This window comes from Ciconia boyciana, chromosome 3, assembly GCF_034638445.1.
Source record: "Ciconia boyciana chromosome 3, ASM3463844v1, whole genome shotgun sequence".
Lineage (NCBI taxonomy): Eukaryota > Metazoa > Chordata > Aves > Ciconiiformes > Ciconiidae > Ciconia > Ciconia boyciana.
Genome location: NC_132936.1, coordinates 65,090,254 through 65,210,825, shown reverse-complemented (window position 1 = coordinate 65,210,825; position 120,572 = coordinate 65,090,254). Strand labels below are relative to the sequence as shown.

The following is a 120,572-nucleotide window of genomic DNA, read 5'->3' as shown; positions in this document are numbered from 1 at the left end:
CCAGAGAGGGGTGATTAGTATGAAAATGATGGCATAGAATTTATCTCCGGGTGGTAGGAGAGGTGGAGATAATAGTACAACTCCTCTTTATCCCCGTTTGTATGAATTCTAATACTCCATTTTAGTTATAACTTCTTATGACACCCAGGTCCCCTTCCTAATCTAGTACAATCAGTAATACAATATAGTAATCTATATTTAGAACCCTGTAGGGTATAGGATTCAACTCTTCTCTCTAAAGTGTATTACCATAAAAACGTCTGACATGAAATTCATCTGCTGTTGTGATACTCACTTCCTTGTGTGTTTAGGTCTACGTGGCCCTGCAGAGACACCCAAGGTAGCTTTTAGGAAGTGGTGCTGCTCATAGCAAAATTCCATTGTCATGGATGGAGCTGTTGCATGATGCTGAGTAAAACTCTTCCTGAGACCCGAACTAGTGCAGGATATAGTAAAGTGATCCACTGGTTTTAGTGGCAGATCCAATTTAAGCCCTTTCTTCTGTATTCTGTGGCTCATTTTCTGTCTGTCTGTCCCTAAATAGCTGTTTGAGACTGTACTGTACACAACATCACTGAAAGATCAAGAGGTGTAGGAGTGGGAACACCATAAGCCTGCCTCGTTGCTAAAACCAGTGTATTTGTAACTATGCCCACATTAGCTCAGAGAGGATTGGACTGTGTTGGACACTGGAGAGACCCTGCCTTCCTCACCTTTAGGGAAAAGGACTGTCTGTCACCTAAATAATTGTTTGTCACATGCATATTGTATTGCTTCTTTTCTTAATGAATAGTTATATTTCCCAGATTCTCCACCTGAGCTTTAAAACCACAGTTAAATCTTTGGCCAGGACAAAAAAATTTGCCATACTATTAATTTTTCTTTTGCTGTTAAGTTCAGTGGTTCATTTCAACATGCTAGTCTGCATTATTTGTTTGAGCCATTAAACATCAGCATCCATACAGACAGTGCCTGTGCAGAGTAGGAAAATGTATTGACCTAGCTGTTCTTGAAAATAACACTGCTAAATCTGATGTGGAAAATTGTGAGTGGTTTTCCAATGCTGACTATGTAAACCTTCTCCTGGAGAAACCATCACAACTCCATCCATATATAGGACAGATCTCTAAGGGGCTTCAGTCTAGAATCCATTCTGCAATTCAGCTTGCATCCAGGGGACACATGAAAACACTTTTTGTTATGATTCTGAAGGGTGTCTTTTTTTTATTTTAAGAAAGTGAATTTAAAATATTGGCTAAATAACACTGAAACCAAATCTATTTCCAGCTCCTATATTCAGTTCAATTGTAGCATTTGCTCTGCACAAACTATGTGGTGTTGTTACTGAAGACTTGGAGGTACAAATAAATTCTGGCTTTAGAAACGTATCAAAGTCAAGAAGAAGAGTCCCTGTAGTGGCAGAAGTCCATCAGCGATGACAGGTACTTCTCACTTAGAAATATTTATCGGTGTAGAATGTCAGTATTTCCCGTATTTTCAATTAAACTTTACAAGCCTCTATCATTTTGCACGTATATATAACATTGTCCGCAACTGAGAAATGAAAAAACGGAGATTAAAACTGACCAATGACACTAAGGAGAACTAGGTATTGGAACTGAAACAACAGTAAAAGACAACTCCCTCTTCTTTAAATACTTAAACAGAGAAACATTTTCCCTGGGGTTTGAAAATCGTTCTATTATATGCTTAGGAGAAAGATAAGGAAAGACTTTCCTTGCTGGTAACTCCATTTAAATTCCTACAGCAAGGCTAAGGGTAAATTTAGAGAAAAGTTCTCAGAAACAGTGCACTAGGAAAGTGATTATTTTGTTGGTAGGAAGGAGAGGCAGTGGGAGGATGGATGCAGCAGGACTTTTGCTGCCTTGTCAAACCAGAATGTCTTCTGCAAACTAAGGAGATGTTTTCAATCAACTGGCTCTACCAAAGAACTTTGGACACTTCATTCTTTTTTTTTTTTTTTTATTAGTTGTCATTCTTTGACATGATGAATACTTACAGCAGTATGTTAAAAAAGATACAGTTAAGTCTCTTGGCATCACTGCATAGCAGTCACAGCATTTTCACACAATCTAGTGCTTCCTTTCAGAATGATGCATATGGCATATATACGCACATATGGGGGCTGATTCTTGGTCCCAGTGAAGTTGGTGGGACCAGTGTTTGGCCCATAGAGTTGTATAAGATATGTGAATATGTATATATAAAATGCTTTACAATAAACGTGACATATACAATCTTGAATTCAAAGATAAGCAGAATATATTTTACATCCAAGTCAAACTTATGCTCTGCACTTAAAGTTTATGTACCTAAAATATTGGATGGATTATAGAAACAAATAAAAGAATAATAGTTTGCACCAATCAAAGTAATTTGCATACATATTCATGGCATGAAGCTTGCCTTGGGTTTTTGTTTTGTTTGTGTTTTGGGGTGGCTTTTTTTGGATTTGCAGGATCTTAATTCAAATTTAAGTATTGATTTTTGTGGGCCATGAGCAGGGGATGGTGGCATCAGGAGGGGAATGGGAGTACTTTATGGACAACTCAGCTGAGTGACTTAAAATATAAGGCTCTAAATTATGGCTGGTACCCTGACTGATATCTCAAAATGTAACTACTTGTGTGTTTCTCCTTTCCGAGGAGAGTCCACTTGGAAGGGCTAGTATGCATTCTGTCTCTGTTTTGTTGGAAACTTTTAATAGAAATTTCAACCACAGATTGGAAAAACTGGTGAGACAGCTATGCAGTGTAAAAACGGGCTTATCTCATTTACTATGGTAGCAGCCTTCTCACTGATCATTTGGAGAGACTTTGATTTTCTTCATGAAAACCAAGTTAATACAAAAATAATTGACCCGTGTTGTAGATTAGCTTAGATAGAACTGCAGATCATGTGGGTTTTTTTTCCCCCATAGACTCAATCTCAGCTACTCCTCTCTCTGTTTCTGTATTTCAAAGATACGCATTTTCCATAGTTCTTTTTTCCCCTTTTGGCTGGTGGCTGGAACATTGACCCTTAATAACCCAAAGGTAGGTAAAAATCTTTACTTAATGAAAATGCATATGTATGCATTACTTTAACCAGCCTAAAACTTTTATTACCACTGTCTTTTATTATTATTGTTGTTGTTATTTATACAGAATTTGCCTCTGATGGTATGAAATCTGCATTTAAAGAAACTAGGTTTTAATCAAATGAATTGTATTTGTGGGGCATAAAAGCATTTTAAGCTCCTGCTTTTAGCAGTTTTCTGCTGCTTTCCTTATATGAAAAACCTAACTCAGTTTTAAAACTTCAGAATCTTTTAGCTGCACTGGCCCAATAAGAAAGAAAAATAATTTACAAGGGCTTTCTGTAAAGTGGCTAATAGGGCTAACAAGACAAAAGTCTGCATAGATGTTTTTCTATTCTGTGCATCTAGCATTCTGTTGGCAGCCTGGGGAGAAATCCCAGTACAGCAATATCCTCCAAACTAGATAATACCAAATATATATCACAACTACATATACTGAGCACTGGTGCTGTTGGATTGGCTGTATCGGGTACAGTTTGGCTGCTTCTGTGGGAAATCAAATGGTAGCATTTTGCATTACAGACCCCAGTGAATCTGGCTGCCAGGCATCTGCTGCCAGAGCCTAACTCTTCAGCGCACTTTTGTCTAGAGCACCTGAGGCAAACTGGCCCAGACCCAATCTTGTGTAACGGGTTTGGCTCACGAGTACAGAAGCATTTCTGGAGCCACTCTGAACCTATTTCAAGCATTGTTTCATTAGACAAGGTGACTGAAATCTAGCAAGTACATTCAGTGCACCAAAAAACCCCACAACCTCTTCATTTTAAGAGCAGCTTTTCAAAGTTGGGAAGTTTTAACTTGGTAAGAGCAGACTTCTAATGGACCCTGGAGGCTCCAGTTACGGAAAAGCTCTTGGTTTTATTGTAGCTATAACAGAACTTGATTTGTACCTAAGCTTTCCTGTTGGACCTATTTTCTGGAAGCTCCTCAGAAACAGCTCAACAATGTATCTGTCAAGAGCTTTTTATGCTGCTAGACACCAGGTTTGTTTAAGTAAACTTCAGAACATTTTAAAAATATTCTTTGAACTAGATGGAAAATGGCTTCCATTTCTTAGTAAAAAGACAAAACAAGGGAAATTACATCCTTTTGTATGTACTTAAGTGCTTCTAAGCAGCACATTACACTGCTTGCGTAATGTCCTAATAATTGTCCTAAATCCATCAGGAGAAGCAAAGATCCACCTAAAAAGCTGCAAAGTGGTGATGCTCCCACCCCCACCATCAGGTGGTTAAAAAGAGATTTATGTCCTGTAGTTTGAAATAATTTTATTCTACTACAACTCTCTCTCTTTGCTTGTTATGGTACTTCTAATATGTGAGTCCCATTTAGAAGAGGGAGGAAGAAGAATGTTTTCTACTGCTTATAGCTTACAAAACAGCAGAGGAGAAGAAAAACATCATTCTTGGGATGCTTTGTGTTCTCATAGTGATTTCCACCTTCCTACTTCACTGGGTTTCAGTCTCTTTCTCTGAAGATAGGTGTCCAATGAATTAGTAGAGTAAAATATCCTTTACTAAAACTTACACTTTGTATTTTCCTTTAAACATATTAGTCGCCTTATGAGCGTGAACACTTTGTCTTGACTTGATCAGTCGATATTCCCTGTAATTGAGAAAAATTGTATTATATCTCTCCTTCCACTTTTATGAGCAAATATTATCTTTCTCAAACACCAACTTAAGCAGCTTGCTCTTTGTTGGCCTGTCCAAGCTATTCTTGTCCAAGCATGATTATATGGCCATATCTGATAGTTCTTTTGGAAAACAGCTATACAGATTTGATGTACTGGGGGTTTACAACAACACTATACTTGACCTGAATGCAATTCATTTTTCTGGTGGCAGAGGAGAAGGGGACAATCACTTTGGTGCAATGCAGTAGTGTCCGAGAATACAATCTCATTGAAATGATGGAAGCTGAAGTAAAGTTTTATAAAGACTATTTGAACTGAGGTTGTTTATGGCATAGATAAGGCCATGTATCTTTCACAAACACGAGACCATATAAAATTCCTCAGCTACTATGATAGTTAAGAGGATTTTTCTTAACAGTCTGACTACAACGCATTTTTTTTTTCCTTCATTGAGTGAGACTGATCTAAAAGTCAGTTGAAGCATTTTTTTTTTTAATGAAAAGAAAAATACAAATGCATTTCGATGCTGGCTATCTAAGGAGGGAATGTGGGGAAAAAAAATCAGCTACACTGCAACATCACTCGAGAAAACAATTGGACTCCAGAACTATTAGAATGTCGTGCCTTGTAGATCACTAAGCTATTTAATAAAAATTCACACTCTTGAATAAATGGTAGTCAGGTTGAACTGTCAAATGATGTGGTGTTGCTGTGGGTTTTGGTTTTTTTTGAACTTAAACTTCAGGCTCTGTGAAGCATTTGCCTAGACCGAATGTGCAAGGTGCCATGGATTAACAACACGGACCCATATGGAATGTGTTTGAAGTTTTCAAGAAGTTATCCTGCCAGACTTCATTCCTTAATGACCTTTGATACACCTTGGATAGTGGAAAGGCAGTTCAGAATCGTATCTTGTGATCATATGAATTTGGCAGCTATCAGAAGATGAAGGATGCTAAAAGTTAAGGCTTTTATCCACAAACAATGGTGTATATTAATAAACTCTATACCATATTTACAAATGCTTTCTCTTGTATTAAAACTAACAGTATTCTGTTCACAGTGCCAATGTTTTTACAGGTAGCAATCCCACAGTACTCCAGTATTTTGGCATGGGAATCAGTAGCGCTTTGTATTTACAGAAAATGTACACATATGAATATAAACATGTTACTTGAAACAGTACTCAAAAGATAGATCTGTTCATGTTTCAAAGGTTTAGACTGTACAACACCTTCCCTTTCATCTGCGAGGGAATACTGTTCCTTGCAATGAGAAGATGCCCGTCTTTTATCCAAAGTGGCATAAAAATGATTACCAAAATGAGCCTTGTTACACTGGAGTTGTGTGTACGGAGAGTAACTTCAGTCCAAGGTTTATAGATCTGTTGTTTAGTGCACAGAATACAAAAGTTAAAAAGGTTTTTGTTTTAATTACTAAAATAACCAGACTCTCTCTGCCCTCTGTGAGTGCTGTCTTACTCAGCCAGTGTCCTCTGGATGCTGAAGATGCTGGTGGTTTGATGTGCAGCCCAGCTGCCAGCCTGGAAAGCATATGGCGCTCTGGACCTATATACATATGTCACAGTATGACTCGTGGTAAATGAATATATAACGAAGAGTGCCTCTATCTCCCCTGTTCTCTCAGTAATCTTCCCTGCTTCACGGCAGCTGTAAGCAGCCCGGCTTCAGTACTGCTGACCGGGACTCCGCATTCAGGCAGTTCATGATCAGAAGTGATGAATGGCATCAGGCATGCGCAGAACGAAGAGGGGGCAGAGGAACGTGAAGGAGATCCAGAAAGGAACCCAGCAGAACCGTGGGCTTGTTCATGAGGACCCTTACAGCTTCTGCTTTGCCATTTCTTCCCTTTCCACGGTCTTGACAACAGGCTCCTAGCTCCCCGGGATTTTGTTTGCTGCTGTGATCAAGACAGAGATAGCAGTGCTATAAGGAAAAGTGCAAAGCTGCCACTAAGGAGTTTCTTCTTCATTTAAAGTCTGTTCTTGGCTGCCAGTCACTTGACCTGAGTGGTCATTGCTCCTACTACTGCTGTGTTGCTTGTGGAGCAAACTCCTCCACTTGGCCTTGTTCCTCCTGAGATGGTTTAGCATATTTTCAGATAGGGGGGTATCGCCTGTAAACTGGGCCCACCTCTCAAAGAGTGGCTCTACGATGTACGTCATGAACCCTGGGGAAACACATAAAGGACAGCAGGTGAGGAACAAATTCATTCCATGAGTGCATTACCCCCCAGAGTGCCTCAAGAGAATGCAGCAATACACGCGGCAAAACCCCTGATGAGAAATAACAATAACGCCTCAAGCAGCCATCAGCTCCTTTTGAAGCGCACATGACAAGATGCAGCTCTGTCTCTGTGTGTAACAGTAAAATCTGTGAGAGACGGCATCCTTCTCTGAGGAGATTTCAGACTAGAAAGTAACCTGTGTGTAATTACATGTGTTGGCTGCCATTTTTCTCTGCAGATATTAGAATGACCTCTTTTTTTCCCTATGCAATGACTCCTTTGTCTTTCTATTGAATATTTGGCTTGGATAGGTTTCTTTTTGAACATTTTTATTTAGAATGTGAATTGTGACTCTTATGGTGCCTACAGTTCTCACTGTTAAAACAACTAGACTGGGAGGGGAAGAAAAGTTTCTCTTTGAGCTTGTGCCATGCTGAGATAAACACGGAGAGAAGAGAATGAAACTAACACTTACCGATCTGTATGCTTGGTATTGTATCCTTCTGCTGATTACAAAGGGGGCTTATTTCCAGTTCAAATTTTTGTTCCAGGTCACCTGCAAAAAAAAGAAGATAAAATAATTTGCCACCACTTATATCTCTTCTCCATAGCTGTGTCAGACTCTTACAGTGACTGCAGCTGTGTGGGTTTGAGCAGCTGGAATATTGCATCAATGACGACCATGTTAAATGTCCAAATACCTTAATTTTTTGGACTTTGTTTTAGGTATCAGAGAAAGCAAGTATGCGTACAAAGCAAAATGTCTCTAAGGAAAGGTGACTTTTGAATGAACATTAAATCTGAGCACTACCATGTTCTGAGGACCTTAATTTTTAAAATAGATTCTCTCACATGAAAGATTTTTAGGACATTCTAGTTAATTTACTCAGTGTTCAAATGTCTTTATACGAGAAAAACGCAGAATACATATCTTAGAATAAATGCATCTCCATTAGTACTGTCGTGTGAGTTGCTACTGTGTGCTTGTGGAAATTGCTGTTAAAGGGCAGCGTGATGGAGCCTGGCTGTGTCTGTGCTAACAAACTAATAAGGGCCAGAGCATGGGCTCGGGCAACATGTATTCATGTGTCAAGAGCTATAGAATTCAAGTTACAAATGTGGAAAAAGGATGAAATTAAAAATTTCTCTTATAATTGTGGTGTAGCTGGGTATCAGGGCTATGCCTGTGCTGCTGTGCTGAACTTCCATCACTAATTCCCTGGGTGGTCCAGGAAGTCCCCAGAGTCATCTGCACAGGACTGACTCCAGACAGCAGACAGACCTGAAACGAAGTGGTTGACCAAACTCCTAGCCACCTTCATAGCATGGTATTTGACTAATTGGAACAGGAGGTCTCCGGGTATGAATCTGGGACTGCCCTGAAGACTCCTACAAGGCAGTTCCTGCTGTGACTGGCCCTGGGGTCTGTTTCAGTCTGTTGAAGAACAGCCTGGGTGGGGATCTGCTCACTCCAGATGCCACCTGAGACTGCTCCTGCTGCAGAATTGACCAAATTCAGCATTGAGAAGATGCTTATAAACAGTCAGTAGAAACTGTTCCTGCAGATGCAGAAATGGCCACACAAGACAGTCTTCTGTACATAGGTAAGAGATTTTTTAAATGTAGTTGAAGGTAATCAATAGCAATGGTCATGCATATGCTGGAGTGGTCACAGAGGGCCACAGGCCGGCTGGATGTAAGAATTCAGCAGAAAAACAGCTCAGGGAGTCTTATTTGCCCGTTGCCATCCAGAGAGCAACTACCTGTCCTGCTGGAGAGACTGCGTTTCCCCATGCAATCAGTACACCATGCAAAGATTGCTGTAAATGAGCTAAGTTGTTTTTTTGGTGTGTGTTTTTTTTTTTTTTTTTTTTTAAACAAACACTCTGTCTGTGAGTGCAACACGTTCATCCTTTGCGATTTTTAGTCTTCTCTGAGACACTGCCAGGGTACAGTCTTGGTTACTGCATGAGGTACAGACCTTTTCCTGTCTACAGTATGGGAGGGAAGGGAGACCAGCTGTGTGCAAGCTAAGCTGCACACTTGCCCTCAGGCAATGATACTTTGTCCATTTGATTTACTAATAAGGATGCAGTGAGGGGTGGTTACAAGAAACGTTCCCATAAATAAGACTGACCTGCTAGATCAGACAAAACATTGTATTCAACCCAAAAAGAGTCATTTTGCTTTAAATCCACTGCTGTTTAAAAGTTCTTTTCTCCCTGCTAATAGACTGTTTTGACTTAAATGCTATTGTGCCACTTGGGCTCTATAGCCCCATCTAAAATAAGGTGTGCATTTTTAAGCCTTGCCTTTCTTCTCTCTGCAGCATACAATGACTTCTTAAATGTAAGTGAAGGGAGTATTTTCAGTTTTAATTAGATATTTACAAAATACCAGGGAAATGTTTTTACCTTCACAAACAATCAAAAGGAACAATTCAGCAAAACTGAGACGAAATAACAGTTTGTCATGTTTCCAAATGTGTGATTTGTCTGTCCTCTTCTTCCCCGCTACCTCCTCCAAAAATCTTTGACCAAAAAAAAGAGCACCTAACTCCAGTAATGTCCCCTCTGCAGGTACTGTGGGTCAAAATGGTTGACTTGTCTGGCTTGAAGCGTATCAACCCCTTCTTATCTTTGACAAGTCATTTAATGAACAAAAATAAGATTTTTCCTTTGCATGGTAAGAACTTAAATGCTGGTCAATTCTCATATGTTTCAACTTGCTATAAAAGTAACTGCATGAATTAACTGCTGAGAACTTTCATGCTGAGGAAAACCTTCCAAGCAACTTCAAAACCTCACCAGAGAAACTGATCATTAATGTTACTTAAGCATTAGCCATTTTCTTGAAACTTGTTTCTTGCCAGTTCCAGTTTTACAGAAACAAATCAAGTTGCATTATTTACCCTGTGTTCCTATTTGACTTCTAAAATGCCCATTTGAGAATAAGTTAAAGCTTTTTTATAGGAAAGGTTCATGTTAGGAGCTGCTGTAGGCATCAGGTGCTCCCTGAAACGTACCTGAGTTGTATATTTTAGTTGCTAATAGATGTAGTGTAGATGCACCAGATGACTGGGAGATCAAGATCTGAGTCTATTAAAATGGCATTACAAAAGTTTGGTACAAAAATGTTCAAACTTACTATGCGTTCCAGAAGGAAGACTAAACAAGGTACAAATTGTGGTATTATCTGCCTCATCTGTAGTTAAAAATCAAAACATGAGAGAGATGGTTTTCAAATGCTAAACAAAAAATAGCTTCAAGCCCCGGCCTTGTGTGTAAGGGGGTAGAGAGGTCTACAGTAACATTTTAAAGTGATAATGGTATCTAAATACACGCTATTTAATATTGGTTTTTGTATCACTTACCAGAATTATACAGCTACCAGTGACAGTCAGACCACAGTTTCTGTATATTCTCCCACATGAAATGCTCTTTTTCTCCCTGTTACACTTCTAACTGGTCTCATATGCTCCAGTGTCCCCTTTCAGAGGTATATTTTAGATGTTATACTAATAAATCTTGAGTCCTGGGGAAAAAGCTTACATTTGTAAGAGCTGAGAGTGCTGTCTTTCTCAGCATGGTCCCTCAATACACTACAGGTGAGGTATCGCACAACTGGGGCCCTGTCCTCATGAGCTGGATATTGATTATGCCTTGACTATACATCTGACTAAATAAACCTGCATCTGACCAGTTGCTGATGTTGCTTCAAAGCATCAAAGTCAAAGACATTTCACCAGCTTAAACTGACATTGGCTGAAAATTAACTTGCTGACCTATTTGTCCTTGTTTGGGACTAAGTGTAGCAGGTACCAGCTCGGATGTGGCTTAATTTTGTAGTGCAGAATTTTAAATGAATTGAGAACTTCATCGTGTGCTCTTCCAGTGTTTGTACCACTTGCCTTCGGCTCTCGGGGTGCTCCGAACAAAGAATTTAGCAGTGATTAAACTCTGCTGCACCCTGTGTTGTAGCACAGCATGACCTTGCCTATGCAGATAGAGCCAAATGGTGTAATTACTGTGTTTCAAAAAACCCCTGCCTGACTGCACTCTCTGCAGGGGTCTGAAAACATTTGCAAGAGGTCCTAGCCGAGCTTTGGCTTGCCTGCTTTGGCCCTTTCAACAGCGTGCTGGGAAGCGCGTTTGAACCCTTTCTCTGCATTTGTAGGCAGAAGAATGTGTCATATTCGGGAAACAGCGAGGGCAAGGCTCCCATCGGAGTTGTAGGGGGAGGGTGAAAAGCGAGATAAAACACAGTGGACAGCGGTAGGATTTTGGTGCCGTGTAGCCCTGGCGCCGTTCCAGCTCAGAAGAGCTAATGGTGACTGGAGGGTTCTCAGAGAAGAATCCAGCCATGGGCTCTCCAGCTGAATTTCAAGCGCTGAGGCACGGCAGAGCCCTCCCTCCTGCCTGACGCTGCTACAGGAGCAGTGAGAGCAAAGAAATACTTGCTGCTCTCTATCCCTTCCCATTTTTCAAATGAGGCAGAGTATCTCTTCAACAGCTCCTTCTTGAGGGAGATCTCAAGGCAAACTGGGTAGGCTGAATGCTCCCTCTGTCTCGCCACACAAAAACCCTGGAAGGCCAAGGTGAAAGGGGACCGCCGCGCAAAGGGGCTGACCTTGCCGGTAAAACTCTTCACAGACCCGTTCGCTCCACTGTTTGCTCAGATCCCAGAGCCGGCAAGGGTTGCAAATGTCAGCGCACTTGAGTGCAATCTGAAAGCAAAGAAGAAAAGTAGCAGTGAGAAAAGAAATTATTGCCTAGCAGTGCTTCAGCAGCGAATCTGCAGCCATGAGACTCCCGGGCCTCACCAGCGATGCTGGGAAGGGTTAAGATCACCTTTTAGAGACTCAGCCTCACCCACATATGCCTTTTGAGGAAAGAGCATTTATTTAAGCTGCAAACAAACCTTTCATTCAGCCCTCCGCTTTACCATAGTGAGAACAAGAGGAGGGCCAAATTCCAAGGCTGCAAAGTCTTTTGGATATTCCTTGCAAGGAATAAGCCAACAAAAGCCTCAGGCTGGCTCCTGCTGACTGCCTGGCTCAGCATCCATGGCTGATGACAAGGCAGGGAAGAGCCAAGCTGGTGTAAGACTATTCGGGCATCATTTCTGTGCGGTCTCAGTGAGTGACTTTGCATCTCACTTCAATTACACTTCGTCTTAATGTCTGCATATTTTTTTTTACAAAGCTAAGCACAGGGCGCTCTGCACTGCCCCTGGCTTGGTTTCACTTAGTTAACTAGTACTTTTAAGTGCTTTGCAGGGGAATGAGTACAGGAGGGCAAGAGGTTTTTTAAATCAAGTAACAGCTTCAGAAAAGTAAACCATGTAATAGTCTGTCTGCCTTACTGCCTTGGAACAAGATGTCATGTGCCTCATTTCTTCACAGATTGAGCACAGTCAGTTAGCCTGACAGAGGTCAGAAATCATTCTGGCACCCGGGAGGAAAACAGAAATATTTCCTGTATGAATTCAGACCTGTGAACTGGAGGAGGGAAGTCTCCAAGTCACTTTTCTCCCTGGATTAAATTGATTAGCCTTAATGTTACTGCCTATTACAAGGACCTTTCAAACATTCTGTAACTTATCCTGATCAATCAAGATTTCTTGACTTTTTTTTCTTTTCTTCTTCCACAGCTAATCTACCAGATAAATCTCACCGTGTCTGTGCCCTAGTGCCTGTCTTCAAGAAGGCACATAAGAAACATTTTTCCATAGTTGAGCTCTGTAATCCCTGTGCCTTGCACAACTCGCTTGCCTAATCTGTCCAGAAATACGATAAGCCCGTCACCCTGCCCTGCATGGTCCATGCAGGAATCTGACAGAAGACTGTATTTGATGGCGAGCAGATTACTACATTTCCCACGCTGGTGGAGGGGGAAGAATTAACAGATCCGCACTTCTTTCCTTGCAACTGTCACCTTTCCTGTAACCTCAACAAAGTGATAACACTAGATGTTTGTTTTATTGATGATAACGATTACTTAAACTCCTTTATGTATTTAAGAGTGACATTGATGTCATTTCTCCAGAGAAGCATGTATGTGCAGCTACTTTAATCACAATAATGCTTTAATAGGTAGAGGTTTATTCTGAAGAGCCTGTTAATGACTGCAGCTTAGCTGGCAGAACCAGCCTATTTGATTTTTAAGTAAAACATGGGTTCTTCATTAGCTGGGCAGATCCACTAGAGAAGCACCTGCTGCCATGGCAACAGCTGTCTCTGCAGAGGCAGTTTCTGAACATCCATCGCAGGAACGGGACTTGGGCACCTGATGTCAGCCTGCCTTGGAAAGAACACCGACAAGGGGGCTCTCCTGCACAGCGCTAGGAAAGAACACCGGGGAAGCGACGTTTGCCAGAAGAGAAAATATAATCGAAGCATTACCTGGCAACAGACGCAGTGGTCTGGAAAGAAAATAATTAATAGCTTATCTCAATTTCTCAGCATTTGACACTCTCCTGGATCTGCTGCATTCACAGCTTTTTAACTGAAGGAAATTACATAAGGAAATACTGGAGGCACCTTATGCTTGCCTGACATACCAGGTGGCTGAAGCGAAGTGTTTGTGGTGATAGGTAAGGAGACGCTGATGCCCAGACACACTATTGTATGCTATTCTAATATATACTAGGAAATACTGTGACTTGAAAAATGAATAAAATACAATAGTGGAAAAATAATTTTTGAAGTTACCTGAAGCATAAAATGTCTGTCTTGTGCATCCTCCAGCCTCAAATCCTGATTGTCAAGGTGAGATTTCAGACGGATCAAAAACTCATTCTGCCTGTTGATGTCTGTTGCCAAGATCAGGGAGCCCAACTGCTGCTCGATGTCCTGTCTGCAATAAGGAAAATAAGCCCCTTCACTCATGGAACCATTGAATACTAATAGCTCAAAACAACCTGCTATGGATCATAGCTAGCATAAAGCTTCCTCTTTCTTTATGGATCCAGTCTGATCTGTTTGGTCAGTCTCTGCTGGGGTTTGCAAGGTACAACTGTTCTAGCTGCCTAAATGGGTTCAGGAGGAACAGATAATGTAGAAGGAAAAGGCTTGTTGGCATAGGTGGTTCCTAGCACTTTTCAGAAGATTTCAGAAAGTTAAAAAAAAAAAAATCAAAACAACAGCATGATGCATCTGGAAAAATGCTCACATCTTACTTGAGCTGCTCAGAGCTGGGTGCTGAATACAGCAACTTTAAAGTTGCAGCTGACGTGGTAAAGGACTGAAGTCCTTTGAAGTAGGACTGAAGTTGTTGGTCTGATGCAGAGGATTTCTGGAGGGATATGGAGCTTATTGCTCCCAGGTAACTTGTTTACATTTTTGGTAAGGTCACCTGTGATTAAAACTTAGTATTGCAGGCTGTTCATTGGCTCAATCTCCATTCCTTGGTGGGAGTAACACTGCACAAAACCAGCAAGTAAGAAGTTAGCATCAACTTGGCCAAGGTGCTCACGTTGCTGTTTTTTTATTTTGCTTCTTCCAAAAAGACAGTGCAGACTGAACCACACCTCCTCAGTCTGGTGTGGAAGTCCTGAGCAGTCTTGATGCTACTCGACCAACTCCTTCATTTTTCTCTCTATTTCACACTTTTTAATCACTAAATCTTTCCAGATTTTGTTGGTGCTATGTAAAATGAAAAATGCCAACAATGGATCTGAAAAGGTCCACTCCTGCTGGAACTCCCAATGTTCCCAGCACTGACAGCAGCCATTCCTGTGCTGCAGAAGTGGCAAAGCCTTAGAAAATACTTCTGCTGTATAACTTTGTCTCATGATTTCATACTGGCACCAAGAGAGGGTGGGAAGTTCAGCCTACTCTGAAGCCTGGGCCTCTTTGCCAGTCTCCTTTTAAGAAGAGTGATGGAAGCCATGGACTAGTTTCAGTGATGCATTTCCTCCAGCGGACACTTACGTCACCTCCTTGGGCAGATGGGCGAGGAGCCGTGACTCTCGAAGCATGCCTATCGTAGATCGCCAGTGATGATTTTCTAGCACTGAAACATTCTAGGGAGGAATAAAAGGAATAAATTCAAGGATTAGGCAGGTATCCAGGGTACAGATACAGATTTGCCATATCACATGATGCCTAGAGCTGGTTGGAAGTGCTGTAATATGAGCCTAAAATGTGTGCTTTTTAGCCACCTTTTGGATTTGAGGAATTGGTCTGGATTTCTAGAGTTAAGGACCTTGTGCTTCTATGTTTCCTAGCTAAGGTCAGCCCTAGAGTCCTGTTGTTCTACAGTTTTTGAGTCCTGCTGTGAACAGAGGAGCTAATCGCATCTGAGTGGGAGGTAGCTTGCATTCTAACAGATTTATTAACAAATGAATTAAAGCATGAGTGCAAAATCATATTTTTACCTCCCACTGATCCCAGGTTGACTTCTCAGCTTTGCAGTTTGAATGCAGAGCAGACAAGAAAAAGAAAACTAAACTGCCAAATTTCTCTTGGAGTCAGGGAACTGGAAGCTGCTTGCAGCCGCTCAGTGAAAGCAAGAGGAGTACCAGTATCACTGAGCACCTGCAGGCTTCAGCAACTTAGTCTGCAACAAATTTTGAGTCCTTTTCGTTTGTTTGCTTCCAACCAAGTGGAACCAAAGTTAGGTCAGAAAAAATTCCTAGGGAGCAGAAACCCAGCTTTCTAGGTTGTCTGTAAATTACAATAAATTTGGTATCTTGTGTCTTTAGTTTGATGACTTTATATTACTATCTTAACACACAATGCATTTGCTAATCATCACTCGTTGGTGTGGTTTAACCCCAGCCAGCAGCTAAGCCCCACACAGCCGCTCGCTCGCTCACTCCCCCCTGGTGGGATGGGGGACAGAATCAGAAGAGTAAAAGTGAGAAAACTCATGGGTTGAGATAAAGACAGTTTAATAGGGAAAGCAAAAGCCACTGATGCAAGCAAACCAAAGCAAGGAATTCATTCACTCCTTCCCATGGGCAGGCAGGTGTTCAGCCATCTCCAGGAAAGCAGGGCTCCACCACATGCAATGGTTACTCGGGAAGACAAACACCATCAATCCTAATGTCCCCCCCTTCCTTCTTCTTCCCCCAGCTTTATATACTGAGCATGACGCCATATGGTATGGAATAGCCCTTTGGTCAGCTGGCGTCAGCTGTCCCAGCTGTGCCCCCCTCCCAGCTTCTTGTGCCCCCCCAGCCTACTCGCTGGTGGGGTGGGGTGAGGAGCAGAAAAGGCATCGACTCCGTGCAAGCACTGCTCAGCAATAACTAAAACATCCCTGTGTTATCAACGCTGTTTCCAGCACAAATCCAAAACATAGCCCCATGCTAGCTACTATGAAGAAAATTAACTCTACCCCAGCCAAAACCAGCACACTTGTTTAGTTCACAGAGTACTTTCTACCACTGAATGCCTCAGAAATGTCACTTGTTCAGAAGTGACAAGTGACACAATTCTCTAACACAATTCTTCTAATTCACAAAAGCATCTGCTTGCTGCAGAGCAGCCCAGCGGAGCACCCCTCCAGTGAACAGCACAGACCTCAGTTATCCACAACAGCACGCACAGTGTGAACGAAAGGACTGCCACTTAGCAATAGGGACGCTCTCGGGGGAGTTATGGCATCTGACCCCTGCTTGGGCAGTTTACAGCTTTTGCAGTAGATGGGCACTGGATTAAAAAAACCCCAAACGCAACTGAACCTTGTGGGCAGGTAGCGGAGCAAGGACTCCACCCCATCACTGCCAACTGGGAAACTAGGGTCAGAACCCCCCTCTCCGGCCCCTGTTAACCTCTGGCTCCCTTCTGCACAGCCCCACAGCCCTGAGGTGCAGCTGCATTAGTGCTGCCTTTCCTGTCGGATGCGATGCACAGCTTCCACTTCTCCAAGAGGGACTGAAGAGGATTTTCTCCTTAAGACTTCCCCATTCTCCTTTGTAATCCTGTCGTATCTAATGACTGTTAAAACACTAAACATTGCCAGCAACCAAGATCCAATTTGCATTTTGATCATCTTGTCAGTATCTTTCTTGAAATTTCATGCTCAAAATTAGTGCAAAGGTGAGAGTGCAAATCGGATTGATTTCCTATTACAATATTTTCTGCAGTACGGTCTGTTGCTTTTCAATTCACACAACCACCGATACGTTGCTTTGGTATTTCTTTAGGGTTTTTTGTTTGTTTGTTTTTGTTTCCCTAATAGAAATCATGGATACTGGGGGAAAAAAACAAAAAAACCCCAACCCCCTTTTCCTCAGAAGAGCTGACAGACTCAGAAATCAGAATCAGCTATGCAGCATCTAAATTACTTTTGACAACAATTCTTTTCATTAGCCAACTTAAACATCCCCCTTTTCTTTTTGCCTAAATACATCAGGATGGACTTTTGCAACCCTACACTCTGACCAAGAAAAATAAGGGAATGTAGTAGGACATAAATCTTTTTGCTTCTTCCGCCTCCCCAGTCTCGGAGCTGAATCCTGGTCCCAACAATCACCCCAAGTCCACAGGCTGCCATCTTCCTACCCTAAGGTAAATTAGAGAAACCTGCCTGACCGTCACCTTCGGCTTTTGGGAAGGCTTACATTTAAGACAGTGCCTGCATGCACAGTTTCTGCAGCCCTGATCTGACTGCACCCTTGAAACATCCCAGCTGGGGAGATCCCCCCTCAGAGCACCCTGTGCCCCCCCGTCCCTTCCGGCACGGCAGCGTTACTTGCTGGGAGGAGCGGCTTCAGCAGCACCCACCTCAACTGGGGAATTACACTCCACAGATGCAGTTGCTCTTTGGCCAGGCTGAAGGCCAGCCAGAACAGGGCTGAGTGTGCAGGTATCCAAGAACTTTCTTGCATCTAGCTAATAGTTACTCAAAGGAAAAAGCAAGCTCAGGTATCCACCCCAGAGTATTTCCACTTCTGTAAGTTTCTGCTCTTTGCCTGATGCTGTAAGGAGAACTTAAACCAAAGCTGCTGCACCATCCAGTTTCCCACACATAAAGCACATGGAGGAGGAAAACGGAAAGGTCAAGTTAACAAGCGACAACTGAGCATGAAGTCAGATGACTCCCTTGTTAAATGCAAGCAGCCAGAACCCCTGAAGCTGCTTCCAACAATTAGCTGAGTCAGCTATTCCACCTAGGAACACCCTACTGCCTTATTAAGACTAATTGCCATCAGCTATCTGATTGCCGAGGCTGGTGGGGAGATAACCCATGCAGGGAAAAGGCTACGCACTGCCTTGCAGAGTGGGGTTCTCAGCTCTGATTTCCAGAGAGCTTGCTTTCTCTGACTTTTTATTTTTTAAAAACTGAGTAGCACAGGTTTGTTTTAAAGGCTGCACGCTAGGAAGCCTCTGTCACGTCTACTGCCTAAAACTAGTGGATTGCTGTAACACAGACTTCAGGACTTTGAGGAAAAAAAACCCTGTTTCTTTCACCTAGACTATCACAAAATCTCCAATCCGTGACTCTCCCTGAGCCATTCAAACCACCACACTTGACATATGCATTTGGAAAAGAATAATTACTTTAAGAGAGGAAGACTTGCTATTAACTAGGTGCAGAGAAAACTTCAATTTTAATTCAGAGTGGAAGGGGATCTAAATTTCTTTCAGTCTGGTCATTCATTCTTAGTCATTGAGCAATTGGTTTAACTACACAATGTTAACTACCTGAAAATGATACTTTAATTAGAAATGGTGCTTTTAAGGAAGACTGCAAAGTAGAACTGTTATAACTGATGCTCAAAACATATCTTCCTATTTCTAGTTTATATACAGCTATATTAAAGTTGTAAAGTGTTCTTTCACAGATTTCTGAAACCTGTTTTGTACTACAGATGTTGTACGTGATCATTGCAGACTTCTAAACTATTACCCTTCATTTAAGAGCCAGACAAAGATAGATCTCAACTCTCTGTTACTGAAGTTATAAAATAACATTTTATTTATATCATCAGTGCTATTTGTTTTCTTAGGAAATTCATAAATAATTTTCAGTAAAATACAGTTTCTTTTTTTAAAAAAAAGGCAGTATGACTTTTTCTGCTGTTAGGTTTGATCTGGAGTTTCGGTTAAATACAAGGCAGGATTGTGTCAGGCTGAGCAACCTTGAATTGTATGCTGCTTTCAGTCAAAAGAAGCAGAAATAATGTTGGATAAGCCAAATCTGTCAAGCAGAATTTGAGTTATTTGTGACTTTTAAGGCTACACAGACCTAAGACAATGATTATTAAGCAAGAATAAAACTTTTATTTTTCATTTTAGTGGCCAATGAGAGTTGTCTGCGAAGTCTGCATCACATAACAGGGACTGCTGTTGTGCTCCTCACAGGAGGCTAAGTGACCTCCAGGTCCCTACTGTCACCTTTTACACTCTCATCTGTCTTTATAATGCTGGAGACTTGAATGAGGCACTTTTATTTTTGTGGAAAATTATGGTGCCTCACATGCAATAGACTCTTGTGGAAATTACCCTATCAATTATAAAAAAAAAGTCTTGCATCATAAAATATAGATTTAATTTGAAAATGAATATTGAAAGTTCTGAACTCCTTGGTGATGACACCTATCTTCCTGAAACATGATTCTGCTCATATATGCCCTTCAGAAGCTGTCAAACACTTTGCATCTGTGTCAAATACTGACCGACCTCATTTTGCAAAACCTTATTTTCCAGATGATTCAAATGTAAAGTTCTAATTTAAATCTACAAACAATCAAGAGCAAAGGGACACTATAAACAGATAACCGTAAGTCTCAGTTACTACTGGCTCAGTGACAGATGACTGCCAACTATGTTAAAACTTACTTACTTTTGTTTGATTATTTTTCCGATTAGTCCCAGCAGTTCTGTGGCTCTGCTATTTAAAAACCAAAAACCCTAGAACTTTTTTGTTTTCGTTTCAAGCACATGTTAAAATACTAATCTTGAGAAGAATATAGTTTATTGTTTTAAAGCCTATTCACTGAATCAGAATTTTTGACTAAAAATGTTTTCAGCAAAACTTTTTCTCCAGCATTGTTATTTTTATTGGCATTCATGTACTGTATACTACTAAAATCTTCAGAAACAATCTGGGATCAATTTCAGATAAAGTAATAGAAGTGAAACTTGCCAGTGAACATCCCTACACAGGATACTTAAAAATCACATTTGCTGTTGAAAGATTGCATTTGCTGTATTGTCACTGCCTTTTCTAACCAACATTTGAAAGTATATTCAAGCCCAGTTAGCTGAGCAGAAACCATCTCTCCAAGAAAGTAATTTTTTATTTTAGCTACATTTCTTCAGATTAGCCTGAATTTTCAACCTAATTATATATTACCATTTCCCACTATTAATTTGAGAAGGAGTTGTTTATGCCTTTTCATAGGGCCAGGGTTTTTGTGGAATGGCTCTACCCACTTCTCTTCAAAGGATCCTTAACATAACCTTCCCAAAGTCCCCTGGCTTGGTCCCCTGGCTCTTCTCCCTCCCCACTCAGCTGGCCTGACATTTAGAAAAGACTGGAGCAAAATGTACCACACATGTATGGGTATGACAACTCTTGATTTGCTAGGTATGTGTAGAAAGGTACATAGCTATCAGTGAGTCTTCTTCAGTTAGATTAATTTTTAACTTGGGATCTGTTTCTGTTTCCGATACCTTACTACAAAGGCTGAAGTTGACTCTTCCGAAGGCTACAAAACAACACCATCTCCATTTATTACCTGTGAATTACGGTTAGTGGAACCAAAATGATTTACAGCATTGCTCTGGTGTGTGTATGTAAGTATAATGTAAAGAGTAGAGATGTGCATATATAATCATGTATACATGCATGCAAAGTTTATACACGCAGGACAGTTGTAGATAAAATCCAGAGCTACAGTGATTGCCATGGGCCAAAACTACAAATATATTCAAAAAGGACCGCAAAAATCAGGGCAGGATAGGTTCACTGATAGTTATTGAACAAGAGGGTCTGTGTTTTTGTTTCAGGAAGTCTTCTCCTGCTGCTTGCCAGAGCTGGGAGGATGTATACCAGGTGAAGGACAACTCTGTACTTATCCCAGGCTTATGTTTCTCTCTGAGATCTTTTGCTGGCTCCTCTTAGAAACAGGAAACTGGTCTAGACAGCCTGTGGTGTGACCTACGGTGGCTGTTTTAACTTCTTTCTTTATATCTCTAGGCGTGTTTGGGTAAATATCTACAACTTTTCCCTTGGTTTCCTCTATCTTCTGGTTGCCTTTTTTTTTTAAATTGCAGTATTCATTAAGTGTTTAATTTTACTAGAGCCACATGAAGGAAAAGCTTCTTTTAACGCAACGCCGATTTAGAACATGCCTGCTGTTTGCTTGCTCACTAAAGGAAGATGAAGTACAAATTGTCTCTCTGTGATTTTAAATCTTGTACCCACAGTTCCTTACCCCAGATGATCTATAGCAGAAGTAACCCAGGCAACTGCTTTGGCTTAAACGTCCTCAACAAAAATCTGACATTTCCACCTTTTCTCTCATGTGTATCAGCTTTGCTGTAAGGAGAGACACCCAGTGAGGAGCTTAACTGAAATTGTCCAGACTCGAAAGTGCAGGTTGATTCGATCAACATCCCCTCACTGCCAGATTTCGGCACGAAAGTTCACTGCAAATTGCTCAGACCCCCCCTTGACACCATTTTACATATTGGCAACTTGAGGAGCAGTTTTACCTGGTACAGGCTGGCAAGGTGGTGTTTAGTTTTGATCAGAAAGGGCTGGTTGACCCCTGGATGATCCACGTCATGAGCCGCAGCAGCTAGCAGTCCGAGCATGATGTCCAACGGGGTGAGGAAGTTGGCAAGCTGAATCACACATGTTAATCGCAGCAAGAACACGAACAGTAAACACTTCTTTTTTTCTTTTGGCAAATAAAGGGATCAGCTAACATCATGGCATTGCTCAGTTTTGTAGGACAGTACACAAATGTCAAATATAAAATAAATTTTGTGAACAACATTTTTACGGTGACTGTTGAATAAACATCTATAAAGATATCAGACTATATACTCATATTTTATTACAGTTTGTACTTCTTATCTCTTTATCAAGTGCTTGAGCTTAGTCTAAAAGATTCAGTTTTAAAAAGTAAATAAGTATACTAGCAGGTGGGCATACGTTAGCATGCACGATAAGGGCTCTGCCTCACACAGTATTTAATAATACCAACAATACATCAGGCTTCATTTTTCTAGCACAGCACCGTGCTGTAAAATGCAGAGTTTACAAACTTCTGAAATTTCAAACTTGCCTGTTAGATAACTCAGTTCAAATATAGGTATTTTATTAGAGAACATAATTTACCTTTCTAACTTCAGACATCCAAATTTGAAAACCTGCCCAGACTTTTTTCTACTATACAGCTTATCATTCAGAAGCAAATTTTGTTATCATTGGGAAAAAAAAATTGAAGTCTTAGCATATTCTGTTTCTGAGCGTGAGGTAGTTATTACTGGCCCGATGAGTCTGTACAGAGTACAGGTCTATGAGCTGAAAGAAGCATTCTGTGACGAGAAATGAAGAGCAGTATGGTACAGCTCCTGGATACTGGCTGTCCTCTGCACTTTTTGACAGCAGGGACTTGCAGATCTTGCAGGAGATGGAAATACAGGAAAGCCGGGGCCTGCTCCTGTCCTCGCTTAGCATTACTATATTCTGGTCTAACAATTTGCTAATTCTAGCAGAACTTCCTTGCATTTAAGTCAAGCCAGGAAAGATTAGCTATATTCTTACACCGTGGCTCAGCATTACAGTATGACAGTGCCTTCCAGTAACAGGTAAAGCAACGTCACATCATCACGTTGTGAGGGCTTGCTGCAGCAGTCAAAAGCCGCTGTTCACTCGCGCAGAGGACACCCTTGCAACAGACCCCGTCAAAAGGAACGTTTTCCCCTTTTCTGGTGTTGCACTGCCAAATTTGGTATTTTGAAATATCGATGTGAGGGGCTTATGGCCTGAAGGGACTGAGGCAGGGGCATGCGCTGCCTTCTGCTGGCTTTGCTGGGAGGACCGCAGCCACTCGCAGATGGCTGGTACCCACGGCCACGGCCAGACTTGCCGGAACTTGTATGACAGCACTTTGATATGTCGCCCGCTTGATGACAAGCGACTCCAGCAGCTTGTTTAAAGCGTCTGTAGTCTGTAGCTGACTCTGCCACTGCCTCGTTCCTGACTCCAAGTACGCAATCATTTTCCGCTATCTAAAAATATTTTTCTGGGTTTTTTCCCAATCCTGGGAAAAAAAATAATTGAGACTTATGTGAAAGCAACATCAGCGTGAAAGGTTGCCATTACCTTGGGCTCCCTCAGATAGCAGTGCATAGCTTGTGTGACATCAGCAGCATGGACAGCATTGTGGTACGGGTTTTGGCTATGGTAATCTTCTTGAACCATAACTGGGAACCAAAACAGAAAAGAAAGATTCTTTTGTCTCTGAATGCCACGGCCACAAGTGGGAACTGGATTTAAAATACAATTTGAGGTTTTACAGTCAGCTGCCTACGGAGTTTCTTCAAATATCTGTAGCTTGCTTAGACTCGTGCTCTTATTGGGATACCTTTAGAGAAAAAATGCATGAAAGGATTTGTGAGGCCCAAGGGGATATACTGGGTCTAGTTCATAAATCAACTCTTTCTTGCCTTAGTGAAGGCTCCCATTCAGGAGTAAAATAAATAAGGAAGAGAGGCAAATTTATCCACAACGGAGTGTAATTATTTACGCTGCTGTCGTAGGGGAGTAATGTCACTAAGGCAGTACCACCTATTTTACAGCTGCAGGGGCTGAGGCCCTGATACCCTGGCATCATTTATTATTTGAGTGACTAGCAATGGTCAAAGGCATTCCTCCATCCTCCAGACAGAGAATCAAAAGATAAAGCATTGGGGTATTCGGAGCAAAATCTTCTGTGATAATTTTAGTCACGTCTATGCGTCTGCTTTAAAACACCAGTCCCTCTTGTTTTAGTGTGCAGTGCTGGAACTGGTCCAGCTGGAAGACTGGGTGACAACCTTTTAACTCTCAGCTTTCACTCACACAGAGAATCATCGAGGTGTGTGCTTCACACTCATCTGCTCCTTGCAGCATTGCCTGCACCATTAGGTGGTCTCGGGGCAACACCATGTGAACAGTGGAAGCTGCACGTGATCTTGCCCAAAGCACTCTCCTAGACACTATCAAAGTAATCAAACGGAAAGGTAGCGGGCAAATTTCCCATGGCACTTGTCTCCAGCATGGGGAACACCAAAGAAAGTCCTGGCCTTCAGTTTGTTTCCAGCTCCACAAGGATTCGACGTTACAGTGGGGAATCCTTTAAACCCTGAATACGGCTAGCTCTAATTATCTGAGCGTCCACTTCACGGCCGCCCACAGGGGTCAGAAACGGCAGTGAGATTTTGTCTGTCTCCACACTGGAGGAATGCTTTCCAGAAGCGACAATTATGCAGTCTTAAAGAAGAGACCTTGCCTTTGAAACTCTGTCTGACAGCCTAACAAACCGGCATTCAGCTGCATTCAAAACATGATGCAAAAAGTAATTGATTTTGGCCAATTTCTTCTTTTGGTTCGCTGACAGCATGGGGCTAATATTTCTGTTGGCAGTAACAGCAGCAGGGGCTTTCATCAACACTATTCAGTGCAGACAGCTTGATATAATTTGTTAAATTTTGCACATAAGCTTTTAACTGCCCTGGGTCTCAGCGGTCTATTAGTCACTAAAATAATGACACTGCACCACAATTGTACTGTGCATGGGTAAGTTCTGCAATGTCTGTCTGTCTGTCTGTGTGGGCCTACTCAGCCGGCCACATCTCTGCATGGCATACTTTTTTTTAAATCACCAGTGCAGTTGTGGTACTGGGATGCTTCAGCCCAAGGCAGAGCCTTTTGAAGTCCCTCCATTGACTTAACAGGTACTGAAGCAAGTACCTGAGTGCCTGTAAATTGTATGCTAATATATATCACAGAAATGTTTTACTGAAATATTTGCAACAACATCATGATTTTACATAGATACGCAGACCAAGCCAGTGCTGTCTTTGATGCCCTACTTAAGCTGTAAACTGCATTTGAAGATGGCTTTGAGGTGAGCACTTACCTAAAAACCTGTGTAATGTAACCATATCTAACTGGAAATGGTGAATAAGTCCATGCAGATTGAAGAGGTGACAAAGCAGTGTTACGAGACTGTTTCCTAAAAGGAGAAAGGAACAACGCTTAGATTCCCTTAACATGTAGTTACGAACCAAGCAAGACTAAAAATCTTGGTAATTTCCTAACTATTTGTCAGCTCCTACCACCTTAGCTCCTATCAGATGAGCTTAGATGACACTCATATACTCAAAAGTAGCTTATATAAATTACTCCTATATATAATCAAGATTTGATGGTATGGCTGTACCAGTGGAGTGCTATTCTTGTGTCTAGATGCCATAAAGTCATGTTTGCTGTTTCCACATGACACAGAAGGCGAATTGACATGGTTTTAACTGGATATCTTTTGACAGGCTTGTTTGAGAACCACATCATCTTCATAATCCAGGTCTACCTCCAGAAAAAACAGAAAGGAGAACGGCTTTTCTGCCACATCAGTTTGCTATACTGTGCTAATTAATTAATTACTGAGAAATCAGCAGTTTGTAATTACATTTTTTATTTTACACATGGCTGTACAAACATGTAATTAACCCACGTACCTAGCTCAGCTACAATTGCATCTCATAATGATGATGCAGACAGGGAAAAATCAGTTACAGCATTTATAGTCTCAAGTTCCACTGTAATGTTACGCTGGTCTTACTGTGAATCCAATACTGGGAATGCTGGCAAAATTGAGCCTAACTAGTATTATACGATCAACTATACATACACACAATATTTTAAAAAGTTTGCACTGCATAATTCAGCAGCAATGTTTCCAGAAAAGTTGGAAAAAAACCCCCAAACCAACCAACCCATACAATGTATAAACAATGTTTGAAGGGAGTCTTTTCTTATGTAATGTAACTCAGGAAAAAAAATAAATAAATGTATGAAGAGGACATGGAAACTTCTTTGGCCTTGACTACTGAGCAGGAGCACAGAAAGGTAATTTAGAAGAATTATGTTTTTGCTTCCCTTGCCATTTGCAGTCCTTTCCACTGTTCACTGCCAGTCACTCAGCTGAATTACCCTCTAAACCAACTTTTTTCTACACCTTCTGCCCCAGCCAAACCTAATTAGATTGAGGGTGAGGAATGAGGGATCTCATTCCTATGAGCAATACAGAAAGGAGAAAGGTGTGATCATGACCCTCTTCAGCAGTTACCTGATCAAGAGGTATTGCCTAGACATTGGGGGGGGGGGGGTGGTGGTGGAGTTGCAGGCATATATTTAGACAAAACATTGCACAGATTTTTACTGTCATAATGAATTTCCTAATTTTGGTGCTGAACAGAAGCAAGGGTATCTTCAGTTAAAGGTATTTCATGTTGATACAAATGGACTGATTATGGACTTATTGACCAATGTATCTAATAGGTATATTTAAAGTACTTTTGGAATTTCCCAGGTAAAAGAAACTGAAACACCTCCTTGAAAAGGTGACCATAACAAATGTAGGAGATTAGAGTAATACAAAAACACACTTTAAACATTATCCTATAGTTGTGAACGCTCTGGGAAAAGCCTGAAAATGTGCAAGGATATGATTTTAGGAGAAGTTAACTGTGTCCAATTTCTCTTCAGTAATCTAAACTGGAAAAGTTTAGCAATTAATTAATTAGGGCTTTTTAGAATAGTCATATATGACAGATACTAAAATAAAACCTTTTAAAAAATTACTTACCATTTGTCAAGCGGTCAAACAAGAAAATGTCAAAATCCCACATTCCCACTTTGGATAGCATATGCTAGAAAAAACAAATATGAAAAGGCAAATGACTGGTATGTTAAACTGTAAAGCACATTCAAATTATTATTCCACATTAATCAATCACAGGATTGGTTGCTGCAGCTTTAAAGTTTTGTGCGGGAAAGTTACAGAGATGTTTTTGAAATATCAGACATCAGGAACCAAATTTAGCTATACTGCACAAAATATCACTTGCACATTTAACTGAGGAGGTTTTGAACTTGACAGTAAATATACCTTCTAAATGGAGCTCAAAACATGGAATAATATAAAACAAAATATTATGAAAATATTCCCTTTTACTGCACAACTTTTTTATTGTTCTTTCATGCCCCAAAATCAATTCAGCACAAATCCTCTTAGGTTTTTATTACAGTAAAAGACAATCTTAGCTCTCATGGTGAATATGAATTACATTTTGCTAAACAAACCAATACACAGGAATAGCTTTTATAAACTTAGATACAGTGCTTCTGTGAAGCCCACTCAGCCACGCAGAAGAGTCCATCATTACCACCATATACAGTGTTTTTACAGCTACATCGGTTCAGTCAAGAGACTGAGTCTGGACTAACTGTATGACCTACAATGGCATATGTGTGAATGAAATGTGCATTCACTCCCTATACTCAAACCACTTCTGGATTCTTAATTACTTCCTAACACCTGGCACATAACCTTCTCTTGCAGAGAATAAAAATTGCCTAGGCACATAACCCCAATGCCATCAGTTCTGCAAGTTTTGTTAGAAAATATCATTCAAAGTAAGTATAAGAGCTGCAAAATAAGATAATTATATTTTGATTATTGTGAAGTTCTTTGCAGTGAATGTTCCCTGTTTCCTAGCCTTTGCCATTCCGAGAAGCTATTGTGGGTTGCCTAATAGCTGCTCCATACCAGCTGAGAGAGAGCTGTCTTTTTTCAAGCGGATGAACGAAACCCTGTGTCGAGGCTGCACTTACTTAAATCAGTAACTCAGCTAGGCATCCTTCGTCCTTTAATAAATCCAGACTATAATTTCAGTTGACAGAATCTGAAAGTGCTGAATAGATTTAGACATTTTCTTGTTGCTTTGAGACTAAGCCTTTAAAGCTGTAACCATAAAAGAGGAACGGACAGTCTGTTTGCTGTGAGGCAGGCAAGTAACGTGGGTCATTCAAGAAAGATCTGCCATACATTTGTTTATCTGAACACTGAAACAAAACTGACACTCTCTGGAATATTATTTAACGAAATGGAGATCTGGAGACCTGTCTTACCCTTGCTTGCCCAAGGTAGTCCTCATCCAGTAGGTACAGAGAGGCTTGTGGTACAATTCCACGCAGTAACCGGGATGCATGGAAATACCTCTGGAAACTTAACAGTCTTTTCACTTTTTTCTTGGTGCCGATTTCCCCTGAGAGTGTAGTATCTGTGAAAAGCAATCAGTACAGGAACTATGAAACCCAAGATGAAGGATGACATTCTCAATTATTTAATAAGAGAAACAGCAAAAGCTTTAAAATAGTGATACAAAAATCATAAAGTTCATGCTTCTTGCCAATCCACATGAAGGAGCAGTATTCAAATCCCTATACTTCAGTGTAATATATTTGTTTATTTCAGAAAGGAAATACGTTCCAGTAAAAAGAGTACTAACGCAGGACTTGGAAGATCTGAGTTCAGTACGCTGCCTGCCACAGACTTTAACGTGACCCAGGCTAAGTCGCGGGGGGGGTGATATATCACCTAACTGTAGATGTCCAGAGGGAGCCTAAATGACTATAGGGAGTTGGGTATGGGAAAGCTGCTCTTACTCTTCTGTGCCTCTGTGCCCTACCTACACAAAGGAAAAGAGCATTACCTTGCTACCTCACAGGAGTGTCACCGGAATATATTAAAACTGCATAGCACTAGCATACAGGGTGATCTTGGATATAAAAGCAAAAAAGTGACACCAAAAGAGACCTCAGAATACAGTCGGAATGTATGGCCCACTTTTGGAAAATGAGAGAAAAGAGAAAAAGAAGTAAGAATAGGTTAATAATCCTATTGTATTGTCTGCTGTCCTTCCTAGATATTAAAGCAAATTATAAATGAAGAAAATATTTTAGTTCTACAATTAGGAAAGCAAGTACATTCAGGCAATACACGCATTTCTGGTTACACAACAGAATATGTTTTCACTCAGTACCGGGATAATTCCAATTCCCTAATGCTGTATTCGATTTTCATATAGGGCTAAATGTGACACAAAAACCAAGGCAGTTTTATACAGTGATTAAATCAGTAATTCGAGTAATTAAATTACCTTATTGTTAGGAAGAACAATACGCAGGCTTCCTAAAACTGATAATGACTTAGGTAATTTCATCTGAACTTTTAACAGAACCTCACGTACAGTTGTGGTCTTTTCATTTTGCAGTCTGGTATAAGTTTTGGAAAAAGGCAGGACAGAAACTGAACAGTTGTTTGCAGGTAGTAAGATTCAACACAGTTTTATTTGTAAGAGGAACCTTGTAAGAAACTGAAGATTAAGCACTCTGTTTAGAGAACAGTAATGATTGCTTGAGATAAGAAGCTGTATAGCAATTCACTAGATTTCAGGTTTAAATAAGGCTCAGGAAAAATATCCGTGGACTGAAGATGACTCTCTCTACTCTGCTATTTCCTTTTATGCAAAAATGCTGAGCGTTTGTTCTGCTGTGAAATTAAAATATGACTTTGTATGCTGTTTTTATGGGTATTATTATTCTGAGAGGTTTTTCAGAGAAGTCGTGAAGGTTTTTTTGGATCATAGATGGTTCGGTATTTCATTTCTCCAACAGCAGATGTGCGAGCAAATTTCTTCCTTAAGTAATCCAACAGGTATTGAGCAACACAAAGTAACAACAAAAAAATTTACATACTTACATAGTGAGTATCAATAATTAATATATTTTCTTAGACCTGTAAGTCTCACACTTCCTGTGGGCAGCCCAAAGACCCCACCGAGTTTTAATAATATAAAAGCACAAAATAATTTTATTGCAACTTGACAAACCATGTGTTTTCAATGCAAACAGTAACAATGTCACTACTGTACCAGCCTGAAGGTTAGATTTTCATTTATGATGTGCCAGCATCTGCCTTAATTCTCTCGCACATTTTAAAAGCTGGAACAACTTCATGGCCCGTTGAAGGAGTGACTAATGTAGGTGCTAACAGTTACCCAGTGACAGCACATGTGGAGGAAATGGTAGACTTGTTTTTGCATTTCTTTTCATTTATATAGTGCTGCTAAGAAGTAGCTGGCATTCAGTTTAATTACTGGATAACAAAACAACAAAACACTCTTAAAATTAATTCAGTTTTTAAACTTTTGTCAGCTGTTTCTCAACTTCCCAACTTTCCTCATTCCATCTTTGCCTCCAAACTGTCACTGCTTTCAGGTAACAAGTTTAAATTTTAAAGTATGGAAAACTTCCCTTTTGTACATTAAAAATGAGTAGTTGCTCCAACTCATTTTTATCTAAGTTAGTATCTGCTTTTTCAGTTAAAGACAGATGACTTAAATTACCACCTATGTTCCCCTAAACTGTCTTTAAAACTCACATGTAGAGTTGCTGTGGATGATCTGAAGGTGAAGGTTTGGCCTGAGTCCCAACAAGCAGCCGTACGTTGGATTATGAAGAAGTGGTTATTTTATCCTTTGGATTACCAGATTATTTCAGTAGCACAAATAATACTTACCAAACCCCCCAAAACACCAGGTTGAAAGAAATAATTTCTTATTGTGAAACACATTTTCTGAATTTAACCATCAGACTTGTTGCCACTGCTTTGTCACATTGCTCCATATGGTTGTCATGGGTCTCAACTGAAATTTAATCATCAGGAGACAGCACCTCTGAAGCATGACTTGCTGCTTCACATGAGCACTGTATTACAATATATTATGCAAAAAAGATTACCCACAATACTCTGTTGCCCTGTATCTTCATTCATAAGGGAAGGAGTTCATAATACTGATAAAGAACAGTAGGAAGCATATTTTCAAAATTGGGCTCTTGACGGAACAGCCCAAATCCCACACTGCAGTCTATCCACATGCAAACTCTAGATGTTGACTTAAAGGATATCATGTTAAAATCACATCCTTTGGGTCATTTCAGTAATAATTGATTTGTCTATGAATCACAGGACTTGTCAGATGATTGCTATGACTCTTAACGGGTTACTCTGCCATCCGCAATAATGTACCTTATTATGATGGTGTCTTGCATAAAATTGGACTAAGACTCTGCCCCTCTCTGAGCACAACACACCTCAAACTACTATAATCTCATCAGCATTTTCTCTTTCCCCTCCCAAGATTAGTGTCAAACAAAAAAGCACGGCCATATGAAGTTGAGAGAAAAAGGACAATTAAAAGAGAAGCAGCTGAGAGTGAATGCTCAAATTCTGTCCTCAGCTCAGCAGTCACACCTGAATCTCCCAGCAGTAAAGAGCCATTCCTCGCATATGGGATCCATCAGCTAACACAAAATCAAGATGCAGTTTTAGGCTGAAATTAAAGGTTTATGTGAATGACTTCTAGTAATATGCTGAACATACCACTTCTTTATTGAAAACTGTAAATTTCAATTTAAATTGTAAGTACAAAATTTCGATGATGACCCCTGATGTAAGACGTATAATGACTTTGAAACATAAAGAGTTATTGATAGCTATTTCTAATTAGGTTAAATTGAATTACAAGTAAACGAATCAAAAATATCGTTGCAGATATCACTGAACTTCAAACATTGAACTATGGGTTCTAAAACCTATGCTGTATTATCTAGTTAAAGACCACAAGCTGCAGGGCTCATATGGGAAGGATTTAGTAATTATGTGCAATTTTGAAATGAACGTGAAAGACGAACAAGAATGTCTTTTGTTTATACCCATAAAACTTCCCTTGAGAACTGTGTTTATCTTTAATCATTGTGGCAACTTCTGAATGTTTTGTTTACCTAAAAAGGTATCATCTGTATCTCTTAAAAGATGCACATTCTCATATCCTGTGCACATATCTCCTAGCACACTGGCTGGAGAATCCCTTCTTTGTATACTGAACAAAGCTATTGTATGAGTTACATACACATTTACAGAAGTGTCCACATAAGCATTCCTCACAAAGCTTAACTTCTGCCTTCAAAAACACAGGTGGCCTGAGCTCACAGCGTATCTCCTGACGTGTTTCAGCAGGCAGCAAAACTGGTTGCATTTTTCCTTGGGTCATTTGATACCTGCAGCACATATACACACCACTGGACCACGGACGATGTCTGGATACTGCACGTGGCCCTCAAGAGGTTAATAAGCTACAGGAATCAATGGTTGCCTTCTCTCTCCTAACAAAGTTCCTCCAGTTACACAGATCCGCTCGCCTTAACATGATCTATGGCTCACTACACCCCAACCTCTGTTATTTCAGGGAAAGAGGTTTCCTGCACTAGGGACTGCTACCAGTTTTCTTTCAGATTTCTTTCACATTGCTGCGCTAGCGTGTGCCCACAGGCAGCGTGAATATAAAAATGATAGAGGTTATGTTAACAATGGTTGAGTTAACATCCAGAAACGATCACATAAATCAAATTTGGACAAGGATGTACTTAACTCTGCACCAGACATTCATTACATTGTTATTGTTCTTTCAAAGTAAACAAACTTGGTTATGCATTCAAATAAGGCCTCTGAGTTTTCCTCCACAGTATCGCCTTTTTTTATTTTATTGCACCTCAGCGTACAATAAAAACAGGTCACCCAGCAGCATGAGTGGCTAACAACAGGTTTATTAATTTTCAAAAGCCAACTGATTCAGAAGCAGAAAATGGTTTTCCTCTTTCTTTCCAAAAGGATGCAGAATAAATCAGGTCCTCAAGCACCTGCCTTTGACTCATGTGGTTTACAATACCCTTTCCCCTCTTCTGAGGATGCAAAGACATTCTGTACTCAGCCACTGCTCTACAACTGTATACAAAGAGTCAGGCAGGATGGGTAGAAAAGTGCTGGAGTATCTGGAAGACAAGGTGAGAGGATCAGACCTGCAATTTACTGTCCAGTCAGTTTGCAAACAGCGAGGACTCTGGGAAACAATTTGTCTTTGGGTAAACATATTTTTTCAGTTAGGAAGAGCTGTGAGAAAGAGAGGGGGACTCTGAACACATCAGAGAAAAGGAGAAAATTAGAAGAAGTAGAACAAAAGATCTTTGAAATTTTCCGCTTTGAGTCAGGATTCCATTCTTCAACCACCTGCACAAGTGCACAAAATCAATGCAGAGCCCTGTTTACAGAAGAGGTGCTTGTGTGCTTCTTTGGCTAATGTAGTTAGTGAAATAAATGTGAGAGGTTCTGGGACTCCAACTTTCTAGGCCACCTTGTTACGGGGTTTCCTCCTCTTTGAACATTACACTTAAGGTGGAGGTGGCTTGTAACAGCTCAGTTTCCAAATCATAAAGTTCCTGCAAAATTGTTAGCATCTTGAAGAACACTAGTCATGCAGTTTCGCCCCCATCCCAAAATATATTCCTTTTGATACTGTTTGAAAGAGACTACAGAACTTAAGAATTACGCAGATTATCCCACCTATATACCAAATTATCCCGCTACACCAAATTCTGGAGAAACTAGGGTTTCAAAGACCAGTTAGGTACCAGAATATTAGCCTTAATAACAGGAAGAGGAATAGATTAAATCCAAATTTAAGATGAATTTAGATGTGCTTCTCTTCACAATTTGAAGCCTTTATTGGGGTCATCAATCATCTTTATGCAAACAAACATCTTGGCATCTTTTATTAAGCCTCCTACAAGTTCTTAGGAAACAGCATGTTGTGTTCCATTTCGCCACAAAGTCGTTATCATTTCAGTATGAACCTTCACTTTTCCACTTCAATCTTCGTACAGTAGCACAGTCAGGACCTTTTTTTTCCTAAAACTGCACATGTTCTATAGCTGATTATAGCTTCTCCAACAGGAAATGGTACATCCCCTCCCCCTTCACTCCCCTTGAGAAAAAGCAACATAACCTGTAATAACAGCAAACTCAACTTTCATTTATCATCTTAATGATCCCTTCTCCTTGTTCCTTCTTTTCCTCTGGTCATTTGGAAAGTATCCTCAGTGTTATCTTCAGTACACCCTTTCCCTTTTCTAATCAGGGAAAAGAAGGTGGGGTGCCAGAATGGGTCACGAATCATTTGGAAACTTAAAGGGACATTCTCAGTTGAACTGACTCCCAAATCTGTATTAAAAAAATAAGTTACAAACCTGTATAATCAGGTCAGTGTTCACTAAGACTTTGTGTGTGAAGCACATCTAGTTGTTTGTTTGCTCTGCTTGCTCTCATGAGTTCTCCTGAAGCATTCATAACCCAAACTACTGCGTTTTGTTAGCATACAAGGCACATGCATCAGTTTTACATTCTGGCTTTCACTTTCTACAAATGTAGCGTAAAAGCTAAACAAGGAGCATGAATGGCAAGAAGTAGAATATACTTTTCAACCTACCTTGTTATTAAATTTTGCAGACAACAACTCTTAAAAACACCCTTCCCCAAAAAAAACCACCCCAAAACAACACCCTGAACCAAAAAAATCTTGCTGTTATTCGATGAAAAGAAGAAAGGAGGGAACGAGACTGACTTCCAATGACAGAAAGAATTTCTGAATATAGTGAAGTGTTACTAGAAAACAGAACAATCTTTGTGCTGAAACATTATTAAGAGAATCCCAATTCCTTTTCCTTGAATAGGAAACTGAAAGCAAGGCCATAGGCCAGTTCTGGAAATGCTCTTCCCATTCAAACCAGACACAAGCTAACCAGATTAAGAAGCCCATATGCCTTCAGGATGTTGATGAGTATCTTTTGGATGTGCTTATCCATGAAGAACTAAGGGAGGTATTATGTAGAAATGATGCAGACCTCATAAGATCTCTCCCTTTCTAATTTAATAACCATCTGGAACTTTGGACTCATCTCCATGGGCTGTGTTGGGATCTGAGTAATCCAATCAGCCCTTGAAACTTCCTCACAAGACTTCTAGTGTCCTAATTTAACCTGGGTCAGAAATATCTAAAAAGGCATCTCTCACTCCCACTTCTTTTTCTAGCCAAAGGCAACAAAACAAGACAGTTAACCAAACTCTCTTTAACCTCACTCATTTGGGTTCAGGTTACTTGATGGTTCAGTTTTGGGTTGGTGGCTGTGGTTAAGTTTTATTTTCCCTGGAGATGGGCCCTACCTGAAAGCCCTGGAGTTGTTCAAAATCCAAACCCAAAACTGAATGTAAATTTTGCAAATGGACCCTTCCGAAGACAGGCAGAAACCACAGATTCAAACATCCACAGACTTGGGTTCTTTGAGATGGAGACTTTTTCATGAGTTCGTATCTTACCTTACTAACCCTGATAGCACTTTTCATTTCTGTAGTACCTGATTCATCACATGCCTGCAAAGCATCACTTCATTTGCAAACAAACTGAAAACCAGAGGATTTTGCTTGACTCAAATCAGACAGCAAATCAAGGACAGTGACTGAATATTACCTAATATCACTGTTTATCACTATCTGGTACTAGAAGTACATCATCTATACTAACTTAATCTGCTAAATTAAGCTTCAAGCAGGTGGGGTTCTTTTGGACTCAACTTCTGCCTGCATGACAATACCAAGATCGTAGGTAATACGCAGATATACCTTTGGAGTGTCTACAGACGTGTTTTGACCTTTTAGATGTTCTCAGACCCCACTCTATGTTCCTGTTGCACAGGGTGTAAGGAAACAGAAATCTCTTTGGGTAACACTGTTTTGGTACAGAGACTCCACTTTGCATACTACATCCTTTCCCTTCCCTTGTTCTCCTAGATCAATATATAGAGAAGTGAATTCTATCAGAACACTGCGGATGGCTTACTGAAAACAAGGGGGTGGAAGATAATGAAAGCAATGGTATGACTGATACTGTGACAAAAATAAAGTGTCCCTAATGGAGAATTTTTCAGGAAAAGTTAAAAATGCAAGCAAAAACAATTTTAATTATATTCCTCCATGATAGACGTATTTAAATATAGTAAATTAGAGGCTAATAATTTTGTCATTAGGAAGCAAAAAATTCAATCCAGCGAAAAGCTTAGCATAAACAAGATGGGCAATGGAGAACCACTGTTTAAGTCTTAAGAATGTCCTTGTCTTCTGACTTAAAGCTTGACAAGCAAATCTGTAAATAAAAAGTTACTCATTTCAGATGTAAACTATGTTATTTTGTTACTCTACTTAATTTCATGTGGCGATAGAACAAAGCATTTAATATAACTGGAGCAGGGTGAGGTCCTCTTGGTTATTGCTGCATGCCTACCTACAATTCTAGATTTGTCACAAGGAATTCCCTCAAACTTCTGGTTAATGCAATAAAGAAATGTACCATCAGTCACCAGCACAGTCCATCATGGGATAATGAAATCCATTTCAATCAATGCATATTTGTCAGCGGAGGGATCTGGTTCAATGACTCACTGAACAACTTTGTCAATCAGAGAACTAAATTATTGCTGCCTTACCCTACGGTCCTTTATTTCTCAAATCCAAACTATGCTTCGCTTAAAGGAAAATTGGATCAAGTTAATTTTCACTGCTGAAGTGTTTCAAATTCTAAATTATTATACTGCACATATTCAGTTTAACTCCTTTTCTGCCCTGTGAACACAAAAAGGTTAATTTAATTTACAGAAATGCAGAAGTGCCAAGAAACTGCCGCCATTATTTCAACCTGCATTAGGTTCAGTTACAAGCTAAAGCTACCGAGTTCAGAGTCAAACTTTCCTAAAATTTGTGAGGTTTGGTTTGGAATCAATCTTACATCATTTATGCATTATATTCAGCTGCTTGATGGCACCTAGGAATTGCCTATTCCATCCCATTACTCCGTCTGGAAAATAAGTTTCTAATGCTGATTTTTTTTTTTCTTCCACTGCTCCCATTTTAAGGAATGCCTTATTTGCATGAAGAGAAAACCCTCTCCCCATTTTCCTATAAACCTATAGGGCTGTGCAAAACTTGTATCTTTTAATTTAGGAGTTTGTAAAGTCTGAATATTTGTTCATAAGCACCCTAGTGAATGTGAAGCCTCAAGTCTGCCATGTCCAGCTTATTTTTTTCCGGGGTATATCTACAGCCATCAGGAGCAGGTGGTCCCCTTGCCTTTTTACGGCAGGATGGAAAAACGGATGGTCGGCTTGCCTCCTGTGGGTCTTCACACCGGGCTGGCTAACAAGTATTGGCTGCCGCAGCTTCCCCGGGGAGAGGAGCTGCTACGTAGCTTCCCCTCAAGCTTCTGGCTCCATGCCGTCAACACAAACGAGTATCTGGTTGGTCATGCAGGTCTCCACAAGTTGCAGGCACTGACTCAAGAGGCTGAGGCAAACATATGCAGAACCAAGGAGTTATTGGTGACACAGGTATATTTTACATTCAATTTTGTATTCCAGAGTCATCTTAAGAGTCCCCAAACCCACCAGTGCAACTACACCTCAAGGAAAGCTTGCAACTAGGCAGAGAAAAGGCAGGAAGATGCTAAAGCCTTCCATCTCCTCCAGACAGGATCCTGCAAAATCCTCACGGCCCTGACAGCCTGGCACTGACAAGGTGAAATAACACTCACTAAGTTTCTATATATTGCAGAGAGGCACCAGAAGAATGTGTAGATGGCATCACAGACGTTAGCTCAAACAGCAAGAAGCCAACATTAATCCAGTTGGCTTTCATTAGGGCTACAGAAGATCCCATTTTCAGAGCGCAGGAAGTTTTCCTATCCAAAAAGACTTAACGGTGTCTTAAATTACACAGCAACTTTACTGCAGGACTCCAGAAAAAACAAAAGATATGGTCTACTCAGTGTTAACCCTTAATAGCCATAGGAGGGAAAAATCCACTAGTTCGACTGAATCTGCAAGTATGTTAACGAAGTTACATATACGTAAACTTTAGTCTGACATTAAATAGCAATGCCCTGATTTTTTTTTTAAATGTCAATTTTCAAAATGAATGCCAACTCTGTTCAAGAATGAGCTTCAGTGTTTTCCCTTACTTTAAAACAAGGGTGGTACTGTTATTTGGAATAGTATTTCAGATGGTAGAGGGAACTATTACTATTTAAGCTCAGTTTGTCTGAATTAGTGAGAAGCTGGACTAACGTTTATGATGCATTTCTTCATAACTTCTGAGGATATTTACCACAAAGTTTTCTCTTCCTATCTCCCTCCCTGACCCTCCCCGTAACAGCTTTCATCATACGGTTGCTGCCTGTCAATTATTGCCCCCAAACAAATGCAACCCAGTGCCAAAATTCTACTGCAAGTATTAGTTAGGCAGGTTTCAAAAAAGTTTGCAGTAGTGACATTTATGCTCTTTTATGTGTCTTTTTGATAGGACGTGCAGCACCATGGGGTTTGATGCCTATATGGTATGCACAGAAGAAATGGATTTGACAGATAGATGTAGATGAACAAATAACATAAAAGTCTGTTCACTTCCTGGCAAAACACGCATCTGCGTGCTCTGACACTGAGCATCTTCATTTACCTGTAGGTCTCCAAGTGAGCCAGGCCCAGTGCACTTGCCATCTACAAAATTAGTAGTCAAGTGCCTAGAAATCTCACTGAATTTTGCTCTGAAAAATTAAGTCAACACCACTCCCTAGGCAGAAAGCAATAAATACATAAAAAACTGAAAACAATGTGAAATCCAAGTTCAGGATCACTGCTTTTCCTTACACAGAGATCATGCTCAGCCATAGTGACTTCTTTCAGATTAAGGAAAAGCAGTAAAAAGAAAGACTAAGTCAGAAGTCCTTGGGGACAGAGAGCACAGGAACATAAAAACCCCAGGTTCTCCACTCCCATGGGACCAGAGGTGCATGCAGAGAGAGGCATCGCTTTTAAGTTCAGCAGTTACAGGAGAGGGGTTATACGGAGTGCCCTGCTCCTCGTATGATCAAAGGCTGAGTATTCACCGGTACATCTCTCGCCATGGATCTCTCCATAGACAGCCCACGGACAGCACCAGCACTTCCCAGAAGCTGGCAGGATCTGAAGGATGGCAGGATTCATCTACAGGGGATAAAAGTGAAAGCCCTCTCGCCAGAAAAAAGAGCTGAAAAGTTTTTGGTTTCTTTAACTGGGGCGAGGAAAGAACATATGATGAGAATGTTAAATAATGTGTATGTATTCCAAATAAAAATGAAATAATTAATTTAGTCACACTCAAATGTGGATATATATTCACTTCTACTTCATGAATGAAGTGTTTCATTTTCTCTCAGTCTTTATAAGGGCATCAACAGTAATATTTCCAGCTAGCCTAAAACAGGTTTTTCTTCACATTTTTCATTGGCAAGCCAGGACTAAATCATCCTCAGAGCTCTGCTCAACCAGTACATTATTCCCTTTTCCTGGGAAAACTGCTGGATGTATCTTACCCCTTATGTCTTTCTACCTCAGCCATAGCTAGCACTCCGACGGACTTAAGACCTAGAAAATACCTTTTATCAGCAAGACTGAAAGCAAGCGCTTTGCCAGGCGGCAGTAACTTTGCCAGCTGGGCGAATGCAGCCGATCAGAGCCCAAGTCCTCCCCTTCCTATCAGCCCCTCTTTTCTCCTCACCTTTTGCAGCTGGGCTTCTTCCCCAGTTCCTTGCCACCTACCTCCCTTCCCGGGAGGCACTCGGGAAAAGCAGTTACAAAAAGGAGACTTAAAACTTTGGTTTAATAATTGCTTTTTAATGAAAAGCATAATCGCTAGAAGCTTAAAAGTGTCATCACTAATCCAACTGTCGGAGTTTCAGTCTGTTTTGATGAAGCCAGTGAATAACTTTTGCTTCAAAGGTTACATGGAGTGCTCTGCGCAGTACACAAGGACACATCGAGATCTGCCTGTGTCTGAACACTGGAGTTAACACAGCATCCAGACTGAATGCTACAGGGCCCAAGATGAAGAGTTCTCTGTTTTTTTATTTTATTTTATTTTTTACACCCTGGCTAATGGGTCTGCATCAGTATAGAGAATCCATCAAGTGAAAAAACCCCCAGGATCTTGATTTTTTTTTTTCCTTTTAGATTTGCCCTCCTTTATTTACAACAGTGGCAAAATAACTTCAATCAAAATGAGGTTAACATTATTTTTAACAGATGTTCACTGCTGGCCTGACCCAAAATCCATTGACGTCAATGAGAAGACTCCATGGGGCTTTGGATTGGGTTCTAATTGTTGGAAAAATTAATGTTATTGTAAACCACTGGTCAGTGCTGTCACATGCTCCCCTTCTGTGCCAATTCTATATGACCGGATAACAGTATCACATAAATCTGTTCCAACTGTTGGCTAAGAGGCTAAAGGACACAGAGGTTTATCTTTTTAATTCTGAAGCACCCCCTGCCCCCCTCCCCCAGCAAACCCCATGGCACTACTATATTTACTTGAGAGACTCAGCATTATGGACAGTATTCATACAATCAAAACATTTCACAAACACTGGGTGGGAATAATAGAATTATTAATGCTGACTGTATGAAGACAGCTGAACTATAGATATGTATGAAATGAGATACTTTGGTTCGTATACTTTCAATACAGATTTTTTTTTTTAAATACAGACCTGAAGGAAGGGTTGTACTTACTGTTAAGAAGACGGAAGTCTATAAATGGGTAGGAGCCACGGCGCTCGGAGAGAACCCCTGTCTGACCTCTCACCCGTGCATCTCCTGCAAAACACAAAATCCCCAGAGACATTAGAAGGGGCAGCTGCCTTTCTCTGCTGTTAACATCTAGATCTATTTTCTATTCAAAGTGATGACGTTATGCTCCTCCAGTGGGAAAACTAAGGGCCAAAAAATCATCTCCCATGACATCTCTGGGTAATTGGGTAAAGCAGTACAGCTGATCCTCTTATCAGAACAAAGGCACAAACCCCTCCATGTTTACTCTGTGGAACAGCTTCTCGCCCAGTAAGACTCTCACTGCTTCAGAAGTAGTGTAGAGGTCCAGTTTTTTGCCCAGACAAGACCAGTTGGATTCTGACTGTCATGGCACCACACACAAAGGTCTCAACCTTGGACTAGGCTTGCAGTCCAACTGACCTCCAAAGCTGTGGGACTGGTCTCAAAATCATGAGCTGATTAAAAAAAACCCAAACAAAATATGAAGACTTTAAGGGGTTTTCTTTGTTTGTTTTTGTTTTACTTGCTGCTCTTTGAGCATTCCGGAAAATGTCAGCCTTCTCCTCAAACACTGAAGCTGCTTTATTTAAGCAAAACCTGATGTTCTCAGATAAGCATTACTCCAGAGCTTTAGAATGTAAATTTAAATATCATAAGGTAACAACACAATACTAAGAATTAGTATCGCCGTGTAATTCACATTGATTAATACCTGACTTACCACGTAACATTGATGAAACTGGCAAAACTCATTTAAGAATAAAAATGCTACTTGGGATGAATAAGAATTACAAAACCTCACTCTAAGTAGGTAGGAAGCAGTGGGAAGCAGATGTCATTTTTACATTTCCATAGCTTTAAATACCTTGAACTGTAATTTAATAATTTCTTTATAGGCAAACAACAAGACCAAAATATTAAAAAATCTAAATAAGATGAAGTTTGGAGATTTTAGAGCTTCAGGTTAGAGTATTCTAGTTCTTCACAATACCAATTCCTCCTCTACAGAAACACAAGCCATAGTGCTGAAAGCATACCCACTGCGCTTCCTCAGACAGCTCACACTGTAGGCCTCTCAACGTTTGCAATAAAATTATGAATTACTAGTTAGTTTGAATTGTGCTTCCTCTGGGATACAAATATATAGCTTCTGACTAATCTAAACAAAAATAATTTAAGAATTTGGCTGCTAGTGCTAGCTTCTACTGCTTATATTTAAAAACAAGAAAACATCTTGCAGCGTAAAAGAAGGACCTGGTTAGATGCTGTTATTTTTTTCTATCTAATGTTCACTTAAAATGTGCTTACAATTACGTTTAATGGAAGAAAGCCAAGTAGAACTATTAAGTTAAATATTCGAGGTGGAGAAAAACTTCCGTGCCCTCTAGGGGTCCTTAGAGGTACGAAAGACACAGGAGTGTGCACTCAAATTAAGAATATTTCAAACACAGTCACTTTTGATTATAAATACAAATCTATTTTCTCTCATCCTTTCTTTTGCTTTGCTTTTTTGTTTCCGGAGACAGAACACGTGCTCCCTGTACTCAGCTCCCGCTTGCCAACTGCTGGCTCTAAGGAACCAGCCCAAAACAACTCAAGCTGTTGTTGACCCCACTTACCCCTCCTGATAGCTGGGGCAGGAGGCACAAATCTCTGCCTGCTCTCCAGCTGTTGCACTTCAAAGGTGTAATAATAGTGGGGGTATACCTTCATCAGCAGTTTAAAATCACGTGTAAGTTGTCACAACGGTATATAAATGATATATATAATAAGTATATAAACCTATTCCCCTGCGATCCTTCTGTTAAAGGGCAGAAGGGTGGAGCAAATAGCTAAAGAGTTTGTAAAACACCAAAGCAAAATTAATCAGCACCCATGAGTCAGAGCTCATAAGGCAGCACCTTGACTTAAAAGCACTGCTCTCCACCACAGGTAGACCCATCAGTTTGGCTGGGTCGTGTAGAAAGAGTAAGAATGGCAAGCATATGGTACACATTATATAAACCCAAAAAAATCAGACAGGCTTGAGCCTGTCACTAATAAAAGCATCAGCAAATTAAGAACGGGTGTAAATTCAGAGCACGCCTTGATTGAGGCTTTTGTTTCTCTGTACGCACCAATGAATTAACAGGAAACTGCAAATAATCCCCTGCATTAACACACTGATAAACATGTCACTTGTGACTAAATCAACACATACTTTGGAAAAAAAGAGAGAAATTCAAACTCCCAAAATCTGAAAAAAACCCCGACATATGACACTGTAAACCCAGAAAGACTGATTGCTTTCTGGACATGAAAGACTAAATCTATCAGATTAAGAGAGGTACCATAGTACTAGAAAATAACAAAATCCTGCACAGTTACATATGGAGAAATTGCCTAACTCAGATCTTAACATTATAACCCTGAATTTTCATGAGGAGAATGCTAAAGGCAGGTAGACAACTGAAACACAGAAGAAAACACAACATGGGCTTACCAGAAGTAGACCATACAAGATAATACCTGATACTAAATTACTTCAAATAAAGGTAAAAAGATAACAAAGTGCACTGAAAGGAAACTTTTGCTTGGGAACAATTACTGCATGATCTTTAGAAGATTCATATTGGGAGCAGTCTTAAAATTTGTTATTGATGATCCTGGCATAGAATTAGGAGAGCACTAGCGAGATGTGACAATAACACAAAGCTGGGAGATACCAGGTAGATACAGCTACAGCTATTGTAAATAAACTTCACTGCTACTGTCACCTTCTCCACCCCAGCGGCTCTATGGCCCAGCTACCTGCAACTTCCACTTTCATTTTACTCATAGACCAGCCTCCTCTCATGGTGCTGCTGATTTCTCCTACAGAACTAAAGACTAGCCAACTCAGACATGTATGTACACTATTCAGGCAAGTTAACTCCAGTAAAGAGAGGGAAAGCAAGGGAGGTATCGATGCCATTAGTCAAAACACCTGTTGTAAGTTCATCTGAAATACCATCTCTGAGAAAGCTGAATTCCTCCTGGACAAGTTGCAGAGAAGGACCTCTGGGAAGATAATCAGGGTACTAAAGAGCCATTTCATAAAAGGAAAATCACCCTGGCGTAATGCCCAACGTGGGTTAGCAGCAGAGAGGGAAAAGAACCGTTTAGGTGATAAGAAGAATACCATTCTCAAGGAGATGAAAACAACCGAAGCAGTTGATGGCACTGAAAGAGTACCTGAAATAGTTAAGGACTACGCATGATGATTGACAAACTTACTACCAGTTCTATGTTCTTCAAACTAAAAAAATGTGAGTGAGTTTTATTTAACCAGCAAACCCAAGGACCTGAAGTCGTGGAAAAGTACTGATGATTTGGATTGGCTATTTGTGTCATTTTACATTTTTTACAGATAATAAAAGTTTGGGCTGTCGCTGGCACTACAGGAACCTATATGCAGAATAAATCTGCATCCCCACTGACTTCGTAAAAGCCACTAAAATCCTTATATTCGAAGATTATTAACTTCACCCTCAGGGAAGGCAAGTTTCTGATGAGTCAAAGATGTTATCAAGTAGCTCTACCTCATGAATCTGTTATTTCAAAGTATTTTGCCAGGTGCCATCTAGTCTCTTTCCACATCATTAGTGAAATATTAGTTAGGAAGTGGTGGTGGGCTAAATCAACCACACCTGCCTTCCTCTATTTTTTCTTGGCTCACTTATTTGGAAAACATTTATATTCTTCCCTATTACTTTTAATTACCTCTAAGTACACTAAAGAGATACTAAAAATAGGGATTGCACCAGATGTACACCATACCACATGATTTTTAATTTCTGAGAGACAAGGGCCGCTAATGGCAACACACCAGACTCTTTTTTGCTTTGACAGAGGACTTTGAGGGCGACTTTCCTAAGTCCACCAGACCTTTACATCTCTTTGCTCTCCACCTTAAAATCAAGCTAAACAATTGTTCTGACAATTTATGCAATTAGCAGTTTTAGATAAATAATCCTTTTTGGAGCAAAAGGAAGGATTCTGTGGAAACAGGGCAGGAAATTTTGACAGCTCATTGTGTTCCCAAGTGAAACAAACAGGGTGAAGGGAAACGGCAAGGGTACAGGTTTTCCTCGGCTGCATCGGGCTGAAGATGTGAGGCTGGAACATTTGCAGCCGCAAACACAAAGGGCTGCACCCTCGCCGGAGCCAAGTTGCCACAAGAGCTTCCAGCAGGGACATCTCCCAAGGGCCACCACGCTCTTGAATTTTACTTTGTCCTCATTAAAACAGACAAGAAAACAAACCAAACGAACCAAAGCAACCTAGATTAGGTAACAGGAGCCCGTGTGGTGCATGCTGTGACTGACATGCACGACAGCTTATAGTCACGGGAAAATTGCATGTGGGGCAAGAACCATGGTACTACTGCGGCCACAGCACCAGCGTGATTTCAAGATGGGCAGAAGGGTTAAGAAAAAAATGAGGCAGCTCTTAGCTGCCGGTCACATCTGGAGGAAAGAGCCATCTGCACCGAGGAAAACAACTTCTCCAAGACTTGCCTGAAATGACGTGGGATTCAATTTCACTGAGCAAGCACAACAAATTAGGAGAGAAAACAGGGCCATAGCTGTGACAAAACAACAGAGCAGCTTCATGCAGCAGATGTTGGGACCAGCCACCAAATTATTGATTTTATTTAGTACGCAGCTCCGTGTGGTAAGTCAGGAATACCACAGCAAATTCACAAGAGGTTACAAGTATTTATTCTAGTCAAGCTTTTCTACAATTTTCATCCAAATATTTCTCAAGCTGACTGTTTTAGGATACATACTGCAGTGGATGAGTATTTTCCATGGAAAACTGAGTGGCAGTAGTAAGGCCTCTTGTGGACTCCATGGAGCCCCTGGCTCCTTCACTATTTCAGTTATGAAAAGGCTTGGGATTGCTGAGATGAAGGACGATGAGTTGTTGATGTTTTAAGCACCATTCTAGTTTTGGTGGAAAGCCTTCTAAAAGAGGGAGGTGTTGCTGTGTAGAAGTAGCAAACTCAGATGGAAAGTTAGCTTAAAAACATGTAGCAGACTTACTGGAATTATTTTTGATTTGAAGACATCTAATGCTTGCTCATGGTGATTTGTGCTTGTTTGGATTATTTTCATTCTGTTGTATTAGTGTTATAAAGGTTGCTGTAAATTCTTGTCTGCAGAAAGCAGTTTATGCAGATTTCCTCGTGTGTAGAAGATCTTCAGTGAACAAGAACACTTCCTCTGAACAGAAATGGCGAAACTGATGTTAGAGGTACCAGAGACAGGACGACTCTCCAGCAGGAGAAACTGGGGCAGCCACCTCACTTCATCCATTCGTAAGCACTGAATTTTTAAGCACGTAAATATTCCAAAACATGAGGTTTTCTGTGCCATACAATGCACGGTTCTACTATTTCTGGTAATAGTCCTAATGAGCTCATAAGTAGTGATTTCATCCAATACGTTCTGCAGTTTCATTTCAGAATGCTCTGCAAAGCAAGGTAACTGTTGGTACTCCCTTTTTACAAAAAGGGGATAAAATGATGGTGTAGAAACCATCATTTGGTTTTGTAGATGTTTTTTACACAGAAAATCACTTAATTCCCCTGCAGTGGTCCTACCCGTGAACGAATTATTTTTATTTATTTTTTTTACCAGTCAGTTACTTGAATTTCAGCTATTCAAAATTCTATCTCCAGACCAGCAACAGTTGCAGATGAAACATTTCACTCATCCTCTGTTTTCTTATAAAACTGTATTTTGGAGTGAATGGTGGTTCTTATGCTCAACATGAAATAGTGGCACTGCCTGACTGTACCTGCCAACTGTAATTTCTGCCCTCCTTTACTGACCAAAATCCATACAACTGCTGTATCTTAATCTCTTAAACAATATTATCACCACTGCTTGTGCCAAGCAGTAAAATGCAAGAAACAGAAGCTGACAATCTGTTCGTGAAACCCTCCTCAATGCTAAAAGTCTCCAGGTAAGTTTGCTTTTGCACTGATGCATAGCCGATCTGGATATACAGCCAGAGGAAGACCCTAGGATCCACAGCCATGCCTTCAACAGCTGGTCCATTCTGACAAATAAACATCTAGAGTAAAGGTAGAGGAATATATTACAGACACTTTTGAAATCCTCCCGTAAACCGTACCAGATCACATCAGTAACTTTGGAGAAAAGATTTTGAACTGAAATATCTTGAGGCAAAACTATTACAACATGCAGAGTTTGGGAAAAGTGCTTGCAGACAACTGAAATCCAAAAGGACGAGAAAACTGCCATAGAGAACCAGGCAACAGCAGTCATCAGAAATTCAGATACTGAAGCAGTACCCATATTACCCTCTTCATAGACCTGTTTGTTCTTGCATGAGCAAACGCAGAGCCTGCAAAACTAAGTAGCTACCTCCAACTGAAAAAATGGTCAGAGTCAATTAGGATAGACAATCCTTCATGTTCTAAAGAAGGTAGTTTTCCAAAATGTCAATACATTATATTGCACTGGAAATGCTTTCAATTGTTTCTGAATTTCATAATGGGCTACGAATTATTGCCTTAAGGTCAGATATATTTAACGTACTCGGAGATGCAAGTGGAGAGGTGTAGGTGCCTCCGCCCAGTGACTAATACTTCAAGAGACTGAATTGCCTTTCGGAGTTGCATGTTTTTGACTTTGACTGCAGATCGAGCCTAAGACACCTCTGTTCCTAAATTAGGCACCACGGTATGCACAGCATACTGGGGGAAGAATCCGAGACCTTGCCCGTGAGGATCATACTCAGACAGCTGAGACCACACCAAACCTCTTATCTGTAAGTATGCTTTTCACTGTGATTATCCCTCTGTTACTATTTATTTTATAATCAGTATAATAGATACATACACCTGCAATTCACACCAATGTGGGCACACCCTCAAACACGTACTGTGTATGCTCGTACAGTGTAGTATTATCCCACAGTGCAGTTAAAAATCAGCACTTGTTATACAGTAGTAATTGGAGTACTGTTCCCTATAAAAAGTAATAACTAGCTCTTTGATACTACTGTGTGATAATTACTCAACTATCAGTATTTTCTAGCCAAAAGTACAAAAGTTTATATGAAAGTTTACATGGAGTGCTAAACCACAGGACACAAAGACAAAAAGGGAGCATAAGAACAGGGGAAATTACACAGACTGCTTATTCACATACAAACTTTTCATTTTGGAGACATGAGAAATTCAGATATAGGAGTTTGCTGGCACAAATTTTGCAAAATTCAGCCAATGGCTTTCACATGCAGAAGAACAGGTAGACAAATGTTGGCATCTAGCAGCAAAGAATAGAGTTATTGAACTAAAAGCAGAAGACAGGTCTTGGAAAAAAGAATCCAACGAGAAAGCACAGAGACTTGTATAAATACAGCATTATAAGGGCAGAAGACAGAAGTCGTCTATCACCACCTCCATACCTGAAAGGAACAATTTAGACAACAATCTTTGGAAATATTTTGCTTGAACTATATTGTAACGAGCTAGCCATCTAATACCTAGGGGGCTGAACTCACTAGTAAAAGATGAAAATGAAAGCCTGGGAGAATAGGCAGCTAGGAGGAGACATGATTCTGCTTTTTTTTTGAGTGATCCATTTATAATTCCCATTCTTGCCTGCATTTTACAGTACTCACAAGCAGTAGCATATGACTGATGGCATCTTGAGAGTCTCACTGCTGCTGTGGTCCTGAACAGCAGCACTTTGGCTGACCTGAGGCTTAATGCTGCTGCTCAGCAGGGTTCAGGCTAGTAAAATAGGTCCCAGGGCACTTTGCTGGATCAGGAAACCAGACTTGCAGTGCACGGGATCCTCTTAGTAAATGGATATTACCATTTCTAGTGCTGGTGCTAAGAACCACCTGTCTGTATTTTGAAGTTTTTATATTGCATTATTGTTGGGGCTTTAGTCTTTTCTGTCTCCAAATATTGATCACTGACCTTCCAGGGAAAGTGGATATTAATATAGATAGGGCACTGAACTGTCTTGATAATTCTTGTCTTCCTAAATGGTTAGACAGCTTGTAAATTACTCTGCATTAAAGGATGGGAGCTATGTTAGCAGAATCAGCAGAATTGCTATCATTGCTATTGCTCTAGAGCCCTGCTGGGAAGTGGTAAAACTTACTGGTTTTCTCACGTATGAAATCGAATCTAAAATAACACCTTAAAAACTAAAGGATACATCCTGAAATGTTAAGAGCTGTAATAAAAGTAATAACAACAGCTACAGCATGTTCTTAGCAACAGGTAGTAGGTTGCATTACCATGGCAACTCTGAAGATAATATCTTACTGTCATGCTACTCCCATCCCTCTCCCCAATAAATTACAGCATAAATAAAACCACATTATTAGTTATTTAAATTGTACTTTTTGGATTCTAGTCTTCTGCTAGACTCCCAACTATTAAAATAAACATGTATTTAATAACAAACTTCTAAGACTTGTACACTTCCAATTCCATATACACAAATTTCCAAAATAGGTTAAGTAGTTTAATATAATGACTTTCATTTTGTGTAAAAGAAAAAGCACAAAGAATCTGTGTTTTGTCCAAGACCAATGCCAAAAAGAGGTGTACAGTTCAGATCTCTATGCATAGTGCATTAGGTCAAGCTACTTCTATTGCCAGCGCCCAAAAGATAGGATTTTCTTCACTCGTAGTTACACCCAGACCGTCAGTTACCCAAACTATAAATTATATTTTCTTAACTGTAATTACTTTCTAGATATAGCTGCTCTTTCAGAAACCCCTTTGCATTTGCCTATGGATTGCAACTTCAAACTGAATTCTCTCAAACATCCACGTCTTATTCTATTACACGGATTTCTGATTTGACCGTTATCAATGCTTTAAATGCTTAAACTGTGAGAACGCAACTGGACTCCCTGAATCTGCCAGTGAGGGTTTTGCAGTTGAAGAACAGATTATTTTTCTGCAGAAGTTGAGGTAATTGTTGAGCATTTATTCAACCAAGTTTGCTTTACTGTTCTGCCTTCTCCTTTCTCACCTACCTATAATATTGTTAAGTGATCTTTTTAATTAACTAATTTTAATTCATTAATTTTAATTAATTATTTTTTTATTCTACAATTTCCTCAAGAACCATTGTTTGCAAGTATATGCATTTTACGGGTTGCATTTACGAGTTACCTGAGCTACAAGGCATCATTCTCATTTTCTGTTCAGGCACTATTATGCAGACAAGCTGAAGCTGCTCAATACTACAATCCACAAGTATCTAGCATAGCCAATGATTAAAATTTAAGATATTGTATATAATTAATTTATGTAAAATAACAACTGATATAATGACATAAATATTAATAGAAAAATGCTGATAAATCCTAAGTGGAATAGAACAAATGGAACTTGCTTTGCTCAATAATTTGAGATCAACATTTTTATTTCTGAGAGAGGACTCTTGGAATTAAAATGTGGGATGGCAGTCATAAGCCCTGAGCTCATTTCCTGTATTCCTACGGAACAAATCGTTTCCTTTCCATGCCTCAGTTTTCCATTTCTGTGTTTTGTTTGTCCTGTGTAGACAGTGAGTTCTCTAATGCAGGGCCTCAGTGGTTCAACAGCATGTTCTACCTGCAGTCCTGGTCATGGTTTCTACATTGCCATAATACAAACACTACTGATCTCTGCTTTTTGTACTAGCAACACTTAAGTTAGACAACATGCAAAGAAAATTAATGTGGGGGGTTTTACTCATGCCATCAACACAAAATTTGCTTTCAACTCTTAACAGGACACTTAAGAAAATTTCCCTCTATTTCCACAGGTTTGCCCACGAAATTTCTACACCCTCCCTTTCCAACAAAACTACAGAAGGTAAGTGTTCAAAGCTGTAAGTAGTAATACAGCAATTGCCATTATAGCAACACATCGCCTACTTCTGAAATGCTTAACATCAGCCAAAACCTGAAGTCTGTCAACAGTTTTTATGCAATGGCAGTTTTGCCTGTGGAGGAGCCGAGGAGGAAAAGTGCAAGACCTTTGGGATATACTCCCTTTTCATTCCGTGCTAGAACTGCATGGCTGCAGTTCGCCTCGCACAAGAGGAGATTCAGTCTCTGCTGATTCAGCCTGTCTCCCTGGGTCTAACACTTCTGCCTAAAGATTGTACGGTGCTTACACGACCCTTTAAGGTACATCAGTACAGAGTAAGCTTTAGAGGTAGGTCTCAGTCTTGTGCATTAACCACAGGATAATCCTTCCCCATCAGTCTCTGCATGTTCTTCACCTCCTCTTTTCCAACTCCCCTCTGCACTATACATATACATATATATACGTATATATTCCTAACTCAGGTGTGACCCTTCTTCTTCCTCCCCTTCTCTTTGACTCACTGGTAATTCAGCCTCTCCTTTACTCACTGCCTTCTCCTGAGGCTGGAGTACTCGCGGCTTTGTACCAGCAAGCCCAGCAGTATCAGCCACTTACTCCTCCCAACGGGGCTCCCCCAGGAGTCTTCATGGCTGGAAGAGAGCAATGAAAGGGGGAAGGAGGAGAAGGAAGCGCTGAGCCTTGGCTCGGCAGCACAAGAAGCTGCCTGTAATATCTGGCAGGAGAAAACTTTACTCACCACCTGCAGCTTTGCTCTGATTAAGAGCTTTATCTACACACGAGACTGCAGGAACAAATGTTTGAGATTAATGACTTGACTTTTGTTTGTACATCGTATATTGCAAGAAATTCTTTTTTGTATTCAAAAGCAATATCTGTGGCCAGTAGCTGGGAACCTTCTTTCTTATTGGTTTTGAATCTGGTTTAGTTTCTCTGTGGAACATACAAATACCTCCATAACTCGGTGAATTATTGAACAATAAGGCAAGAGAACTTTGTCCAAAATAAGCACAGGTAACCTTAGTATTATTTGCTTATTCAAGATGAGTATTTCCTGAGCTAGCCCACATTTTATCATGTAATATTTCTTCATCAGAAAATATTGTGATAAAAACCCCTTTTTCTTATAAGAATGTTTTTCTGTTTAGGAAAAAATAAAAATGACATATGTAGATAATATAAATATTTGGAGTGGAACTTTTTTCATTTTGATGCTAGACACAGGAATAAAGCTGTATAAAGTGGAAGCTGAGCTTGACTGTTCTACCGCTTGGAAAATGTTTTTCTCCTCCTGTTTTTTTACACTGTATTTTACAAACAATTGATTGGATCTTAAAAAAAAAAAAAAGAAAAAAAAAGACAAACCACCAAATCCAGAACCCCAACCTGGCTAGAATTTAGCAAGTATGCCACCTCTTGCAGCTAAACAGATCACTGATCTGGACTGTCTTTGCTAAGTACTATGCATCTAAAATTTAAAATTTTAGAAAAGGGTGGCATAATAGAAAGGTCTGGATCAGCCTCACATTACTCAAACACTAGCCTACTCTCTGTGTCCCGTTCTCTGTTATGGTTCAGTTGCATTAAATATTTACTGTCTAAAGTACAATTAAATAGCAGTTTACCTTCTTTATTTGTTGCACATTCTTAAGAGCGGTGAGCATGAGCTGGCTCAAAGAAAAATTAATTAGCTACATATTTCTGTAATTACAAAGCCGTTGATAAACACATCTAATTAGGTGCTTGCCATTGGCAAAGTCTGGTATTTCCCCAGAACCTGGTTTCGTGTTTCCCCTCTGCTGAGATGGCTGAGCACCGACGGGGATGCCAAGCAGCGGCAGGAGCAGCTGGCACTCAGGCTTCTTCCCCAGCAGATGTGCTGGCAACCATGGCTTTGCTGCGCCCATCAAACGTGCAAGCTGCTGCCAGGTAGCCTCTGCCCGACTTCTTCTGGTGAATATGGGTTTCTATCCCAGCTCCTTATTCCAGAAACTGCAAAACCTTAGTATCTGAAAGGAAGGGAGACTAGCAGGATCTGCAGAGAGGGTTAAACATAGCTCACTGCAACCAGAGCCCCTTTCAATGATCCTCTACATCACCACCTTCTTCCCTCATCCCATAATTATGTACACCTAGTCTTGATTTCACTTTGACGCTGAAGTTACGAATGGCAATGTCACATAAGGGACCTGCACCAAACGCTACCCTTTGGGAGGAAAGGCCAGGTGTACCTGAAGGGAGGGGAACCCTGTCTTGCCCTGGAAACAGAAATGGATCGTGCTTGGCCCCTCACTGAGGAGGATGGACAGAGCAGGGGAGGGAAAGTATTTTTCTCCTTCCTCCTCCTCTGTATGTCCTTCCACAAGAAGTGGGGAAAAAAAAAGGTTTTCAGACAGCGAACTACTCGCTGCTCAACCTTTGCATCAATACGTGTTTGTTTAATAATCTGCCAAAACCACCATGAATGGACAGAAACATGAACCAACATTGTAAAAATCGTACTACTAATTAATCTGCTAACTGGCCTAACCCAGAAGTCTACATTCATGAACCACTACGCTGGAGCTACACCTAGAGGCCAGGTCTGCAATTTGGGCCCACCGCTGGCGTAAACTCTGCCAAAGCTTTACCTCTACTATGTCAGTGCCAGGAACGCTACCGGCAGGCACCCCGCGCCCAAGCGAGCCAGCTTCCTGGGGACGCTGCTGGTCCACAGCGTGCCGGCATCACACCCGTTCCGGAGGCCAAGAGACCCCCTAAGAACTTCCTATTTAATGTCTTCCAATGACTTCATCATTTAAGAAGTGTCACTAGTAAATGTATTTAATTGTGCTATCTCCATTACATTTTATTTGAAGTTAACTAAAACCACTGTGTCTTTTCTCACTATTTTTTCAATACAGAAAAACAACAAAACCAAACCGGCAACAAAAATATTATTAAAATTTCAAACAATCTTACATGAGACATGCCAATTTATCTCACTGTCAGAGTACACTGCAACACTGCCTTTCTCCACAACTAGGGCTGAAAACAGAAGCTGAAGCTTTTGTCTCCTGTGTTTTAACATGTTCTTAGGGAATTCAAATAATTGCTAAAGTCTTTCAGAAAGAGGAGGAAACTGCAATCTAAAACTTCTAATACAACAAACAAACAGACTTTTTTGGGTGGAGGCAGAAAGTACTGGAGATGTTTTTATAAATCCCAAAGGAACAATAAACTGTACAAACAATAATTTAATTCTGTTTTGTCTCAAAATTTATCTTTAAATTACAGCTTAGCTACCCAAGAGTTCTGTCTTAAATATTCACTGAACAGATCCTTTTCTAAGCAATCCAGCTCCTCAGGCTCCTCCTCAAATAGTATTTTAAAGGAGAAAGAGCAAGACTGCTTCAGTCTTTGCTTTTCACAGACCCCTGTAAATTCCAATAGAGAATAACTCTGGCAGAGACTTTTTTGGCATGTGCATGCGAAGGCATATAAAAAGTATTTCTCGACTCATTTCTCTCTTGTGCAATTCATACTAAGCAGAGATTTTTTTTCTTTTTGGATTTTTTTTTTCCCTGGGAATTGCAAGACAGAAAAAGCAGTAAGATTATTGTCTTTTTCTTCAAAACAGATCAGCTGGAATAAACATTGAGTATATCTTAAAAGTAACATCCAGAAAAAAGTTGTGTTTTTCCTAGACTCTACCTTAACAGTATATTCAGTAGCTAGTGGTTACCAAAGAAAAATCAGGAGCTATATGAAAAATATCTTAACTAAAAATATCTTAACTAAAAATACCTTAACTAGTTAGACTCTACTTACAAATGATATCTAATACAAAGTTTCTGCAAATTAGCTTTTGAATTTATTACAGAAAAGCAATTCAGAAACTTTGCTAGAAAACTCACGAGAACATTCTCTCTCCAAATATTTGGCTAGGTCTCACGGAACCAGTGAAACACCTAAACACTTGAAAATTTTAGAGTTAGAAAGTTAGATTTTAATTTCATTCTACGCTGGAAAAAAGGTCCACAAAGATTTGTACAAATCAGCTCATCATTATCTGAAGATTATTACTGAAGAATGTCATAAAAACTCTGTCTATAGTTGTAAAACTGACTAATGTTCGGGACCAGGCTCTAATACCAGATGTATATCACTGGGAAAAACATTGCACTCTGTTTGTTCCCACACAAGTGTAGCAAGGAAATGTACACAGTATTCATGGGTATTCAAACACAGATCCTATGTCAACTACATGGAGAAAACCACTGATTAAAATTCTACCAGCAGACAGAAGCGTGCCTAAAATCCTAATGAAGGACTTACATTCCAGTTCACCTGAAAGTAAGCTTCCTGTTTTATTCCTCCCCAAAACCTAATGGCTGAGTAATTCTCTCTCCTTGAATGCAACAGGATCCATCGCAGCACGAAGGGATTGTTAGAGAGAAAAATAAATCACTTCTTCCAGCGCCATCTTATTTGTGTGGAAATCCTTCTTATTTGTGTGGCAAGTATACTGCAGCTGTGAGCTCATGCTTCCGGTTTGTTGTTTCACTCTGAGATGTTCCTGTTCTCTCTGTTTTTGTGAAATAAAGCTCAACAAATGTTTTTTTCCTAGATCTAGGAAGAACAGTTTTTCCTAGATCTCAGGTATCAAGTACTGGTGCATTCAGTCCTTGTGCTGGCTCCTGCAGTTGCTCTGAGATCTGCTGGCCCATCTCCAGGTGTCTCAGCAGCCGTGGACGCAGATGGCTGCTGGGCAGAAAGATCTCATGTGTGCAAGGGCCGGTGGAAGTGGCTACAAGTGGTTACTCCCCCACAAGGGAGTTGAACAGCCTGTCCTGCTTTTTTCACCTGAAAAGACAAATGTCATTTACCTGAACTGACTTTCCATTTGTATATAAAAGGGGAAAAGATTTCAACTCTATGGAAACTGTAATGGGGTACTAGAGGTGATCCAGTTGCCTTCCCATTGCTTGATCCTCTCTGGGACCTCATTTTCCTATCTCAGTAACTGGCATCAGCACTGGGGCTCCTGGAAAAGTAAATGTGTGGTCTGGCATGGTGTTGGGAGTAACAAGAAGAAAGGGACAGGTTGCCCTGAGCCTTCCACGGAAGGAGCAGCCCAGCCAGTGGTCCCCCAGGCCCCTGAGACAGGGGCGGCAGTCACTGTTCCCAAATCTTTCTCAGAAACTGAGCGGCTGCATCTGCATTCGGATGCTGCGGAGTCTGCAGATGCTGCAGGAACCACTGGGGTCAGTGAAACTGAGTTCGAAATCACAACTTGAAAAAATCACATGTATTCAAGACCTTGATCCAGCAGCCACAGAACTCCATCTCCTGAAAACAAGCAGTGACACCCTGCATTCCTAGGGCAGTCATGTCAGGCTGCATGGACAATTCAGCAGAGACCAATACACTTTTCAAAAAATAGATCCAAAACTCACTTACTATCAATATTTTTTCCCAGTCAGGTAAAAATCTGGAGTAGAGCAGACAGAAATTGCAAGAAATGGAGGTTAATATTTCCTTGCTAAAATGGAACAGATGTAACTCTTAGTAAGAAGTAACCCTTGTATCCATCCTCAACATACTAACACATACATAGGAAGAATACAGTATTATACACTAGTATCTGTTGGAATTCAGGAGATTCTGGCTACAGAATGTGTGTCCTTCAGATATGGATTTCCCCCCCCCCCCTTTTTTTAGACCAGATTGGTCTAATCTGATGAGATACGTGATGGAGAAACTGAACTATGTTTTAGCAAATTGTGGGTTTTGGCAGGGTAGGAAATTATTGCTTTGAGAAATACCTTGTCTAGCAGTTGTAAAAGGTAGGACATCAGATCTTCTTTCTCTATAAAATGAGCTTCTCAGAGAAAAGCATAAGGTAGCTAAACCAGTACAGAGGCTGTTATTTGAATTGCTTCCACAAGAAAAATGTACTGGAAGAAGAAGCACCTTTGCCAACAACCTCTGTAGCACTACTTACCATCATCAGAAAATGTGCATGATTATAAAGAGAAATTGTAGCCATAGAGTCCAAATGTTTTCTTTACACTACATTTAGGAGAGGGCTGAAGGAGCGGGGGGAGACCAAAGGGAACTCTTCTACATCCTTCCCCACTGTTTCATTCAAACTTCTTTCCTTGACTTTTTTGTCCAAGATTTTACATGCTAAGTCTCACCATATTTTCTGTTGAAATCAGATTTTAGCTCTCATGAAATCCTAAGTCATCTAACCAATAGTGGAGCACATAGAGTTATGAGAACTTTTCTATAAATGTTAACTTCACATACAGTAAAAATAAACATACTGAAAAACCCCTCCTACACCACAGGGTATCTTCAAATATCTTCAGAAGATTTCATATCCTACTCCTTGCAGGGCAATATATTTCCTGACCAAAACAGGCTTACACATTTAATAGATTCTGAGAAGAAATTCTTTAACAATCTTAATTCTCTAATCTTAACAAAAGTAATAAATAGGACAGGTGGTAGAAATATATTTATTTTACTGAAAGCTATTCTGCACATCCAAGAAAACTTCATCTCTACCCATTCTTCAAAGGCTTTTATTATTTTATACAGTATAATAAACTTTCAATAAGACTTTGTGTTTTTCTGTCACATTAGTATGAATTCTTACCCTACTTAATGAATTTGAGAGTTTTTTCCCCTCCCAGTGTAATTTTTTCAAAATAGTAGGCACTTAACATTTCAGATTTATCATAATTAATTTTATACCCAAAGACTGCCAACGATAGTGTTTGCTGTTCTATTGCTTTTAAGAGGAAAAGTGGGTTTGTATAAACAGCCCTACATCATCTGCCTGGCAAGCTATCCACTCCATCTGTGAGGGGCCCTTTAGTTTGGAAGTTCCTGGCTAATTGCTGTAGACAGATGTTCTCCTGCTGTAGCTGTAGACACCACGGAGGCTCCTGCCATGTTAATTAACCAGCTTAAATATGTTCCTTTCCCTAATTCAAAAGCCTAAAACCCCATATACACAGCAGAAACACAAGGTCCCACCTTACCTCCAAAGCCATGTTTTCCTAAACGCAGTGTTTCTAAGTATCCCCTCTAGCTGCTCAGTGACATTTTCTTTGTCAGGAGACCCCCAGAACGTTTACCTGTTATTATTTTGCATTGTATAGTTCATAGTAGAGCTTTTCTATTATTATCTGAAATTTGTCCCCCTACCATGAATCCATACTGCTCTGGGTATACATACCTAACATGTTACTAGTGGGGTATACTAGTTACAATATGGGGGGAGCGAGAACTAGCCAATCCGCATGAATGAAATATGTATAGCTGACAAGCAGTCTGTTGTTTTCTTTAATGGTATTACAAATACCCTTGCCTTCTCCCAGGAGCAAGGAGTTTCTCCTCCTTAAGAGCACAGATTAAACAAGTCTTGTAATGAGTTTGCTAACTTTTTCGTATGCTACCTTGTGTAGCTATCAGTCATCTCAATCGATCAAGGGCTAGACTTGTAACCTGCCTACTGCCTTTTCCCCCTAACACAGACTGCTCAGGAAATATCTCCCCCAATATTTGGGGGAGAGGGGACTGTGCACAGCAGCAGTCCTCACGATCTCAGATAGCTCCTTCGGAGCTGCATATAAATGCAGCTAATATATATGCATGCCTTATACTGGCACAATAATACATCTGTCTGTCTTTGCTTCATATAAAAAAGGGCTTTTCATCCCTTCAACAGTTATTGAAATAAATTTATTGGCTGATCTTTTCCACCATAATTTACTAAGCTTCTACTCTTTTATTCTCTTTGTCTTCAGGACATAAATCCACTCCACTCATAAACATAAACCTGGCCAATGCTTTTATAAACCTGTTGAATATCACCAACTCTAGTAGGAAGTTCATTGATGAAAACTGCCTTTATTTCTCTGATATAAGAGGGAATCATCACCCAGGTTACTTTTCCAGTCTCTTTAATGAGGCCTCCTCTTCTTTTACCTCTCCTTTATGTTTTTGCCTTAAAATGTACTATAGCAAGGAAGGCCCTGTCAGCTCCCACCTTTGTTAACCATTCAGTTGTACATCCCACCCACCTGATCCTTTCCTCTTTTCTCTTTTTTCCCTTCTTTCCCTAACATGCAGAAATTCAGCCTAGCTTGGTGACAAAGATGTTTAACCTCTCCTCACCCAAGCAGCGGTCTCCTTTTCAGATAGTTTTGGGCAACTACTCTGAGAGACCAGCATCGTACTATACTTGCCAGAGACTACTCTTCACTAAAGTAGCCTGGAACAGTGCCTGAAACACTTTTATGTCCTCCCACACGAGTCGGAAGACTCTAACTCTCTCTTAAATTTTCTTGAATTCAAGAAGAGGTTGCCCGCTAAGGCCCTCTCTATCCTCAGAGGTTCCTAAGACCTGGCTGGGTCTGAGCTCACAGCTGAGCCTGCTTGGAGCAGCAGGTTGGACTGGAGACCTGCAAAAGGCCCTTCCATCTGTGTGGTCCTGGGGATTTGAACTCCATGTTGTGACTCGGGGCTTGTTTGTGAGTAGAGGATGGCAGAGCTGCAGGCGGCTCTGTGCGATTCTTTACCGCTGCAGCTGTTCCCGCTTCTGGAAAGGAAAACATGTCTTGCTTTAAACATTTAACAGGATCTTCCTTCTCCACTCTGGGGGATTTTTAAGTTATTACTTTCTCTCATGAATCTGTATATCCACCATATTCTCTGAGTCCTGCTCACAACGTTTATCCACATTCTCCAGGTCACTGACCCCACTAATCATTCTTTCTACGTCACATCTAATCCCACCAAATCTCATTTCCGCTGAAGATTTTGAGAGAGTTCATTTCCGAGATTAACCTATCAAGACTATCTCTGGTAGCAATGTCAATTTATTTTTCATCTTTGCTTTGGCAGGAAGCAGAACAACATCTTGAACCCTACAAACCTTGCCTGCTCTAAGTTAATGTTCTCCTCTCTGAATTTCTTTCGGGGAAGCTGCTTTTCAAACCGTCCCCTCCTCCGGTCGTCATTCCACACACACAGGCAGCACAGGCAGGTCAGCAGGATGCAGACAGCCCGGGCGCAGTGCAGGCCAGGGTCCAGGCTGCCATTTGCAACCCGTCGTAGGTTTTGTCCACATCAAAAAATTCAACACCCCTCTTCTCCCCTCCCACACCGTTCATTTTTTTGTTTGTTGATGCTTCCTTGTATGTTCTGGGTTCAGACAGCACTGAAAAATGCCACTTTAACATTGATCCAGCTGCATCAGGAATGGAATAGGCCAGGAATCCTGTGCTTAAGTGTTAACCTCTGTGCAGAGCCGTTGAACCGTTAGGCAGCAAGTTCCTGACGAGAATATGGTTGTTATTAAAACCCTATCTTCTCATCTACAAGGCCTTACTTGAAGTTCTGTAATTGCTAGTTTTGGGGATGCATTTCACACCACAATTTAGCCTCACGTGCTCTGAGCCAATGAACTATTTTTTGGCCCTGTGAGGCCTTAGGCCTTCAACAAAGTGCAGGTGGGTGAGTGGTGGTGGTCCTAGTCTCAACCCCTGGCGCTCTCTAATTGTTCAGATTTTATTTATGTTTTGATTTTGTAGTAGCTTTCTCACAGCCTCTTCCACGCACTCATTAAACTGCTGAGGCACATGCAAAATCGTGCTATATAGGATGCATATATCTTGTTTCCCAGATACTTCTCACCTACAGGTGTCTAAAGAGCAACTAGTCACCAGTGGGACAAAGTCTTGAGCAACAGTTTCCCTAGCCAACACAGCTACTGAAATTCACTATATATGTTTGCAGAAATAGTTCAAATCTTGTGAGAAAAGTTCCTTCTCCTACTCCCTCATCTCAGTTGCATGACACCGAATCAGTACTTTGTAACTGGAGCTATTCAGCTAGGCAGATGTACCCCAGTAATTTACAAGACTTTGAAAAATAAAACATTCTCAGGTTCCACTGGGGCATTTGGCATCTTTCAGACAACATGCCATCGTAAGACATTACACCATGCTTTGATCTGTGAAGTCTCCCATGCATTAAGTGATTTTTAGAATGCAATTGCTTCATGCAGAGCACATGATTTTTTTTTTTGAACTCCCACAGTTAAAAATACATACTTTAAAACCCTGAAACAGACAATAAGTGTGATGTATCCTGTAGCAAGACCAGTAAAGATGAGTGTACTAGTCTCATCATAGGCTAGAAGTCAAAGACAATTCAAGGTAGCAGCTGGAGAGAACGGTACTGAACTAACATGTATTTTACTCAGCTTGGCCAAGTCATCTCTACTCTTCTCTATATTGTCAGAAAGTTCCTGGCCCTGAACTGCCTCCAGTGTTTTACTGCTGCAAATATTTGTGTGTCAGCCATGATGAAAACTGACTTGTCTAAAAAAAAAAGAAAAAGCAGTCCCGTACAAATTTGGTTCTCTCGGCCACATCAGTTTCCCCGTTATCACTTGGCATCGGCACAACGATGAGAACCGGTGAAGTGAATATCGCCACTAGAAACATTTACATGGCAATTCTGCCCAGGAGTAAAACCCAAGTACTCTGTCCTTGGTTTTTTTTTGAACCACAGGATAGATAGCACACATTAATTATTCTAACGAAAAATTATCAATGCACGGCAATGATCCAGGACTTCTCCAAAGGCTATACTGGCAAAGCAACAAGTGGCAGAGTTGGCCATGAATTAAATCAGACTGGTGTAGCATTTGAGCACAATCCCCCAATGGGAAGAAAAGCAGAGCACAAAGAAAAATGAAATATAAATATATAGACACATTTTAAAGATTTTGAAGATGGGACGTCTCCCACAGCAGTGAATTGATGAGCTAGTTAAAATGATTTCAGTGCAAATTTTTTATCACGGGAAACAAAGGTTTAAACACTGCAAATATTTCAGGAACATGCCCCTTTCCCAACATTTTCTTTTACAGTGCAATTCTGAGATGAAAGACTTTGACAAAAAGATTGAAGTCAGGAAAATAAACTGTCCTCTCACTCTTGTTTACACTTTTATTCACTGGGAAAACAGATGTTTGGGGATAAACTGAAAGAAAACACATATGCCCTGACCCTGTTATGTCTTCAAGAAACACTGAAGATTTTTTATGTGACTAGTGATTAAGATCACAAAATACGCAGTTTTTTCAACTAGTATTGTTAGGGGTTGCCTTCCTGCACAAAGCCTTCTACGAATGGTCAGATGGATCCTGGGCAGTCCAAAATACAGGAAGAACACCAGCCTTTTCCAGTTAATGCAAGCAAGGCATGAATGTAATCTAGGCTCAGTTCATTCTCATGTAGCTGTTAAATATAAAATCCATTTCACAGATGGGAAACCGATGCTGGAAAGTGAAACTGACTTCTGAGAATCCAAGTTTTTTAAACCATCAAGTCCAAACTCCTTCATATCAAACATCACTCATCCTTTACCCAACTATTAATTAAAAGGTTTAGTTTAAGCTAAGCTGTTTCAGTCTCCAAGAGACTCCTGCACTTCAGGACGAAGGTGGAGAACAGGGTGGCACCTCAGGTTTTCAGTACCCGTCATCCCTACAACAGGCAGATAAGTGATGTGCCCAGATGATTGCAATGGACGAACAAATGAAAACCATCATGATCCCCAAATGTGACTTGTTTTAAAGTAAATTAATGTTGAAATTGAAAAAGGTCCTGTATTTATACTCAGGTCACTAAACGATCCTACAACACAGCTCTGAGTTTCCATGACACAAAATGTCAGTATAACATACAGCGCAAGGTACAGGGCTGGACCCAAGTTTTGGGATTCTCCTAATGCAGCCCAATGGAGGGATGGCTCCTGGTTCTGGGCTCCGGTCCACAAATGGGGAGAGTAAGTGCCATGTCCTAGTGCCACTTTCTTTTTCCACTTGGATGCAATAAAAGGTGAGTCTAATTGCAGGTGCAATTGAAGCCTCCCATCTATCAGGTCAATGCACACTGCCCTACAGTAATTTTTCACAATCTGTAAGGCAGAGCCAGGAGACAAGTGGCATTAACTAAAAACCACTCATAACTAAGGGAAGTGCTCATACAGAGAACTGAAAAATCAGATGAAAATTAATAGGATAGCCAGAAGCAAGCAGCATTATGTCCTTGAAGCAAGGGAGCATTCAAATAGAATCTATTCCATCTTCATAAGCTATGGATAATTATCTCTCACTAGAGTTTTGAACCTCAAATTACTAAATTTCATTAAACCTTCTCAGACCTCAGTATAAATACCACTGTAGAAAGAGGATGTCTTTCCTCTATGGGAGGTATTAGTCCTGAGGAGGTCACATTGCTAAGTAGAAAAGAAATCACTTTGAAAAAGAACTTGCACGTTCACTGAGGCAAGACAACAGGCAGCAGTCAGTATATACAGCATGGATCCTAAATGGCTGCAACGTACCCAGTAACAGGTTACTGAACAACTGAGCAAAATGAAAATGGTAACATACACACACACCCAAAATATGTAGCAGGCTTACAAATGCTGCAGTACAGATGGCTGCTCTAAAAGATGTAAATGCAAACAAAACACCCCACTGCCTAGAACATGATGTTCTTGAGCGTGTCACGGCTAGTGTGACATCTTTAAAAATATCTCATTTGTTAGGTATGAAAGATGATATGTAATTACTTCTTCACAGCTCTACAGTAGGTCCAACATCCTTCCTCCTTTGTGTGAAAAATCTATTACAGTCGACTCTAAGCCTCCATAATTGTTCTCCATTAGAAATTATTTACATGATATTACAGCTGTCACTGAATGTCAAGGTAATTTCCCTGTTTTCTTTCTTTGAATCCTTTCAGAAATTCTAGTTTAAAAGAGTACCTACTGTAAACATTCTAACAGAGGAGACTGCTAAAGAGGAAAAAAAAAAACCTAAAGGACATGAGACAGTAACTTTGAAATATCTTGTCATTACAGAATTGACATTAATCAGTTCTAGCTATGAAGACTTTGTATTTCTTTTTGGACCCAAGGAAACATCGTGAGGAGTGAAGAACTCAATTTTCTTATCTGACAATGGCACCAGGACAGGGTGGAACAATCTGTCACTCCACTTGGAAAGTGGTGTTTTTAACGTGATGTTTTTAATTCATGAAGCTTCAGTGCTTCTCAAAAACCCCAAAGTTTATTTTCATAAAAGGCACTTCTGAGGATTACATGCCAAAACGGGCTTTAAGTTCTACAGGCCTGAAAACTGCCAGAAAGAGAATAGGCCATGAGTTGCCTCCAATTTCCAGCTGCAAGCCTGGAGAAGAAGCCGGCACTAGAAATGTAGGCTGCCTCCCACACCAGCCCCGCTGCCGGAGGAGCGAGGCATGCTGGCCCATGACACGGTAAGCTGGCAGAGCAGCATGGAGCTAAAATGTCCTGGCTGTACACACACCTGTGAGACACCGGACCCAAAAAACATGTAGCATAAGCATCCTCCCATCAAAGGAGCTGTTCTAGATTACATGGGATAAACCTGAACTTGGTGGGTACAAAAACCCAGGCTGCAGGTACAGCTTCTCGGTGGGTGCGACTGATGCAGTTGATTATGGTGGTGTTTGCACCAGATTTGTTAAGAGTGTCTTCTCAAACCCTAGAGACCCAAGTTATGTCCTGCATTTCTTACTGACAAGTGTCGTCAAAGACAGCACTGCTTTCTAATCAGGAAGATTAAGATTCTGAAATAAATACATACGACAATGCTTTTATATAATGCCATTTAGATATGGAAGCTGAACAGTTTGGAAAATCATAAAAGGCAAGAAGAGTATATTGGCTGACATAATTGGACCACTGCTTTTAAAATTGTTCCTAAAGCAGATTTAGACCTTGGCTGATTTTTTTAGTATGGGTGGCTCTTTAATTTACACTTACTAAAGATTATTCAGGAACTACTTATGAAAGCATAAGTGAACTTAAAAAGCAGTAAGATCCATTGGAAATCTGCCCTGGCAGATTTGGTTTCATTTTGAATAATCCATCTTTCTTCCAAACACAAGTCCCATTGATTATCACTATGGTGGAAATCTGCTTTCCTTTAAAAAGTAATTAAGAATAAGTTGATTTGCGTTCACTTCTCTGTAGCCAAGTCTCCATGTCATAAAACAACCACTACCATTTATACTATCGGGTGAACTACTCAGGGAGAGTAGTAGGGATTTTTGAGGGCTCCGCTGGCCCGGAGGATGACGCTCTCTGTTATTCCTGAGGATCACACTGCAGATCAGGACAGAATCATGCAGAGGGAGCTAAAAGGGAGCAGCTGCAGCCACCACTGCCCATGCTGTGACTGAACGGAGCAATTCACTCCTAACGGCTCCATGCTGTCCATAACGACCTATTGAGAGTAGCACATCCTCCTTGGAAAAAAGATAAAAAAATCTGTCAAGTAGTAATTTCTCAAATAAAATTAAAGAAACAGTTCCTGGAGGCTTCAGACTACATAAAACATAGTTTGTACCTAACAGCCAAAGTAAGTGGGGAAAATACTATGATACTATTCTGCGCTGAGGAAGGAGACCAAGAGAAAAGCAGAAGGCTAGAACTGTTTCAAGATGTATTTCATTACAGATTAAAACAAAACAACAGCCCCCCCAACCACAAAAATTAAAAACTATAAACCTCCAACATGGTAGAGATGTTTCCTTAATGCACATGGAAGGAGAATACCATTTATCCAGAATCAGGAAACCGTCCAAAATCATGGTCAACAGTTACGCACGTTAAGTATTTAGGAGAGACATCAAAATCATGCTTTAATTGCTAATGATTACTTCATGAGAAGTTAAGTGATAGACAGACGTAACTCAGGTGAGAGGAAATTTCCTTTTGTTCTTTCTTTTCCTTTTTTCTATTCTTACTTTTTAACATCACACCAAAGGAAGGACAGTTGCACAAGTCAAGAGATAAGAGCATTGGCCAAACAGCAAATCTCCAGATCCTGTGAACTTTACCAAAAATTATTTCAGCACAAATTCTTAAAAAAAACTTCATAAGCTTTTAGGCAGAAGTGAGGCAAGCCACTTAAGGTCCACCCAGGCAAAGTAGCTGTGTAGTGAATTGGGTCCCACTGAGTGTTGGGTCCTGCTGCACCAACTTCTCCTCCAGGACTCAGGCAGGAGAAGGAAGAAGGAGGGGGAAGGACTGTTCCCTTTCCCTGTGACTGAAATGAGAAGGGATTGGGGTAAGCAGCAAGAGCTGGTTTTGCTTGCCCTCTGCCTGGTTCATCTAAGCTTTCGGAGCTGCTGGACGCTGGCAGCAGAGCAGGCAGGCTGAGGGCCAGGCCTGCCATGCATGTTGTGTCTGTGGGTGTGAGAGTGTTCCTGGCTGCTCTTTCTCTGGCACCATAAGAAATAAAGGCAGCTTTGGGAAAGGAGTGGACTTAGAAGCTAAGATGTAGGTTTCTCTTGCAGGTCTGATCTACGCCTCATACTGCCACAGAGGTGAGAGCCCCCAGGGACCCATCCCAGCCTTCCAATAAAATCTCCAGGGAGGTCAATTTGGGGAACAGAGCAACTCCCACTCACAGCCCCTACATCCCTCTGAGCTCTCCCAGCTGGTCTCTCCACGTACCCATCTGCTTCTCGCAGAGCTTCCACCCCTCTGCATGGCCTGGCAAGTCCCACCAACCTTCCTTAGCCTTCCCTATCCTGAATTTCTTTTACTGGCACCAAAATACTGAGCTCCGCTGCCATCAAACGTAAGGATACACGTTCCTGTGTCTTTGTTCCTGGAGTGGCCAAATCCAGTTTTGCTTTCTCCATTGAGAAACCTTGAGCTGGCTCTAGATCAGACCATCACAAACTAACCTCACTGGAATGTAGCAGAACCTAAAGGCTGAGAGAAACTTATTTCCCTACTTCAAATACTTAAATGTAAGCATTCGCGCGTGAGCTACATGTCTCAGCTCCCGTTACAGTCAAAGCCCTAAGTCAGTGGAGCCTAGAGAAGCATTCACTTGACTCAATTTCCACTGGCTACAGCAGGAACTTATGTACAGCACTTGGTATGTACAGCACTTGCATACATAACTTCAGTACCTTGAAGCATCTTAACTTGGAGCTGAACCACCGACCCCTAGTGACCAAGAACAAAATTCTCTAGAAGGACAACTCCAGGACAAGCTGTATAGAAAGGAGATAACTATGTTAAATGCTGGGGGTAATTTAGAATAATGTGTAAAATTCTATTAGATTCACCTTATTTTTTGTGGTAGGCATGCAATGAAATATTTTCAAATGTTATCTGATACAAAACTAATTGGATTCAAAGGTTATTAGTTCAACAGTACCAAGGGAAAAAAAGACATCTAAAGAGGTTTTCAGCAGAAACCTATTTCTGGATATTACTCAAGAACACTTTAGCTTTCACTATGCTTTCTCATTGTAAATTCATACTTTCCTAGTATTAACTCAGGAAAACCATAACATACTAAAAACATTTGCTTTTCATAGCAAGCTATGTTTAAACTTGACTAATTAAACTAAACCTCTAGCAACCAACTACTAACAGTACACAACTATGCTTTGTGAAGTCAAAACTCAGAAACCAGTCATGACCACAGTATTTATATAATAATTGTGGTCAAATTCATTAAGCTACATAGTATGGTGCCCATATCTGAATATTTACTAACTTATAGCTTACCGCAGTTCATTAACTACCATCTCATACATTCTTGAGTAGCAGTATGTGAGATGCTTTCAGGCTGTAGAAACCCATTGCAAGAAAGGAAAACATCCTTTGTCAGCTTGCCTAAATCTATAAATCTTTGCTATCTGAAACTAGTGAATACTAATTTAAAGGCTCCTGTTGTCTTTCCAAATTCAGTCCCACAATATAAATGTAAAAATCACCATGCTTGTGAAGTATCTAATACTCCTACTTCACTGCACCTGCACAGCCGCTATATGCAACAACAGAAAATGAGGATTTTCAACAATAAGGGAGTAAAAAAAGGATCTTTGAAACGTGTGTGTGGGGAAAGTGCAATTTGAGTCAATATAGCACTTTATAGCTAACCGAGGAATACTATGATTGCCTAAATGATGTTCAGTGCATTTTCATATATAGATTAAATTCTGCTTGCTTAATGGCATTAGTGCTAGAATGAACAGCTTTCATTGCTGGAGATATGGTTTTTCTTTAATTTCTTGCCTTTAGGTGGAGTAGGCTAATGGAAATGCAACATTTTTGGTCTCAGCAAAGAGTCACAAAGAAAGTTAAATCACATTTTGGCTGGATTGGAAATACTGAGGGAATAGTCCATCTCAGTATTTTTGTTCAGTTTCCAATAGATTTTAGATAAAGAACTTTAATGGGCTATGATAAAATTAAACAAACCTACCATCTTCAGGTCAGGAGCAAAATTACTTTAAGACATTTCTCTACAAGCACACGAATTAACATCTATGGCTATGACTATTCCACATAGAATAGTGGAATTCCACTAGTAGACTACTCCACTGCTAAGGCAGACCACTTATTTTGGTCCAAATCCAGTCAAGGATCACGTAAACAGGCCTTGTATTATTCACAGCCTTCATGTCCTCAAAATATTGAGATAAGACTTCTTTGCAGGCTTTTGTGTAAGTATACATTTCAACTAGTGTGGGACAAACCCAGAAACTATAGGGAAAACAAGTAAAGCTCTAGAAAAACCAAAAAGCAATGAAAACTTTCTTCCAGGTCTCAGAAGACACTGTTCTTAGTGTGTGGTTTATCTGTCTTTTGGGGTCCCCCCCTGCAATTTCTAAGAAGTGGGCCTAAAATAAGAAACACTAGAACAGAATATATTTGAACCATGGGCACGCCTGCAACAGGAAACTGCATTTCAATACAAATTTTGCAAAGGCACCTCTTGTGACAGCAAACAATTACGTTCCTCTGCTTTTCTAGATTTTTCTGAAACTCTGTGACAGAAATGGAAGGTTTTGAAAAGTGCTGACGTACTGACATGTTATCTCCAGCTAATTACAATCACTAGCATCTCTGCTATTTGTAATTCTGAGTAGATAAATTTCTACAGAAATAGTAAGCAAATGAACAAAAGTACTTTAACTCATGAGTATTTTTATTACATATTCCATTCTTTATAGTGTATCAGGATGAGAGAAAATAAGTCAGGAAAATAAGGAAGGAAAGCTTAAGTCATTATGTGACTATTTTCTGTGATCCTCACCTTCACACTCACAAGAACTCTATGGAGACGATGATGATATTCTCATCACTGCTGCAAAGAGAGATGGGTGCATGCTGTGCTCTTCTGGAGAGACTTTTTTACTCTTCCTGCTCTTGTTTTCAATCTAAAGCAAATGCTACGCTTAGTGGATACCTATGACCACTCATCATTATTTTCTGAACTTCGTGGCTCAGTGACAAAATCTTGCATTAGAAGAAGGAATTTTTTCTCTCATCAGGATGTTTTTCCACCTCTGGCCTCCTGCATTGCCTTTGTTCACCTGCCTGTCTTTTCAAGAGAGATGTATAAAGTTAAAAATATACAGCACCGGACACTCCTCCCTTCTGCAATCTATTCAGCATTAGCAGCACGGTGGAGCCCATAAGGTACCCATGAGAAGGCAGGGGGCTTCTCCTACCCAATAAGTTGTGTAAACGTGTGTTTAATGCGCAGGTGACAAAGTTTTTGACAGCTCAGGGATGATTAAAATCTCCAAGAACCTGGAATGTATCTCTGCTTAAGCAGAAGGGAAAAGGTGGGTAAGTAAAGCATATTCACGCTTACCATTTAGCAACAGCTTTTCTCTCTTCATGATTTCAGTTTTTGTAATCTACCTGTCAAAAGTTGTTTATTTCATACAAGCACTGCTGAACAAAGCTCTACTAATCTGCCCTTGCCGCCTCCTCCTGTGCTTCAAATATAACAAAAGGTAATTTTCTTTCCTTATTTTTGTGTAATTGATTAACGTGAAGGACGTGTACTTTTCATTTAAAGCCTTCTTTATACAAGCCTGAAATACCACATCTTAGATATAAGCATTAGATATTTAGTAGACATAAACAAAAGTACTGTCAAACCTGACACTTGAAACAAAAAATTCTCCTTTCCCCGACACCTCCTTGTTCTCCAAGCTGCAGTATCATTTGCTGTACTGAGCTTCTGACCATAAGAGACTGTTCTCGTTGGTAAATACAGTGTACGTTTCCAACTCTTTTAGCACTCAGCACATCCGCTTGCCTAAAAGCTTTCCTTTTGCTGTATTTCATTAAACACAGAATCATGCAGTGAGGTGAAGCAGATTTGGAAATATCATGTTCATGCTTTCAGGCTGGGTACGTCGCCCAGAGCATGATGAGATGTTACAACTGCGCTTTCAGAATTTCAGGACAGAAATAAGAGTTAATTGGACAGGAGTGGCTCTCTCATGCACCCAGCCACTCTGGCGATGCTCTGAAACTGGCTTTCTCCAGCTTTTCCTTCGTAAGAGTTGCTACCCACGTCCAGTCATGATAAGTTGTTGGACACTTAGGAAACAATCAAAATCAGCTTGCTGGGACTGACATTTTGAAAATTCAAAGCCATGAAAAGGATTCACAGCTCAGAGTGATCCAGTGGTTAGAAAGGACAGAAGTAGAGAATGCAGCCTAATGCTTTTCTGTGCCAGCCCTGGTTCGATCCCATTTTACCCTAAAAACACCTTCAGGCCCAAATCCAGTATAGCCCCAGATCTGCAGGACAGACAGGCCTGAAATGCATATGAACTCACCAGCCAAAGAGCAGAATAAGTCTGAATTTTGACCAAGCAAGTGTATTTCTCTAATTAAAAAAAAAAAAGGTTTTTTTTGATCCTGCCTCAGTCCCTATAGGGTAGGTCAGATTTACAACAGGGTGTTATAACTAAGAATTTGGACCCTGAGCTATTAAATTTCCTAACTTTTTCATTTGCACATCTGTGCATAAGTAAGTATCACTCACTGCTGCTCCCAACAACTTACTGTTGTGTTCGGTGACAAAATACATAACCTTGAAAAGCCTTACCAACCCTGCATTTCAAAGGCATTTCATAATTGTTTACCTCTTGGCCTGAACAGTAGTACTGTATGTACAAGGCCCCCTTGAACTTGTGTAACTCAAAACTGCTTAGAAACTTTTCCTCAAATGATTCTAATTTCTTCAGGAACACAAAAGCAAACAATACTTATAACATATTCAAACAAAGGATTTTTGTTAGGGCTTTTTGTTAAAAATAAAAATTCCTTTTTCTTTTACCCCAGAAAAGCAGTTTTCATTCCTACTTATTTCAAAGGAATGCCTGCAATTTTGCGGTATTATGCAAACCCCAATTAGCAGTCCACAAGGTGTTTTGAAAAACAGTGCCTAATGTGTTACAGACACATTTAGTGGCCAACTTCCAACAGCCTGAAAAAACGCCTTTTTTGAAAGAAAGTTTGGGAATTAAGTCACTTCAATTTTACTGGGAAATGCTGATAGAAATAATTCTTCCAACAGTTAATAAAACTTTTTTTTTTTATTAGTTGTTGGTTTATGTTCCCTGACAGGAACAGAGCAGGATATTTGTGTCAGTTGAGCAATTTGGTTTCCTTCAGTCTTTCCTTAAAATCCAGTTCTACAACTACTTACTGCTGAGCAAGTGGCTAGTCTTACAAATCGTAGTCGTTATTTGAGAACAGTTCCAAACACATCCATTGATTGCCTTTGTTTATTTAGATTTTCTTCTCAGTTTTCTGGAACCTAACAACTGTGGGGTTTTTTTCACCTGTACAGTGCCTAGCGTAATAGGGCATGGGTATCTAGGTTGCACAACCTCCAAGATCGGGTTTTACAACAGTATGAACAGTACAGGATGGAGAGCACTGTTTATTTTGGGAGTTATCCTGAGCTATCAAGACTATCACTGAGCAGAACGCCCTGCTTGACACAGCTTACCCGCACTTCAGAAACAAGACCCCACAGATTTAAAACACCCAAAGCAGCACCGACATACACAAGTGACAGTGAAGTTACAGCTTGCTCGTTCACAGTGCTGAGGTTTTATTCCTCCCTCCCTCACCAGAACTGCGGAAATGTTTTATGAACGCAAAAGTCAGAAGGAACCTAAAGGACATTATACATAAGTGCATTTCAAATGCTCGTGACTATATTATGCCTTGTATTTTATATTCCTTAATTTCTCCTCCCTGCAGAGGATAAAACCCTCATCCTTTTGTTAGCAATCCTTTACAAGTGATCACCCCCTAGCCAACTCCAATAAGCACGTTTTATTGCTCAATTAGGTCTTTATTTCTATCATGCCTAGGAACAGAAGCTAGATCTTCAAAACTTTAAACCCTTTTTTTTGGCTCAAGTTCCACACACACTGTTTCTAAAACTCCCATCCTTTCTCACTGACACATAAAAGTTCCTGGTCTCTCCTTTTTCCAGTTTCTAATCATGCCTCAGCTCCTCTCGAAACTCCAAGAGGCCCTGGCAGGCTCAGCTCCTCTCTCCCATTCATTTGCTAGCACGAAGTGGAGCAGAGTGTGCCTTACTGGAAAGAAGGGAGAAAGCTTCAGTAAAGTCACACTTGAAAGATTTTAATTATCATCAGGATAAACATGAAGGGAAGAAGTACCTTAAACTTTGATCATTTTTCCTGAACTCACAGAATAACGTGCATCATAAATTACAGAACAGCAGTCTAGCGATATTGTAAATAAGTATTTGATGGGTTGAATTAGACATACTTCTGAACTTGTGGGGATGAGTACCATTTAATTCCTCCAATAACACATCAAAACTGATTTTTGTGTTGGTTTACCCGACAAGTCAGCTTTGCTGGCCAACTGCCATTTTAATGTTCCTTGTTTTAAAATTTGCAAAAGGAAAATATATATTTTAAAAAATGAAAGCTATAAATCAGTAAATTAAATGTTTCTGAGGAAGGATCAGAGCTTCAGCTGAGTGATTCTTACAATGTTGGCTTTACTTTATGATTTCCTGGGCCTCAAGCGGCCAAAATGGGGTCAGATGGTGAAAAACTTTCCCTTCTGGTTCACTTGCCAGTCTGGGAAGTTGGGAAGGGTTGAGTTAGTTACAAAATAAGGGGCCCAATCTGTTCTGTTACAACAACCATACCGGGAGCTGGTCTTGCTTTCAACAACGTGAAGTCTTCCAAGCAGTTACCAACCTTCAAGTCTAAAGAAGATTAAGTGATGGTACTCGAAGTGTATATCGGTTTATGAAGTAACTGCCATGCTGCTGAAGGTATCACCTCTAGTTCTGTTATGTTAGAGGAGCATGCAAACACCCCTAGCCTCCCTCAATGCAAAATAAGCTACTTAACCTGACTAATGAACTTGTGGGGCAGTAACTTGAACCTACTGCCATGGTTTCCAAAGTTATCATCCATCTGTACCCACATTCTGTGGGCTGGTTTTAGAGGTGAACGGTATAGGACACTATGAGACAAACTCTGTTTTCACCTCACTAGTCGGCATAATAATCTCTGTACCGGAGATCAGCACTGATGGCAAAGTAAAGCCAGAATGAGAAGAGGGTCTGGCCCTCCCTCATCTTACCTGTTAACTAACATGAAGGCTCTCTAATCCATCCAGGTTCAAAGCTAGAAACTCAAAGACAAGATTATAAGCTTTTTCTTGTTGAATTACAGCAGTAAGAAAAGCTGCCACTCTCAGCCTCAATAAAGTGCATTTAGGGCTTGGGCTCTATTTCAAGTTCTTATTAGCTCCTGGAAAGGTGCCACAGCAGCTCAAAATCTCTCCTTCCTGAAGTTGCCTAACTCTGCTGTACAAAGAGGTCTGCATCTGTATGGAAAGAAGACCGCTCCTTTTAATTCCACATTTGTGGACCTGCTTAGCTCTGTACGACTATATCCTCGACGTGCTGAGCAGCGCGAGCCAGAGAGGCAGGTCTGCTTTCAATCTCCACGTCTTCCTGCAGCCCAGGAGACACAACCCCCTGCCACACAGCAAGAAGGCACCACCAGACCACCGCTGATGGACGCGCAGCTCACCTGTGACATGTCAACACCCTTAGCCCTGAGCAACTTCTGAGTGCCTCATGCATAATTCATGCTTCCTTAAAGTGGTTTCTGCGTGTATTTTGACGGCTGACACTCCAAGCTCATTTCTGATCTGTTGCACACTGGAATCTAAGAGCTCTAAATGCTAGCTGACTTCCCCCAGAAGGCATTAAGTTACACACAGAGTCTTTGTTCTCCACCCCCCCCAAAAAAAACCCCTAGCACCTTTCCTGTAAACCAGTTCATGCCTTCAGTAGCTAAAAAGGAAATAGAAGAAAGTCAGTTCCCTCCCCCACCCTGCATCTTATAACAGACTCTTACAGAAAACCCATCGCAGTGGTCACCCATCCTCCTCCTGCCTCTCCTAGGTATCTTTTCAAGCAGTGGAGAGCGCTCGGTGAAAGCCATCTCTTGTGGTAACAGTTTGCAGGTTGCACTTTCAGAGCCTGTCACTGGTGATTTAGGATAATCACAATCTGCGGCTCCACCAGCTTGACTTCTTGCCTCTCTCAGCTGGTCATGCTTTCAGGTGTGGCTTTCCACTCAAAGCAAGCAGGAAGATACACCACTCGAGGCACGAGAACAGGAGCTTGCAGGCAGCTCTTTTCTCCCCCCCCCCCCAATTTCCCCCATGTTTCTTAATCTGTGGAAACATCCTGTAAACAGAGACAGCAAAATTAAGTATTTGCCCAGCTCTTCCCTGGTTCCATTGTAACTTCTGTGTTTGCAGATTTTACATTTGATAACAGAGGGAGAGAAGTAACAGAGAAAACAGTTTTAATTCTTCCACCTCCCTTTCCCCTCCAAAAAACAAGTACTCCTGTCCCCAAGGGAGAGAAAGCCACCTCGTTTGTGCGTTGCTGCCTCCTGTTCACTGGCCACCTTCCACCACCCCGTTTCTATAAGAAGTTTGTCCGCAGACATCTATTCACCCTTATCAAGCCTTAAATAAAGCATTTTCTTATTTCATCCTCAAGGATGACAGCCTGCAGTGGAGGTGATATACACCCTTGCTTTCAAAGAAGTTTTTGATTTATACAGCACTCAAGTAAAAGGGGCTACTTAGATTTGTGATGTCCTATAGTACTACATAAGTAACGTCTAAGAAGCTATTCTTTCCTCATTTTAGTGCGGCTTATCTTTGCTTTCTCCTTATCCGGTCCGGTTAAATTGCTGTTTTCCACCTTTAAAAGATTTTAAAACAGTCATCCAACTGTTCTGATTTCCCATGGATTAGTTGCACTCCCCCCCCAACCATCTGTCTGGCATTCATATTTTTACATGCTTTTCTTTTTACTATCATGCTGCTTCATATTATTTGATCTCTGCTCCTTCCACTTCTGCCTCTGTGTGTGGCTCAGACGGTCCTGTGTTATTTTATCAGCCTCCAACTGCAAGAGCAACACGGGACACATACGAAGTTTTGCTGTTGTATTTCCTACTTGTGCTCGCCTACAAGAAGCTGAGGCCCTTCTCTTGATAAAAAGATGTTTCTGGGAACAGGAACAGAACTTTTGAGCAACAGTATTAAAGCCAAACAAGCTTCTGCTGGCAGCACCTTACCAGTTCACCTGGGAAAGGTGCTGACTCCTACAAGACATATGGTTTTGGTGGTTGCAATGTTCAAGATCCAGAATATAATGAAGTTTTCACAGAAAATTAAGTTTTGGTACCTACTCTCTCCTTCTGGACAAAGGCGAAAGAGAAGCTTCCCCAGGGCAAACAATATATACCTCCTGGCTGAGACACATCATTTAAATAGTTGCTGGTTGGTAGCATGCATGCCTTTGCATGGTGACAGTCGTCCCAGTAGCTTCATCTACCCTAACTAAAAGAAGGTGTGAGGTGATATCTGGGTAAAAATAGGAGTTCTATTGACTTGAGCTTGGGACTAGATATTTATGAGGCATTTCACAAGCCATTCATACAGTGACAGTGACAGTGAAAGCTGTATTTGTAGGGGAGATTAAGTGTCTGCATACTCCAACAGGACACAGTCTTCTCTGCCACGTGCTGTCCTTTGGTAAAGGAAAAGGAGCAGTAAATAAAATTCTGCCCGTAACAAGGAGGAAGGGGGGTGGGGGATAGGGGATATCAATCTTCTGTTGAAAGAAGCATCAGTGAAAATCTGCGGTGCAGAGAGGTGGAGGCTGCAAGACGGGAAGATGTAAAAGGCTATCTAAAATAGAGAAGAGGCAAATAAGACTGCAGGTGTGGCAGTCAGTTAAGTTGAAGACAGAGGTGTGCATTGCAATGGAAGAGAATTAATTTGCAGTGAGGTAGTCAGCCTAGTCTTAATAATTTGGAAAGATGCTCAAAGGCATGGGGGCTGAGGAGTACACCAGGACAGACTTTGCAGTAGAAGAGGAGAACAACTGACTGTTAAGAGAAAAGGAGGACTTGACAGTGATGGTGAAAAATAAATCCTGTATCAAAGTGGTGCTCTGCCTTTCTAACATGGAGGAGAACCGGACCAGGAGGCTGGATCTTCTACCTGTCTTCCATTTTCTCACCCTCATCTCTTCATCTGATCTAGAGTCAGCATGAAAATAGAAGTCACTAAGTCTATATGGGAGAACAGGGGAAAAAAAAATGTTCAGCAGATGACCAGAAAAACACAGATTCCTAATTATGATCTAAGCTTCAGTAGCTCTGCCTCTACTTCGTCGTGTTGCTCTTAACTCATGCTGTTAACAAGGTCACATGCAAAACATTTTTCTGTCTGTATGACAAGACAGCTAAGTATAGAGTGCTTTCCCCTTCTAGTCGTTTGATCCTATTCAAAAGGTATAATCTCCCAGGTCTCCAGTCTGTGCAAAGCCAGACATCAGCACATTTTTGGCTACAGGGCACCTAGAAAAAGATTAGTGACAGTCTTGTGAGACTTGTGTTGCAGATTCTGTCAAGGGGCCAACATTTAAATAAGGTACCTTGCATTTTCATTATGAGAATTCCAGCCCATTATTAGCAAAGTTAGTTTAACTTTTAGTCTGCTTTGCCAGCTACTAAGTACATATTTAATGATGTGCATTGCTGGCAATGAGGAAGGGAAGATCTAGTCTATTGCTATTCCACTGGGAAATTAAATGAACTTGCAGAGTCTGCCTAGCTAGAGGTTATAATTTTATTCAGAATTCCATCTCTTTAATGTAATTACGATTTAATAGCTACGCACCTTCAGTAGATGATCACATTTTACAGATCCCATCTTACAACTCAGAAAACCAGAACATTGGATTCTGTAGGTAACTTAAGCATTTATTTATCATTAATCAGGTAGTTTCTTAGACACTTAAAGTCAGATTTGTGTCTTAATGAACCAGAACTTCAGACCTAATTATTAGTGAAGATCTGGGCATCCAGGTCCTACCAAGGACCTGTGAAATCTTGTCAAAGATCATACATTTCTCATGAGTACGCAAGTGGGTAAGCCATGCAGACCACCCAGTGAATACACCCCATTCTAGTTAAGACAGGAAAATCCCTTCCTCCTGATTCTCTCATTTTCTCCCTCGGCAAAACAGGGTCTTTAAACACACTTCTGTCTTAACCTCCTTAATATCATTTGCTGCACTTCACTTTGCATGCAGTATGTTATCTGCACTAGCCAGTTAAGTCCTACTATCCCTTTCACTTCTACCATGGGTAAGTTAACTAGCATTGAGGAAGAAACAGAAGATATCATACCGAAACCTTCTGATTACTCATGAAGCTGAGCTAGTGTAGTCCTGTAACAGCTTCTCTACCCTCATGCCTGCAGCATGTCTTCAACAAGAGCCCCCGCACTGCCATAGCTTGAGTTGCTACCCTTGCTATTTTCTGTCACTTTGGTTGAGATGCGCGATGCTAGGAAAAGCTGGTAATTCACAACTCAAGAGATGCTCCTTAAAAAAAAAGTCTCCGAGACTCAATGCACAACTGCATCTCTGCATTAAGCCCAGCTTATCTGTGTCACCATGCCCTTGATCCACAGCTGCGATTATGGTTTCCAATAAGAGAGCAGGACTACTTGACAGAAAAAAGGTGGGGAAAAAGCTGTGCCAGTGCTGATACACAGCTGTGATTGTTGCCTTATTCATGACTGACAAGGAGGGAACTCGGGATGAAAGTTAGCGAGACATGCTAGTGCACTGAACAGCACTAAAGAAATTCCTCTTCTCTCCTTCCAACTCCTATCCTTTGCTAGTCTCCTCTAAGTGCCCGCTGTTCCTCGCTGCTCTGCTTTCTTCAGAGCTTTCAGCTTGCTGACTCTAAGCAGGATGTTCAAACTGACCTTGCTTGGAAGCGTATGCTGACACTGTCTCACCTAAAAGCCTTCCTCCTCTGCCATTGTAGGGCTGTAGTTCTCAGATGGGCAGTAAATTCTTCTCTGCTTAGTCTCTTTTCCAGTGATCACAGAAAGCAACACACCTCTTTTACACACACTGAACTGGCGTTCAAGAAAGGCCCTGAGCTATTGCCTGTACTAATTTATTCAGTTAGCTTTAGCTCCCAAATGAGAGCGTGAAATGTGTGCTCACTAGCATGCTTCCAGGAAGAAGAGAAAGCAAGTGTAATAGCTGTGCAGCATGTATGAAGTCCAGAATCTCTCACACGCGGTTTTCTGTTTCTCACTGTTAATGTGCTTGAGCATCATCTGAATCATTAAAGTAATCTGCAAGCTAGGCGTACAGAATTCTTCCCTCCCCGCCCCCTTCTTTCAATGAGACAAACCTGCACACACAACCCAAGCTGGATCAAATCATTCTTTTCGGCATTTCAGCCCAGTCTCTCTCATCCCTTTATTCTCCCAGTTCCATTTGGAATTAGAAATGCAAGTGCTGAATTACTGCGAAGGCAGCTGTTCCTGCAGTATATCCACTCAGGCTGGAAGCAGGAAATAAGAAATCTTCCATGAAAGCCTATAATTACAAGATTTCCAGCTTAAGTTTTGCACACATGAACTGTTTGGAAGATGTTTGGATAAGCAAAGTTTGGAATGCACAGCTATTTGGATAAGCACCTGGGTGCTTCACTGAACCAGGTCTCCTGATAATCAAGATACGTGCATAGATAACCTCCCAAGGACTAACTGCTGCTGACCTTAAGTGACGGAAAGCTTGTTCAGAGAAGCACTTCTTATTAGACAAGGAAGAACTTAGCCAACAGCTATTAAAAACAGACTAGTGGACTGTATACTTAAGGTGTTTTCTGCACCTGTCAAAGTTTTGATGGCTTAAGAAATGTGCTGTGCCTGCATTTTCCAACTGTTCTGTATGATTTTTAATTGAATATTCACCTGGCACATCTGTGCAACACACTAGTGTTTGACTATTTTGGAACATAGCTTCACCAAGCTCAAAACTAATTCCTTCTACTTAGATGAGCCTACTTTACAATTTAACTTTGAAGAGCAGTGTTCAAACACTACTGTGTAGTACTTAGTTTAGAGTTATTCAGGCTGATCTGTAATTCCAGCAGCTGAAAACAAAACATTCAATCTCAAGGTGGTGCTTAAGCAACAGGGAATGAAGCAATGCCTGCCACAGCACAGTGCGTTCTGAAAACCCTCCAGGATACCGCTTCATTTCTAACTGCACCTGCACAGAGCATCTGTTAAGTAGGCCTTAGAGTTAATACTTTGCCCTTATCTTAGGTCAGGGATATCAGGAGAACACTGAGATAACAATATTTGAAGGGCATTACCTCCACACAAGCCAGAGCTGGCTACAGAGGAAAGGATTTCATACTCTCCCAAAGGAAGCGGAGCTTTACACGCTTCCCTTTCAGAAGGAATCAGAGCTGGGGAAGTTTACAGCAATTTCTCCAAACGTTCTCCTGTGTATAAAGAGACCCTTACGAGCACACCTTCCACAGAAGTACCGCTGAACATCCCGCTTTAGAACAAAGCCCATCCATGTCCATGGAAGGACTCTCCCTGGCTTCAGTGCAATTCGAACCAGGTCCTCGGCTCCCCAGACTGGGGAGCGTTCCCACAGGGCAGCACTCACGAGGATTGCCAGCAACCTCTGCTAACTGATTTAAAAAATTTCATTTCCTGAGAGAACTTTGGAGGATACCTGAATTTCAGGATATTCTGTTCAAAGAGCAATGGAAGGGTTTTGCCCTTTTATTGCTACTGTAATAAGGGCCAGATCTGACAGCAGTAATCTCAGTGATGAGCCTGTTAAATCCTTGTTGTGTTTGACCTTCCTCTTTGTATACACCTTAGACCACACTATGTTCAGCTTTGCAGCATCGGGAACTTTCACAGGACGATCCCTCTTTCTAGCAGGTGACAGGTTAAGACAAGGAACTTCTATGATCTTACGGTGATCTGAGGAGGGAAGAGGGAAACCATAGTTGGCTGTCCACAGAAGAGCCAAAAATGCTTTATCCAGGAGCTTAATAAGAAGGATTTATTCCTTCTGTCATACAGAGTTTGTTTGTTTGTAGCCATAACAGTGACAGAAGAAATTTTATGTCACAAGCTGAGGAAAAAATGAAGAGCTGAGACATCTTTGTCTTGCATTGGCAAGTCTACACCAAGAACCAGTCAAGTACTTAAAACTTACTGTAATTTATCCCCTAATTAAGCAGGCTAAAATGCTCTTTTTGAACAAGGTTAGCATGACTTACAAAAAGTTTTTAACAAATGTCAAAGCATGTTTCAAGCTGTAAGTCTCAAGAGGGTTTCTTTTAAGTATTTGCACTTTTTAATCCAGACCAAGGGAAGGCAGGAGGACTAGCATGTTTTACACCATCATGGCCAGAACCGGGTGCATAATTGCTGTGAGGAAACAGCCTGAGGTCAGTTGAGTTTTTCCAGTCAACCTACAGAAGCTGACACCGGGGAGTTGCTGCAGTACAACTCCGATTCACCCAGGTTTGCCCATTCGTAAAGATGCCCCTTGGAAACATGGCAGCATTAAGCTTATGCTTAGCATATTCTGAATGCAGAGCTCTGGGGAGGGGGTCAGAATAGATCGTAGTGGAGAAAATGGTGACACAGGCACCCTTTTCCTTGTGTTGCCTGGAAAGCCAACGCACACTTCATAAAGCAGGACTACAGAAAGCTGTCTGGGATACATGTCTCCAAGCAAACAGTTTTAAGAAGTATGATAGACCACAAGCTGTAAGTTTGTTATGAAGGAGCACTGAAATAGCAAACACGTTGCTTACAATGCTCTACTCCTACTTGAGAAGCACTGGAAGTTAGATGCAGTATCAAGCCTCCCACAGCTCTTTTTAAACATTTCTCTCACAACATTTAAGCAATACAGAAAATTATCACCACTAGGCAGGCATGGCTAATATCACTACTGCTTTCTATTGGTCGCCGTTTATCAGTTTAATTCTTCACAGAGTATAAAGCACTTGAGAGTCAATTTACCAAAGATAAAAGAAAACTATCAGCTTTAACCTTAATGAAACAAACAAGCATACAAAAAAAAAAAACATCAAAAAGCCCGTTTGTATTACAGTGCAGTGGCTTTTCCTTTAGAAACACTATTTTTATATATAAAGCCACATCTTTGGCTTCTGATATTTAGAGGAGCTTCACTGAAAGCAACAGATCTCACCACCATTTTACAACTCACTGGAATTTGCTCTATTTGTGTTTAGTTTTCAGAAGACTGCTGATTTGCCTCTGAGTTGACATATCAATAAAACCTCTGTCACTTTTCTAGCACACCAGCAGCATTACCTTCTGCATGCTGGCCAACACCCAACCTGGGCAATTACATTTTATCTCCTAACTTTATCCTGCAGTCTTAACTCCATATTGTAATCTTTTTCTTTCTGTTGTGGCTGTACGTAGTTGAACAGCTGCTGGAAGAGCTTCTCCAAGTATTTCTGCAAACAAATTTTGTTTTCCAACATTCACAATAAAGCAAACAAAAAATGTGCCAGCAAGGCTGAACCGAAAGACCATTTAGAAATTGTTGAGATTTTCAGATAATTTATTCTCTAATGTTTATCCCTGGTCTACCTCTTATTTCCAAATATCCCAAAACCCTAACAAATCCACAACAGAAAATTTACATCAGAATGAAGTAAGAGAGAGTTGTTAAATACTTAAAGGTAGAGTTGAGTGAAAATTTTCACCCCCAGAATAAACAGAGAGTTTCGCTGACAAACACATCAGCTGATTTTGACATGTTCAAAACCAAGGACTTTTAATATCGGTTCAACTTCTCATTCTACATTTTTAAAATACTTCTAAAGTATCTAAAATACTTCTAAAGTATTTAAAAACTACATTTTTAAAATACTTCTAAAGAGTTAGGTGCTAAAAAGGGACCAGAATGCGAACAGTGACCATGATTTAATGTCTCAAAATAATTTTTTGGATCTTTGAAGCCAATTCTGTAATTAGTAAAGTATTTCAGAAAAAAATAACTCCAAATCACATGCATTACTAACCTGTGTTCAGCCAGTAAACTGGAGAGTTATGTTTGAGCAGCACTACCTACAGATGTGGTCTGAATTCTAAGTCTTTTATCACTTGGTCTACGTACACACACTACAGAAGTGGTACTGCATACAATCTAATTTCACTGTTCTTAATGAGACCATCACACACAGTTCCACTGATTTAACCAGCTCTTCACAAGAATATAGAAGAGCATATTTCCTGTTCTCAGGGGCTGGAGTTTCAACACAACAGGCAGAGAGCAATCAAGGTTGCCACAGGTGGCCTTGATTCTACCAAATTCACATTCTTTGTCCATAGTACGGGTAATGGATTTAAGAAGTCTCAACATAAACCTTAAAAGAAAAGAAAACCTAACTTCAGAAAGATATAGCAAGCTGCCCTTCTGCCTGCTGTGCATCTCTCAGTAGGACACAAAGGGAGCTGTTTTCAACTGAAGGAATAACACAAGAGACTGGCCAGATGCTAAGACAATGCCATTTGATAGCTCCTGTGTTTTATTTATTGCTGGGACCTACATCTGTGGCACCTACATACTCAACATCAACCACACAAAATGATGAGCTTTCTAAGCTGTTAGTCAAACTCCCATTTGGTTCTCAGTAATTCACAGATTCAGATTTTAAGCATTTTCTGATTATTAATTATTGCAGTGGGACTACAAAAGCATACATGAGTTTCAAGATGTCACAATTAAATATGATTCAGCAAGTACACACTGGAACAGGTTGCCCAGAGAAGTTGTGGATGCCCCATCATTGGAAGTGTTCAAGGTTAGGCTGGATGGGGCTTTGAGCAACCTGATCTAGTGAAAGATGTCCCTGCCTATGGCAGGGGGGTTGGACTAGATTATGTTTAAAGGTCCCTTTTGACCCAAATCATTCTGTGATTCTACAAGGAATGATGGGAAGGGGAAGCATGAAGTTTATTTTAACATGTGCAGCAAAGCTACTGCACAGCATGATAAAAGTTGTTCATTGCAAAAGAAAAATTAAGTAGAAGGCATGTTTCCTTGGCTATCATGGAAGAATTGAGTCTTTGGGAGGTCTTGTGAATAACTTTAGGGAAGACCTTCAAGCAGCCACTGAAGAAGCACACGGATGATTTACCTCTGAACTCTCTAACAGGCATATCACAAGATTGCTCAGCAGGCAGTGGTAAGGTTTGAAAGAGCAAGGTCAGTTTGGATGATTGCAAGAAGTTTGAATAAATTACTGAGTTGGAAAGGAGATAGTTGACTGAAGAGGAGAAGTAAACGGACACACCAGTAATTGGGGGAAACTTTCCCAGCAGCAAACTGTAATAGGAGTGATGTGTGGTACTACTTGGTTTTCCTCCTCATGGCAAAGGGACTCATCAGTTAACAATGAGCGTGATGCATGCATGAATCAGAACCTACATTTCTGAGAAAACATCTACAGACAGAAAGAGATAGGTGGAAAAAAACATTCAGAGTTATTTCAAAAAACCCACAGAGATCAGCGTCTCAAAGGACCTTGATAATTCTAAGTACCACCGCACCTTCTCTGAAAGTCTTGCGTGTCTGCACATGTGCAAGACTCAAACAGGTCAGAAAGTCTCACTGGAGTTATCTGGGATGATTACTGTAAATTTAAGAGGTTGCTAATGCTCATAAGGAAGACTGTTGGAGGCAGACCTATACCCGTTCCCCGATCAGGTTTGTTTAATCTGCAAAGATGCTGCTGAACTCTAGGAGAGGGTGATAAGAAAGTGAGGGTCATAAACAGAACACAGTTTCCTCTTAGAGATCAACATGGTTTCTGTTAAGAATTATTTGAATAATTCAATTGTAATAATATCAACACATGCTGTTGTTTTATTCAAGTAAAAAGAGTTGGCTTGCAAATAATCTATTTGAAACACTGTAAGGAATGACACTGAATTATACCCATTTCCCACCCAATGCTTTTCAAATTAATTATGTTCTATTATTACACTTTTTTACTAACACATGACCAGTTTGAGTATGTGAAATGGCTTCTGGAACAGCTGGAGAGAGTCTTCACCAAACCACAGTTTTGTGCTGATTTGGTCAGGGATTGAAACAGGGAAAAAGAGTTACTAAGCAACAGCAGGCCAGGAGCAGGAGAAAGGTCCACAGTCTTAACTGATAGTAACTTTAAAAAGCAGTGCAGCAATAAGAGAGGGCTCAGGATGTGAATTTTACTGCTTTGGAAGGAAAACAAAATCCCTACAAATGCCGGGCAGGCAGCCTCTATAAGATCTGGGTTCTTCGTTGATCCCAACTATATGCCGCATAATGTATTGCAGACACTTTTTTGCGGGGAGATTGAGTAGCTTATTCTCACAACTGAACAAGAAGATGAAAGACCCAGATACAGTTATTTTATTTGAGAGCCCAGGACACATAGACAGCTTTGCTCTGTAGCAGCTCTCTACTCCCACCCCAGGAAAGAGGAATGTGGTATGAATTACGGCTATATGGGTCCCGATGACATTGCCATCCACAGAACTGATATCAGATATAGCTCTCCTTCCCCCTCACTACCTATGGTTAACAGGGTTGTTCCTTTCTAGAAAGCCAGCCCAAAGCCGAGTCCAATCACTCAGGCTAGGACAAGGGAATTTGCTTAGCTAAATCTCTATTAACATGATCAAGCAAGGCAGAAATCCTGACAGTTTCCTTCCAGAATCCATATCTATTTCCTCCTCTTCTACTGTAAGCAAAGTAGTTTCATGAGGATGTGACAACAGAACACGAGTTATCAGATGAACACTTACAAATTTAAATGAAAAAGCCCTTGATGTGGAAAGTGCTGTGAATTCTGCTACTGAACAATCAACCTTTATTTGCCTAGCTAGCAGTACCTTGAGCAGAAGTTATGTGCTTTAGCTTCACTTGAAGAAAACCAGATTTCCTATTGAAGTACTGCCTTTTTGTAAGATGTAAGTTATATAGGGTTTTTTTTTTAAAGGAGCCAAATACGTACAAAACACCATACAAACATGAAGCTGAGTACCTTGTACTACTGATCCTTCCAAACGATTACGTTTTCTTCCCATTTCTGCATTCTTTGATTTTGCACTTATTTAAGTATACTAGATTTCAGCATTTACTGGTTTTCCCACTTATTCCAATGTACTTCAAGTGACTAAAATGAAACCACAAGAGGGAAAACTACTAGGATGACTGTTGCTGAGGAGGAAAAACCAGCAAGCCAGGTCTGGTTCACTCAAACTGTCTGATGATTCGTATTTAAAGTGTTGAGAGTTAGAGTCATCTTCTGCTCTGATTTGTACTGGTGCAAGTCAACTGAGCTTATGAAATAGGATCTGGCACCATGAAGAGGACTGTCCCTTCACAGGATACGAGTAATAGCCACTTGAGTAAATGCAAGTTACTCATATCCTGCTAGTGGACTAATCTGTCTCTGTACATTCATGCACATTTTTAGTTGCCTCCAGGAATCTGAAGGCGAATCTAATTTGTTACCTAATGAAACTAATTTCACCAGATATAACACAAGCATACTGAAAAAACACTATTACTCATACCTGAGGTGTAACCAATGCAGCATTTCTTAAGTTCTGTTTGATTAGGGTCCATCTCTGAACACTCATCATTCACCACACAAACCTCAATCTCCCTGCTTGGCTATGGTACATTCCCAGCTGATTTGCTCCAAGTCTTAAAGAGCAATTTGACCTCCCCTTTCTTTAGCCACAACACTCTTACTTATTATTCTTTTAAACTGAAGTGACTCCCAAAGAGTGGGGTGGCAGGCCACACATTTTCCTCGGAGCCTGAGAACTTCTCTTCCCTTTTTCGAAACAGAAGTGACCATGCATTTCTTAGTTTAACTGCAAGTATCTGAAATAATGGACATACAATGACCAACCAGCCAACCTTGGTGGGCATCCAAAAGTGATACACAGATACTTGCTTACTGTCCAAGTTTATATACATAGCGTCACACACACAGAGAACACATACACACACGTGCACTTTGAAATACCTGCAATGAGGTTATGCTACATAAGAAATTAAATTATTCTGGTACAAAATACTGTAAATTATAGGTCTCGTTGGAGGGTACAGCAAAGGAAGATGAAGGCATAATCTCGGAAGACTGAATGCACCAGAAGAGTTTAGGGACCATGGCTGCAGAGATGAGATAATCCAGAGTTCTGAAGGAACAAGCCACACAGTTTCAGTAAGCCTATTAAGTCACAGTAGTACGATGACAGGAGAATAAAAAAATTATCAACTGATACTGAGACAATTGTAGGCCTATGCGTCTGACTTCAACAGAAGTCAAGAGGTTTTGAAGGAGGCAAGAGGTTGCCTCCAACAGAAGGCAAGAGGTTTTGAACTGTAAGCCACGTGGAGCATGGGATAAGACGCAGGATCAACTAATCAGAAATAAGTACCACCATGCTAACATGATAACTCAATTCTACATAAGGAAAATGCAAGAAGTCTAACCTGGACTTCAGTAAAGCATTTGATATGGTGCCATACGGCTCCATGACTGTTAGTGAGTTAGGAAAAAACTGACATGCAAGACTTAGTTAATAAAAAAGCATGTGCTCTTTAGCCAGTAATATACCACGTTGAAAGAGAAAGTAGTGGGATGGGGCAGTGTTACTCCAAGAACGGGTCTGAAGCTTTTCATACTGGTGGCTAACAACCACCAAGTCGTAGGGCGTCGCGCCGCTTTGCAGATGGGAAGCACGGGAAGATCATGTGAAATGAGCCAAGCACGCTCCACGAGGAGGCTGAAGTTTGGCGGCGTAAGAGGAGAGGCCATGCGCTGAGACAGCCACAGCGAAAACAACCGGGGAAGCCCTTGGCGCTGAGGGGGCGCAGCCCCCCCGCTCCTGCAGCGGCCGAGCTGCCCGGCGGCCCCGGGCCGCCCCGCGGCCGCCGCCCAGGCCCCGCATCGCCGCCCCCGTCACCTTGACCGCGGGGCCGCCGCTGCGGAGGTCCGTGCGGGCCGGGGAGAGGGTCCCCCGCGCCGGCACCAAGCCCAGCTACCCTGGCTGAGGTCAGCCTCAAAGCCGCGGACCTACTTGCTCTAGTTTTCAGCTGAGCTTTTATCACCCCGCTTATCAAAGCACGCAACAGATTGCCCGGGAGAGCGCCATCAGCAAATGGACCTGACTTCCAGATCCGGCACAAACTCCGCGATGCGTGTGTGTGTGTGTGTGTGTGTGTGTCCGCGGGGGGAGAGGGCGAGAGCTGCCAAAAGCACGTTTTTAAACCCGGACGCCCGTCGGGCAGCGCTCCCCGGCCCCGCAACTTCCAAACCCCCCCGCTCCGGCGGCAGCAGCAGCCCCGGCCCCAGCGGCTCTGCCCCACGACGGGACGAGCCGGCTCCGGCCGCGGCTCCCCGCCACCCCCGGCCCCAGCCGCCTTTGCCCCCCGGCTGCCCCGAGCAGCGGGGCAGGGGAAACCTACCTGCCGAACCGCCCAGGGCATCCTCGCTCTCCAAAACCCCTCTGTGCTTCGCCCCGCGGAGCTCCCCCTTGGATTTCCAGACGAGCTTTACCATCTTGATCATCTCGGGCAAGTCCCAGGCCAGGGTCCCCTGCTGATAACCGGGCAGGCTGCCCATGGGAAAGGGCATCGGCTCTTCCCCCGTCCTCCTCCGCCTGCCCGGCTCTGCCGCGGGGAAGAAGCGCTCCAGCACCGGCATCCTGGCCCGCGCCCCCCGCCGGGGAGCCGCAGCCACCCCCCGGCCCGAGCAGCCGCGATGGGCATCCAGAGCGGGGCGGGGGCGCCCGGCCGCCCACCGCCGCTGCCCCGCGCAGGGGGCGCGCCCCGCCGCCGCCCGGCCCCGGCCCCGGCCCCGGCCCCGCGCTGCGGGCGCGGAAGGAAGGAGCGCCGGGCTCCGGCCGCCACGCTCGCCGGCCGCCCGCCCTCTGCGCGCCCTCAGCCCGCCGCCAGGCGCCGGCAGCCGGGGCGAAGCGGCTGGCGGGCAGGCGCGGAGCCGGCGCTCATGCCGGCGCGGCGCAGCGCCGAGCCCCGGGGGCGGGGGCGGGGGCTCGGGCCGCTGCTGCCGGCGGCGGCGGCGCGGCGCGGGGGCTGGCGAAGCCCGGCAGCGGCAGTCGGGGGCAGCGGGGCTGGGCGGGCAGAGTCACCCCCCCGCCCCTCTGTGCACTGAGGAGGAGGGCAGGGAGGAGGCGGTTTGACTTTATCCGCGCCGTGATGCCATGGGGGAGCCCCCACCCCCCCGCCTCTCTCTCGCCCTCGCCGGGCTGGCTACAGAGCCGGTGGGGCTTTCGGCCTCTTAGTCAAACCCGGCAGTAAGCTCGGCTGCCCTTCGGCCGGGCGGGAAGGCGGTGATTCACGTCCCGCCGCTCGCTGCGAGGGCCGGGAGCGGGGCGCGGGTCCGCTGGCGGCGTGCGGTGCCCCCGCCTGCTCCGCTTTCGGACGCCAACCCGAGGGAAAGTACCCGCAGCGAGCGTGGCGCAGGGCAGCGAAGGTGCCGGCGCTTGACGCGGCGGAGAGGAACGAGTTGCCGAGATTGGGGCTTGGGGGAGGGCGCGGGGTCTGCCCTGCGTCCTCCTCGCTTTGGCTGCAAAGCTCCACCTGAATGGGTTCACGTTAGGACACTGCCTGGTGGCAGCGATCACTCCCAGACTCCAACGAGAAGACAATTATTCACCGCTAATCTTTAAAAACAAGGCAAAGCCGCCCGGGCGAGCGCTCTGTCTCAGGCAGAAATGAGGTGGCGTGCCGGGGCTCTGCAGCCTTCAGCAGCGCCCAGGGCCCAGCCAGCGCTTCCCTGAGCTGCTTCGCTGCCTTTGGCCAGGCACCGCAGCAGCACCCCTCCCTTCCCTGGGATCCCTGGCCGGGAGGGGCCTTGCGTTTTTCAGAGCTTTTGTTTTGCCTTTAGACGATATATCCCTTTTCGCCTGCTGTTGGTACTGCTCTGTCCCTTAGCCGGTAGTTTACAGAGTGTACAGCAGAGGAGTGGAGGGTGGGCTCTTGCACCTGCACGTAGTTTTCAGTAAAATTGCAGGAGACTTATTAAATAGGATTTTAGTGGGCATTATAATATTTTTTACTTAGCACGCATAGTTAATACATTTGTCTTCTCCAGGTTACACACAATGTTCTGCCTTTTCTCCAGATGGAAAACTAAACTGGCAAACCAGCAGGATCTTCCTTCATGGAGGAAGAGGAGCCAAGAGAGTGGAGTGGAAGTTAACAAACACCCTTACATGTAGAAAACAGGGTGCACAAGCCTTTCCTCCTCGTGCCAACATCAGCAGGGGCAACGTGCTCTTTCCTCTGTTCTAGGATCCTCTGCCACACTTATCTTAATGTTCCCACCTCAAACTGATGACTCTAATGCTTGTCAAAGCCTAGCCCTATTTTGACTGCAGGCTGTAGTGCCATGCTATTAGCATACTACACTTTCAGGTGGCTCTGTCTTGAAAATCGTGAAGTGCTTCCAAAGTATTATACAATTGTTGTTGTACTGTTATTTTGCAGAGTCCTTAGCATCAGGATATCCTGACGCTTGGAACAAAGGAGTTAAGAACAAAGAAAACAAATAGATGGTGTGCAGTACAGTACCACAAGCATTAACACGTTCGTACAATGTATGGCTATAATTTCGTGAAAAGGCAAATTTTATTGTTTTTAAGGTTATATGCCTTCTTGTGATATTTTAGGTTTTTCATATTAGTGCGTGTTGTGCAATTACTTTTTAAAGCAATGTTGTTCCTGTTAGGGAGGGATGAACTAGGCAACTGAAGTCCGAAAGACTTAGAAGACGAAGACTTGCCTACTGGGCTAGTTAAACCTTACACCCCAACTACTTCATTTTGGTTTTGAGCTACAAGGAGTTGCAGTAACTTTTTTTTCCCAGTTATTGTTTTTCCTCTTTGTTTACCTCTGCACTTCCTGCTCCCCGCTGGGGCAAAGAGCAGAAGTGCCAGTGGTGTGAGAGAAAGGCTATCCTTGTGGCACTGCCAGCTTCACTGGATGCAAAAAGTACCAGATATCTTGGAAGAGAATGTATTCCCAGATGCCCGGCCCAATTTTTAGAGGAATATCTGAATATTAAAGTGCTTAACAGATCTTAGCCACCAAACCTTTTGATAGCAGCAATAGCAATCTTCTGAGTTTTCAAAAGCTACGCTACCCTTTTATATCCTTACAACTGTGAAAAGTTTTGTGCCAACTGTAGTTGGGTCACTTGGATACATACCTGCCCTGTGGATAGGATCAGGCAGTCAGACTCAGAGCATTAATTGTTGTATTTGTTTTCACTTACAGTTCTACAGGTGCGAAGCAGGAGGCCAGTCAGAAAACAAACTGCAGCTGTGATCTGTTGTTGTTACAGTTTTAGTGTTTCAAGAAGCTATGTAATAAACCTAACAGACAGTATGTATTTTTTCTGGGAAAATTAGTGTCAAATGAAAGCAACTGCTCTAGATAGCCTGGAGATTCTTTTTTTTTCCTGCTTTCTGGCCAGTTTAAGGATCAGCAGTTGCGAATGAAAAAAACAAATTGTGTAAAAAATGTTGCCTGGCATTAATGGGTATGTCTGTAAATTAATACATCTTATGCTTACTAAACTTGTGCTTCACAGTTGTACTACAATTCAGTGATTACTTACCCTTAATTCACCCAAGATTTTGCTATTACTGATTGACTTTCCTTTTGTCTTTTTTGTTATAAGGATGAAGCCAGGTAGGAGCTACTCACAGGAAAGCCTGGAAGATATGTATTTGATTATGAGATTTTCAGCATAAAAAGTCAGCTGTAGCATCACTCTCGGAGACCTTTAAGAGACAAAATGCTCAGATTTTTGCAAGTTCTCTGTCTCTCTGACTTCAGTTGTGCTGTGATGATTTACCCAACTTGAAGATGTGACCTCAACGTAATGCTTTTCATTGTGCTTGAGAAAAGCCATCAGAATTAAAACATAACATACTCCTACACAGCAGTGTACCCAGCCACTTGTGACTGCATTTTAAACAGTCCTTGAGCAAGCTCGGCTCACCTAAAGCTTCTCTTTTGCATTCTCACTTCCAGCCAGAGTTGAAGGAAATCTTTCAACAGAGGTGGATGGCTTGATTGCTACTAACTGCATTTCTCTCCGACTCTGAGTCAAAGCAGCTTAAATGATTACAAGAGAAATATAAATGTGTTCGCTCTGGCCCTTGTTCATCCTGAGAAGCAATGCCAACGAAAAGGCGAACGGAGTCAGATCTGAAAACCTGACAAGGCAATGCCTATTTTCACAGGTAGACACGAGAACTGGAAAAGACTTGAGGAAAGAATACTGTGGTGGGAGAAAAGGGAAGGGAGTAAGCTGACAGATTGATAGCTGGTGTTTCATAATTGGTGTCTCTTAAAAAGTTTTACTTGTTTGCTTATTCACTCCAAAGTTATGTACTAAGAGCAGCAGCAGCAGAATTGCATGCCAGATGGTAGAGGAAGTGCCTCGTGTATCTTTCCAGCCTACTGAAGCCTGCAGGGCCGTCGTTAACCCAATGCTCTGGTTTTCATTGCAAGTCCCTTTCTTCCCCTTTTTTCTTTTCCTTCCTTCAAAGAAAAAGGAGGGAGGGGGAAAGAGGAAAAAAAAGAAAGGCCATGGTTTAAACTGGCAATAGCACCATCCTTTTGGCTTTGAGCTACCCTGTCCTGTGCCAAATACACTGTCTCCAGCAGCTCTCCCACAACAAATCAGTCCAGACACACAAAAGCTGTAAAAAAAGAATGGTGAAGAAAGATCCTTGATTCTCCCCCTCCACCCCCCGAGCCTTTTCCTTTTGCTTCCCTCCCCAAGCTTCAGTCCCCAGCAATGACCTCCTGCTTGCCAGTACTGTAAGTGATACTGGGACCTCCAGCCTGCAACTTTGCTGACAGCTTCCTTAGAGTACAGGCGTCTTTGCCTTTCTGTATTAACAGAACATTGTAAAGGAGAAGTTATATTCTATTATTCCGCTCACTTCTATCTGATAGCTGACATTTGAAAAAATGGCTCATAAATTAGTAGAGCGGCAGATTCATTACTCTTGGAAACTTTGTCTATTCTTTCAGCTAACCACACCACTGCATTGTGCCACAACTTACTGAGAGCACACTGACAGACACCTGAAAAGATTTGATATTGTCTATTTATAGAGCACGCTATTAAAAAAAAAATTGGAAAAAGACTACCAAATTTTTTAAGTGATTAGCAAACATTAAGAACTCCAAATGTAGAGCCCAGTTTCAAAGACTATCAGATACTGATTTTTAGAAAGTGTAAAACACGCGTCTTTAGATGGCACTTATTAGCGGAATCATCTTAAATCGGTAGTCACTTATGAAAAGTATGCCTTTGCCTGTGTCCTAGGGGTCGCGGAGTCGTGCAGAGACAATAGGCTAGGCCATTGCCTAGGGTCAGAACCAAGTGACGACACCATCACTGGGATCAAGTTTTAGAAGGCTTCAGGGGTGTGATGTGAGTTTAAGATGAAAGAGAAGATTGCGAATGCTGGGGCATAGTCCTTACACATAAAGTAAAAAAAAAAAAGGTGCTGCACATTTGCAGGGCAGCCCAAAAGGAGCAATAGAGAAAACAAGAATGTGAGTGAGTAACTCTTAGAAGGGACAAGGGAACAGAGTGCCTAAGAGACTTAGAGAATCCAACAGAAGAAACATAAGCAGACAGAGTTAATGCAGAGCTTGCAAGAATTTTTCTAACGACCTCCTGGAAGGTTTCTTTCATTGCTTTAAAAATCTTAGTATAATTTTCTTATTCTTTACCCCTTGTGTCATTCCAGATGTCTATTATTATTATTATTTTTATTCTTACTAATAAGTACAATTACTCTTAGTTATCTCTATCATTGCCATTACTTTATTAAATATGAATAATTTTGTACTTATTTGGGGATAGTTACTATGTCTTTGCTCTAGACTGGACATACTAAATTCTATAAACTCTATCTCAGAACTTTTTTCCCAACTCTGACATTATTTTAATATTTTTACTATGAATTCTCAACAATTTACTAACATTTTTTTGATGCATACTCAAGGTACACAGTAGGAGATTTTTTTATCTGCTACCATCTCACTGTCAAGAGTAGTGAAATGAATTTCTAAGGGAATGGTAGGATGCACTATTTGCTATTGCCTGAGCTGCACACAGTGTCACTCCTTGAAAGCCTCACCTACTGGGAAATGTTGAAGACAGGCAGCGATGTTCTATGGGGTCACAGCTATCTTTTGGTTGTTGTTGTCAGTCAATCAGGCTCTTTGGAAAAAGATTCTGGAAATGGAGGAGTGAGGATTGCTTGAGTTCTGGAGGGCAAAGAGCCAATTCCTTGTTCATTCTTAGCATATGTGAGATAGCACATTTTTATGACTAACAATTTACTATTAACTAAGCAAAAATGCTTGTGGTAAAGGAATAAACAGAAGTCCATAACTAATTGGAAACAGTGAGGTTGTGTAATTTTTCCATTGCCTGCTTTGGAAAATTAAAAGTTCAGCATACTGAGTCTGATGCTTAAAATCTCCCACAGTACACGGTAAAATTCTATGTGGCTTTAAAGGAAAGAACAGATAAGAGATAATAGAGTCATCTCACCCTAATAAACCATAATAAGAAGAAAATAATAATGATAAGCTGAAAGAGAAGTAAGAAGGGATTTGCCAGCACTATATTTAACTGTGTTGCACAAGGTATCTGACGGACTCCATTAGTTTATGTCCTCCCTTAATTCTTACATGCAAGTGAGAATTACCTGAGCCAAGGTAAAGTCAAGAGATTTAAGAAAAACTCATTGCTGTCCCAAAAGGCAGCTGTTACGCAGTGATCATTGCAATGGTTTTGCAATGGATGCTTAATAATGAACTAGGGTAATGGAGTGGGAGGTTAAGAACACTGCATCTAATTGAAAATGTAGGTAGAAATCAGGTAGGCAGAAAATAATAACCTATTATATGATGCAGTGGAAATGCTAGTCATCACCTTTGTGTAATAACCCTATGACAAGAATAACTGCAGCATCCTGCAGGATTCCTTTTTGTGAATAGGTAAAAAAAGACTGAGTAGAAAAAGAGACCAACCAGATGAGAGATGCATATCCCTTAAATACATAACTAATATTAAGTAACTGGATAGTCTCAATGAATTCAAAAGGATTACTACTGCCTTTAAAGACAAGCATGTGTATACATATTTTCTCAGTTGGGACATAAGTATCTAAATATTATGACAGCAGTTTGAAAGATGAGAGGTGCTCCAGATTTGAAATGTTTCTTCTTTTACCTATAACCTCAATGAGATGGCATTAGTGGCTGTATAGCCTATGGTATCCTTGCCCCTTAGGGTATATGGAAAAGACTTGCAACTATGATTTTGTCTTTTCCTGTCTTTTGAAATTATAAAAATGAAGTGAGTAGCCGAAAAATCTGCATCAAGTGACATCTAGTTTAAATTTTTGTCAAAGAAAGCATAGTAGAGTAAGAATAAATGGGACATAAATATAATTATACATATAGAGGAATAATAGGGCTGGGTCCTTCACTTGTAGATCAGGTATCACAAGATCCGATAACTTAATTTTTCCTTTTAGCTTTCAAAATGGACAGGAAATAATATTTGACTAGGAAAAGAAGCACTATTTAAAATACAATTAATACATATTTCTTAACTTTTAAAACTTGTTAGATATTTGATAGCTGCACATATTAATATTGCAGAGTATCTACTCCTTGTTATTCTTCAGTTTTTGTCTAGTGACTTTAATAACTAATGGTGAATTTATCTCTGCGTGTAATCCCATTTAGACCCTATAATGAGCATTAAGATGGCACAGGCTAGGGATAGGCCTTGTGCAGGCCTCTCCCAAATATATTCCTATTTGCAATGCAAGAGTGAAGTAATACAACTGAATTGGATTTTGCCCGATGCCATGTACATTCTGATCGGGAACTTGTTACTAGCAGTGACTAAATAAGCTTGGTACTTTGGTCAGGTTGAATACCTGGGCCACTAAATTAGAGCGGAACAAATACAGATGTGTATTTCAGATGAAATATCTATGGTACTCGAGTACCATTTCTACATTTATGCTTATGCTGTAATCACACTTTGTCTGTCTTTATTCTGTCCGCACATCAGCGTTCTGATGACGTGCGTACCCCAAAGCTGAGGTTATGTGCCCTCTGGCAGAAGTGCTACGGCCTCATTTCCCTCTTTGCATCTTGCATGACAGCAGTGAGTGCAGTTTGCTGCGGGGATGGACAGGAGATACAGCTGGGAAGTCGTGGGAAAGGTCTAACAATGATGCACAAACATCCTAGTGATAAACTAAGCTCCCTCTGACCTAGTTTCTCATGACTGCAAAATCAGGCCATATTTACTGTAATCAAGCTCTTTGCGTTTCTTACAAATGCATTTGTGTAAATGTAGCTCCACTAGTGTCAGCAGCTTTGGAGCTCTGCTGTCACCCCTGTGCCGGCATTTTATTACCATGCTATCGAGCCCCATTGATAATCATGCAAACACGTCGGTTCTTTTTCTTCACTACAGCTTCCACTCGAAATGTAGTCTTGATGATAACGCTGCAGAAAGAAAAAAACTCTGAGTAGATAGCCTAGGAGGAAAAGCTATCTATAACTGGTTAAAGGCATCCACTAGATCTGCAGATGGAGGGGAGGATTTCTGGAAAAGCTGTTTCTCTCAGACTTATTTGGGCAGGCTGCTCTCAGTAACGCAGTTCCAGCTGCAGTACGCTTTCCAAGATATCCTGACCATATGTAAAACCATAAATGTTTTCCAATGTTTCCTAAGATATCTGTTATGATTTTTTTTTTCAATCCAGGCAATCGCACATCATTTTGCAGGGATCTGCACAGCTCTTATGATAGCAATATTCATTTAGATACATGGTACTTGTAAGATTATTTAAAAAAAAATCCCTAATTGATCAAAAGCTTAGTAAAAGAGGAAAGCATTCAGGTTATTTTGATAAGATGGTCATGCAAATATTGTACTGTACACAGATTTTTTCCCAGACCTTAGCCACACATCGAAATGTGAGCTTTGGTCCTGGTATTGACATCCATAAACAACTCTTTCCATCAGTAGCAATGTGATTTCAGAAGTTTTCAGGTGGGGTAGTCAGGACAAAATTTCTGTCTCCCTTTCACTATCTGTTCAATACTTTCCAGCCCAGGGACTATATTTGCCTGTGCTTGATCTATTTTTCTGAGGTCTGCAATATCATATGCCAAGTCAATTACAGGACATCACCAGTTACTTAATCTCACAATGTTAAGACATTTGCGTTACTCTCTTTAGCTTGCCTTCTGCTGACAGAGTTCCTCTAGAAACAACAACAAACCCCCCCTTTTCAGCTACCTTTGGGTGGGATGACAGAGAGAGCTAAACATAAGAGTGATTGCTCCCACAAACATTTTCTGCCACCCGCAGGCGCAGTCTGAAGATGCTCAATTCAGAAACCAAACTCAGATCCTTAGAATGACAGGCACAGTCTTCTCTCTGTGAGCATGGGCTGGGCAAAGTGTCATCCGTTTTTTGAAGTCTGCAAAGTACTGATCACACTCAGAGAAGCTGACTGAGGGAGATTGCTGTGTGTCTCTCTTAGCCAAGGAAGGAAAATTTCGGTGCTCAAGGGAGCACTGAACTGCCAGGGACAGCTGTGCTCCCCAGTTCTGTATTCACTTGCCACAGAGCTCTGGTCATGATCTTGAGTGCTTTGAAAAGTGGAGATGTTACAGAGTGTTTGTTGCTGTGTCCTAAAATCAGAGTTAAAAACAAAGTCTAAATAATGGTCTAGTCCATCTTCTTGCTAATGCTGGCTTGTTTTTAAGGGAATATTATGCATCCACTAAATAAGTAAAACAGTTTCTGTTATTTTTATCAGGAACTTCTTATGCACTTCAATGAAACCCATTACACAGTTTTTGCTGTTATTTTTAAAGTATAATATCAATGTTCAAGTAATACCAGATGAAAGTGCTTTCAGCCACCATTAACTTTGGCTTTTCAGAAAGGGAAAGAAATCCTCCAGTATTTCCAACTTCAGCTGGAACACTGGCACAGGAAACAATTTAGCGGGGCTAGCGTGCAAGGAAGTGATGTAACTTTTACCAGATTGTGTGACCGTGTGGAAAAAAAATCAAACATCAGTTGGCCTATCACCCTATTAAACCACTAGTTTCCTCTGCCAATGAATTGGAAAAAGAACTGCATCTCCTTTGCTGACATTTGCCATCTACATCAGCTGCTTTTTAACGGCTAAATCTCAGGTTTCCAACTATGCCATCACATGTGCTTTTACAAGTCCAATAGGAAATACTTAAGTCTCATTTTTGCATGAATATAAACTTCCTTTTCTAGTCACAGCATCAACAGAAGCGCATGCTCATCTAGGACTGCCTGCTGGTTCCTTACTATTTTATTTTAAAAAACACAGTTCCTTAGTTCGGAGTACAATTGCTAACATCATAAACCCAATGGTAACAGTAGTAAGTGGGGAAGCAGGATTTGTTTTATGAAAATGTCAGACTTTGTTTTTATTAGAAATCAGAAGTTAAAACCAAATGTCCATCAGGCAGAATTTAAAAATTTGCAGTAAATTACTTCTGAGAAAATATTTTTTTCCTTTTGATGTAGCGAGTATTCTGTTGAGATAACTTCAAAACTTTGCATTAGAATACCAGATCCTATAACCTGATATTTGAATAACATTTAACCTGGTATTTGAATAACATTTGAATAAACATGTTAGAATATTAAAGTCTAAATAAATTAACAAAACAATAGCAAAGGAAAATTACCAGAAAAGGTCAGGCTGTAATGCTGGTTGTTTTCTTAACAAAATGAGAACTGAGAAGCAACTTTTCCTCATTGAAAAAATGTTAATAAAAGTAATTTTTTCAGAAATACAAAATTATAACACTGCCTTTTTTGAGGCAAAATTACTCTGCTGAAAAAAATTCAGTTTGCTGTAGCTATCTTATTGAACATTTTCTATCTGACAGTGTGTGGAAGCATGAGCAAGCACTGGACAATGCATGCAAGAATGAGGATGCATTTGAGTAAAGAGCTCAATGGCTTGCAAGTGTCTCATGTGTGGCACAGAAGAAATAGGAAGACCTGATAGCATCTCTGTAGCACTCTGAAATATCTTTGAAGCAACAGTGGTAAAAAACCCCAGCCTTAGCAACTCCGCAATTAATGCCCTTTCCTGTGGCTGGGACCAATGGGACATGATGTGCCGTGGTAAGAGGAACTGGCAGAAATTTCCCTGTTGAAGCAATGTTAAACTGTGGAGAGATAAAGAGGAGGGAATGAATGGTAAAAGAGAGCTATATACATTCAGTGATTGGTAGCTATTTACTACAGTTAATTATTTTTATTTTATGAAAAAGATAATGAAAGGAGCAGACATTTATTAAGCAGGCGATAATTGGTCCAGATAAGATGAAAAATACTGACTGCGTAGATTATATATTTAAATCTTAAAGGCAAATAGAAGCTTTATTTAACATGTACATCAATTTTAGGTTATTTTTATAATTTCCCTGAAGCATAAAGCCAAATATAACTTTCCTAATTGCTTTTTTTTTTTTCTTTATTACTAAATGCCAGTATACCTCAGTGTGTATGTGGGAGTACAAATCAGTTTGGATTAGATCAATTTGGTAACAGATGTCTGTGTGGTCGGAGTCTTGTTTCACTAGATGTTATACAGACAGGTCCTAATTATCATTCAAAGGTCAGTGTAAGAAACAAGGAGACTTTTACAACGCTGACTTTAGATACCCAACTTGGACGCTAACTTAAATAGAGAATGAGACAGTCACCAAGGGTACAATTCAAAGTACCCAAATTAGCCTTCTACTCTGAATCACCGTATCACAGAGCCTGTGTCTTCCCTTCGACTCAAAGAGGAGCCATGGGAAACCAGCTAGATAATTTAACCAGCCAAGTTTTCTGCTGATATTTGGGTAGGCTGCTTGGACCCTAAATTACAATAATGCACAGTGGAATAGCATTTGGCACAGACCAAACACCCTAAATGATAACAATTGCTGTTTAACAATTGTTTAGTAGAATTCATCACATCTTTGGCAGAAATCCAAACAACCAAAGTTTTCTTCTTTTTCTTTTGAGGTTCAAGATGTTCCATTGCTTTCTAAATAAATAAATACTGGAGCCAGCTGTGCGCCTCAGTTTCTGCTGAGATCAGAAGTGGAAGGATGAGAACGGTGTGGAAAGTGCTACCCTTCAGTTGTTTCCAGGGGAGGAGAATCTCATGAGAAAATTCTGATCTTTGGTTTTCTGTCTGAATTCCAAGATGCTAAGATAAATTGAAACAAACATTCTGAATTTCAAATTTTTTTTTAATAAAATGCACTCACCAAAGCTTTTGATATTTGCCTGTTACCTGCTTAAACATATCAGCAGTATTGCTTGAAAAATGTAGATTTTGCACATTCAGCCTTTGAAGCCCGAGAAAACAGCAATGGTAGTGGCTGTATGAATATTCATAAGTTAAGAGAATCACCAAAACAGTCTGGTTTTCAGCAGTTTTAACAATATCTTTTCTTATTTATGGGGTTTCACTGTATTAATGGTATTCTCTCCCTTCCCCTCTCCTTTATACAATCCTTATGGGAAAATAAAGGAAAATGAGACGTGCTTTTGTAATGGTCTTACATCTCTACAGATGTCAGCTCAAGAGTATCCAAAAGATCTGTCACACATTACACATACGCTTAAAAAGCAATGTACTTATTTTCTGAGCAGGCTCCAGATCTATCACATTGCCTGTGTGATACTAAGAAATTAGTTTTAATCACTTTGGCTATATCTAAGCTGCCTAAACTCAGGAGTTCCTCCTGGTTCCAGGGTTGGTGATGTGAGGCAACTCAGGGCTGGGATGAGATCTGGAGCCTAATTCTCCTTTCTCTCTTGCCCCCTGATTTCTCTGGGAAGAAGTCCAGGGATGTGAACTGCAAAAGCACCGTGCTGCACGGAGTAATGTTGATTGATTAGGAAACCAGAACTAAGTGGCTGGTAGTGTCTTATACCTGCCACATTGTACAGCTGTAACTGTTTTCTTATGGCTAATATGGGAATAGCGTTACCTTTCTTCAAAGGAAGAAAGCAAACATAAATGTTAGGAATAACGAACCTTTAGCATACTGTAGTAACAGAGGCCTTATACCTCTTCTTAGATACATGTTTTTTTAAGGATCTGCCTCAAACATAGTTATTCTGGACTATCGAGATTTGTAGCTATCTGGTCACCCTCAGGGTTCAAGTGCAATTGTCAAGACAGTACAAATAACAAATACATGTTGAAATGTAACACTGTTAGCCAGGTTCAGAAATGGTGGTGTTTTTCCAGGGAGTTGAGTAGGAGTTCATCGCTTTGCAATGCCTATGAGTCATGCCAGGTAGCACTGGCAGCCCTGCATGACCTTGCAAAGTGCTGTCTCCCCAGCTAACCTCCAGGCCTGAGTGTCTCGGTTCGTAGGACGTGTGAGCAGCCTTCCCCTGGGCCAGGTGTGGGCAGGGACGGAGTACTTGCAACCACCCCTGAAGTCCTCAGCAGCTGCAATGTTCAAGAGGTGTTAGGTATGTCCAGCTATCTTATTGTCCAGTCCACTTACTATTGACAAAGAGTGTCTTGCATCTGTAGTTGCTTTTATTCTGAAGAAGTATTTAAAAGATATTTTTTTTGTCCATCCACATTTGAACATGTTTTTTTTCTTTTATTATTTGTGTTGCCTTGCCAATAATATCTGGGCTATTAGGTGAGGGGACAGTTGCAAAATATGGTAATAGCTATAAGCTCTGCTGTAAGCTCAGCATGGCTGAGGTGTGAACACTACTGAAAAGGGTTGGATATAAATGCTATTTGTAATATATTATGAGGGAAAATTTAAAATAGTGTTGTGGCCAAAGCAACATTTTGGTCAGAGTGGGATAAGGATCAATTCTGGTCAGAAAGTGGGATAAGGATGAATTCCAAGAATTATCTTTCATAGCCACAGGTAACAAAGGCGTCAGTTACTTTATCCCCTATGTTGTTTGGGACAACTCATTTCCCTTAATTTAACATGGGGAAGAGTGCTTACCTAATTCATCTTTTATTTTAGCCCTGCCACAACTGATGGATCAACGGAATAGTTACAGCTAGCAGCCGCAGCCCACACTTGCAGCCTGGCCCATATTGGGCAAAGCCGTGGGCCCGGGTGGAGGCTGAGATGCTTTGGAAGCAAGTTGTGCTCAGAAATTGCCCTGTCTGGCCTGTTGCCAGCACTACATGCTGCAGCACTGAAATCAGCTGCAACAGATCCTTGCCTTCCCACCTAAATACCGAAAAAGTACTGTTGATGTTGAGGCAAGCCAGTTTGCTCGGCATTGTAAGTGAAGGGATGTGCATTTCTGAGAGGAGCTAGCACTTAAATGCTTTTCAGCATGAGCTAAACTGTATGAAGAGCTGTGAAACAATAAGACAGGGAGGCAGAAATTCCTGTGTGTGATTTTTCTGCTCCAGCTGTGTGTGGCCTTGGGTAGGAAGAAGATCTTCCTATCCCATCTGAAAGTAACGGTGTCTCGTTTCCAAGCAGAACTGATGTGCAGTAATAGAATTTGGAAAGTTGTCATTCGGAATATCTGTAAGCAATTTCCATGCATTTCTTTCACATACGCTGTTTTGCACATTACAGAAGATACTCGTTTAATTTCATTGTTAAATTTTGCTAAGAATTTACATAAAACTCCTCCAATTGTGCTACACTGTAAAGCATTTAAATGTATTAAATCCCTTTTCATTATGAATCAGTAGATTTTAAAACCTAGAAGTGGCAGGTTTCTAAGAGGACTGCTGATTTGGGTGTCCTGATTCCAGACAATCCAGTTAGAAGCATCCAAAATGAATTGATTTTCAGGAACTAATGAGTAAGTATCGTCTGACTAAGAAGGATATCTTTTTAATATGTTGCACATTGGTATCATAAAATCATAGCCTGAGGTTTTAAGTTATGATGGAAAAGATATAATAGCTGAGGAAAAGGTATCATCATTCGTTAAAGAGCCAAATTTCCTTTTTAAATACGTGGTTTCATGTTTCTTGGCTGGACTAATTCCTCCCATGTCATGGAATATTATCTGCCTTCATGGAGCATGTTCAATTTAGTGATTTTTTCTCTATTATACCATGTAAAATGCCTTTTACATACACAATATAGTACCTTGCATTTGCTTAGTACTGCACAATGAGCATTGTATGTCTTCTAGAAGACATCCATTCCCACTAATGCTCATATATGCCGAGTAGGTATGTGTGCAGACATAGAAAGACAAGGCAAACACACCCACTCCCACACATGCACGTGTGGGACATTGAGAATTAAAACCATAAATATCAGGCAATGTGCGATTCCCTCTCTACACCTCTGGCTAAATTACCTGTCATAATTTTTAAAAAATAAAGATTGGGCACCAGTTGCAATCAAATGTTTTAAAATCCCCTCAATTATTCTATAATCAGAACTGGTTGTTTTTAAACATGACTCCTCAGTAGATGGGTATCAGAAGGTTTTGAGCAGACAGGTGATAAGTGTCTTGGATGTCTGATTCTTCATACATGTGAGCCCTCTCAAAGTCTTATTACCCTCTTTTATTATTATTCCTCCTCACAGAGGAGGAAGCTCTTGAGCTAGTCATCCTCGGGTCCCTTCTAGTTAACCAACAGAAATAGCCCATTTGATTCATGTGAGGTATTTACATTGCTATACTATGAGCTGAAAAGAGCTATCAAAATGCCTGTGTCTTTCTGTTGGCTGTCAGGAAGCCTCAGATATAAACATTCTGACTGTGGATGTATAAAGGTACAAAAGAGGTAAGGAGAAAGCACGCTGCTCCCCTGGTGACGTTAGGTGCTATCTGTGAAGATAATTTACCACTCTCAGTATTGTGCAATATAAATTCCTTGCTTGGAGCTGAGATCCCTCATTTGTACTCTTCACCGCTTCTTCCAATGCCTTTGTATTACTTATGGCCTCCTGCCTTCTTTCCTTTTCCCAGATGAAACTCCTTCTTAAGCAGTAGTTTAATGGAGTAAGAGAATATAGTCAAAGGCTTCAGAACTAGGAGATTTTTTATTATAAAGTTCCATAATTTCTTTTGTAAATTTATTTAATATGTTGGATCTATGCATGAAAAAATATGCATGAAAATATGTTGGATCTGTGCATAAAACATGACTAAACAAGCCTAGGATCTATATGAGTCTTGATATTTTGGCTCTGTACCAGTGTCTTACAAACTTTTTCCCACTTCACTCACCAAAAACAATCTAGAGCTTCAGCCAGGATTATCTATTTCCATATGTAACCTACGATGGGAAAAGAGCTTACAAACATTAACAGCTATTCCATAATGATAAGACACCAAAATTAAATACCTCCAAAGAACTCCGGTAGAATTTTTTTTTCCCTGTATAAGCCTAAGGAATTACATCAAATCCCATTTAGACAGCCCAAGTTTCAGGGGACAATTAATGACAGAAACAGTAGTTACAGGAAAGGCTACCTCAAAGAGCCTGAGTTCCACATCAGTAACGAACTGTTACTGATGGATCAAGAAGATAAGGCTACCTTTACGGAAAAATGGGAAAGGCTCTAAAAACAGATATTCCTGTTAACAATGGGAAAATATCTGGAGAAAAGCCAAAGCCTCATTTATTTGTGCAGCCTTTAGGGAAGAAAGTATTGTAATGTATGGTTGCCGTGCTAGGAATATGAAAAAGCAAATGAGCAACCAAGAAGCTGTTCAAACAAAAATCTATCTTTAAAGGTAGCGTATCAGATTTGTAGGATTTGTATACGATGAAGGTTTTATAATGCTTATGTGGATGGTTTGCGGATGTTTATAACGAGAAACACAAAAGTGTGCATTAGCATATGAAAGAGAGAGCAAGCACGGTAGGGAATCTGACTTCCTATCACATGACTGAGCAAAGCATTGAAGGAGAAGAGGTATATCAATTTTCTGGTGCCAGGAGACGCGAGGGGGAAGGCTGCTGGGATCTGCAGCTGGCCCGAGCCAGAGGAATTACTTTGTTTGGTACAGCTTTGTGAGCTTTCATGTGTTTGTTTCCCTGGGGGCAGGAGCTAAAACCTGTTGTGGTGTGATAGTCCTTGACTTCCTGGAAGCAGGAGATAGCCCACCAGATGACTAATTGCCTCAGCACACTAGGGTGGCCAAACCAGCTACTTCCTAGAATCTCCTGGGTCAGTCAATGGATGATGTGATAAAAACTCCCACTACAGTTCCAAGGGGATGATTAGGACTGCTGGGACCCAGTTCTAACACAATTTTAGCAGAGGGATGGCTGAGCAGCCAGAGAGCAGAAGCAGGGACAAGAGGTAGGTGAGGACAGGAGTAGCAGACTGCCTAGGTCTTGTGAGGTTTCCCATCATTTGGGCAGCCCAGGGTCAGCTGAAAGTGGCAAATTCAGGCACAGGTAATGATGGACCCCACCTGTATGTCAGCTGGAATTTTTATTGCACTTGTAGGGTGAAATAGGCCAACGTGTAGGCAGAACTTGATGGCAATAGCAGGTATTCACTACAGCTGCTCTCTGCTGGCTGGAGCTAGAACTAGACCTCCACATCTGCTAGGGGATGTACACGTTCCTTGCTTTTGTCAGCCGATAACTTCCTGGACTTCTGAATTAGGAGAGTCTAAGTTTTACCCTACCGTAGCAATGAACTTCCAAGAGCACCAGGTCTGTAATTTAACAATAATCATGCAGCCAGTAAGTCACAGCTTTGTTTAAGTAAGACCTGGTTAGGTCACATCTCTTAAAAGTAAATGAATAGGGAAGATTAAAGTGGATTCAGCAGCGAATTATTATCTTTGACCACATATTATCAACTGGATGGCCTTATGCCTTTAAATCTGGGATAATTATGGTTTTCTCCAACAATATCCAATTACATGACAAATAACCTTGGCGTCTAAGGCAGGAACCTCTGATATGCGTCACTTCTTACCTCAAGAAGACTGTTTATCAGAGTTATCAGTGCTGGCTGCTGAAGAATCAGCCTGCTATTGTTACATTCCCATTCAGAGCACGCTGTCTTCCAAAACATCCGAGCAGACCTGACAGACTGACGGCTGGGAGTACTTTGACATACTCAACCAGAGGGAACTCCTGGGGGGAATAAACCAACTGCATTCATTGCACTTCCTCCTTTATAGTGTGTGATAATGTAGCTGGGGAATGCAGGGGCAGTCTCTCCTGTGAGAGACAAAGCAGCAAATATATATAGGAAATCTTCAGTGCATATTTCTGATTTACACTGATTTCATTCCAGGTTCTTGTTAATGCCAGTAGTTGCAAAGTAAAAAGACAGAAATGTCTTGTGCTGGGAAAAAAATGTCTTTTATATGCTGGGATCAATCACTCTCAAACACAGTGAAGCATTACACTTCTGATTAGCCTTAGATCCCATAAGCAATAAAGACTGAAAATTGTTATTAGAACAACAGGTGTTATCATTAAAATGCTTCCTAAGAATAGATTAGAAGGTAACATGAATGAAGTTTGTACAGTAACATCTTGTACTGTGTTAGAATAAGAACTGTCTCTATAAAGTGGAAAAACAAGGCATGAATTCCATTACAGAATTGTTTGGGATATTCTTTAATAGAAATAGCTATTTGATATATTATGTATTTAGCAACTTAGCTATATAATGTGCTAATTATCTGGGGATTTGCATTTAATATATTTAAATCTGGTTTAAATTTTGGGTTATTGCTTTAAAAACTTCTACTGTTACAAAGAAAAATTATCTTCCCAGCCCTTTGCCAGAAAAAGAGAAGCTTTTGACTCATGGCTAATAAAACTTTTATTAATAATTAAAGAATGTTGATGATTAGAAGCAGCCTACAGCTGCTATGCATGGATATTACAGATGAGACCTATCAGCCTCTGTTTCTTACTGAGTGTGAGAACATGGCATAGGTCATCAAGATCTTAAGGACCAGATCCAAAAAATGTTCCTGAAACAGGATTTAGGAATTCCAAATAGGATTTTGTGCTTAAATCCAAGGGTAAGACCCTGAAAACTCCCACTTAGCTTTTGTTTGACATTGGAAATGCTTCAACACTGTGCCTGGTGCAAATTTCTTGCTTTGCTTGCTTGCTTTTTAACCTTAAAACCTAGTTGGTGTCTGAAAGATCTGAGTGTGAGCATGCTCAAAAGCACGTCAGATTGGGGCAGAGCTCAGAAGCCACTGCTGCTTTCGCTTTTCCATCCTATTTGCATCCAGATATGAAGCATTCATCTACTGGAGTCCCCTTGTGTTCACTCCAGTCGGCGTTCTCAGCACATGCCAGGTACAGGGTGCAGCTCATTGCAAGCTCTAGTGGTGCTGACTGCAAAATCGGACCAGGAGAAAAAGAGATGCCTTTTCTTTATATAACAATAAAACTGTGCATGGAATTTATATAGCAGTTTAGCATTTACATGGGTTATCCATAAAACCGGGTGGGCAGATTAAATTTCATTGTCTGCTGGGGGGAATGCTTCTTCCACAGCTTGTAGCTCCCAGCAGAACGCCTTGCCTGCAGCGTTAGGTGTGCTGAGCAGGAACAGCCTGTCTATGCAAAAAAGAGTCCAAGGTTCGTTGTGTATGTGTGTGCAAGAGTGAAATGGCTTTGTAGTGTAATGGTTATGACATGCACCTAGGACGAGGGAGAACGGGGATCTTGTCTATGCTTCACAGTCTACTCTTGGATTTTGTTACATGACTTTCATGGGGACTCCTGGTTCAGAGACCACAGTGTAGGAATGCTTCTTCAGTAGTGTGGGATTTTAATTGGAGCAGATTATGCTGTAATTTTAAAATTTAATTTATTTTTGGCTTTTAAAGTCAGTCTTTTTTTATTTAAGTTTTTTTAAAATTTAAACTAGCTTTACAGTAGCTCTCTGTGGTTTAACAGTTGGTCAGGTGCTTGTGAGCCAAATGAAATGCAGGAGTGAGAGCCCTCAAGTGAACAGGGACTGTTTGTCATTAGTTTGTTCATATTCTTTTTCTAATTGGCTGATAAGCTATATCCAGATGCTTTCACAGCCCCACTGGGACTGGAGTGACTGTTTCAATACTTAATAACTATAGAAGACAGAACCTGCCGATTCCCTGTTCTAGTGTTGCTACTTTATTTAGTGGATACATATTTGAGTTCCCTCTTTGAATTGACATTTGCACTTCTCAGGCACTCAGACTCAGACACAAATTGCTGTGATATTTTGCCTAGGAGAAACTACAAATAACTGGCTGCAAAGCCTTGCATTACACACCAGCCAACAGTTTAGGGTAGCTTTATGAAGACGGGGAAAATGTAGACAAAAAACTGTTCTACCAAGGCAGATGCACTCATTTTGATGTCCTGGCTTTGGGAAACTTGATTAAAAACAGCTTTTTTTTGTTTGTTTGTTATAGTCAAAGGTAACTGGCAAGTGTTTGTGCACCAGCACTCATGGGAGAAGGCAGCCTGGAACGTGGGAGCAGGTGTTGCCTTGGCCAACCTGAAATGGAGGGAGGATGACTAAAACCCTCCTTCGTTCTTGTCCCTTGCCCAATTAAATCCAATTTAGAGCAATGTGTTGCTACACATTGCGCCAACAATTAAAGGGAATAAAAGACCGACTTATTTATTTTACAACTGAAGAAGTCCTTTTCTAGAGTACCATAATAACTGCTCTTACGAAAGAGATGCCACAGGGTCATCAGTGAGCAGAGGGCGTTAAGAGCAGTTTTATATCTTGTCAAGCAGACAGCTCCTCCATCAGCGGGACACTCTCACAGGCCACACAACAGCACTGATCTACAGTTGACATAGGGGCTTTCTACATCACCTCCATCACTCCCATTATGTCGTCCATGTCCACGTGTTAACGGAACTCTGTCTTACTTTATGTCGGATACGTTACTACCACAAAGCAGGGTCACTGCATTTGGGTAGAGATCTTAGTTACCAGCTCTAAGTGAATAAGCTCAATCAAGAAACATGGTAGAAAATGGGACTTTTGGCTACAAAATATTTTTATCAAAAAGTTTCTGAATTCCACAGGGATTGTTTCTATTTGTCTGAGGAATTTAGTGCTCATTTTCTCCTAGAAACAAAATTTCAGTTTCCGTCTGGAAATACTGGATTCAGAGATGCCGTAGGAATTCCTCAGGTGAGCCTTAGCGTGTCTGTCTCATTATCCCATTTTCCTCTGTGACTGAGGTTACTCAGCCAAGCTGAACCTGCTGTGGGGTGTCACCAGGGACTCCTGCCATATGCTGGAGTAACTCAGCGAGAGACACAGTGATGCACATCCCACATAAAAGACTGAAGTGTACAGACCTTCCAATGACTGTGCCTGTAAAACACCACAGCAGCTTTTCTGAATCTAAAGCTTGTTACTGGCCAAAGGATTTCCACTAAAAATTATTGGATTTGGTTCTCAAGTTTTCATCTGTTACTGAATGTAATCACAGGATCTAATTTCAGGAAGAGGATTTCTGTCAAACATTTCTGAAGAAACTCTTCCTCCAGCCAGCTTAGATGCATACGTGTTATCAAAGGCAGGCAAGTTTTTGAGTAGAAGACAAGCAGGCGTAGCAGCAGGAGAAATAAAGACAGGAGCTGAATGATGGGCCCTGCCTATGTGAACCTGTGCTTCTGGCGTAGCTCCTACCGAGGGAGTTAAATGTGTCCATAATATGAGATCCTGCAGCACATCTTGTTACTCTTGAGGCAGCTTCAGCAGGAATATAAAAAACAGATGGACAAAGGTGCTAGTAGCTTAGTAATTCCTGCAGATGATCTTTCCATGTTGAGGAAGAAGCTTCCTGGCAGGACAGTGTTAGAAGGATTTATGCTGTTCCCTCTTCAGAGCCTGTTTTGCAGAGGGAGGGCTTGAGGCTGCACAGCTGCCAGCTTAAAACCTTTCTAGATTTACTACTGGAAATTCGCTTAAAATTAAACATCAGCGATGCTCTTCCCCAACAAAGATTAAGAACAAAAAATGTCTAGTAGGAAATGTTCAGGGTGAAGAGAGAATTGTGGTGCTTCTGATTAAAATCAAAATCAAACTCTCCCCCATCCCATCCTAGGATTTCAGAAAGCTTTCCAGCACACATCTGCCTCCAGTTTCCTCTTTGTTTATTCAGTCATCAATTATCAAGAGACTTTTTGTTTTGTCTCAATGAGCTGCACAATTTGAAGCAACTGTGGTATCTAAGAGGGTTCTGCCTAAACCAAACACAGATTCCTTCATGGCACAGAGAAACTGGATTGGATTAAAATAAAAATATCCAAAACCAACAGAATTTTCTCTCTAAGCTGTTCTGAGGGTTATTATAATGTCATTTTTCCCCGTGAAACAAATAATACACAGACTTCAAAAGCCCTGAGTGTTGTTCTCACACAACAGAAAATAAATGAGATTAGACATCATGATTTATGATGCTTCCATTCCTTCTTTTTAAGAAAAGGGAAATATGTTAATAATTAAAGTCACATGAACTCGGATTCTTTTGGCTCCTAAAATATTATGACATGCACTTGCCTAAAGAGTCCTCTAGGACAAATGTACAATGACAGCAATTGCACTTGCGCCTTGGAAGTGGTAGCTCCGTGGACATATTATTACCTCTGATTAAGCCAGTGGATTAATGCCTGTTGTTACGCTCTTTGCTGATAGCAAGAAATTACAATGGAGCAGCTGCTGTTCATCTTCCCTTTCCAACAGAGCTCTGTCAGTGACTACTGTTGTTGCTACATCATGTAGCTACTAACCGGGGACTCAAATAATTTATGCTACCCTGTAGCTTACTTTCACATCCTCACAACTCCTTCCATAGGAGCAGTCTCCTGGCAATTTTAATTGAATATTCACAGAATGGCTGGGTGTATTGGTAACTTTATTTGAGGTTTCCAAAGCAAAGCAAAATCATACCAGTTTAACAATGATTTTGTTGTATGGCAGATGCTGACCCGAGTCTGTAAATATAAAACACTGGAAACCAATAGGTAAAGAAATTAGGTCCCATTAGAAAATCTTTGCAGGGCAGTTAGAGCTGAGGGAGGTAAAATTTCTGTCTTTTTCTTAGACAAGCAATGACCTGTCTCTTGACAAACGCCTATCTCAATGATCAAAGTGCCAGAGCACATTGTGGGACTTGACAAAGTGCCCAGTCATGTATCTTTACTATAAATGTGTCTTCCTACTTTTGTATAAACCTGAAATACAGCTCATGGAGTGAAAATGCCCAGGCTTCTTTTTAAGATGATGTTCAAGATTTCATATAGTATTTAGAAACAAAGCCAACAATAAGACAAAAGTACTTATATCTGTATGGGCTATCTTTACATACTGTTGTCTAACTGGCTGAAGAACACTGGAAATAACTGTCTCTTCTGTCAGCATGGTAATATGTTTCTTGTTATGACAATGTTATACAATTCTGATGTCAGCTTATTACACTATTTTCAGATGGAGAAGTCAATTCTAGGCCACTAGTCCTTGCTTTCTTCTAAGAAATGTCTACTAATAAAGTGTATGATGCCTGTATTTCTCAGTTCCTTTCATTAGCACTCTGTTATAAAACAAAAAGATATTACAATATTAATTTGTCTTGTATATGCATTAATAAAATGTGTGGATCTCACTATTGTATGTCAATAAACAAAGCTCTGTAATATTAATAATTCCTTTGAATTAAGTGTTAAATTAAATTTGCTCTGTGTTAATCTATAAACTCAGTGTGAAATCCTGACCTAGAGTTAAAAGGCATTTTACCTTAAGTTTCAAAAAGGATAGTATTTCACATTGGACTAAATCACATTTGCCTTTCCCCATAAACCTGTCCTCATTTCAGAATATAAGACAAATGCCTGATAAAGTTTTAGGTTGCATGCACAAATTGATGGCACGTGTACTGGAAGTAGGCAAACAATATCCAGGAAAACACATGCTTACAACCTGTCATAAATTACAATTTATCTACATCCTATGCATCCTCAGTTAAACCTTAACTGAGCTGAATGGTCCTGAAGGCAATGTGTGGGTACAAAAATCTGTGTTTTAGAGCAGCTGTTGGGTTAAAGTCACAACTGGTGTTGACTCTCTGGCAAGGTTCACAGAAGCAGGTAGCACAAGAACAGCAGATTGGTTGAGTCAAACAGCCACAGCTCAGGCCCAGTGTCTGCACTGTATATGCTTTGGAGGATTTGGTTTGGACTGCTTCTAACCTATTTCCATGGACTAAATGTCTAGTAGAAGCTAGAATGCACTAGAGGTGCTCCCAGAGCACATGGCTTGCTCTATTTCATGTGAAAGCAATCCAGTTTGTCCATTCTGAGACTGCTCCATAATGCAAACCAAAGTTTGCAGTAACGTGGGATAGCATCTCAAAAATATACTCCTGATCTGACCTAAACCACTAATGTAGACATACTCTTTACAAGGAGAGGCTATAGAGTACCCTCTCTAAAAATTTTACCATGGGATGAAATGTGTATTTAAAATGTTATGAAAATCAAAACCATAGTTCACATATTAATCCTGAATTTAGTCTTCATATTCAAACATTTCATGATACAGTCCAATTTTCTACCCACAGGACAGTGTGATCATCAGGCCAATCTGGATCCCTTAGGCCTCTGAAAAATCTTTTATCATGCTTTCAATTTACTTTATTCAACTAAAATTCAGGAGCTGTTCAGATATCAGAAAAGGTCCTGCAGCTATGTCACAGGGTAAGAGAGAGAGAAATTAAAACTTCACAAAGGCAATGAGGAAAATAATTCAATTAATAAAACCAATTTGCTATCTACATTACTACAAATATGCTGAAAACTTAGAAATTGCTCTTATAATAAAAACCAATAAATTATTTTACAGATGAGGTTGATTAGCCTGATTTTCTACTATCCCCCATACTTTAAAGTTTAGAGCTTTGAACACCATGAAAAACAATGCCTGTACTCCAGGAGTAAGATTAATCTCCTCCAACTGCTTGCATCCACACTTCCTTAGCAGTCAACAGGGAGAAACAGGCACTCTTTGAGCAGGGTTCCTCAGACCGGTTTTAGATGTCTATTTTGCAATGAGCTGAGTCTTAAGGAAGTACCGCTTTCTCATTCTTTTCAGCTACAAAAGGGAAGATTAGATGATGGCTGTAGACTTTAACAAAAATTTTTTTTACAGATGTTTACAGGTACTCTGTCAGATGAATAGCATCCCAACTACCTTCAGCATGATTCCATCTGCAGAGTGAGAGGAATGCCCTATAAGGGAAATCCAGTAGGAGCACTCTCTGAACTTTTCTGTAAGAAATACAGTAATCTCTTGATGTGGCTATTTGAGATTCAGAAATTCCGTTTCTTGTTGCTAAATCGAGTTCCTGTAATTTACTACTAACATTCATAGTCACACTCCATGATTTCATAAGCCCAGAGCCTCAAGTATTTGGATCAGATCAGGGCTTGAGCATGCACAGTGCTAGATACTGTGACCGACCCTGGCACGGGAACATATTTCAACCTACACATTTTTTGGCTTCAGTGAGACTATGTAAATACATGCTTAAGTAGTTTGATGATCAAGGGATGATCTAAGAGGTCAACTTAATGCTTTAAGAAGTATGAGATGTACAAGAGAACAACAGATTATCATTAGAAATGATAATTTATAAAAAAAAAAAAGAAAGAAAAATGAAGCTAAAGCCATCAAGGAAAGCTAGCTACCCAGCTAGCAAGGCCAAAGAACAGCAGGTGTTTGATTTCGTAGGTTTTTCTTTTTTATACTAAAGGTGAAAAAATCCTACAAATAAGATACTTCCAATTCTCAGTAAGAATAGTAAAATTATTAACAACATTTCAGAACAGCAAAAATTTTTAGCTCCAGAATACAATGAGACATCCTTTACAACACAGAGCAGAGAAGAATATAGGAAAATGCATTCTTAAGCTGAGAAGTTTATGAACTTTCACAGCGAGGAACTGAGTGCTTTAAAGCACAGGAATTCCATGGCTTTCTCAGACTCTTACTAAGGGTATCTACACGGTAATCTATAGGAAAATGCAGAGACTGTGAAATTGCAAGGTATCACCAAGTAATAATTAAAGAACCAAAGATTAATTGCTAGAGATGAGCTCAAACCACAAGATATAAATTTGAACCATTTAAATCTAAGTTTGGAAATTTTACATCTGGAGATTTTATTATACTTATGCTATCACGAAGGGATGGCTAGCTGTAAAACTGTGGATAAGTGTTTTCTTCTCCAATTTGGTCCCATTAATAGATCAAATAATTGCTCCTTTTCCCCCCTTCCCATTTTTTGAGAGAGCATTATTACAGCAGTATGGTTAGTCACAGCAATTTTCTGTACGGCAAGTACGTTGGGTGAACACATCCCACTCATAACGGTTTGGACAAAGAAGATGGGAAATTACGTGAATGCAGTCCATGTTTAGGCATGAGGTTAGGCATGAGGAAAAATCAAATTGTGAGGAAGCAGACTGAATAGGCACTTGAAATCTTTTTTCCGCAGGGGATCAGCAATAACTCATGTGACAAATACCATGAAATAAGATATGAGATCATCTTCAGTAAATCAATGAAGCAACTGTTTCTCTGCTTTATCTAGGAAGTGCCTAGTTAAAAAAAATTAAAAAAATAAAAGGAAAGGTCTGGGAAACAAAACTCAGGATTCTCCTTGTCTTACGTGTGCGTGCTCCCCCAGATGGGGTGCAAGTCATAGGCCTATTTGTTATCCTCCTGGAGCCATACCCAGCGTTTTCCCTTGTGCAGGGTCAATAGATGGAACAGAGACCACCTAACCCCAACCTGTGTTGCATTTAAGAAGGTAAGAAAGTGTAAGAAAAAAGTGGGTGCTGTGGGTTTTAACTGCTTAAGGGTGATGAAAGCCCAGAATTCAAAGTTTAAGCTTTTGCTAGATTATTACATAAATGGGCAGCAGAATGCAATCCTTCTGTCTGCAGCACGCTTTGGACAAAAAGGGAGGTACTTCTTGGCTTTGCACTGCACTAAATTTGCTAGTATTTGTAGCCATGCTTTGAGTGCAACTGCTGGATAGGACTTACAAACCTGTGTTTTTTCTAAATATGATACGTGGTGAGATTCTCAGCCAAGTCAAAAAGCCTTTTTGATAGAAAGAGAAGCTGAAGAGTGAGGGGTCTGGGGTATTTTTAGTTGGAGGAGAGGGAGTTTTTTAATCATCACTTGAGCTTTGGTATCTCAACTGGATCCCGTGGTCCCAATGAATGGCTTTTGTAGATGTGGGCAACACAGTAACTCTCCCTTCTAAAGAAAGCCATCATGGTGTGTTTACATCATATAGATGGTGTCAAATCCTCATTATTGCGTTCCTCCCAAGTCCCCTGACACCCCCATTTCTTTCCTGCACCAAGCTCAGACATAGGATAAAACTATGTATTGTTCAAGTTAATGTTTAAGCAATAGAAATAAAACAACCAGAAATTACATTTAGAAAAGTGTTTTATATGCCTACTCAAAATGCCAAGGCCAGTTTTTGTCTCCTTCAGCACCTTTCTGAAAGGTAGAATACTGCAAGACAAGTGGTTTCAGTCTGACCTGATTTACAGGACAGAACAGGATAAACAGGTGGTCACTGTCACTCAGCTACCAGGCTATATAATCACCTAAAATAGTAATTAAATAAAAATTACTACAATAATAAGATGGTATTAGAGAACTGCTCCTTAAAATATACTAAGGGCATCAGAATTTTCAGTTTATTTTATCTATTTTATAGTTTTTTAACCAAATTAATCAAATAGTCATGAAACTAGAAGATGGATTTGATATTTACATTCTTTATGGTTTTGGGCACAAATCTCATGATAGTAAAGACAAAGAGTTCCTACTTGTTTAGCACAAAACCATAACACAGTGATGAAGTGGCACAATGATAGCATGTGCACACTGTAAACTCCTTGACGAAGGAGTCCCTGTTGTGGCCTCGTGCCCACCGGTTTGTCACTTTCTGTCTCCAAGCCATGCTCAAATGTAGGCAGCCTGGTATCTCAACTGGGGCCTTCCAGATAAAGCATGGGGTGATGCACCAAGTCTTTAGCCTTCTCTGTACCTCTGCGGTGAACAAATCATGAGTGTCCTTGGATAAAACAGGTGAAATTTAGGAAGTATTGCATTTCAGGAAGAGACAGTCAACTGGGGGAGGAGGTCTTAAGTGACATGAAGGAGCAATAAGCCTCTATTTTGATGGTGGTAAGGTCACAGAGATACCACTTTTTTTAATGCGTTTACAGGCATAGTAGCAATATCAGGAGTTAAGTCTTATTTTTAAATTGTGTTAATATACTGGAATGATATTTTAGAAAAAAAAGGAAAAAGTATTAAAAGTTATTTGAAAATCTCTACCTTTTGTCTACTCAGTTGAGTAGAATAATGACAGTACCAGAAATCTTATCTGCATCATACTGTTCTCATCAGAATAAATTGTTGCTAGAGAGACTTTCATTGGAAGTTACAGTATGAAATATAAGTTAAAAGCTTACAGCATGCGCTTATATGTTTAGATTTGAATTTATCTACATTAACAAGATATAAAAAATACACATAGTGTTTATCTTTCTGTATGCATTCACACCATTGCTTTATAGTGGAAAAAAACCTGCTTCCCATCATCCTGTGTTGCAAGCTGCTCATGGAATAGAAGCCTATCTTTTTGTAGCAGACATCCTAAGCCTCCCCCCTCCCACCGCTATAAAGTTCTGAGTAATCCTGACAGGCAGCATAGTGATGAGTGTAGATTTCTTGCTAGTCATTGTAGATTTTAGGCCTTTTTCCCATAAACATATTGCTTAATTTTACAAAGATTAATTCATGTGCTTATTTTCATGTCATTTGCACAGATAGAATACTTAGTCTGCATAAGGTCAAGCGCACGTGTAAGTCTTCAAATGACTGGGATATAAATAGTCCATATATTTGGCTATTTAGAACACCATTGCTCATGCATGCCTATCAGTTTCAGTAGAAGTTTTGCGTGTGCAAGAGATATAGGGTCACATTTCCAATGATGTCAGTGAGAGCTCCAGAAAGCTTTGCAAAGCTGCAAAGGTTGACCAGTGCAGAACTATTTGACTAGCTGCCTCATTTCTTTTTCTCCCCCCCGCCTTCAGGGCAAATTGACACATTTAACTATTCTTCAATATTTATTTTTCCCACTAAGTTATACGGTTATTTACCTGGTTAAGTTTTTCAAAGTAAATTTTAATAGATTTTTTTTTTCTTTCCCAGTGAAGGTGAGTTCAACGGTTATGTAAGGCAGAGGCCAGCCAGCCAGAACCTTGCCAGTACCCCTCAGTCCTGGCTTTCAACACAGTTGTTATTCCAGTAATGTCTCTCTCTCTTAAGCTGCAGCTGCCAACTCTGTTCAAATGTGTGGCGGTTTTCTGGTGTGGGCAAAGAGCCACCAAGACTGAAGCTGGATCCACGAAACTCATTTCATGGCCAAATGCCGATTCCTTTAACCATAACTCTCCATTGGTAATAAACAGTGGAAGTATGCCACAAAGCAGCTTTTTTGGGGGGGTAGGGAGGTAGGCACCTCTCTGTGCTGGAATATGAAAAAGTTTGTTGCCCCAAAGCAACAAAGTTATGTTCTAGTAGTCTGGGGAATAAAGAAGTGCCACCCCCCACCTTTTTTTGTTTGGATTGCTTTTTTCTTGGATGAATTTTAAATGGCTATTTGTGAGGAAACTACTTTTATTCCAAACAAGGATTCATCTGTCTGCTTCTGCAAGGATTAAGTCTACACCAAAAGGGAAACAAAACTCACGCACATTATTCCTGTCTGCGTGGAATTTACAATAATGAAAAGAAAGCACCTCAGCCATTTGTCATGGGGTGTCTGGAAGGCTTGTGTTTTCAACTTACTAACTAGCTCCTTCAGGAGGGCAATTCACATTTCCCCTGGAAAAATCTCTGCAGACAGCAGAGTTGGCCAGCAAGAGATGTGACCTCTTCAAAATCTACCCAGCGTTTCAGTAAGGAGTAAAGACCAAATCCGGTGGTGGAAGACTGGTTACTAGAGTAACAAACTAGATTATTTGCTTTTAACATCCATCCCCCTTACTCCACTGTCATCAGGAAGGTTGAACAGATTAAAACTGATGGGATGATTTAATTTCGTATGTGTTATGATGAGTGTGGCTGCCTACTTTCTATACAGCAAATATAAGGATAGCTGTATCTATTCTGTATAAACTGGTATTCATTTATACACTCAAGTATCTCTTCTAGTTGGCAGACCTTTCTCCTTCTTTACTAATCCTAGAGCCTGATATAGGAACGTTATTCTTTCCAGGATAAATTCATAAACCTCAGTGTTCTGCCATGTAGAGGTTACTGAGTTAGCTTTGGATGAGCTAGTTAAGATGTGAGAACCAGTTAAGTTGTCTTAACTTTGGACTCTTCCAAAGTAGAGTATGCAATTCTTCCCAGCAGAGTTAATTAGCTTAGGAATCCAACCAGCAATTTTCACAGCAAACTAACCCAATTATCTCTGCATGATATGACATTGTGTCATGTCTGAGCCCAGAATTTGTCTGTCTACATATGGGAAAAATTAACCACAGGTTGTGCCATTGAAAATAGCAGTGAGTGCTCTAGGGAGAGGTATAGTTCCCTTCTGCCCTTCATAATATGGATATCTGGACTAATAACCACATAGTGAGTACCCTACTATATGCTCAATTTTTGTGCCAACTATTGGGGTTTTTAAGTCAAAATCATTATAGGTAAAAGGCATGAGGAGCCCAGGGTTCTAACTTCCAGAATGTAGCATAAAGCAAAAGCTTTTTGACATCCAGTTCAGTGTTATCTAGCAATTTTGTCATGGTCAAGTGCCCTCACTAACTTGATAACAGCTCCAATTTAAGCAGAACAGTGCAGGTTTTCTACCTTGCACTGGAAGTGCTGATGAGCTACTGGTGGCTCTGGAGGGACTCGGAGATTCAAGGGAAACCTCTGACAACACACTTTTATTGACAGTGTGGTATTTTTATGACCTGCATTACTATAGTACCTCAGCTTCTCGTTGTACTTATAAATTTATTCTTGTTGTTCCTAAGAAGTGAGGAAGCACTTCTCTTCCCTTTTTTCAAAGGACAATGGACATGCAGGGATGTTTAAAGCCTTAGCCAATGCCAGGCTCAAGAAATCTGTGATAGATTTAGGATCTGAACACTGGTCTTCAAAAGGCTAAGGTGGGCCACTGACCGACTTTCTTCTGTGACAGTTACAAAAGTTGTATTGCTTTAACTAGTATGACATATAGAAGTGTAAAGAAACAAGCACAATATAAAGCATGAGAGGGAGAACATAATTTTCTGTAAGAACTTTAGTACACATAATTACACTCATAATAAGCATATCCTGGGCAGAGCACATAGTTATTATCTATTATATCCTCAGGAAGCACTGCTAAGTGACCATTTAATTTAGTTGTTCAAGTTATTTTTCACACTTGGATTATAAATATCCATCACTTCAATGCTGAAAGATGACACATTAAACTGATTCTTTTGCTCTTAACCTCAGGTTGAGTGATATCTAGTCAGTCCATTGAAAAGTTACCTGCTTTCACTACAGCCATTGTAAGCATTTCGGCATTTATTTATTTCCTGCTTTCCAGCAGGAAGATAGGAATAGAATAAGATTTTCACTGCAAACCTCTCTTTCTCAACCTTTATAGAAAATGAACCTCATCCACATAACCCATGTTACCTCAAGGAACGTGGACTCACAGTAGCAAGCCTAGGGTTACTCATAGAAACCTTTAAATTTGAAGCTAACCCAGAACCAGCAGTATAACCTAGATACAGACCCTTTCTGACAAAAACAGCTGTTACCATTTTAGAGTACTGCTCGATAACATACAGTTCCAAGTATGGACTGGTCTTGCGTCAAAGATCCCTGAAGAAATACAGTCAGTACTCCAGAATCCTATGTTTCTTTTCTCACTAAGTAATTATCCTCTTGCAGTTGCTGGGACTTGCCCTCTAGATTTCTGTCAGCACTGTGTCGTTGTTACAGTAAATGACAGCATGACTGTTTCAGCACATTTCAAAGACCATGCAGTCAAGAAAGATGTCCTTCTCTGAAGGCATGTTGTGCTTTGTTCACTAAGTTACACCCACAGACATCATAACGTCAGCTTTGCATTGATCAGTGACAAACTTAGTGTTTCGTTCTCTTGGAAATTCAGTTCCCTTGTAAAATCTGAAATTGGACAGTGCACGACACATTCAGCATAAAGTCTTAGACCTTTTAGGCTGCACAATTTCTGGCTCCTGCTCTTCTGTACAGAGTTCGGTGTGAAAGGAGAGGTACCAGAATGGACACCCTCTGGCTTTACAGCACTACCAGAACCACACACATTTCTGTGATAAATCAAGACAGTGGAGGTTGTCTCCAGTAGTTGCCCTCAGAGCAACCATATAATGCTAGTTTCTACTTCCCATACCTCTTACAGAGCCAGTTGTGGGATATCCACTTGCACTTAGAATAACCTCAGCTCTCTACATGATTTGGGATACCTTGGGGTGAAATGTAATATCCTATATTATATATGACACTACAGTCCTTAATTTGTTAGAGACACTGAAGAATAATAATAGCAGGCGAAATATTTTTAAATACAAGAGATGTAACCTCTGAGAGCCAGTCACACCTTTGGCATGACCCCTTGGAGTCATTTTTACATTCCTAGCAGTTTCCTTACAGAGCACAGCATATGTTCTCATTCTTGCACAGGCATATACTACAAGACATTGATAAGAATATATGTAATGGAAACAAGATCTTGTTCTGCTTACTGCTCCTAAAGAATCATTTGCATTAAGGATGATGCCAAACTCCCAGTTTTGGACTGACTTGTTATAAAAATGCCAAACCAAATGATGAACCAACCTGTGCAGAAGACTTTCATCTTCAGGTCATTTTTTTTTCTCAACTACCCCCGTGCCCCCCTGCTTTTTTTTTGCCTAATGGATAATAACATTTGCATGGATATAACTTCCTTAGAACTACAGTATTATGAACTCAATGGTATTTAAGCTGTAGATTATAATTGGCATGATAAAGGATCACAAGTGTATCTTTTCTGTCAGCCTGTTCCATTAAGAACCTCTAACCATGGATCATTGATGTAACAGATCATTACGACCCATTGTGTCAGTTCATCTGTTGGGATCTGTGCACTATAAGCATGACAGATTTCCTCTGCAGCAATTATAGTCTATTGTGACAATAGGATTTAATGAATATAAACAACAAACCACATAATCTGTTATTACAGAACACAGCTATGCACCCAGATGGGAATTAAGTTCCTAGACATTGCCAGTTGCAGTTTTTAAAATTGTGACTATTTCAGTCTTCGTGTTATTAGCTGCAATGCTCTACTTTACAGCGTACATTTATCTCAACCCTGGCTGGTGAAAGGTCTTCAGCATTTAAAGACTAATCCTGCAAGTGTGCCGTGATTTCATTTTTTCTGAGTAAACATTACCTTTTAGGTTTTT

The 120,572-nt window shown here is 40.8% G+C and overlaps 1 protein-coding gene across 1 annotated transcript; it reads right to left on the bottom strand.

Moving 5' to 3' along the window:
- Positions 1-1,973: 1,973 nt before the first annotated feature.
- PDE7B (phosphodiesterase 7B) lies at positions 1,974-87,994 on the bottom strand. Its single transcript, XM_072855917.1, has 12 exons — positions 87,358-87,994; positions 40,547-40,630; positions 28,130-28,281; positions 26,805-26,868; positions 25,077-25,172; positions 23,279-23,379; positions 21,658-21,789; positions 14,917-15,008; positions 13,696-13,840; positions 11,613-11,709; positions 7,459-7,539; positions 1,974-6,926 (listed from the first exon to the last, which is right to left on the bottom strand). The coding sequence occupies exons 1-12, from the start codon at positions 87,593-87,595 to the stop codon at positions 6,709-6,711; spliced, it is 1,500 nt and encodes a 499-aa protein (XP_072712018.1). The 5' UTR covers positions 87,596-87,994; the 3' UTR covers positions 1,974-6,708.
- Positions 87,995-120,572: the final 32,578 nt, after the last annotated feature.

Coding starts and splice junctions, on each gene's coding strand:
- PDE7B (XM_072855917.1), bottom strand. CDS start 87,595: ATGCCGGTGCTGGAGCGCTTCTTCCCCGCGGCAGAGCCGGGCAGGCGG. Junction 40,631..87,357: donor TGCCCTGGGCGGTTCGGCAG/GTAGGTTTCCCC, acceptor TGTGTTTTGCAG/GAGATGCACGGGTGAGAGGT. Junction 26,869..28,129: donor ACTACCTTGGGCAAGCAAGG/GTAAGACAGGTC, acceptor TGTTTTTTCTAG/CATATGCTATCCAAAGTGGG.